This window comes from Panthera tigris, chromosome D1 (genome assembly GCF_018350195.1).
Source record: "Panthera tigris isolate Pti1 chromosome D1, P.tigris_Pti1_mat1.1, whole genome shotgun sequence".
Lineage (NCBI taxonomy): Eukaryota > Metazoa > Chordata > Mammalia > Carnivora > Felidae > Panthera > Panthera tigris.
The window spans coordinates 89,233,880-89,346,427 of record NC_056669.1 but is presented as its reverse complement, the minus strand read 5'-3'; the positions used below and the strand labels follow the sequence as shown (position 1 = coordinate 89,346,427).

At 48.1% G+C, this 112,548-nt stretch overlaps 1 protein-coding gene across 12 annotated transcripts; it reads right to left on the bottom strand.

The window, feature by feature from the left end:
- Positions 1-12,405: 12,405 nt before the first annotated feature.
- PRR5L (proline rich 5 like) lies at positions 12,406-89,404 on the bottom strand. 12 transcript variants are annotated; one of them, XR_006208665.1, is made up of 10 exons: positions 73,887-73,926; positions 68,723-69,011; positions 67,310-67,390; positions 52,185-52,233; positions 39,562-39,619; positions 34,620-34,711; positions 31,301-31,438; positions 26,310-26,436; positions 17,058-17,866; positions 12,406-14,481 (listed from the first exon to the last, which is right to left on the bottom strand). XR_006208665.1 is itself a non-coding variant. In XM_042959439.1 (9 exons), exons 2-9 carry the CDS (start codon positions 68,884-68,886, stop codon positions 17,472-17,474), a joined length of 1,104 nt encoding a protein of 367 aa, XP_042815373.1. In that variant the 5' UTR covers positions 68,887-69,011; positions 89,206-89,404; the 3' UTR covers positions 14,605-17,471. The 12 variants fall into 12 exon arrangements, 10 of the variants coding, with proteins under 10 accessions (XP_042815373.1, XP_042815376.1, XP_042815375.1 ...); XR_006208664.1 differs by lacking the exon at positions 12,406-14,481 and adding an exon at positions 14,605-15,103; XM_042959439.1 differs by lacking the exons at positions 12,406-14,481; positions 73,887-73,926 and adding an exon at positions 89,206-89,404 and having other exon boundaries at positions 14,605-17,866.
- Positions 89,405-112,548: the final 23,144 nt, after the last annotated feature.

Genomic DNA, 112,548 nt, shown 5'->3' with positions numbered 1-112,548 from the left:
CGGCTCAGCCTCTGGTGATCTCCGTCAGGATGGCGGGGGTGGCCGAGCGATAAGCAGGGTCTCTACTCCATTGGTAGATAAGCGTGACCTGTTCTTTCCAGCCCAAGGTTATGCATATAGATTCACATGTATCTCACAGAGGCACTTGGAGATTTTACAGTAGATCATGTATTATTAGTAGTGGTTACAAGAGTATCACCAAAACAGAGTTTCTGGAATGGCACCTTCACTGAATATTAACTTAGAAGAAAACATGCCAGGAGGCGCCTGGGTGGCTCAGTCGGTTAAGCATCTAACTTTGGCTCAGGTCATGATCTTGCAGTTCCTGAGTTCGAGACCCGTGTTGGGCTCCGTGCTGACATCTCAGAGCTTGGAGCCTGCTTCAGATTCTGTGTTTCCCTCTCTCTCTGCCCCTCCCCTGCTTGCACTCAAAAATAAATAAACATTAAAAAAAATTTTTTGTAAAGAAGAAAACATGCCAGACTGACCTGCCTACCTGCTCCCACCTGTTGTGGATATTGTCAGCCTATATATAGCACCAACATCTTTACCAAAGGAGTACTCTTAATTAAAGTGAAATACATATATTAAAATATAACTGGTATTCTGGGTGTTTGTTTTAATAAAATAACTATACTGCTTGGATTTTTGCTTTATCTTTGTTTTATTTTGGAGACGGTAACTCGCTATATTGGGAGGGAAGAATGATCCCAGGCGCTAGTTTACACATGAAATACAATTAAGGCTCCTCCAGGAAATGGTAAATGAGGATTCATTCTAGCGCTCCATTTAGGCTGCGGTTTTCTTCCTAGGGCTTTTAAAACTGCATTTTGCAAAATAAGGCTAGGCCCAAAGAGAAAACTTTCCTACAACCATCTTAGGCCCAGTGAGAAAACCAGGTAAATAGAAAATATGAAACCAATTCCAGGCTGTGGCTGTCCCCAGCCACCCCCTTGCTGGCAGACTGTCCAGACAGGGTTTTAAGCGATAGCTGCCTCTATCATATGCCAAAACAGCATTTTCAGGAAGCTTCCTGTGGGTCAGTCCTTGTCTTTTCTAAAGGAGGCTCAATTTCCCCAAGTGGGATATGAAAGCTGGTAAAGCATGCACGTGCTTCACAAAATGCCGCCTTCATTTTTAAAGTTCCAAAAGTGAAATCCTTGTATTAATCCCAGAATAAGCCATCAAAAAATTTTTTTAAACATTCCACCTCTAATTTGGGTTAGCTTCTTGACACTTACTTCTAGTCCATTCTTGTAGATGTGCTGTTACACTTGTCATATTTTTAAAATTAATTTTTGCATGGCGACCAACAGGAACCAGGATTACTTTATAAAGTGACAATTGTAATCTTTTCAGGAAATGATGCATAATCGCAATAATTTTTGCTTGGTCTGGGTGGGGATTTGCACATTTTAATATAAAAGCGAGTCAGCAAGTCTGAGCTTCACAGAATTTATACTTCTGGCAGCTAAATAATAAAACCTTGCTGAGATGGTTTTGAAATCCTAAAAAATAATCCTCATCATTATCCCAGACTTTCTCCTGGCCGCTCCACCCTGACTGGCAGAGGTTGATTTAGAAAAAAAACAAAAAACAAAAAAACCCAACTCTTTGTGGGAAGGTCTGGCGCGGTAATCCCAGCTCTGTTTCCCTCTGTCCAGTCCTCGAAGTGTCTAGATGCAGACAAAGCCCCATCAGCAGTGCTTAAGGAAGCTGAAGCTAACTAGTCATTCCCTTTAGAATAGTTTGGGGCTTGAAAGTAAAGTTTATTTCAAACCTAATCTGATACTCTTTTGGAGCCTTTGTGAAAAAAGAAAGCAGATTTTCTGGGTACAACTAGGGTCAGTGTTTTGCAACGGTTTTTGTTGTGTGTTTTTGTTTGCTTTTTGTTGTTTTGGCTCATGAACCACAGTAAATGATATAGATATATAGATAGATAAAAGATAAATAATAGAGGTAAGATGAATAAATAATATGTACCCTGACTAAACTGTGACAAAAGGTATTTGAAACACTTGCTTTTACGCCATCTGATGCGTTCTGATATTTTCTGTTCTTTTTTAAATGTAGCCCCAGAACCCAGATGAGTTCATCAGAATGCAACTTGTCTTTTGAGTCAAGATCTGAGGATTTAAAATAGCCCAGATTGGAGGCCAAATTCATATGCATTCCATCTCTCTCCACCTAGTAGGGTGCTACCTGTTTGAATACAGGGGGCTGGAGGGAGGGTGAAAAGAGGAGAGGCAGATTGCTTCCTGCTATGTCAGAGTTACTGGCAACCATTAAGTGTCTCCTTCATCAGACTATGAGCGAGCCTTCAAGGGAAGGGCCAGCCCTTCTAATCTCTGATATGATCCTGGCCCTCTCAAAAGAGAGTCTGTCTCCTACGGATCTCAAATGAACACAAGTTAAATTTTTAATTTAATTTTAAATGAGGGAACCAGGTGGACGTTATAACTAGCAGAATCCAAAGAACAGACACAGTCCAGGAATATTTAAATGAATGTCCAAATGGACGCAAAGCTAGCTTCTTCCTCCACTGGGGAGGGATGTCAAGTGAACCTCTCCCCACAAGATATAATTTGTGCTTCTAAAAACAAGAATTATTTTGCATTTTCTCAGTTATCTACAGGACAGAGCTGAAAAATAGCTTCCTTAGAGTCAGAATGAAGGGTGTACTCTAGACAGGATAATGCAGCGTCTCATCAAAACACAAAATTTCCCCCACCCCTGTCCTAGTAATAATTCATTGCAACATGTGAATTGTAAGTAAATACGTCTGGAATATCTGTTCCTGTACCTAGAAGTGAACTACTCTGACAGCTGGAGTGAGGTGACAGCTGGTTGTAGCTCCTACAAAGCTCCACACTGGGAGAGTCACAAGCCAAGCAAACCCAGCTTAAGAACCACATAGCAGTAGGGGGCAGCAAAGCTCCATCCCTAAAGATTGCAGACTTCAGAAAGAAAGTTGTAAAATAGGAGTGACCATGGACTTTTGAGTCCATAAATCTCTCAGAGATTGTATGCAAAAAGTTGTACTTTGTGCATTTTTCTGGTAGGAGAGTCTTTTTTCCCCCCTACTTTAAGTCTGATGAAACTACAAAGCAATTTCCCCCAATATTGGAAATTCCATGTCCCGATTATTATAGTCACAACTTAGTTGCCAAATCAGCTTCATATTGGAAACACCTTAGGAGTTATTAGGTTGGCCCCTACAAACCTGTTGTTTTTGTAAGGTCACTAGAAGAGATGAATATTGGCAATTTGTCGAGGTTCAACTTTCATATAGGGATTCCTGGTCATCCTCACTGTGATACAGCCAATGGGTAGAACGTCCAAGATCAACTACCATCTTCAGGTTGAAGTTTAGGAAAATGGACTATTGGACCCCAGTCCATCCCAAGGCCTAGACGTTTAACCCCAGCCTTTTCTGGCCACTCTGAACTGTGAAAACCAAGATGGCCTTAGGGCCATCACCCCCTACCCAGGTTACTGGGGGGCTTTCTCAAAGGGTCGGATCTCTGATCAAGGGCCTCAGAGTCTCCTGGGGTGCTTGTGAAAATGCATATCATTAGACCCCATGCCAAACCCTAGAATTAGAATGAGTAGTGGGCAAGGTAATCTGCATTCTAAATAGGCTCCCAGGTGACTCTTTAGCAAAACAAGAGAGTAAGTAATCACAGGAGGCCGGAGAGAGAATGAGCTGAGGTTGGTCAGCTATATCAAAGTATAATTGTTAAAATGGTAAAATCATGGCTCTCATTCAAATATAGGATGGACACGTGTCAAAGGTTTTGTTCAGTTCATAAATTTACAACAGAACCAATAGATGGCAAAGCTGATTCCAAGAGCATTTGAGGAAAAAGAGTTGATATAATCTCCCAGGGAAAGCATTTCAAAACAAAAGAATGTTAGAATAAGATTGCTAGGTTAAAAAAAAAACAAAACTAGTTAATATCCTGCAGGCTAACACAACCGTAACCTTTGGGGCTATCTTTCCTACCAGATAGAAAAATACAAATTAACCCATAACTTTGCAGTATCTGGCTATCACCAAACAAAAAATAGCAAAGTCAAACACAGACATATTGTGCTAGAAAATTAAATAATCCTGGGGTGACTTAGTTAAACAATTCCCCAGTAGGACTTTGAAAGGACTTGCAGCCCAACTTTTTGCCTTATTTCCAAGTTTTAAACACTTCTTTTTTACAGTGAACAAAGACAACACAATATGAAATGTGTGGACTCTGCTCCCAGAGGAGCAGCGAGAAAATTCAGGCTAGAGCAGATCTATTCAAACACAAGAAACACTTGATTCAGAGGGAGGAGAAAACTGACTGATATTCAGAATTCACGTACAGCCTTCTTGGATTTATTTCAGACACCAGCCACAATCACTTCCTCTTGTTTTGTAAATAAAGTGTTTGGTCCTCTTTCTAGTTATCTGGCTTACAACTTCGTCATTCCCTAATAATTTCTTAGAAGTCTCTCTGAACAGCCTGCTAAGGTTTTCAGCTTTGTTCTTTTGTTTTTAATCTAAAAATTCAGGCGCTTTATTTGCTTAAACATGAAAAATATCCTCTGATTTTTACAAAACAATTGTTCACCTCGGGTGAACAATTAAACTTTCAGCTTCAAGAAACATGAACCGGAATGGAAATATCGCGTGTCCCAACTCAACCTCCATATTTTTTCATACCTTCTTTTGCCTTTAGAGGGCTAGTTTAGGAATGAATGTATCTCTGTTGTGAGTAAACATCTGAGGTTCAGCAGTATTTCATTTCATTTCAGTTCCTTCTACTAATTTCCGGTAAAATTAAAATTTAGTAATTTTTGTGAAGTAACCTTCCAGCAGTTTTTCTCTACATGAGATTACCGAGATTTTTTTCTTTGTACTTTTTCGTGTTTTTCCTTTTTGAAAAAACCAAGAGCGTATCTTTTTCATTATTTTCTTAAAACTCGCTTTATTGGTGAAATTTACCATTCCTTAAGTTATTGATAATAACAGCACCTACCATCTATTGGCTCTTTAAGTTTTGACAACAATAAATTCTTAAAATTTTTTTATAGTTTGTTGATCTTTTTTTTTTTTTCTTCTTTTTTTCAACTTTTTTTTTTTAATTTATTTTTGGGACAGAGAGAGACAGAGCATGAATGGGGGAGGGGCAGAGAGAGAGGGAGACACAGAATCGGAAACAGGCTCCAGGCTCCGAGCCATCAGCCCAGAGCCTGACGCGGGGCTCGAACTCACGGACCGCGAGATCGTGACCTGGCTGAAGTCGGACGCTTAACCGACTGCGCCACCCAGGCGCTCCTATAGTTTGTTGATCTTTGAGAGAGACAGAAAACATAAAGTTTTATTTTAAAATAACTTTATTGAGATATGTGCTATGTATCATAAAGTCCACGCATGTCAAGATATTTATACACCAATGTTCCCAGCAGTATTATTCACACTAGTCAAAAGGTGGAAACAACACAGGTGTTCATCACTGGATGACTTGATAAACGAGATGTGGTCTATACATACAGTGGAATAGTACTCAGCCTTAATAAGGAAGGATAATTTGACAGGTGCGACAACATAGATGAACCCTGAAGACATTATTCTAAGCAAAGGGAGGCAGTCACAAAGGACAAATACCGTGTGATTCCACTGACCTAAGGTGTCTAGAGTAGTCAGATTCAAAGAGAGTAAGGGACCGTGGGGAGCTGAGAGAGGCGGGTTTCTGCTTGACCGGGACAGAGTTTCAGTTGGGGAGGATGAAAACGTTCTGAGGGTGGATGTCAGTGATGGTTGTACAACGATGCGCACGTACTTAATGCCAGCGAAGTGTACATCCCAAAGTTAGGGTGGCAAATTTCATGCTCTGTACATTTGCCACAAAAAAAAAAAAAAGAAAGAAAGAAAGAAATCCCCGCAACCTCAGATGTACAGTTCAGGTCGCTTTTTGTAACTTTACCCAGTGATGCAGCAGCAGCATCAAGCAGTTTTAGGGAGTTTTCATCTCTGTGGCAGGATCCCTGGTGCCCATTCCCACTCCACCCCCAGGGCAACCACCGATCTACCTTCTCTCTCGAAACATTTGCCTTTTCTGCACATTACGTATATATGGAGTCACACAAATGTGGCGTTCTGGGTCTGCCTTCTTTTACCTAGCGTCACATTTTTGAAGGCTGTCCGTGACGTAGCACGCGTCCATAGTTTGTTCCTTTTTTAGTGCCAAATAGAACTTGAGTGTGTGGATACACCTCGTTTATCTACCCGTTCGTTCATCAGTCGACAGATGTGTAGGTTGCTCCTAGTTTCTGGTTATTACACATGATGGCTGCCAAGAATAGTCATGATTTCACCTAACCCAGAGACAGCCTAAACCTTTTCTATGCCCTATGCACACACATATGTATGTGTGTATATATGCCCACATATGTGTGTATATATGGGTGTGTATGCATATGCATATGTCTAGATATTATTATTTTTCTCGAATCCTGCAAGACAGGCATAATTAGCTGCACACACATATGTATGTGTGTATGCATATGCATATGTCTAAATATTATTTTTCTCGAATCCTGCAAGACAGGCATAATTAGCTGCATTTCACAGAAGAGAAGAAAGGTTAAGTAACTTGTGAAGGGTCACCCAGCTCGTTTTGCTGGGCATCGACAAAGGTCTGACAGCAGTGACATGAGGGTGACAGAGGAGACAGAGGTCTGTCTGGATTGTCTGTGGACTTGGCCCCCTCCCATGTGCTCACTGGCTCTCAGGCGGCAGGTTTTGGAGGCCCAGCCTCGATGTGCCTCACACACATGGGTGGGGAGCCTCACAGAGGGAACTTCCCTCAAGTAGAACTTCCCTGTGGGAAACCAGGAGTTCCAAGGGGCTGCCCGGCAAGTTCTTGCTTTTCTCAGTGACTGTAATTCTCCTTGGTAATTTAAACCTTTTTTTTTTTTTTTTTTTTGTTGTTGTTGTTGTTGAGAGATCGTGTAAGCAGAGGAGAGGAGGGGCAGGGGAGAAGGAGGGACAGAGGGAGACAGAATCTCAAGGAGGCTCCTCCCTGTCAGCGCAGAACCCGACACGGGGCTCCAACTCACCAACCATGGGATCATGACCTGAGCCGAAGTCGGACACTCTGAGCCGACTGAGCCACCCAGCTGCCCTCTACTTGGTAATTTAGGTTACATTTTCCAAAGAGTAGAGGAAGAGCGTATCACGGTTAAAAGCAAGCCCTCTGGAGCTGGACAACCTGAGTTCACATTCTGCTGTTGCCAGTTTCTAGCTCCCTGGCCTCGGGGGCAAGTTATTTACCTTCTCTGTGCTTCAGCTTCTTTATATGTAGAATGTGAATAATAATGGTGTCTACCCTTCTGGGTTGTTCTAAGGTTTAAATGAGATAATAGGGGGGCATCTGGGTGGCTCAGTCAGTTGAGCTTCCAACTTTGACTCAGGTCATGATCTCACAGTTTGTGGTTCGAGCCCCGCGTCGGGCTCTGTGCTGACTGCTTGCTCAGAGCCTGGAGCCTGCTTCAGATTCTGTTGTCTCCCTCCCTCTCTGCCCCTCCCCTGCTCTCTCTCTCTCAAAAACAAACATTAAAAAAATAAAAAATAAATAAATAAGGTAATAGAGAGGGGCGCCTGGGTGGCTCAGTAGGTTGAGTTTCCAACTTTGGCTCAGGTCATGATCTCACAGTTCATGAGTTCAAGCCTTGCTTCAGGCTCTAAGCTGACAACTAGGAGCCTGGTGCCTGCTTCAGATTCTGTGTCTGCCTCTTTCTGTCCCTCCCTTGCTTGTGCTCTCTCTCTCTCAAAAATAAATAAATAAACATTAAAAAATAAATGAGGGGCACCTGGGTGGCTCAGTCGGTTGAGCAACCGACTTAGGCTCAGGTCATGATCTCATGGTTTGAGTTTGAGCCCCGCGTCAGGCTCTGTGCTGATAGCTCGGAGCCTGGAGCCTGCTTCAGATTCTGTGTCTCCCTCTCTCTCTGCCCCTCCCCCCCACATGCTCTGTCTCTGTCTCAGAAATAAACATTAAAAAAAACATTAAAAAAAATAAATAAAAATAAATGAGATAATAGAGACAGCAAAGACTACACTAGCACCTGGCCATAGCAGGTCCTGAATAAGTACTAAATGTTATAATTACTTGCTACAGAATTATCCTTGGAGTCCCAGGAGCTTAGAAGACACTTGGGGCCCCTACGTCATCCTGACTAGCCATCACCACAGCACATTATGCCCCAAACTTCAGCCTGTTTTCTCTGTAGGCTTTTCCAGATGCGCCTGCCCACGTAGTAAGGGAAGTGGCAACTGGTGAAAATACCCTCTGAGGGAAATACCCCTGGAGCTCGAGGGCAGAGAGGGCTGCAGCCCAGACTGCCCACTTCAGAGAATGCTTCATTTCATGGCTGCCTCCAGCTTCCCCTCCCACCCTAACGATGGGCCCATCTGTCCCCCACTCTCTCTTGGGGCTCCCCCAGCCTCTTCTGCCTGATCCTGCTATCTGCCCCCCCACTCCAGGCATCTTTGTGTTTTAGGTGAAGACCAGAGCTAGCAGTGGCTTGGGAAGGATTCTCTGGGGGTTTTCGACTCTGATTCCCACCCACCCACAAACGCATGACTTCATCATGGAGTAGGCAAGTCTCTCCTCTTGAGAACTGCCGAACGCTCCCCTTCAACTCCAAAGGATTGAAAAGCTCGAAACCTAAAACCAGATAAGATGGCGCTCCCGAGCAGCAGGCAGCTGATCAAATCGGGAGTGGATACATGATTCTTAAACTACACGAGGTTCTCGAGAATTTGGACTGAGAAATTCAAAGAATCAGGCTGCAGTAGCCCATGAATTGGAAAGTCTCTGTACCGCTTGGAGACCATGTGTATAGAAGAGTAGCGCATTCGTAAAGTGTGAGAGTGTGTGACAGAAAATCTAAGGGTCTTAGTTCTTGAAGGCTTTCCAGTCCAGCGTCCCAGCAGTACCCACAGTCCGCTTGTGTTGAAATGGTCTCCTGCGCCCTCGGGGCTCCTCTCCAACTGGTTCGAGAAAGCACACCACAGGCAGCAGAGCTGTGATTCAAGCCCATTGGCAAGAGGTCAGACAGAACTAGGTTTGAATCTTCGCTACCAGAACTAGGTTTAGTTTAGGTTTAGTTTAGGTTTAGGTTTAGTTTAGTTTAGGTTTAGGGTTAGTTCTAGGTTTAGAACTAGAATCTACCCTACAGAACTAGGTTTGAATCTTCGCTCTCTCTGAGCTTCAATTTCCTGGTCTAATGGGGATGATAAAATTTACTTCATAAAATCACTCAGATGATTACACACAACAATGAATGAAATACTTATGGTGGTACTTGGCATATAGTTGATGACCAATAAATGATAATTTACATATTATCACTTATTGAATCATCCTTTTATGAAATATGCATGACTCTAGAGGCGCATGAGTGGCTCAGTCAATTCAGTGTCTGACTCTTGGTTTCAGCGCAGGTCAGTTTCATGCGATCGAGCCCGGAGTCAGGCTTGCACTGGCAGCAGTGAGGAGTCTGTTTGGGATTCTTTCTCTCCCTCTTGTTCTCTACCTCTCCCCCACTCACATGAACATGCACTCTTTCTCTCTCAAAATAAATAAACTTAAAAAAAAAAGAAATATGCATGACTCTAAATTAACAACACCAAATTTCTTTAGTTAGTGTTTACATGGGATATGTTTTTCCATCTTTTAAATTTTCAATATTTCTGTGTCCCAATATTTGAAGTTATGTCTCTTATAAGCAGCCTGTTGTTATTTTTTAATCTGATGTGACCATCTTCATCTTTTCATTGGAGTATTTAGCCCATTTACGTTTAACGTAATTACTGCTGTACTTGCGTTTACGTCTACCATTTGCTACCGTGTTTCCTTTCTGGGTTCTCAACCAAAAGTCCAGGAGGTTTGCCAAAGCTCCTCCCCCTCGGTGGGACTCAGGCCTCTGGCTCCTCGGCATTATGCAGCAGGTGAAATCCGTTCAGCTCTTTAGTTCCCAGCTTCTGTTCTCAGCTGGTTCCCTGGAATTCTCCCTGCATGCCCAGCTTAGGAGTCAGACAATAACTTGAGGGAAACACATTTGCAGATTTTTCATTTGCTCCTCTCCATCTTTCTCCCTTCGAGTCCCAGCTCCTCTGGCAGCCTTCACCTCTGATCTCAGCCCAGTAAGACTGCAGTTCTCTGCTATCACCCACTCCTCCCCTCCCCACCCCGCCCGTGATCTGGGAAAATGTCTTTGGGAAAAACCGGGATGACTGTGCATTTTGCTTCTCTCAGGGATCATAGCCACGTGGCCTTGCACCCAGTGCTCTTCAGTTCCTTCAAACGGTTACCCTACATATTGTGTCCAGCTTTTATAATTATTTTGACAGAAAGATTAATCTGATACAAGCCATTGCCCTCTGGCCAGAAGCAGAAGTGTTACCGTACTTTCATCTATTAAGCCCTTCTCACCACTGCCTTAGAGTGGACACCAGAAGTTTCCGTTGGCAGGCAACTGACTTGATCCTAGTTCAGTCAACGGGGAGTGAGATGACCTCGTAAGTTGGCTCCCAGACAAAGCTGAGATGTTTCATTCATCTCAGACTGAAGTTTAGGCATCTGTTAAGTTATGCGGCCCTGAGATGCAAGAATTCAGGAGCCTAGTAGGTACAAGGTATTTATATTGCTTAGGATTCTTCTCAGAGGACCAGACCTAGGCCAAAAGATCATGGAAAATGAGAACGAATTTAATGAGTGGCTTGGTGAGAGGGTCATATTTCCGAAGGGAGACCAAAGAACGAGGCAACTGGATAAGGCAATTGCCTACAACATCACTTCTCTTAGGGTTATGAAGTCACAGAGTAAGCCATCAGAAATAGCATCCTGTCTCTCTTGGGGATTCTGACAAGAGTCAAATATGCTTCACCAGTAAACTCAAGGATGCAGAGGAACAGTCACCAAAGTTACCTGAAAAGATGTCGTGGTGTCCTTAGGTCAGGGTGACAAGAATCGCTGTGTGTGTCTGTGGCTCTGGATCGCATACCCAAAGGAGATTTCTGGTCATGAGTAACCTGGGTTAACTGAGAGGATCAGTGTCTTCTTTAGTGAGTGGTTTATCAGTCAGGGTCTATCATGGGGCAAAAGCCACGCCAACATCCAAACGGAGAATTTAACGCACAAAAAATTGTTCATCAGGTATTGGACAAGTCAGATGGCAAAGCGGAGACACGGGGGAATCGCAGACGTGGTGAGTGCAGGGAGCAGCAACCACCCTTAGGAGCCAGGACCCAAAAGGCAGAGGTGGGGATGGTCGACGTTGAAAGGGCTAGAGGAGGGGCCCAGGCCGGCTGGTGCTGCTGCCTCTGAAGGGAGACGTCTGAGGCTGCTTCTGAGAGTGAGGAAAACTTGAAGCTGATCCTAGCCACTGCCATTGGGCCAGCCATGTTGACAAAGGCAGGAGGCTGGGGTAAGTCTGTCTCTTCTCCTTCCCCTGGCTGCCCAGCCGCCCTCCAGCGCCCCCTGCAGGCACAGCCTAGCAGGAACCCAGCCGACAAAGCAGAAATGTGGTTTTAGATTTCCAGCCCCAGCAACCCAAAATACAGAAAAGAATGGAAGCTGAGAGACGACAGCTTAACAACCAACATACCAAGAAGATTTGGACTCAAGTGTAGGAAGATTTAAAAGAAAACAAACTAGAGCACTAAGACTTTTGTGTTAGGAAGGAATCTGTGCATATTTGGTATTTTAGACACATGATATTTAAGAGAATAAGGCCCTGTTCAGGGACAGTTTTATAATTCCACTTTAAAATGTATAATTGAGTAATTAATTAAGACTTGTGTTTGTTTTTTTTATGATGTCTTCTAAGCTTAAATAGAGTATAAAAACATTTAAAGTTTCCCTTAGTCATAAGTTTAACTTTTGAGTTTCTGTAAGAATTTAGGATTGGGGAAGATTTTGTATGCTGTCAGAAAAAGTGAAGTACTTAAAAAAGAAATATTAAATTTATAAATGTATTTAGAAGTGTTTGAAGCGCTGAGCTAGGCTTGTAAATGGGAGCAAAGCATTATTCAAAGGCTCCTCCAAAATTAATGCTAAAATCTGCTAGACTTATAAATAGAATAATAAAATTTGTGAGTTAAACTTAAAAGCCTAAGACTTTTAAATTTGTATCTTAAATTGAATATTGACTCTGAAGACATTATTACCTGAATTATTTATTAAATGAATACTAATTATTAAACTTATTAAAATATTACTTTTAAATCCAAATTTAAACTTACTAAATTTTACACAAACAAAATCAACCCACTGCTATCTTTCCTGCACAGGAAATCAGCTGTTCAGGATGGCAGAATCCCCCCACTCCCCCCCACCCCTCCCCCACAAGGTTTTCTAGAAGTGGTTGGAGAAGAGCAAGAGAGGCAGCTTTGTTTCTCGGCTCTCTGGAAACGCTGAAACCATCCCACTGTGTAGCGGGCTGAGGGAATGTGCCCCTGGCTTAGATGTTCTGCCTCTTCATCCTCTACCAAGCCAGGACGCCTCATGGAACACAGGAAGGATGGCCACTGGACGTGGGGCAGGAGAACCCAAGCCTCAGTTTTCCCATCTGCAAAATGGGGGAGATACCTGCCACGCACAGTTGTTGTGGGGATCAGCATAGTGCTTGGCACACCGGGGCAGAGTCTGAAGCTCCCTCGTGTTGGGCCTCCCTTGGGTTAGGGCCAGGAGGTCCTTGCCTGAGCACATGGGCCAGGAATACTCCCGCTCACTTCTTGGCAGGAGAACTTCAAAGAGATGGCCTCCCGCCAACAATAAGCACACGTTTCAGGCCCTGAAGGAATCTCTCACCACAGACAGAGAGGGGACAGGCGAGGAAGGAAGCAGCTGGCTCGGGAGCAAAGCAGCAGCCTGATGGACAGGGTCTGAGAGCTCCACAGGGACCGGCAGCCACCGGCTGGAGCAGGAAGGGGAGGGGCCGCAGGGAAGGGCCTGGTCCTGGCCCCCAGCGGCGTCCACTGGTCACCGGGCCACGTAGCCTCAGCTGGAACATGGTTCTAGAAAGTGGCATGGGGAAGGTCTCTGCCTACAGAGAAAGGAAAGGGGATGAAGGTCTTCTGTACGAATACATGGGAGGGAAGGAGTGGCGGTCAGAATTACCACCATCTCATTGTCCAGTGCACCTGACTTAGAACTTTCTCTGTATTGCTAAGCCCTAGGCATGCAAACACAAGTCCCACGTATCCTCGCCTTCCTGGGGAGGCACCTGCACATGTAGAGGCAGAAGTGTCTACCCAGAGAAGCAGTGGGCAGGGCGTCCGGGGTGTGGGGGCAGCAGGAACAAGGTGGGGTGCATGCACGTGGAGGACGCCTTCCAAGACAACGAACCATCCAGTGAGACTGACGCCTCACAGGGAGGGAGTCAGGGGGCAGCAAAGGAGGCCGGGAAGGCAGAGGAGGGCCAGCTTGGGAAGGACTTTGAAGTCACGTTCCAGTGTGTGGATTTTATTGGAAGCCAGGGAGAAGTTTTAACTACGTTTTAGAAAAATCTGCTGGGGACGTGCATGGGGAGAGATGGAATCTGGAGACAGATACAGGGAGTTCCCAGTTGGAGGAGTCCAGATGGGGGAGGATGAAGGCTTGACAAGCAAATGAGATTAGAAATCAGAGAAAGGTTGGAGCAAGAGACTCCAGAATCATGGTTGGCGTGGGAGTCTGGGCCAAGGCACCTGCCCGCCCACTACAGTCTCATCTTTGTAGGGTCCCCAGCACACTCTGTGGTGGCCCTTCTCCTGCTGGGACAGGCAGGCAGTGGAGACAGTGCCCATGACATCTCGAGATGGAGGTCATGCTGTGTCATCTCGGGGTGGGTGGGTAATGGAATCCCAGGGCCACCGTCGCTGGCCTGGAAACCTCAGGAGGTGGCCCATGAGCCCAGGCATGCAGGCGGCCTCCAGAAGCTGGCAAAGGCGAGGGGACGGATTCTCCCCCAGAGCCTCCAGCCAGGGCCGCAGCCCTACCGACGCGTGGATCTTAGCCCAGTGAGACCCATGTCAGACTTCCAGTCCCGTGAGGCGATAACTGTGTGTTGTTTTCAGCCACTCAACGCCATTGCCATTGGCGGCCATTTGTGATGGCAGTGACAGGAAACACAAGCAGATCATAACGCTGGGCGTTTCAGAGAGAACTTCTCTAGCCACCTCACCCAGGATTGCCCTCTCATCGCACCCCCCAGCCACTGAGGTTTGCATTTGATTTCCTCCGGTATCTTTTGTTATTTGAAACACCTGTGTTGATCCAATTGCCCACCTTCCCCCATTAGACTGTCTCCAGGAGGGCGGGCACCTTGCCTGGCTGTCCATCACCGCATCCCCAGCTCCAAAGCAAGTGCCTATGACACAGTGGCCGCTCCACAAACTCCTGGTGGATAGATGAGCGAGTGTGACGGTGCACCAGTGACACGACCAGAGATCTGCCAAGGCACAACATACAGCAGCTCTTTCCCACCACATAGCCTCTGAAGGCTCAACACAAATGTACATGCTCTCCCCCAACCCCCAACCCCCAACCCCCCACCCTCCCCCGGGATGCTCAGCTCAGGTCCCACCTCTTTGAATGCTCTTACTAATCAGCCTTCAATCTCAGGCCAACTCGGCTCCAGCCCTCCTAGGAAAACACACGCAGAGAGTAAAATATTATGGATTCCCTCTGCCAAACAGATCGGAGGGAAGCATATGACGAGAGAGTCCGTGAACAGACACGGTTAAGTGTCCCCCTCCAGGTTAAAGGCTCGGGAAGAGCCCAAACTGGTTTTAGAAGAGGCCTTGCCTTCTCAGACTTTGTTCGGTGTTTTCCAAGCTCCGCAGACAGGCCGCCCCTCCAGGAAATGACTTGCCGATCCAGCTGAGGACGGCAAACAAAACCCAGGGGACACTGGCTGAGGTCAGGCTGCTGCCTAATCCTGGAGTGGAAGCCGGCACAGAGAGCGTGAGGACAGGATGCATGAAGAGCTGGGGGCGGTGGCGCTTGCAGATTCTGTCTGGCCACACAGCACGGGGACAGGGAGGACGTGTACAAAATGACGTTTATTGAATCTATTTTGGAAACAGGCAACATGAAAGGTTTTTGGTTTGTGAGCTCACTCAGAGCTCCGAGTCGTGTTAGCTTCCTGTCATTAGAACTCAGCCACTGGAAGATTCTAGCTTCATCTTCTAAAGGGGCAAAAAAGTGGTTGCAAACACTGCAGCCATCACTCTTGCCGTAGCTCAGATGGCTAAAATGCCCATAAGCATCAACAAAATGGCGTGTGTAGTCTGAAATATTTACAGTACGAGATCAGGCAGGTACATCAAAGGTGAAGTTGTAAACTGGCTAACAGTCATCAGCAAGAAAGTGGGTCTGGACTGACACTCCCATTCTCATCCTAAGAGCTAACATGTTTAACCGATGACTGCTGTCCTCATCAGGGGCATTTAGTATACGGACAAGGCATTTAAAAGCATATAGACCTTGAACGTTGTAAACTAAAAAGCAAACCCAAGCCTGATTAATTACCTTGCCTGGATCAATAAATACTAGTCCCAAGTGCCAAGTGTACCAGTAAGGACACACACCATCAGTTAAATAAATCATCATGTTGTTGCTTACTGACGTTCTATTTGCTAACGCACGTTAGTCAATTTGTGGACTTTATCCAACACATACACAGAGATAATTTTTTTGTTTGAAATTCTCAGAAGACCTCCTTTGGACACTTCTCTTCCACCCTCTCTTAGAAGAATAAACATGAGACAACTTCTTAAAGTTTCCAAATCAGAAGCCATCAAGAAAGCATGACTCTGGTCACGTTCCAGATCTTCACCCAGAAGGGATGTGCCATCAAGGCTTCGATGTGCTTAGAAGGCCTCTTCCCCTGCTGGCAGCTTACACTGTCCTTGTCCTCTCCCAGCCTCCTCCTGCCATATTGGAGGCCAAGCTGGCTCCTGTCTCTGAGATTTTATAAACAGTTTCCAAAGACCAACAGCACACCTAAAAGGTGCCAGAAGGGTTCGGGGGATCCTTCTCGCTTTTCTGGATGTGTTATCAGTGAGGCCAACAGGCAGATACAAAGAGAAGAACAGGGGTTCTAGGTGGATCAAAAGCCCAGACCTGGGGGAGCAGTGTTAAGGATTCAGCACAGTACCAAAGCCTGCTGCCCCAAATAGCATTTTCAGAGCTCAGATGTTAGAAATTCCAGGCACTTCTGGCATTTCTTTAATCACAGGGAATGAACATCTCTCCAAAAGGTCCTGCCCACATTTCCCCCATCTCCCTCTATGGCGAAGCATTGAGACATTCCATTTGCTGCCACCCTCTGCTCACGAGGCAAAGTGAGGCTTCCAGCCTCAGTGCTGTCGACCGTGACACTCACAAACACAGGCCGTTCTGGATTCAAGTCCAGTGGCTTCCGGCGCTCAGCAGCTGATGAGCCCTGCCCACCACGGATCCCCTGCACCCTGAACAACTTCCAGGCTCCTTTCCTAGGGGGGCTATTTTCTAGTTTGAGGACACACCCCACTGGAAATGAGCAGTGCAAGATCCTACGTGCAAATATTTGCAAACACTTCCTTTTGAAACGATGCACATTTACAAAATTCAAGTCAAATCCAGGAACAGACTAATTGGTTGGTTATCAGCTGGCCCCTCACCCACAACAGGAAAATGGTCAGTGTCTGAAATGAAAGAGGAATGAAGGCACCAGCTACTCCACCAAGGAGGTTAGTTCCTTGAGCTTGGTGGGGAGGCCTGAGAGGGAAATGCTGAGGCTTTGTCAAAGGGGGGACTTCCCCAGCCCCGTAGCCCTCCTGGGCCAAAAGGCAAAGGTGGCAGGTAGGATCTGGATACGGGTGAGAATGGCCCTCACCCGCGTGAGGGGGGCAACTCTTTCCAGTAATTGTGAAACTAAAATAAGGAAAGTACACTCCCAGAGTCGTGCTTGGTCGGGCTGCTGCCTCCTTCCACTCCCCACAGAATAGGCGGGAAGGACACCCCTCCACTACCTGTTCTCACCTGTGAGCCCCGCATCACAAGAACCTAACGGGGAACTCCAGAGGCCGACGCATCCTCGCTGGCTTTGTGTGTGGCTCAGCCGACGTCCTGCTATCATAACGCCAGGGGGGCCCTGGGCCGCATCATTGGGAGTGTCGGACAGTCCGCTATCTGGGAGAAAAGCCCAGAGAGGGGGGTCTGGAGTCAGGCAAGCAGAAAGGGAACATTAGGCAGTTGGGTCTGTGTGGCTGTAAAGAGATGGTCACAGTCACAAAAACAAAGAGGTTCACACCCGGGATTTCCACTAGGGCACTTGGGCTAGGCCTGACACGGGCAGCGTCACCCGCAGGAAGAGCCCCTTGGTGAGCCCCTGGGGATGGGGCGGTCCTCGTGTTGGTGACCAGGCCGGAGCTGGGAAGTCCCAGAGGCGGGCATTCAGCCGAGGGAAGCACAGTTCAGCTCAGAGTCCCCCTGGCTGCCCCCTGTCACCTCCTCCAGCTCATCAGGGCTGTCGGTGATGTTGGGCTCACTGGAGCACTGTCGGTGGGGTGGGGAGAAGCTGGGCGGCAGGAGCAGGCACTTGTCCTCACCGCCAGGCTCCTCGCCTAAGCCTGAGTGCATCATGGTGGCCATGGCCAGCAGCTGGATGTCTGAGTGGGCGTTGGCCACCGTGTGCCTTCGGACGCTGCCACACTTCTCCAGGTAGGCCTCCCCCTCTTGCTCCGTCAGAGGGGTCAGAGCCGTCTCATTCGGCGGCCGGCTGATGGTGGTCGCTGGGGAGGCGTAGTTCAGGACAGCCACCTTGGGCCGGACCCTGGAGTGGCGTCTCGCTGCAAGACAAAAACCAGCACAGGCGGTAACTGCTAGGGACACAGGGTCAACTGCGCCTACTCATCAATTTGGGGGAAGAGGGAGGTGGTGGCTCCACCTTCAGGAGTAGCTTGAGGCACAGTTCGGCTGGATGCAAGGGAGGAACCAGAAAGGTCTGCCTGCTTCCCTCGCAGCCTTACTTGCGTGCGCCCGACACTGCCCCGCCGACATTCCCACCGTAGTAGGGGTCACCAAAGGGCTTTCCGGGACAGACTAGCTTCAAGGGGATCTCCCCTCCTTCTCAGCTGCTGCCTGAACTTCACTGCATTTGCCCTAAATCTCCTTTCAGCCGGTCTCCTCCAAAGGCCTGGGCACAAGCTGGACCAGCTTCTACAAGAAAACCCCCAGCTCTGTGGAGCAGGAGGTGGCCTCCCCAGTGTCAGCAGATGAAGTGGAAAAGGCCCCAGGAGCTTAAGGTCCAGCTTACCCGAGGGGGCCTCGGCTATTAAAGCTAGGGAATGGGACGTCCTCCAAATCATCTTGACCAGGACTACAGCACTCCCCTCCCACCAGGCCACTGGCCCGAGACCTATGTGCTGTTCACGTCCTACTCGCTTCCAACAGCCTCTGGCACCATCAAAGAACGGGCTGGGCTCCACGGATGGCCCCCGTGGAGCCAGACACACAGAGGAGGGCTGGACATGAATCATCACCAAACCACTGCTGCTTGAGCTCTCCCCACATTCTAGAAATTACACTAGGCCTTGATATGCACTCATCTTTTGACTCCTAAAAACTGAGCTTAAGTCATGATAGGTTTATTGGCTCCCACTTTACAGATGAGAAAACGGGAGTATCAGAGAGGTGATGACTTACCGACGTGTGCATCGCTAGAACGCGGTACAGCGGGGAGTTAAGGGTGGCCTCCCTGCAGACGCTGCTCTTCCCGGACACCCACACAACACGCACGTAACTACAATAGGCTGAGTACTGCCAGGGAAGGAAGGACAAGCCAAGTGCATGGGCTTCAGAGGCAGGGACAAGTGTATCCATGTGTCAGGGCGGATGTAGCCCGGAGCCGGTCTTCAGAGTAGCAGAGCTCCCAGAAGGGAGGAGTGACAGCATTCTGAGCAGCGGGAACAGCCCGAGCAAGGTGCCCGGGACAGGTGCACCACCGGGCCCCAGCCTGGCCGAACACTGTATGCATGAAACAGTGGGGACGTGCACAAGCAGGCGGATGGCCCTTGGTCCTGCAGGAGGGCCCCTGAAAGCCAGATGGAACCATCGGTGATCAGACAAGCCCGGGGATACGGCGCAGGATGGGGGCTGTGCTCCAGGAAGATGCACCCCGCAGGAGTTATGCAGGGTTGGAGCCCGAGGGCCCAGAAGTGAGGAAAGCCAGGATCATGACAAACCTACATCCCCTCCGTGTCAGGGAGGTCTCTTCCCCACGCTCCTGGAGAGGCAGCCCACCTCTTCTCTCACGTGGGCCCTTCATCTGTATCACGAGTGGGATGAAGGACCCCAGCGAGAGACAGGACTGAGAATGGAGGGCTGAGGACCAAGTGGGTTCTGTTCAACCTCTCTCTTTCTACCGGGGCATACTTCTCCCGTCTTTCCAGCCACCCACCCCATTTTCCCATCACGACTTTCCACAGCTCCCATGTCCTTGAGACCCTGAAGGCCCCCCCAAAAGCACCCTCTCTCAGCAGGGGGATGCAGCAGGCCGCAATGGAGAAGTGTGACAGGGCTGCTATTCCTGAACACTGGCAGGATCAGAGGGGAAGATTTAGTCCCTAAAGAGAAAGCAAACAGTGCTGCTCAGAGACTGTCCTTGGGGACACACGGCCCACTCTGCTTTAGTTTACTCTTGGCTCTTCCTGTGGGTCAGGAGGGCCCAGATGCACACTGTCGTCACTTCCAGAGCTCAAGCTCCTAGACGGGCATCACAGTGAGATGGGCCATGTCCCCTGCAAAGCTCTCCGCGACCCCTGTCACTGGATGGTTCTGCATGTCCTTATATACACATATATGCACAGGCAGTGACAAGAGAATGAAATCTTAAGCCTTAGGATGGAGTCACCAAGTCTGCTGGCTCTGAGCCCAACAGGAAATCTTTGGCAGGTAACTATTTCTCAAGACCCAAATAATATGTAGAATTTTACTGTGTTCCCATCCACTTTCTCACTGCTGAGTCCCAATCTCCCTTTGAAACACCAAGGCTACTCTCATTATTTCCATTCTTCAGATGAGGAAGACTGAGGCTCAGCCCAGCTTTCATAGGCTCTCAACAGCCATGCCCAGACTTTCCTCACTGCATGCTATTGTGTCTCAGGGTTCCACTGCTGCCTGACCCCCCCACACCCCCACCCTCTGATGCCAGGTAATAGCAAACACTGTCCCCTGAGGTGCCAAATAAGAGGCTGCTACTGGCTGGGAGAGGCTAGTTCAGCGGCCTTTCTCTTTGGGGAAGAGTGAAAAGGAGAGATGAGGTGGCAAAGAGCGACCAAGAAGCAAGGATCCCATTAAAGAACGATCCTTAAAAAAATGCCCTCGAAAACCATCCATTCGTCCCCTGCTATTAGAAACAAGCACCTACGACCGGCAGTTGCAAAGATCTGTGTTGTGGCCCAAACCTTCAACCAGCTGGGCAGGAGACTGGGCTAGACTGTTCGGTGAGCATTTACTACACGAAGATCCAGGAAGGGGAAAGAGCTAGAGCAAAGGCTGGGCTGGGCCCAGGACACAGGGTAAGTTGAGGGCATGGGGGATAGATGAGGGACACACACAGCATCTCTGGAGGAAATGAGGATTGTTTGATCGTTTCCAGGGGCCCTACTCCAGTAGAATGAGCCAGGAAGGGTGTTTCAGATGGGTTCCTGGATGTTCTCCGTCTCTCTCCCACACTGTTAGCCAAGAAGCCCAAAGTCCTGGGGGCGGGGGGTGGGGGGTGGTGGTTAACAGGCAGAAGAGACAAGAGAGACCACTTTAGCTGCTGCTGCAAGCTGGAGCCACAGTGAGGGTGGCCAACAAGGAGGAGGGGGTCTCCATGACATCTGCCCTCTCCTGCCCCAAACGCTCTGAACTGCAACATGTAAAACACTGTGGTCGCTGCTGGGAGGGAGAAATGTGAATCTGACATGGGGCCCGCCTCAGGGGCCCGAGCCCAGTGCACGTGTGTGTGTGTGTGTGTGTGTGCACATGTGCATGTATGTGGTGGGGGGTTGGGTCAATGAGCATCTAGTACGTGCCACATACTGTATCAAAAAAGGAGGTGCCTCACCGACATGATCATCTTCTGACCATTTTGTAGAAAAGGAACCTGAAGTGAAGATGTGAAATAACTTTCCAGCCAGTCAGCGGTATAATCCGGATTCAAGCCCAGGCCTCAAGGCAGAGCTCCTGCATGCCCACTGGGAAGCCTACACACAAGTACCTGTTAAAACCAGATCAACAAGTGGGGGCACCTGGGTGGCTCAGTCGGTTAAGCGTCCGACTTCAGCTCAGGTCATGATCTCACAGTCCGTGAGTTCGAGCCCCGTGTCGGGCTCTGTGCCGTCAGTCCAGAGCCTGGAGCCTGCTTCGGATTCTGTGTCTCCCTCTCTCTCTGCCCCTCCCCCACTCACGCTCTGTCTCTATCAAAAAATGAATAAACGTTAAAAAAAAATAAAACAAACAAACAAAAAAACCCAGGTCAACAAGTGTGGAATTGTTGAATCACTGTATCATACACTTGAAACTAATATAACACTGCATGCTAACTCTACTGGAAAAAAAAAAAAATGAACAAGGTCAACGAATGACAGGGCAGAGGTACAGGCAGGAGCTCTCTGAGGAGTCAGAGGAGGAGAAGTCTTGAAGAGGAGTCATTTCGGATGGGCCTGCTCCAGGGTGACTGACGGATGGAACCCAGACATTCACTCACACACTCACTCAGAGCAGACACCTACGCTAGGGCCTGGGGTACAAGAGGAACCACACATTCCCTGCCCTCGACGAGCTAACAGTCTAAGGGGGAGACTGACAAATCATCAGGCATGACTACGCAGCATGGCAAGGGTCGGGATGCAGTCCGGGGAGAGGCACATACAATTTCTCATCTGGAGGCATTCCAAGGGGGCCAGGCTGCCTCTAGCTGAGGACCGTATCATAGCAGGTAGCAGCTCTGCCTGGGCCCTGCCCTGAGACAGGGTGGCATCTTCCTTCTCTGTGCTCAGCTCTCTGCAGCTCAGAGACATCAAGTAACTGACTCTAGGCCACACAGCCAAAGCGCAGCCCTTGTGGTTTCTGAGGCCCCGCTCCTTCTGGCCTTGCCTCTCTCCTTATGGCTGTTCCCTGCTGATGACTCACAGGAGAGGCCTAGGACTCTTCCTTCTGCCTGCTGGGTGGAGTGTTTTGGTTCCCAAGACTGGGTGTGGGCAGAGTGGAGACCACAGGGGCCGCTGGGCTGTGCCGAGTCCCCCGGGGGCAGACAGCGTTTCCTCGATAAGCTCCCATCAGACTCCAGAGTCAACCTCAGACAAGCACGTCAGCTGCGGCCCCAGTGGGGTCAGACCACAGGCCAGGCTGAAGCTGAGACAGCTACCCACACTGTTGTTGCCTATCATCTTCCCGGCCTTCTCATTTGTACCAGGGAAAGTCAGGCCTTGCCACTCAGAGAAGAAAATCTCCCTTTAAGAGGCTGATTAAGCTGTGGTCACCCCTCGGGGGCTGAAATGGGTCCTTCCCTTGCAACGGTACCCTTTGAGCTGGGAGAGGAGCCGTGTCCTGCCACCTGGGCAGGCACCCACCTCCAGACCTCCTCCTCCTCCTGCCTTTCACACGGGGTGGGGCAAGGGGAGCCTTTCTGCCTTCATCACTCCCCAGGCGCCCCACTGAGCTCTGGCATTCATCCCCCTACACCGGAGCCAGCAATGGCAGTTCCTTTCAAACCCCAGAGAAGCAAAGCCTGGATGAGGCGGTCCTCGGGCCCTTTGTGGGGGACTCCGTTCCCAGGCCTTTGATCTCCCAAGCTCGAAGGAGTGGCCGCCATAATGCGGGTATTGTGCTCTCTGCACGCCAAGCCCATTGTGGACGTCCCTCTCCAGGCCCAGGCACCTGAAAGCCCATGAATGCCTACTTGTCACGAGGAGAAGTTACAGGGTCTTGAGGAAAAGGGCCCTCCCCTGGAGACACAATGGAGGAAGATCTGTGGGAGGCCAGGGCTTTTGTGTGAGAGAAACACAGCACTGCTGAGTGTTCTGAGTGTTTGCTGGGGGGCCCGGGAGGCAGCCAGGGCAGCAGCTTGGAGACTTCGGGAACTAGAAAGGTAGGATGTGGGCCTGGCCTCTGACAAAACAGTTTTGTTTTTGTTTTTGTTTAAAGATTTTACTCCTCACCTCCACCTCCCCACAGCTCTGGAAAAGGGACTGCTTTGGAGGAGAGCCACATTGCACACACAGTTGCTCCCATGAGCCTCAGAGTCCTCTCTCTCTCTCTCTGCCAAGCCTCGTATATCAGGGGGTGAGGCTCGCTCCTCACACCCATCGGCCTGGCTGACAGGAAGACAGCCTTCCCCAGAATCCCCGTGGGGTCAAGCGTGCCTGGACAGGCGCGTGCAATGAGGGGCGCCCCCTGGAGAAACCGCTTCTCTGTCTCTGGTCATCTACTCCACGCAGCCCTGGGGAGGTCTCTTCCGGAGTCTGAGACTGAGGCAACCACAGCACTCCCCCACCCCTCAGCAGGCTGTGCAAAGAGGACAAGTGCCCGGTCAGCACCTGAAACATGACAGGCATTTTGATAAGTGGTGGCTTTTGAGATGAGCGCTCCAGCTGCCCTCGACTGCTCCTCACCCCTGGATGCCCCCCCTCCCCTTCCCCTTCCCCGCCCCACCTTTGCTCCCCTCACCACCACCCCCGCCCCCGCCCCAGCGGACCACGGCAAAGCCCTCCTGTGGCTTCACACTTCAGTTGGTGGTCTGCACGCTCCTCTCCTTCAGGCAGGATAAACGTCATGGCCTCCATGTTTTACTGAGGGGAAGACTGAGGCACAGAGAATCCTCACTTTATCTGGCAAAGGGGTGTCCTCAACGGGGAAGAGATCCATTGTAGCCATGTCAACTTTTTAGCATCCAGAGGTTTGGGGTGAAATGTCTGGCCCCGGAGCCCTGAGGAGCTAAGGAATGAGGGGGAAGGATCACCTCCTCAGCTGTCCCTCAGTAAAATCACAATGACCTTCTAGAAACTGACAGGGGCGGGGGGAGGCTGGGGCATGTAGGATAACTGGTAAAGTGCAAACAACCTGGGGCTTTCAAATCCCAGCTCCAACAGCCAAGTGACCTGAACCCTCAGCTGTAAAATGGGAACAATGGTGCCCACTCTGCGGTATGGTCTCCAGCCCACCCAGCATAATGCCCAGGATGTAGTCTGTGGCCTGTGCCTTCCCGGGCCACCAGCCACTTTGCAACTCTGACGGTATTTTGGTTTTTCAAATGCTCCAGCCCCTCCCCCCGCCCCCGCCCCGTTCACCACTCTCCCTACCCCAAAGGCCTCCCAAAGATCTTTCCCTCTCCCTGGGATAGCTCAGCAAACAGCGAAGGGAGACTACCTCAAATCCATCCTACAGGACTCAGCACAGGTATCACTTCCTTTGGGGAGCCTCCCCTGGTTCCCCCAGTCCAGGTGAAGTGCCCCTGCCCTGGGCCCTGTGGCCGATGTACTTCCCCCATTCAGAGAACTTGTTCACTAAGGAGTCATGATGTACTGTCTGAGACCTCCTCACTGGACTGTGTGCACCACAGGGCAGAGATGGGTCGGTTTTACTCGTGGATATACCTGCAGCACCTCCTAAGGTACCAGGGGTAAGGTTTCAGTATACATTTGCTAAAATAATCATAATCAAACACTCCATAAGAGTCATTTTCTTCCCCTTCTGTCCCTCCTGAGACAACGCCCCACACAAGGATTCTCCTTGGTATAAAAAAAAAAAACAAAACCAAAAACCTCAGGCCTTTGCTTTATACTTTGACAAAAGGATGTATTATCCTAACTGGGAAGCCAAAGGTGTCCCCTCTTGGAGTAAGTACTCCCAGAGCAAACTTCCAAATCTGTCCCTGTTCCTGGCTCTAGGCCCAGCCAATGGCAAAGTCGCCGATGTGGCCCAGCTCACCTGATGGTGTCCTGACATCTACCCGGATCCTCCTGTCCCAAAGTGGGTGAGCCGGCAAGCCAGTGGGCTGAGCTGAAGTAAGAAGGTGGGCTCCAGGGAGGGCGTAGCAACGTGGCACCCCGCTCACGGCCAGAGAGGCAGGGGATGGTTTGCCCTCAGCCGCCATTGCTACTCTGGCTCGTGCCAGCCCCTGGTTGGAATGAGTGAGTGAGCAAGGGTGGAAGAGAGGGCGGGGGAAGGACTGGGCAGGCGGGCTGGGCCAGCACCCCAGTTGTGCGGTGGCTGTGGCTAAGCTGGTGTCTCCAGAGAAAACACACGAAGGGGCCAGGAAAACTGGCAGCCAGCCCTGCTTTGCTTGCAGTAGTGAGGCCCAGGAAGGAGTAGGAGCCAGGCTGGAGGCTGTTCCTCTGCCCTTTTCTTTGACGCTCGGCTGCAATTCCATTAAAGCAAGGAGAGGAGGCAAAAGATTCCCAGTTCAGGGAATCGCTTTTCACCTCTGCAGCTCTGTATGGGCGCCAGTCAGCCCCGCCTTGGGGTGCAACTGCCTGTCGTCCATCCACTAAGTATTTTTTGAGTGCCTACTATCACCAACCACCATTAAAGTCACTGGGGATAGAAAAATTCCTGCCTCTGGGGGACTTTCATTTCAAAGAGTGACAGGAATGTGTCTTTATGATAAGCCTGTTATACGGCTATTTCCCCATCTGGACCGTGGTTTCACAGAGAGAAGGAACAGATCCCATTCACCTCGAGATTCTCTAGGGGGCCAAATGCAGAGCCTGACGCTAATGCTAGCCTTACAGCCACCAACAGGATTTGTCCCCCAGTCCAGGAGCCCCTTTCCTTGGCATGTGGGCCCTGGCAGTACCTACAGACAAGGAGGGGGTGACAGCAGCTCAATTTCATCTGTCCCTGGCAGCACATAAAATGAGTTGGCTTCACATTTCAAGCTGCTTTCAAGGGAAAATCCATCACGGGTGGTTTCTGCACTCGAGTGTGTGGGGCGTGTAATAAGGCATAGTTTCTGGTGATCAGATACAGGAAAAGTATTGCAGGCCCACAGAGAAGATCAAAGCCACTGATCAAAGATGCGGATCAGACAAGCAACACCACAGAGGCACAGTCCCTGGGGAGGCATCGTCAGGCGGGGAGGGTTACGGCCACACAGGCCAGCAGGACACAGGAGTGATTACCAGGCACAGATTTGCACGGACCCACATCAGAAGCCAAGGGCTTGGACATAATCCAGGTTCAGGAAAACAGAGCTGGCAGCATTATCACCAAAGCACCCGGCAGCCCGAGAGCCTTGCCCCTTACCCAACATAAATGCGGGACCCGAGACACCGCGGTCCTCACTGATGCCGAGGAACGGAGACACCACTTGCTTCACCAGTTCCTCCAGCTGCAAATAACCCTCACTTGGGCCTGTGGGCTCGTGAACACTCTGGAAATAAACATCCAAGAGAGACAAGGGTCAGTCAAAAGTTGCCAGGGCCAGCTGGCACTCAGCCACCAAGTCCTGATTGCCTTCCTACTACATTCAAAGTGGTGACACCAGCAGGCGGCATCGCTGTGGCTGGAATGAAGGAAACTGAGGCTTAAAGCCCGAGTCACTTGCCATGGGTCACAGGGATCAGAACTGTCCAGGGCAGGTGGGACTGCCCACTTTGGTCCCAACCATGTAATCCCACCCCACCGCCACAATGCAGGCACTTTACATGGACCAAAGCAGAGGCCTCTCAACAACGCAAGGAGCCAGGGACCCTCCCTCATCGTCCACCTTCTACAGATGAGGAAGTAACACCCAGAGAGCTCAAGTAACTTTCCCAGGAACACTCAGCTGGTGAGTGGCAAAAACCTGGGACTGGAATGCCGGCTGTCTGGCTCTGAACCCATCTTACTGCCACTTGTTAAGGAGGTTAGAAAAGAAAGGGGGACAGAATATGGAAAAATCCAGAACAGTAGAAGAAAGGGAGAGTCACTGTGGAGCCAGACAGATGTTAGGCACCAAGATGAAGAAGAGTTAGTTCAAAAGCCCAACAGGACAGGAGTCCTCAGGGCTAAGCCTGAACAGACACCAACTAAAACACATGACAATGGTCAAAACCAAAAAGGAGACAAAACATGACGAAGGTTCTCTAGAAGACCAGTAGACTCCTAGGGAATCCAATATCTTGCTGGAAAGGGCTCGAAGCCTTGCTCTGTGTTGAGGGACTGCGGAAAGGCAGAGAGAAAAGGCTCCGTGGGGGCTCCCCTCGGCCCAAGAGGACGTCCCACCAAATTCTCAAATTGGAATTGATGTTACAATCACCTTTACCTAAAAAGTAAAAACTCCTCACTGTGCTGGAATTTTCAGGGATTAGAGGAAAAGATGGTGGAGGGGTGAAGTGGGAAGGGCCCATCCCACAGGTGGAGGAGGCCTGGGTGGGGTGGAGGCTCCCCTGCACACAGGCTGACTTGGCCCCTTGTCAGCTCCCCCCACCACGGAGACAGGGATGGCTGGGGGCAGTGACAAGGAAGGAGTGGCTTAAGGAAACACAAAGGAGGTTGCGGAAGTGGGCTGTGGGGACAGAAGACTTGGAGGCTAGGGCTGGGAAGGGGTGGGAAGGGAGGAGACGCAGAATAAACACGAGTGGGCCTCAGACTCCCTAGCACTGGCAGGGCACAGGGGACAGGGGACGGTGGGAAGAAGGCAGGATGTTTCTCATGCCCCCCGGGCTCTAATACCCCTCAGCGTGGGCCGAAGCCACGGAAGCAAAGGGGGAAAGCACAGGGCCTGCTTCACTGGGGAAGGAAATCCTCAAGGCCACAGAGGGGAGAGAGGAGCCTTGTTAATGCTCCCCGGGAACCACCCAGGCCTCAAGAGTGTAGCAGTTTCAGCCCCAAAACCACCTCGACTGGTGTTCAGAGCTGAGGAGACTTTTTTCTTTTTCATTTTTTTCCTCCTTGTTATTTCTCAGGGATATTTCTCTGAGATATTTCTCCGTTATTTCTCTGCCTTCTCCTCCCCCGCCCCCCACCCAAGTGTTTCCCCCACTACGATTAATAAACGCTAAACAGAGAGGGGCAACAGAGAAAGGAGAGGAGGCAAGAGGTGGGAAGAAAATGGGTAACAAGTGCATGGTTTGGAGCTGAATGGTTTTCTCCCAGGGTAGCTGCTGGACAGCCTGGCTTGCACACAGCCCTCAGCCTGGCCGCCGGACTGCTATGTATTTGCAAGGCCCAGTGCAAAATGAAAATGTGGGGGTCCGTTACTGAAAAATTATGAAGAATTTCAAGATGGCAGTGGGAGAGAATTAAACTAAGCACAGGGCTCCGCTTGGCATGGGACCCTGGGTGACTGCACGGGTACCCCTCAGAAGGCACTGTTCTAGGATGATCTCAGAACCTGTCTGTACCTGCCAGGAGGAACCAGATCTCTATAGTGGTCAAGACCGCTGGTTCAGCCTCTCCCTGGGGTAGCTTGGGAGCATACAGCCCATAGCAGGGAAGTTGGAGCCCCTTGCGTATTTTGGGGAGGGAGAGGTTTGTTCAGTGACATTTTGGAAGAGCACTGGAAAAGGGAGAGAAGGCCTGAGAAATGGCTCTTTTCTCTGTACGAGTCAGGCAGGGAAAAGCCAGCCCCAGATCTCATGGCACTGGGGAAAGTGGGGGTCTGGGGAGAGAAGGGAGCAATTCTAACTACTGGGACCCAAATTTCCTGCAGTTGGAATGATCCCAGGGCACGGCAACCTGCAAGCTGCATTCAGACCCAGCAGCTGCCATCCTGCTATTCAAGACGACAGACCTGGACTGGCCAAAGATCCTGATTCGTCACTGTCACATTCCCAGCCCTGGGCTTTATAGCTCCCAGGGTGAGGAAGAACGTGGGCCAGAACTAGTCCCACAAGACCCTTGGGGGAAATAATGCCAAATGCCCAGCATTAAAGGGGACCATCTTAGAAGCTTATGTAGCATCTCCCAGGACCCTGGGGGGACTGCTGGGGGGCAGGCAGTTGTAGCTGGGCACGGCTCGGTGGGCAGGTAGCAAGAGCTGAGGACTGGATGACAAATCCAGATCTTACAGATTAGGACGTGACCTTAAGCTGGTTGGCCAACTCTCTGAGTCTCCACCTCATCTGTGAAAACAGGAAAACAGGGACGGTTTCCTCGCCCAACTTCCCAGACCTCTGTCACGACCATGGAGTTTCTCCGACTGTACTTCTGTCCACCAAGAGACAAATCCCAACTACGTGATGGTCACTGTCAGGGGATTTGAGGCCAGAGACCTGGGGTCAGTCCTACTCAGGCTCTTTCTGGCTGTGCCATCACTTGCGGAATGGGTGTTTCGTTCACCCTTCCCCGGGCCTGCTATGTGCTGAAGGAACAAGAGGGAGGAGCAAACATACAGACCTGCCTTGGCCTGAAGGGGACCGTGGACCCTGGAAGACTCTGCTGTGTAGGGAGACACAAAGGGGGTGCCAGTGTGGCCGCAGTTTCCAGGTGAGGCTGGGGAGGTGGGAGGACCGGAGGCCAGGGTACAGACTGGGCTGCTCTCCTAAGATCCCACCGGGAACCCCACAGACAGCGGTGTGGACTGGGGGCCAGGATGGATGAAGGAAGCATCTCCCAGGCAAGCAGGCTAACCTCTACGGGGCTTTGGGGGGATGACAGCGGCTTTCTCATGTGATTCTTGGGTTGTCCAATGTGGGAACGTGGTGGGCATTTCTCATTAGTACAGAGACAGTCCTTTTTGGTCTACTGTCAGCAGGTGGGGACCCCCACCCCAGTTCTCCCTCCAAAAGAACAAACAGCAACAACAATAAAGGACATCTGTCATCCCTAAAATATTATAAATGGAAGTAAGAGGGGGAAAGCCCAACTCCTCTTTCCCAATTATCCTATCCGAACCCTAAAGGGCTCATTTTCTAGACTTTTTCCATGGGACGCAAGCTCTGCTTTATGCATCCCAGACATGAGCCCACACACACACTTTCTGACCCCCACACCTTCTCCTTCCCTGCCATAAACATGCCTGAGCTGGCTTTCCAGACATTTAAGCGCCCCCTCGTCCTATTAGGCAGCTCTTGCTCCTCTGACTTCAGGAAAGGGGGAGAATGCCCAGAAGGACGGCCTAGCTTAGACAGCCAGAAGGCAACAGCAGCTGGGGGAGGGGGAGACCAGGGCCCCAAGCCTGCTGTTCTACCCCTGCCAAGAGGGCAGCGGGGTCACCACCAGCCTGACCAAGGATGGAACCGGCCGCCCTGGGGAACGGCTCAGACCTGATGCTGTGGCAGCTGAACTTGGTACAGAGGTGGAGGCATAGTTGCCATCTTCTGGGGCTGTCCCTGGGCTGCAGCTCTGTTTCTTGGGAATTATGCACCCCCGTCCATCGGATCGGGCTCCCTGACGCCATGTTTATGGTACTCGACCCAAGGTCATGGCTGACTGGCAAAGGGGAGTCGTGTAGCCAGAGCTAGACAAATCCAATTCTTTCCCCTGAGTGTACATAGCTCTGAATCTTACTACCTCTTACTGAGGGAGCTTGGACAAACACACACTTCCCGGGTTTCCATTTCTTCATCTGTAAAATGGGAATAACAACACTGTCCGCCTCATAAGGTGGTCGTTTGGATTATCTGATTCAGAAATCAGCCAGTAGCATTAGCTCATCTTCCCACTGTTGATTCAGAACTGGGATTAAGAGACAACCATCTGGGTCAGCTCTTGGTGGAAACACGGGAGTTGTGTGGGGGATGCCACGTTTGGTCAGGTGCAAACCAAAGCACTGAATACAATTCTGCAGAAGGAGGGAGAAAGGGAGAGACACCAAGTCCACGAGGCACCGGGCAGGGCCAGGAGAGGTAGCAGCAGAGAGAAACAAGGCAAGACTGATAAGTGGTGAAAGGCTGGCAGCTTTGGGGCTTGATGTGGTCTTACTTCTGGCTGTAGTCTCTCAGGGTGCCCACCTGCCCGGGAACCCTCTAGGGAGTTCCTGGTCTGGCTTCAGCTAGGCTACAGCAGGCTCTTGTGGTCGCGTGTGATTTATGGATCACTGACATGCAGGAGAGGGGGGAAGGTGCTTCCTGAATGACAAGACCTGCTTCTCTGGCCCCCACTGGGATCCCAGCATGGAGCACGGTGCCAGGGGCCTCACAGGCGCTCAGTGGAGGTACAGCAAGGGAACAAATGCGCTAAGGCACAGGAATAGCTACACTGAAGAATACGAGCTAAGCTAAGACGTTCAAGTCGTTTGGTCCCTCCGCCGTCCCACAGGGTCTCTTCCTCCCTTGGCCAGGTGGCCACATCTCCACCGGGGCCTCACCCACCTGCAGGACGAGCAACATCTGGACAATGGATGAGGGCGGCTGGGACCGGGCCAGCAGCAAGTCGCCCGGCTTCACCTTCAGCAGGACCAGGTCGCGGAAGCCCAGCAGAGAGATCTGGCGGATGGTCAGCTCCTGGCCCTGGAGAGGAGAGAGGGGGCAGGGCTGGGAGGTGAGAGCCCGCAGAATATGCCACTAACCACGGGGGTTCCAGGACAACCAGTGTGTACAGAGCACCACGATGGGCCGGGATGAGGTGTTTGCAGACCTGGGTGGGGGGAAGACTGCTAAAAAGTCGAAGATTTGGCCCCTTCCTCTCCCCCCGTCCTTCCGAATGAAAACTTCATTTAAGATTAAGGTGTGACTCAGAGGTGCCTCGTGGCTCAGTCGGTTAAGCGTCCGACTTCAGCTCAGGTCATGATCTCACAGTTTGTGCGTTCGAGCCCCGTGCTGGGCTCTGTGCTGACGGCTCGGAGCCTGGAGCCTGCTTCCGATTCTGTGTCTCCCTCTCTCTCTGCCCTTCCCCAACTTGTGCTCTCTCTCTCTCTCTCTCAAAAATAAATAAAACATTAAAGGAAAAAAAGATAAGGTGTGACTCACTCAATCCGCCTAAGTGACCCAAGATGGTACAAGATACATGGGGGCTATGCTGTCATGGGGGGCAAGGGGCATTCAGGAAGGAGGAAGAAAGGAAGATGGGGGGAAGCGAGAGAAAAGATCAACACTAGCCCTGGCCCCCACTTTCAAGGCTGCTTCCTCAACTTTGCTTAATACAGGGACTCATTCTGACCATGCAGGGTGCAGGCGGAGGATGAACATAACTAATAATCCTAAGAGCTGATACTACCCAAGCTCCATGTGCAAGCCATGACTCTAAATATTTTAGATGGAAGTAACACGTTTAGTCGCCACCCTTTCGGATAGGTACTATTACAAAACCTACCCCGCAGATGAAAACCCTGAAGGACAGGGTTATGGTACTATATCCAGGGAAGAGCTGGATCTCAAACATTAACCGGTTGATTTTAGAGCTGCCAAAGTTTCCCAAAAGAGAAAGGAGGGCCTCTTTCCTAGACTCTCCTTTGCACATGTATATACAGCACACACCAAAGATGGGTTGCTCATGGGAGAGCCAAAGATATCATCAAGGCACCTGCCAAACAGGATGTAGCTTTTCATCCCACAAGTCTGCCAAGGCTTAAGGAAGTTTTACATTTCCCGTTAACTCCTTAGGGTTGCCATCCCCGCATCCCCCCACTCCCTCCACCAAGAGATGCACATAACCACCACCAGTGCCTTCCAGGCTCGGGTCAACCACCCCCCTCCCTGATTGCCTTCCCCACCGCCTTAAGGTGCTACGGTTGCTACTTTTTGCCCCACACGCCAGCACTCGACACTGACCGCCTGTCTCTTAGGTCTCTGCCCTCGCTTCCCCTCCAGGGTTCCTTTCCCCTTATGAGGTAGGAAGATGAAGGCAAGCTTCCACACCCTTGAACCCAGTAGGTACTCAAAACCACACTGTCCAATGAGGAAGTAGGTGTCAGACACCCATCCAGGCAGGGGGCTCTAAGAAGGATCTAGCCGGACAAACAGACACCTCGGTGTGTTACCACCAGTAGCGAGAACCGCTAACTCAGGGCTTCCCGCGGTGGGGTGTCCGCAACAGCAGCGGCAGCAACAGCACTTGGGAAACCGTGTGTGGCGAAGCGGATGGACGGGCAGCATCACCTGTCACCGGAGCTTCTGATTCTTCGAGAGAAGCAGGACAGTAACGTCCTCAGACCCTCACAGCTGGGCTCCCGCTTGGATGTACGTGAGGGCCCTTCTTGGCCATCTGACGATTGTCCCAGGGCCATGCTCACTCGGATGCCACACTTCCATTCTAAACCCATCTGGATACACCCACCCCTTGAAATTCCATGCCCACCAGGTCCCAAGAGAGAGACCCGGGTCTATACACCCCCGCCAACAGGATGCCAAATAAAACAGAGGATGTCCAGTAGAATGTGAATCATTTTTTAGTAGAAGTACGTCCCAAATGTTGCATTATTCATTGTTGATCTGAAATTCAAATTTAACTCAGCATCCTGTCATTTTATTTGCTAAATCTGGGAATCCTACCCCTAGGTCTGTCTTCTTAGGATCCAGTGCTGGCCTAGTGACTATCACAGGGTACGGGGGCTGAACTGTCTACATAAATGCTGCAAACCCCCTCACGGGGGTAAAGGATGGACCCGAGGATAAAGGAAGGGATCAAAAGAGCAGTGAGCTGTGCAGGCCAGAGGCTTCTACTAAAAATTGTTAGGGGCAGGCCAGAAATGGAAAGGAGCTCTGTAGGCATAACTTCCCAATTTTAAATACGGATACATATTTAAAAGAATTCCAAGCTCCCATAAAATACCATTCAGAGCAAACAAAGCATGTGGGCCCTTAGGTCTGGTACCAGGGTCATTCCTACCACTGTTAATGGCTCAGCTGCTATGCCCCACACCCACACTTCCCCAAAGCCAGGTGAGATAGGAGCCTTAAGCCCAGGGGCGGGGTGGGGGGGGGGCAGTGTTAATGCAGGATGGAGAGGTGAGTCTGGGAGAGGAACATCGATTGGTACACCTGCCTTCGGGGGCATCTACTCTGCACTGGCAATGCCTCGTCCTACTATTAGACTCTGCGGAAAGATGGAAGGAAATCACCTCAAGTGTTAGGAGAAGCCCAGGTCACACAATAATACCAAAGAGATGCTACTCACTGCTCACACAAAATTCCACATTTTGCAGATGAAACCGAGCTATGCTCAGAGAAGTGAAATGAGTTTGCCCAGGACCAACTACTGATTCTCAGTCTACTGTTCTTTCTGCTACATCATGTGGCTACTTGTCTTCGGGAATCCCTTACAGAGGGCAAGAAACATTATTCCTTTCCCACAGTTTGGTACAACAGGAACCCTGCCTTAAAATTGTGCTTCAAAGAAAGGGAGGGGGAACAAAGAAAGAAAGGGACAGAAAAGAAAACAGTCTCCCTACCCCATCTCTGCTTCTGAGAAGCTGGAAGAAACAAACCACTCCGAGAACATACAAGGCATATTCAAAACCAAGAGGGTGAGGAGAGCCTACAAATTGCTAGTTACGCAGGCGCTCTCTCTTTGCCGGAGGTCAGATGCTAAACACAGACCAGAGAGCCCTTCAAAGAGCTCCGAGGTCCTTAGCCGACTCAGGCACCCAACGTCCTGCCTCTCCCCAGTTCACCAGGAGGCCCGAGCTGGCAAAGGCCAAGGAATGAGACAAGAGTGCTGAGGCCGGCAGGAGGTCGTTCCTCCGAGACTGACCTGAACTGGATAAAATATTGCCTGCAGGGTGGGGAGAGTCTCAGTGAAGAAGTGGTCCCACACTTCAGCCAGAACCTCAATGCGATTTTCACCTACACGAGGGCGAGAAGATGGGAGGGGAGAAAGAAAGAAAAAGAATTTGTCATTACTTGCAGGAGAGGCTAGAGACTGCTCCGTATCAAAGGGAGCATGGGAGCAGGTAACTCATGACCTACATTTCATCTAGGAGGCATTGCTACAAGTAAATGTGGGAATGAGTGGAAAGACTTAACCGAAAAGAGGCAAATATGTCTTCTATCCCCCAATCCAGGAAAGGGAGCTGAAGTCTGGAAATCACAGAACAGTTGCTGCTGTGGTGAGAATGGTAACAACATTCTCAGGCACTGTACTAAACTTCTCGTCTACATTTCATGAATAAACTATTCCCTCACTTTACAGGCTCAGAGACAGGCCAGGTGTCTAGCCTAACATCACACGGCTAGAAGGCAGAGCTGGGATTCCAGAATCCATGCCCTTGACCAACATTATCTGGGACGATCACGTGCACAATTATATATTGTTTTGATTTTCTAATCACTACAACACTGGGTTTTTATTCTGGATTTGAGCTGTTGGGACAAGGAGGTGAAAAGAAGGGCCTGGAAACTGTCACTTCCACCCACTGGTTTGCAATAACCAGCGGGGGGAGGGAGGCAGCATAGCACCTGCAGAACTCAGGCCCCGCCTCCTGATGCTATACTTACGCTCACCCCTGGGATCCTGAGCCATTGGTCAGGCACCGCTCCCAGGCTGGGTGTACATGGGTCACCCAATGCCACCAGAAGGCCATGCCAGGAACCGCGCACCTGCAGGAAAGGCCGGCACTGGCAGAGAGGAGCCTGCACGGTGGCTGCTTTTTAATGACCTAGATAACAGAGCTGATTGGGCACCGTCTTTGCTCATCTGAGGCCGAGAAACTGGGTCAGCCAAGATTAGACACTGAAAGATGCGTTTGGCAAAACACTGCCAGTTCCACTGAACAGATCTTGAAAGATTCATTTAGCCTCTTCCGCCTATTAATTTAATGGACAATAAAAGCAGTGGCTGGGAGAGAGAACAGAACAAGGGCAGAACCAGCAGCTAGTGGGGCCGAAGATGCGTGGATTTTTGAAAGCTTGGAGAGACACACGCTAGGGGAAAATGCAAATCCATAGTCCCCTGTAATTTGCCTCACAAAGTGCTAATTACACGTTGTTGGAATCACTGATTGACTTCTCTGTCTCCTCTCCTAGAATGGGATGGGCATCTGGGTCCTGTCTGTCCCGCTCCACCATTATTATTTCTAGTGCCTGGCATGTTGCCAGATCAATAAATTGCTTTTTAGAAATCTTTGAGTGAATGAATCACAAGTATCAAGGGTACAGGCTTTCGCAGATGCTGCGGCTGGTGAGCGAAGGGGGTTAACATTTAGCCCCAACATAGGACAGGACACAACAGGACTTAATAATTAGCTCCAACATTTTCCTTTGCTCTTAGATCAAGGAAACATCTGCAATACGGGCAATCTGGAGGGGACAGTCTGTTTCCTTCTTCTGCATCCTCACCCTCCTTCTCTATTCCCCTAAGTATGTGGATTTTATTTCAGTCCCTCAGGCTCACCATGCTCTGCACACCACAGGGCATTTGCATGTGCTAGTCCCTTTGCCTAGACTATTCTTTACCCCTCTTTCTGCCTCACCTACATCTGCCTATTCTTTTAGTTTCAGCCCCAGCATCATTTCTATAGCAAAGTCTCACCCATGGGTCAAACCTCCCTCCTACAGACTGTATTCTTTTTTTTTTTTTTAATCTTTTAAATTTTTATTTATTTTTGAGAGAGAGACAGAGCAGGAACAGGGGAAGGGCAGAGAGAAAGGGAGACAGAGAATCCCAGCAGGCTCCAGGCTCTGAGCCCGATGCGGGGCTCGAACCCACGAACCGCGAGATCGTGACCTGAGCCAAAGCCGGACGTCCAACCGAGTCACCCAGGTGCCCCAGACTGTATTCTTAGTACCTGGTGCAGTTACAGTGTTATATTTCATAATGATTTGATTAATCTCTCTCTTCACCACTGGGTTATGAGCTAATCCACGAGGGCCTGGAATCCTAGGATGGTTTTGTTCACCACCGTGTCCCCAGCACCTAGCAAAGTGCCTGGTAGATGGCTGAACGAACCAATCTTTTCAAATGTAGGCTATGCTAGTTCGTGGCAGGGAGGAGTCGGGGAGCTCAAAAGGAACATCTGACATGTTAAGCCATCCTGGTACCCAAAACCAAGGTGAACCCAACACCCGGGGAACGTACTGCACAGGAGAAAAGGCTATATTCCAGCTGCTTTATTGACGGCCTGTATCCTAAGCCTTCCATTACAAAGCCCAGCAGAGGCCTTCCCGACACGAAGGAAGGGCAGGAGAATCCTGCAGATCCGTGCCGGTGCCCGCTTATTCCCCTCCACCGCCAGGACGGAGAGTTCGTCAGCACATGAGGTAATCTTTCAACCCAGCAGCAGAAAGGCACCTCTCCTGGGAACCCGGGTCTAATTGCTGGCTTCGAACTTCACAGAGTAATGGAGGTTTTGGAAAGTGTTCAGAGAAGAATGTCCGACTGACACAGGCTAACAAAACAGGGTGACCCCGGGGAAGAAAGAGTTTCAGGGAGGTGACTTCACCTCCAGAAACAGCCCCTAAGGACTTAGCTCCCTGCAAAGATGAAGGGGGCTGCACAGAGGCTTCTAGACAACCACCCTATAAAAACTGTCCTCTAAATGTGCCACAGGAGTTTAGATCACCGGAAGCCCATAGAAGGGGAATCAGGGACTCCTTACGGTCAACGCCACGAAAGCTCTGGGAAAGATTCCTGGAAGAAACACGGCAGATCCTGCCCACAAAAGATCAACACAAGGATAAGAGCTGCCTCTGTCCTTTCTGCGGCCATAAGGGACACACGTACAATGTGTCCATAAAACAATCAGGTCAACAGAGTACGGTCTGTTCAGTGATAGGATGGATCCTATAGCAAGGGAATCCTTTCTGTCAAATAAAATCTTTCGTGGGGTTGTAATACATGAAATAAAAAAGTGGAGAAGTTCTGGCTGAAGACAGGAAAGGCCCTTCAAGGTTCTCCACCTCTTTCACTGTGCAGAGGTGACATGCAGACCTCACGGCCAGCACGGACCCGGGGAGAACCCGCCCTGGTGCCCCATGGCGTGCTTTAGGGCAGAGGCAGAGAACCTCAGATGACCTTCATTTACCCCATTCAGCACCATTTCTGAGCCTTCACTCCAAATGTATCCGTGTCAAGCGTCACTGGAATAAGAGACATCGACTCTTCCCTGAAAACACTTACAGACCTGGTTTTGCTCGGTATCTTTTCCATGAAGCTGGTTTCCCACACTTGCAGGAGCATATAGTAACCCCTCAGGTGACTTACAGACAAATAATGTGGCCAGAGACCACGCTTCCCTTCCCCCCCTTTACTAGGCAGCCACCTTCCATACTTGTGTACTGGCCCGGCTGTTAAATGCAAAAGGGGCACAAAATCCCTGTCAAAGCCACTCACTTAAAACTAAGGCCCTGGGCTAGTGGGTGTTTACAAGGTTGAAAAAGCCTGAATACAGCTATATGGAAGGAAAACAAGGCTACAAGTTCAGTCAGCTGTCACATATATGGAAGTTAATTTCTAATCTCTATTCTTCCAAAGGTCTGCTGAGCACCTACTGTGGGCCAAGCACCGGAACTTTCCGGTGTCAGCTTCTCATTTGTCTCCTACTTTGTCTTCCCAGGGGACACTTCATGGAACAAGAATCTCTTTCCCAGGGAATGGAGGTGAAAAAAAAAGGGATGCTCTATGGCCTGATATGTCTGGGACTAGTAGTAAATTTGACCTACAGATAGAGGTACCAAAAAAAAAAAAAAAAAAAAAAAGAAGAAGAAACCAGTTTGTGGACCTACAGCATGCCAAGTATGGTGCTACGCCAGGTACACTCCTTCTACTCCTTATAACCCTTAGCCCATTTGGTCATTTTAAAAATGATAAAAAACCGGGGCGCCTGGGTGGCTCAGTCAGTTAAGCATCTGACTCTTGATTTTGACTCAGGTCATGATCTCACAGTTCATGAGTTCAAGCCCTGCACTGGGCTCTGCGCTGAGCATAGTGCCTGCTTGGGATTCTCTTTCTCTCTCTTTCTATTTCTCTCTCTCTCTCAAAATAAACTTAAAAAAATTTTAATAAAAAATTTTCAAAAATAAATAATCAGTAAAAACCAAGGCTCAAAGGAACTAGAAACTTGGCAAAAGTCACCGAAGAAGTAGGTGGTAAGCTAAGGTCAGAATCTACCTTGGAGGCAGCTGAGAGGTAGCCCTTGATAGAGTCCCGGGGTTGGCCACTTCTTGCCTTGGTCCCATCTCCCATCTCCATTCGGTGCCTTTCTATTCTGTCCGCTGGGCTCTAAAATCTTTTAAGGCCAGGAATCTTCCATTGCCTATGAAATCATACGCCATTCAGCAGGGGCCTGTTTAGCCTAATGCCCCCCAAACAGGTAGGCCTCCTGTCATATAGGACCTCAACTAAGATGAAAAAGGCCAGTTAGAAATAGCCTGGGTCAGACCAGGGAGAACAGCATGTCAGGATCCGTGGTAGAATTTATCCCTCCACAGGGGACCACCAGCACGCATCCCGTGAAACACCCTCGGCGAGGGTTCTCGGAGAAGACCACCCCAATCCCACCTCATTTTTCAAAATACAGATCTGACTGGCACAGCCACAGTGGCTGGCTCCAAGCAAGTGAGGCCGCTCGCGGGGGGAGCGCGAGACGGGGTGAATCACTCACTTGGAGCCTGCCACTCTTGGACAGAAGCATTTCAGCTGTCCAAACAGCAGAGGCTGAGTCACAGGGCCCACTGTACGAGGGCTGCCTTGTACTTGCCTTCACACAGCTTAATCTTCTCCTCCACAAACAACAGGCCTTTGGCAAGAAGCTGATTCTGTCAAGAGAGAACAAAGAACACAAGGGTTGGGCTACTTCACGCACCGACAAAACCTCTTCCACGTCCAATGGGCGAGGGCGCGGGGCTCTGGGCCCTTGGATGCCAGTCACGCTTCCAAGTACTAGAAGCCATCCGTCCTCTTGGAAGATCAGGCTTCGGGAGAAGTCAACAAGACATCCCACGGCAAACGAGGGAGACGAGAGCCAAACTCAACCACCATTCCATCCCTCCAAGCAGGGAGGAGGCATGCCACAGGCTTGGCTGAGTCCTACGGCAGGCCTGTGGTGGACACCCGATGTCCTTCAAGCCCTTCATCTAAACTCAGAAAAGGGAGCGTTGAGGTAACGGGAAATTGTGCAGAGATAATATATTTTTTTAAGAGATGAATTTAGGGTTTCCCACGCAAGCATGAAAGAGACTGTATGCAAAACCTTAAGCAGCCGTGAGTATGTGTCCACCAGTGAGGGTGTGCATGGAAAGCTGTGGAAAGAGAGAGTACGGTTAAGTCCTTGTGCAATTGTACCTAGCAACTGCTGAGTGTTCTGCGCACGTCAGAGGGTTTATATCCTTCATTTCACCTAATTGCTACCCTCCCAACAGTCCTATCCGGTTGGTGCCATGACCCTCACTTTACTGATGGTCAGTGAAGAGACCGCCTACAGGAGACAGACCAGGTCTTCTTAGCTCCAGAAGCCATGTTCTCCCCACTCTGCTTTGTTGCCTTCTAGCAAGTCTCCCCACCCAGAGCCCCCTTGAGGGGCTAGCGCTGGTCCCATAAGTGGAGCAGCCTCTTCACAGGTCACGGAAGCTCCAAGAGCAAGGATGCGCTGGTGCCTCTCCACTCACCTCACATTATCAGATTATCAAAGTCCTATGCTTATGGGGCAGGGGGCCCATGGTGATCTGTATCCTACAGAAAACCTAATGCATTTCTTAGTATTCTCCTTTATAAAACCTTAAAACCCTGTTGCAACGATGACAATGATGCAAACCCTCGTGCATAGCAGAGTGGAAAGAATTTGGATATCAGACGGGGGCTCAAGTCCCAGCTCGGCCACACTCGAGCTGCGTGATCTTGAACTTTCTCTAATACTTGAATTCCTCAGCTGTAAAATGGCACCATACCAGCAACATCATAAAGTTCTTATAAGACTTAGTCATTACACACACACACACACACACACACACACACACACACACAGTATCTCATGTCCTTAGTACTCAGTGGTAATGGGCACTGATGATAATAGCTGTTCTCTTAGCCCATCTATCTTCACAAAGGAGTGGGAGTTAAAGAGAGTCGGTAATGAATGGGCCTACATCAAATATATTAAAATATTTTGTCAAAGGAACTGTCACATTTCTGTGACTCACACATATAAACCAAATTTCAGAAGCCCTATTAAAATTCACAAGAGATGAATTCATCTCTTTCAACTAACTTCAAAAAGTAGTTGGCCAGCGTTTAGTGTCAAGATGGAACCCCAACTCAAAGTCAGAATGACATCTTCTAGGAGAACACCAACTGTGTTAAAGGAGACAAAAATCAATTCCTTTACACAGAACGATAGAACAGAGAGGTAGTTTCAGTGAGACCCCACCTGCATTCTCCACCTTCCAGCCAAGCAAATGAATCCCAACAGCTTCTGGGTCAGAAAGCAAGAAAACACCACTGCACCAAATTTAGACTATCAGAAGCAAGGCTCTGTGACAGCCGGGCTGGACAGGAAAGGACTGTGCAGGTGCCTTCCAGAAGGCAGTCGCTCCACCTGCATGTTTCTGAGCAGCTGGGGCCTCAAGTCTCTGTGTGGGTCCCTATCACCCATCCAGGTGAAGTTCTCAGAACTTCCCCTGGGTGCTCTGTGCAAGGGCTCCTGATGCCATTAGTCTCTGTCACACCTCTGATGCCAACACAGATGTCCCAGGCTTCTTCCAAAACAACTTTACAACCTTCCAAGATGTCATGTTTCTGCAATGCACCTGTGAATGTGATTGCACCTCCCTCTTAATGCAGTTTTTGTGACTTTGTCCTATGACGTCTACATTTTAAATGGCAGGGGTGGGGGTAGAGTGGTGGGAGAACAGGAAGTACTGACAACAGAGAGATAAAAGCCTAGTCCAGGCGATGTCATGAGTTAAAGAAACAAATTCAAACCCTGTATCATACTCACTAGGTCCTTAGGGGTGAAGGTCATTTCTTACTGCTCTGAGAACAGTGCCCCAAACATAGCAGATGTTAATAAACATTGGCTGAATATATATATTGCCTGTTTTGGTGCTGAAGCCCATTTTGAACTTTTAAGAAATCAAGATAAGAGACAGAATATGTAGAAGAGGGGAGAAAGTGATACAGGGTCCCTAAATCTGTGGACGTTTTCTTTACTTGATAAAAATCACTCTGTATCTGTACCTTAAGGGATAAGCTTTAAAAGATGGCTCAGGTTCTTCTTCCCTCTCTCTCCTACTTCTCCCCCTTCAAGGAGACATTTGGGGAAAGAAAAAAAGGCATTTTTTTTTTCAATGAAAAGGAATGATTTGTGTATTATGGAGAAATGGAAAAGAAAATACTCTTTTAAAATCCTCATGATACACAGCATGGCAGTTCTATAACTTAGGCCAAAATAAGAGCAATAGAAACTTGGGCTCAGGAGGGGATTTAAGGAGCCTCTAGCCATATTCTGCCATCTCCCCAGCCCTGTGGTCAAAATCCACTGGTCACACGCAGTTCTGAGGCTGTTTCGGTGGACTCGTCCTTTTCCAGGAAACTAAAGCACCTTTCAAAAGCATCTTGCAGATTCTTCTATCCGTAGGCATTTGTAGATTTTGCTCTTATTTTACAGCTGAATAACTGGTCTCCAGCTTTTGTTTGTCACGTGCACGCAGAGGAAGGATCACTGGGCCCAGCCTAGCCCACAGCCCCTGCTCTCCAGAGAATCTCCCGCCATGCACTCAATGGATCTGTGCCCCACTGTGCAAGCTCAAACCCCTTGATCACAGCCTGCATCTCCGGCTTAGCTGATTGGCCTGTTTCCTATCCCATTGCTGACCCAGGTCTCAAACTGAGCCAACAGTCTTCTCTCCTGGGAATCTGCAGTCACACAGGCTCCTACCCTCCAAATGGTCCTATGTTCCTCTGGGCCTCATGGCCTGAAGGGCTTCCTGCTTGGGGTTTAATGCTCTGCAGTTGCCATTTTAATTTTTAGTATTTTTTATCTTCAAACTTGTGTTTTGTAAGTGAAATCTGATAGGGTTCACTTGTGGTCCTGCCTCCTACCACCTCCCCAGGAGGATTTTTCCACACCTGCTCGCCCCCCACTCCCCCACCCCTGCGCGTACTGGTCCCACAGGGTCTCCCTCACCCTGCCTCCACCCCCACACTGTCCTCTTATTCCCCGAAATGCTGGGGGGCCCAGGCCCAAATGCAGGGAGGGTAGGGTTGGGGCAGGCCCTGCAGCACCTGGGGAGGGGCCCTGGGGGCAGCCTTCCCCACCCCAGGGCTGGCAGAGCTGTGGCTCAGGTGCTGGTAACTCAGGGAGGGCCTCTTGACCATCCTGGATGTGTGTACTGAGGGTGCAAAGGTTCCGATCTCTCGCGGGGGGTCTCCTGTCCACCACAGGCTGCAGCAGCAGGCCCACGGGAAAGGGAGACCGACCTCCCCAACCCTGGCTGCGGCCACTCTGTATGCTGCTCGCTTCACCTCAGGATACGCCAACTGGACATCTGTGGGGCTTAAGGCTGCTGAGACATCCCCCTCCTTCCCCCCAAAAGGACAAAGGAAAACGAAAAGAACCAGCCTTGACTCAGGCATCCATCTTGCACGGTCTGTCCTTTTAAGCATCTCTTCTCCCTGGAACTCGCCTCACCGCATTCCCGGCCCTTAACAAAGGCATGATTCTGGAAGGCGCCGAGGACATGCTTGCTGCAGGCCGTGGTGATGGAGCTGTGTGGTGCCAGGGCTGGGAAGAACCTGACCTTTCTCTGGTCCCGTTCCCTGCCCAATGGCGGCAACCGCACCACCTCCCCGGCCCGATGTCTTGGAGCCAACAACCGTTTACATTAAATAGCAGCCACCTAGGAAATGACTTGGGACTGGGAATGAGGCCCATTGTTACTTGGTGCCTTGCCCCCACCCCATAAATGAACTTAGATGTGGAATACACATCACTTGAATCAAGCAGCAGAGGAGCCTGGATGTGAAAGACAGCTGACACGTCTAAGACATCAAAAAATACGCCACCAACAGAAAAATGAGGTTCAGCTAGGAAAAATGCAAAAAAAAAAAAAACCCAAAAAACAAGGATGTCTGGGGAAAAGCATCCAAAACCACCCAATCTTGAGTGGGTGGGACAGATTCAGCTCATCCTAGGTGATCATGGAGGGCAGGCAGGAGGAGGCAGGGGAGGACAGAGGAGAAGGTGGGTTTGTCAACAGTGTGCACCTCTTGTCAAGCAGGTACTTCCCTAAACCCACCGGAGGGACTCAGGGAAACAGGGAACCCACAGGCTGGGGAGTGGGGGTGGGGAGAAGGACACTAACCCATCTTCCCAGAGGAAAGAACTTTCCAACAGCAGGAATCCTGTAAATGCTAAGGCTGCCTGCCACTGCTTTAGCGATGATGACGATGATGATGATGATGATGATGAAGAAGAAGAAGAAGAAGAAGAAGAAGAAGAAGAAGAAGAAGAAGGAGGAAGAATGATGGTAGAGTTATTCACTGGTTTTTACTCTCGTCAGGCACTGTATTAAACCCTTTGCATGCACTAACTAGCTCATTGTACCTTTGCCACAAACTATGCCTTTTGTACAGATGAAGAAACGGAGGCTCAGAGTAGCAACTAGCAGATGTGAGACCAGAGCTAGCACCCAGATTGGTCTGAATCCAAACCCCCATTATATTCCCCTGGTTTATTTTAGCAATAATAAAAAAATATATATAAAGATACAAATAGCTACTGTATGTTGACCGCTCCCTAAATACCAAGGACTTTGCATCTACAACATCTCATCTAGTAACCACATCAACTTCTTGAAGTCGGTACCATGATCTCAGCTAGCGTATCACTAAGAGAACTGAGGCTCAGACAGGTTAAGTGACATGCCTGCAGTTACCCAGCCAGTGAGCGTTCCAGCAAGGATGGGAATCCAGACCCACCCGGAAGAAGGTCTGGTGCTTTTAGCCATCCTGTTCTTCTGCCCTGTCCACTGGGGAGGTTTCTTGTGTCCTTGCCCAAAGGGGAAGGGAGAGGAGATCCACTTCAGGATCACACATACGGGGAGCAGTCCGTTTAGCAATCTCGGGTGATGGGACGGAGTTCCGCCATGAAACCTCTATCCAGCTGGGCCATTTCCGCTGCCCAACCCTGCTACCAGCTTCTCAAATTCTGCCTCCCCCAAAGTACTTCCTCAGGGCCTCCCTCTCCGCTATCCACACACACTCACTGTCCAGCAAGGCTCACACGTGGCTCCTGGGTGGGCTCCATTCCCAAATGAGACATTCTTTCCTACCCCGGAGGCATCTAGAAGCATGCCACTCTGCCTACGGAGAACTCTTGTTAGCCAACAATTCTTTTCTACTCCAGGCATGTTTCCAGTGATATCAAGATCCACAAAGGTTCCTGGCACTGGCACTAAGCCAGGGATGGAAACTATGGGCCACCTCCTTTTTTCCCTGCTGCAGCTTTGAAAGTACAGCCATCATCTCTAAGGTAATGTCTGCATTTCCTGTGAACCTGGATGCCTTCCTAGATAAGCAACCTTATAAACACGACTCGCCCCCAAGCCCAGAGAGTTCCTAATAAACCAGTCCTGGTGTGTGGATGGGGGCGGGGAGGGGATGTGGCAGTGTGATAAGACCAGACAGAAATCCCCAGATGGGAGTGTGAAAAAGATGAAAAACTTGCTACTTATGCGAATCCTTCATTTAGCACCATTTCAGTGGTAGAGGGTGAATTCGGGCTCTTAAAAAATTCATTTTAAAGGAAGCTGGAAAACAGTCCCTGTCTGTTTCTCTGGACACCAAAAATAAATAAATAAAATTTAAAAACACAGACATTTCTCTTCCGTGGAGTTTTTCAGGGAATGCCTTACGGGCATTTTAACATTTAGAGTATAATCCAGAAGATTTTTCTTCCATGGCCAGAGGGCCTGGGTCTGACACTTGCTCTGCATTTTACCAGCTGTGCGATCTTGGATAACCTCCCTTCTGAGAGCTGCAGTCATAGTATCTGCAGAACAGTAATAACAAAATCTTCCTCATCAGCTGTCAGGAGGAATAAGTGACTTGGCACAGGGAAAATGCTTCCAGCGTTTTCTCAGACTTGATTAGGTATCAGAATCACAGAGTTCTGGGCCCCATCCCCACAGTGTCTGATTCTGTGAGTCTGAGGAGGGGCCTGAAAATCTGCCTTGGCAACGCGCTCTCAGGTGGTGCGGAAGATGCTGGTCCGGGGACCACACTTCGAGAACCATCAGCTTCAAAGAGTGGCTGGTGCATAAATGCATGAAAATGTTCACCGTCGTGACTATGGATGTTTTTGTCCTCCATATAACCCTTTTTAAAAAAAAAAAAAATTTATTCATTTTTGAGAGAGAGACAGAGACAGAGTGTGAGTGGAAGAGGGACAGAGAGAAAGAGAAGGAGACACAGAGTCTGAAGCAGCCTCCAGGCTCTGGGCTGTCAGTACAGAGCCTGACACAGGGCTCGAACTCACTGACCATGAGATCATGACCTGAACCAAAGTCAGACGCTTAACTGACTGAGCCACCCAGGCGTCCCCTCCATATAGCTCTTAAGCAGCCTCAGAGACAGTTGCCCTGGTGCCTTCCATGCCTAACAAGTATTTCTCAGCCCTTCCAACTCAGTCTTTACCCCTCATGGCCACTGAACTGCTGAATGTTTGCACTTATCGGAACACACGTGCATTCCCAGCATCTACCCCTGCCTTCCAACCTCCCTTCACTGGTGCCTTAAACCTGGCTGCTGCCATTCCCTGCCTGCTCTATAGGAAATCACCCAATTTCACCCATAGTGGGTTCCTGAAAACACGTATTCGTGTGGAACAAGACACTTACATGATGTTCGGAGTTCTGTTCCCACAGAGCTAAAAAGGATTATAAAATCCCTAATTACACCTCACCTTCGGAGCTCATCTTCGGGTGATAGATTTTCAGCATTTTGTACCTACGTGTTCCTTCTTTAACAATAGAATGTGCAATCACCCAAGTCCAATGAGGCTAAAGATCCGCCATTGCAGCATGCCCACGGATTTTCATCTTTATCTCAATTATATTAAGACCTATGGTTATCAATTTCAAGGCCCATTTTCCCACTTATCCTCATAAAATGTGAGAAAAAGTACAATAAAAATATTCAAATAATTGCACAGATTCCAGGCAATCGCCGAGGAGATTAAGCATGGCGGAGCTGCTGACAGGGAACGCGGCTGGCTGGCGGGCAGCCCCACACAGTGCAGCCTGGGACATCCAGGGGTCCTTCTTGCAGCCCCCAGACTGGCACCACCCCATTCCCTCCCCTCACAGTGCCCAAGCAAAGTTTGTGAGCCACTCCCAAGTTTACAGACTCCACAAGGGCTCTCTTCCAAGTACTGGCCAAATCCAAAACGTAACCTCGCAACGATCTTCTCTCCTAAGGGTATCATCTTCCCCCCTTGTCTTTTTGCTGGAGCTCAGCCCACTTGTTCAAAGCCCCATCTCTTGCTCCCCTCCATCCACCTAATCACCCCTTTCCTTTTGGGGAACCCCATGTGTTTGGGAAGACCTCCCAGGCTGACCAAAGAGGAGCTGAAACTTTTCGCCTCTAGTCAATTTGGGTTTGGAAAAAAAAAAATCACATGAAAGTGATTTTCCCCAATCTTTATCATCTCTCCACCCAGGAAGAATCTGTGGATTCTTACAAGTCCCACCCAGCTTTGTCCCTACAAAGTATACTTATCCTGGGCCTGTTTGTAAGCCTTTACCATCCACTCAGGTTTTCAGCTAACACTACCCTGTGTGGTACCTGCATAGAGGTATCCACATCCCTGTTCTGTCTTCAATGTCAAACTTCACGGTGACCATGACACTTCCATGGGTCTCCTCCTTTGGTTCTGCCATGTGCCACAAGCCCTTAATGAACCTTCCCTGATAATGATGAGCTAAGAGGGACTGGCCTCCTGGGGCTCTCACAAGACATGAGCAGTAATGGAAGTATTTAGATCAAACACTACCAGGCCATCTGTGGCCTTTGGGCACTGGGGTGACTAAATTTCCCCTTTTCCTAGGTACTATCTTGTTCAGAGCGACTGACTAGAAACTGAGTTTCTGTATCAAGCAAAACTCTAGTTTCACCAAAGGGAATTTAACTTTCCGGGCTTGGGGTAAAAACTTGCAACAAACACAACACAGCCAGCAGATACAGGAGCACAGAATACTCTATCTGCAGCCACTCCCCCCACCCCCCCACCCCCCGCCCATCCCCATGCCCTGCACCACCAACGTGGTTAACCATTAATTAGGTGATAGAAAAATGTAGAGCACTTCCGATCATCATTTCCAAAGTTCTAAGGAAACAGTTATCCCACAGAGCTGTCTCTATGATAGAGTTCCCCTGGGAAACCCCAGCTTTCCTTCCAGGCCCAAAACAGAGGGAAAGAGAAAATTCAACACTGGAAATGTCAGATTTTTTTCCCGCCAGTTTCTTATGGAAATCTCTCTATGCTTCTGTGGATCAAATGGCCTGTCTTCTCTGTGTGCAGACACAAGATAAGCACTCTTTTCCCACCTGCTTCTCCTCTGCCTTCACCTCAGGTCATTTTCATTATTCCTGACTGAAGATACCCTTCAGTGAATCTTTCCTTGAAGCTACAAATTGAGAATGCTCACCTTCAAAAGCAGAGCCACAGAGAAGGTTCTGCAAGTAGAGATCTCTGGGTTGGAGAGATGCGACCCAACCCAACCCAGAAGAGATCTCTCTGGGTCCCAGGAGATGCGAGTTCATCGCTAAATGCAGATGGCAGGGAGGGGGCACCCGATCCTTCATGTCACACAGAAAAGCCCAGAGCCCAAAAAGCCCATTCATCGTCCTCTCCAACAGCCACATCCATGGCTTTGGGGTCTCACCTCCATCCTCATGATCTGTTCCTTATTTGTCCATGGACTTCCTCCTTCCTCCTTGCTGGAGGCGTGTTCTTTCTGGAGCCCATTCAGACTTTTCCTTCTTCACAGCACGTCTGCTAGTTGAATGTGAAGGCTGGCCTCTATGGCCCTCCCTCCTGGACCTCCCTCCTCCCTCCCATCCTCCTTCATGGACAGTTCTTCCTTGCATGGCTTTGGAACCAGCCCACCTTCAAGCGGTGCCCAGCATTGGGCTTTCCAAACCTGACTCTCTCTTGAACCACCTTCACCATCTGGCCATCGCCAGGGTCCCCTAAACTGTTATTCTTTGCATACTATTTTTCTTAAATCAGTCCACTTTTTAAAACATAAATATGTTTAAAAAATGAAACTATAGCAACATCATTTGCCATAAACAGAATGTAACTCAACCATCAACTCGAGGCAAAGAAAAAAAATTTTATGAAATCCTAATCAGTGTTCCTAGCTGAAGACACTAAGTTCGAGGCATGCTCTCTCTTTCTGAAACAAGGGAGATCTCCAAGTCCTGCAGGAGCGTCAAAGATACAGTGGTGCAAAGCGAGACTCTCCCTGGGCACAATCTGAAGCATGAAAGGAAAAGAAAGGAAAATACACTCTAGCCATGAAGACCAGTATTACTTAACGTCATTGTGCATACCACCTAATATCATCTCCTGTATCTGTGGTAGACAACCCCTCCCTCTCTCCCAAGAAACTTCACTGGGCATCTCTTATGTTCCAGGTACTTTCCAGGCACTGGGGAGCCAAACACCTTTTTTTTTTTTTTTTTTTTTTTTTTTTTTTTTTAAAGGGCTCTGCACCTACAGGAGACTTAAAACCTACATTTAAATAAACAGCGTCCAGGATAGCTTTCTCTCCAGTCTAATACTAAGGAAAATCCCAGATTCAAAACTGTGAAAACCAGTTCCCACCCCACACCCCCAGAAAGAGACTCAATATTCACCAAGCCGTTTCTCTGATTAAGCTCTCGATGGAAAATGACATGTGGTTATTAGTTAAGTGGCTGGCATACTTTGTAAGCAGCATTAACCGACCCCCCCAAACCTCAGGGCTTCCCAGATAAACAAGTCCCCACCCAAGTGCCCTTCCCCACCCATCCTAGGGGTAGCCCCCCGTGCCAAAAGACAACTGACATTTAAAACCCGATTGAAACCACACCAAACTCTGTCTACTTTAAATGTCAGCGAGGAAGGCTGCCGGCCTGGCAGGTTTCTTCAGGACCAATTGAAAAACCACTTCTCTGTAGTTGGATTTAAAAATCAATCACTACAGACAGCAAGAGAAGAGACTGAGGACAAGGCTGACCTTTGAGTCAAGGGCAACTGAGATGATTCACATTTGTAACTAATTACCTCTTTCTTAATCTTTATGTTTGTCTCTCCCTGGACAGGGGCTTTTTCTTTCAAGCAGCTGAGACATCTGACCCGATAGAATTCCAGGCTGCTGTTGGGTCTTGCTTTGTCCATATTTATAGTGGCCATTCTCTGCTGTGTGTGTGTGTGTGTGTGTGTGTGTGTGTGTGTGTGTGTGTTTTAAAGGACTAATATCTGTCATTCTTTAAAAGTGCACGTAAAAATGTAAGCTTCCCGAATGTTGGTAAGGAAGAAAAAAAAAAGAATGTCAGTATTGTTTTTAAGATCTAAAAATTCTTTAACCTGTCTTAAATAAAAGTATGTTCTCCGTGGGTATAGAATAGCACCACCAATCTGAAACCAAGATGTCAGGTATTTTTATGTTAGTTTCCCATTAAAAGGGTTGCACTTTAGAATAACAAATACGCATACAGTTAAGTTTAATAACCGCATTACTGTCTTCCTCTGTGCTAGTCACTGTTCTGAGCACTTGACAAATAACAATTTATTTAGTCCTCACGACAATCTTATAAGGTTAGGTCTTAACACCCCTGGTTTTATAGAACAGAAAACTAAAACACACAGAGGTAAAGCAACTTGCTCGAGGTCACACAGCTGGTAAGAGGCTATGCTGGGCACTAAACTCAGGTAGTCTGGCTTTAGAGGCCACGATCTTGACCACTCCCCTACTCTGTCCCCCACCCAACACCCACACTATGCGCTGAATGCTTTGCATGTGTTATTTCACGTAAACCAACGACCTCTAAGGTAGGTCATATTTTTGTTCCCATTTTACAGATGGGGAAAATGAGGCATCTTGCCCGAGACCTACTCAGCTAATTAGCGGGGAAAAGTAGTAACTCTGACTTCACTAAAGTATCAGTCAGTTACTCACTGTCAAACAACACATCACCATGCCCTCTCCCACATGCCTGTGGGTGGAGTCAGGAAAACAACTTGTGTCAGTCAATTAGAAACTATCCTCTGAGGGGCATCTGGGTGGCTCAGTTAGTTAAGCTTCTGACTCTTGATTTCACCTCAAGTTAGCATCTCACAGTTCATGAGTTCAAGCCGCAGGTCAGGCTCTGCGCTGACAGCACGGAGCCTCCTCCGGATTCTCTCTCTCCCCCTCTCTCTGCCCTTCCCCTGCTCATGCACACACAACACTCTCACTCTCAAAATAAATTAAGAAAAAACGAAGAAGAAAAATAAACCATCCTCTAAGAGAGTCTGGAACCTTGAGTTCATTAGCCTCATAACAACAGTGTTTGGGCAGGAGGGGTGTCAGGTCGCCGAATCCAATCATCTTTAACAGAACAGACTACGAGGCTTAGCGACAAGAAGTCACTTGGCTGAAGGGTACATACAGTTACACCGAATTAGATGCCATACCCGGGGGGTGAGAGGGAATGTTGCTAGAGGAGCAGTTCCCACAGTGTGGTCTGAGGTCCCATATCCCCAGACCTTTTCCACAGGGTCAAAACTAGTTCCTTAATGACACTAAGCCACAATTTGCCCTTTTCCTCGCATCTTCCATCAGTGTACCGTGCAGGTTTCCAGAGACCACATGATGCGCAATGTCACAACAGACCGAATGGGAAACAGACAGGAGGATCCATCCGGCTATCTTCTATGAAGCCAGATGGTGCAGAGATTTGCAAACGTAAAATAATGCCTCTCTTCTATTTTTTTTTATTCTGAAAAGTTATTTTTCACAAAAATGCTATTTAGACTAACATGTAATAGGTTTATTATTTAAATGACTTAAATATTTTTAAGTTTCTCAGGTTCAGTTTCCAATATGGTGAAGACAGAGATAACCCAAATAACCGATCATTTTTAAGAGTGTAAGGATGACCAAGAAGTCTGAGAACCACTGCCCAAGACTGTAATCTCCATAAAAGCAGGGACCACACTGGCCCTGTGCATTATCAGGGACTCGGCATATGTAATTTTGGATGTTGAAGGAATGCCCAGGTGTATGGTATTGGCCATCCCTTTAGGTACATGTATCCATGTGCACTATAATGACAGATACTCAGACTCACACAGCTTACCTGGAAATAGTCTGTAATGAATGATCCAAGTTCACTCTTCAGCAGCCTCCTGGGGAGAGAGAAACACCATCAAGCAGCCCATGATAGTAGAGCTCCCGGTGCCTAACTCACGGACACATACGATGATAGAGTGCTCCCCAGTGGCATAGGGGCCAAGGCCAGGTCTAAGAAAGGAGTGTGCTAGGCTCTAATAATACCTCTGTACCAAAGTTATTATGGGATTCAGGCAATGGAAGTCCTAAAAGGGTATCTGTTCCTTAGTTCGCTCTACAAAGACAACCATCGCCAGAGGGCAGTCGCGGGAGATTCTAATTCTAATAGAGTTGGTAGAAGCAAGCTAGGGGACTCTGGCTTCATGGGAAGCAAAAAAAAAAAAAAAAAAAAAAAAAAAAAAAAAGAAAAAAAAAGAAAAAAGAAAAAAGAAAAAAAAAAGAAAAAAGAAAAAAGAAAAAAGAAAAAAGAAAAAAAAAGAAAAAAGAAAAAAGAAAAAAGAAAAAAGAAAAAAAAAGAAAAAAGAAAAAGAAGAAAAAAGAAAAAAGAAAAAAAAAGAAAAAAGAAAAAGAAGAAAAAAGAAAAAAAAAAAAAAAAGAAAAAAGAAAAAAGAAAAAAAAAAAAAGAAAAAAGAAAAAAAAAGAAAAAAAAAAAAAAAGAAAAAAGAAAAAAAAAAAAAAAAAAAAGAAAAAAGAAAAAAAAAAAAAAAAAAAGAAAAAAGAAAAAAGAAAAAAAAAGAAAAAAGAAAAAAGAAGAAAAAAGAAAAAAGAAAAAGAAGAAAAAAGAAAAAAGAAAAAAAAAGAAAAAAGAAAAAGAAGAAAAAAGAAAAAAGAAAAAGAAAAAAAAAGAAAAAAGAAAAAGAAAAAAAAAGAAAAAAGAAAAAAAAAGAAAAAAGAAAAAAAAAGAAAAAAGAAAAAAGAAAAAAAAAAAGAAAGAAAAGAAAAGGAAAGAGAGAAAGACCATAATTTTGTAATCTTCCATATTTGTAGACTTTATGGTTTAAAACATATTTTTCATGCATTCTTCAGCCAAGGATTGAAGAACTGTAAAGTATGTGTGAGAGGAGGGCAATTATTATCCTCCAATATAAGTAAAGAAACAGAGGCTCAGAGAGGCCCCCAGTGGCAGAGTGAAGATTCAAACCCAGGCCTTCTGCAAATTCAACATCTTTCCCCATAATCCCACTCTGTCTCTCCTCCAAATCCATCAGAGACATTCAACATGGTGCCATAGTTTGGATGGTCTTACCACCCCCCCCCCCAAGTGACTGAGGCAGTCGTTCAAAGGGGGCTACAACAGGGAAAACAGATTTTATTTATCCAGTTTATTGAGCTTCCCTTGACGTGCCAGACACTGGGCCAGCACCAGGTGGATGGAAGTGAACAACCAAGACAGATGAGGTCTCGGTGGTGTGGATCGATAGTGTGTTAATAAATATACTCGCAGGATAATTTCAGAGAGTCTTTAGAGCTAAAAAAGAATTTTAAAAATAGAGGTGTTGGCACCAGGTCCCCATCTCCCTGTGACAAATCGTGGGACCACCCTACTGATCCTTCTTTAACTTGATCCAAACAAGGCAATGAATCTAAAAACATGAATAACTGGCTCTCCGGATCCAACATGCTCCCTAGAGGGTACACTCCTCATTGACTTCAAATTGTTTCACCCCACCAGCCACGGTCATTAAGGAGCAAAGGCTCAGCCTTCTGACAACCCCCGCTGGATATCAACTCCCCCGCCCCCAAAATGTGTTCCCACATGTTCTCCGTGTCCTGGAGAAACAGGAAGTGACAGTGAGGTATCATTATGTGCAGATCATCGATGCAACGGGATCAAAAAAGAGAAAGAGACACCCATGATCTCAATTCTCACACCAGAAAGAGCCCTGGAAAGCTGCAAACACGGGTTGCACACGGAAAATACCTTCTTTTTCCCAAGACAATGTGCCTGTGTGGATACCGCATCTTGAGATCCAATTTAATGGCAGTCTCCTGGAAGGCTGCCCCATCAACACAACCCAGAAGCTCTCCCAGATGGTGGGCAGGTCTGACAGAAACAGGGGAACCTTCATCAGTCAGGAGGCTGAGGGCAGGTTGCTCATCGCTGCTCTTGGAGGTTAGAAGTGTCTCTCAGACAGAAAACAGAAACCTGGCGGGCAGCCACAGATGGGGGCTCTCAAACAGGAAGAGTCAGAGAGGCTGCTTCTGACTGCTGGCCACTGGGAAGTCTTCATGGCCACTGGGAAGCCTCAAAACCATAGGTGAAGAAGCCAGGCTTCCTCAAAAGGACTTAGAAAACCAAGTCCTAATAATGGGCTACTTCAAATGAAGTTTCCCACACACATCTCAGGTACCCATAATGCTGAGGGGCTGACACGGCTCTGAGACCAAATAATACGCTATGGAATTGGCATTCTGAGGAATCTGTGCTGGGAAACTCTGTGCTCATGAAGATGCTTTGGGTAAAATGGAAGGAGAAAGAGGTCAGGGGTAAGGGTAGTCCTTCAAGGTCAACAACCATGGAAAACCCTACTGGAGCACGTTGGAGGAGGGACCTATGCAAATGTAACAGTTGTTAATGGAGGCTAGACATGGTTAAACAGGCGATGACTGCCCAGGGACATTTCACAATGGCACTCTGAGTGCATCCTGATGTTACCCAAGTGAGGAATCCAAGAAGTATCTTCCCCTACCTATCAGGGCATGCAGAAAGGCTGGGGCCTCCAGTGAGGGGGAGATACAGCACCTTATGGTAAGGCGAGGGCTGCAGCAAGCCATGGCCGCAGACAGAATTCTGCAGAGCGTTAAGGGAACACAAAGCACGGGGTAGAAATCAGCTGATAAAGGAGCAGAGGCTAAGGAGTGAACCTGACATAACCACCAAGACAAAGGCACAGAAGAAAGGACTCTGAAGCTACAAGCAGCCGCACCAGGAGCGATGGGAGGGTGATGGATGGGAACAAGCCACAGACCACAGAGAGCTGCTTCCTGCACACTGATGAGGGCGATCCTCAGTCCTTTACCGAGGGGGAACCCGCACAGGAATGTGCACAACAACCCGCTTTATAAACTTAAAGCACCATGGACCATTTATAACCAGGTATGGTAAGAGAATGAGACACTTGTCCTTTCATCTATCCTGAGTTTAAAACCCAGTCCACTAGGTATTATTGTTAGACCTAGCTGAACAGAACTGACCCCATTGGATCACTGAAGCCAACATTCTGTTATCCCGGGTAGGCGTGTCAGTAAGTTGCTCTGTCCCTTACAAAACCCGTCGGACTTCTGGGCATGCTATGCATTACACAAGGTCACTGCATATGTGTACAGAGTTTTTGCTGCAGGAAAATACAGGAATCAATAAAAATGGGCACCAATAGTGCTCATAAAAAATTGTGGTTCATTCATACAATGGAATTTTATGCAATTGTTAGAGACAGAGGGAAGAACTCTAATGATACAAAAATTAATTTTTTAAAAATGCAGGATACAGGGGCGCCTGGGTGGCTCAGTCGGTTAAGCTTCCGACTTTGGCTCAGGTTATGATCTCGCGGTTTGGGAGTTCGAGCCCCACGTTGGGCTCTGTGCTGACAGCTTGGAGCCTGGAGCCTGCCTCGGATTCTGTGTCTCCTTCTCTCTCTGCCTCTCCCCCACTTGTGCTCTGTTTCTCTCTACCAAAAATAAATAAATGTAAAAAAAAAATTTTTAAATGCAGGATACAGAATAGTGTGTATAATATGCTACCTTGTGAAAAGATAAAAGAAAAGGAAGAATATATAGATTTTTATTTACAGAATACCAATGAACTCAGTTGTCAAATCTGCTCTCTTCACTTGCTGTTCTGCAAGAGCGATGTGATTTGGTTTCCAACAGGCCCTTTGAACTAAAATAGCACCTTGATTTTTTTTTTTTTTAATTTTTTTTTTTCAACTTTTTTTATTTATTTTTGGGACAGAGAGAGACAGAGGATGAACGGGGGAGGGGCAGAGAGAGAGGGAGACACAGAATCGGAAACAGGCTCCAGGCTCCGAGCCATCAGCCCAGAGCCTGACGCGGGGCTCGAACTCACAGACCGTGAGATCGTGACCTGGCTGAAGTCGGACGCTTAACCGACTGCGCCACCCAGGCGCCCCAGCACCTTGATTTTTAAACCATGAAGCGTGTATGCATTTAAAAAATTATATAGAGGATTATATATAAATACTGGGTTTGGTCTCCTCTTCTCCATCTCCCCAAGTAAGGACACGGAGGAAGCAGAAGTTGTTGCTGGAAATTTGGTGGGGCAACAAAACACTTTAGCAAACTTTATTCCCTGAAGTTAGGGGATATTCTCCTACAGATCAACCCAGTCTGTGGACCTCCTATGAACTGTTGAATATCCCCAGCTGCTTTTCCATATCGATGTTCCTTACATATGCCTAAGGAAGGTCTGGGAGAAAGTCCACTAAATTGCTGTTATAATAATTATCTTTGCGGGGGCTTGAATGAGAGCTGGGTTTCTGGGGTACAGGAGAGGGAGATTCTTCAAGGTACAACTCACTATATAAATGTTTAATACCCTGTAAACAAAGTCCTATTGAATTTTTAAAATTTAATTTTTAAATTTTAAAATTTTAAATTTTAAAAATTTGTAATTAACAAGAACCACCCCCAAGGTTACCACGAGATGCAGCTGCGAAGGAATTCTGGGAGTGAGTTCCCATCAAGGGCGTGATGTCAGGAAGCAGGCAGTCCTAGGGAACGGAGAACCCCACAAGCAGAGAACCTGCCAACGCAAACCCTCCTCAGCCTGGCAGCCTGAGAATTCAACTCAGAGAGAAAAGCGGGGAGGAAAGGCCAGAGCTGGCCCAGCCATCGGAGAGCAGACTGCCGCTGAGTCATACCACAAAATCTCCAACCTGTTTCTCTACTCGGTGTTTATTCTGCTTGCACTGGGTTTACAAGGAACGAGTACTTCTGAAAAACATGATCTTAGCTGAACTGAGAGAAAGAGGGATTTTCCACCCCTCTGTCATGATACACCATCCCCAGGGGGAACTCGGCAGTCGCTTCCCTCCAGAGTGACTGATAAGAGAAGAGAGATCCATGAATTCATTCACTGAATCACAACCATTTCCTGACCACCTGCGGTGTGCCAGCCACGGTGCTAGACTAGACGCTAAGAGAAGGGATAGGCAGGGCTCGGACAGTGATTTCTTCTCACCGGGGCCAAGGTCTCAGGAGCCACCAGGTGCACCAATGTCTCCAAAAATGGAGAGCGTAAGTATCAAGGCATTAGAGGTATGCGGACCTACATTCACAGAAAAACAACTCGCCCTGTAACTTCCTCACCAACTTTGCCAGTTTAGTCTGTAAAGCACGAGAAAGAAGAGCAAAGCAGGAGGAAGACAACAGAATTAACGAGCCTATGGTTTGTGGTTCCCTAGATGCAAAAGACAGGAAATCTCTGATCTCCAATCCTTACGATGCATGCTCTGTCTCAGGCACAGGGGCCAAGAATCCAGCATCCCTCTTCCACTTTTTCCACCCTTTCCTAGGGTGTTTTCCCTGAAGACAGGAAAGTAGGGACTTATTGCAGCAAATAAATAAGGAAGAAGAAATAAACTGCTCTTAGGATGGAGCTGGACGATCTTTTCCCCCAGTTAAAGCTTCACTAAGCACTTACTAGGTGCCAGGCACTGTTTTCCACAACATACACAACATGTGTTTCCTCCTGTAAGCTAGAAACAAAGCCATACGGTTGTAGTGACAGCTCCACTTTTTAAGGAAACCAATGCTCAGAGGTCACTCAGGAGGGTGTGCAGCAAGCACAGGACAAGATGGGAGGAGCCTCACAGAGTGGGAGGACCAAGAGGCAGCTCCTGGGCCTCAAAACTGTTGTCAGCAATAACCTTTGTAAGTCAATGTCCCAGGTTAGTCCCTTGTATCTGCTCCCCAGCTGGAGTTCAGGGGTAATGAGGATCCCTACTCCGCAGATAGCGTAAGGGTTAAGGGAGTTCATCCTAGACCAGTTAGTTCCCAGAAGAAGCCTGGCACACACAAGACTCAGCAGGTGCATATTCTACCCAGGGCTGCAGACCCTGAAGCCCACACTCCCAAGAACTCAATTTCACTGCTTCTTGGCATCTTTTTTTTTTTAAGAGAGAGAAAGTGCATGCATGAGCAAGGGAGGGGGCAGAAGAAGGAAGAGAGAGGGAGACAGAGAGAGAGAGAGAGAGAGAGAGAGAGAGAGAGAATGTCAAGCAGGCTCTACGCTCACCACAGAGCCTGACATGGGGCTTGATCACATGACCCTGGGATCATGACCTGAGCTGAAATCAAAGAGTTGGATGCTCAACCGACTGAGCCACCCAGGAGCTCCAGCATCTTCTTAAAAGGACAGCCGGGCCAGCATTTCCCAGACCTGACATTAAGGACCCAGGTGAGACTCATGAAGGGGCCTGGACACTAGGGCCAGACCTCACTGATTTAAGGGTAAAGGCATAGGATGGGGCCATACTTGGGGGGAAATGTGGCTGTGACGAAGATGGAAGTAACATCTCAGCTTAATGAGATGCTTCATCTGTTTCACGTACGGGGCCTCCATGCCAGGTTTCGTGTGGAAACCGAATCCTAAGCTAACCACCACCACCCCTAGTGGCAGCTGCAGCCACGGAGCCAGAAGAAGGAAGTGGGGCCTCAGGAGTAATGCGCCCCAGGAGTAATGGCAAAGGAACACTTATGTGGACCCGGCCCCAAAGCGAAACAGAGCATGAAGTTCAGTCAGAAGCCAAAAAGGCCACAATAGGGAAAGAAATGGGGAACCACTCACTGGTCTGTATTATCTCACCCCTTCTCCCTCCCAGGCTGACTGGGCGAGACACCACCCCAGATGACAAGATTTCCTGTTATTACACAGACTCGCCATCTCGCCCCTCACCGTCTTGTCAACTTCCCACTTCTGTGGACTCGAAAGTAAACAAGGCCCTGCCGGAGCTGGATGCTGGTTGGGGGGCGTGGGGACCACAGGGTGACAGGCAGCGCAGGAGCGGCACGAAGGATGTAGAGAAACCACCTCGGGTATGAGCCATGATCTCCCTTGCACGTGCGGAAAGACCCAAAGCAGCAAAATCCCAAGGGATGACGAAGCAGTTTGGAGACAGATGCCACGGGGCTCGTGTTTAACCAGCACGCGTCAGGACAGCCAGATGAGTTGTTCGACGTTTCTGTGCCATTTGGCAATTAGGGGCTGCCCCACGTACTCAGGCCCTCCAACCTGGTCCCTTGGCGGGGTCCAACCCCACTTCCTCAGGATCCAGGAACAGCAGGGGACCTGCAGACTCGGTTACTGATGCTATGCTGATCAGTGTCCCGCCAACCCGACTGCGAAATCCTCCGAAGATGAGAGATGGGGCAGAGACAGAGAGGGAGAGAGAGAGAGAAGTGCGGCTCGAGCTCACCCAAAGCCGGGCTCAAACTCACAAACCGTGAGATCGTGACCTGAGCTGAAGTCAGATGCTTTAACTGACCGAGCCATCCAGGCGCCCCAAGGAAGTGGCACCTTTAAGCACTAACATGGAAATGCCCCATTTCCTCCTTGGGTCCGTTCTATCGGGGCCACTGGAAGTGGTGTCCATGACTCAGGCAAAATGCCAGGACTCCCATACATCTCAGTTTCCTGCACCCCAGTGGGTGGCACTGGGGACAGTGAAAAAGATGGAGGAAAGGTTGACCTAATTATGTCACACGCACGTTGCTAGGCAGTTGACGCACAGGGCTGCTGATTCTCCAGTGCCTCTGTGGTAGGAATTTATCCTCATCTGCAAGATGAGACAGACGCTCAGAACCTTGCCCAGGGCCATGTATACAGATCCTCACTCAACGCGAGGCCAACCTGAAAGTCGGTCCATGGCACCCCACAGGCTCACAGGGGCAGGTAGGCAAGGTGGGTGAGGGAAGCAGGTGGGCATGAATAGCGGGGGGGCTGTAGTGGGCTTCTCTAAAGCCAGCAGCCGGGCCTTGGCTCCTGGAGGGGAGCTGATCAGTTCCAGGCCAGGCTGCACATCCAGCGCTGCCCGACGTGAACTTTCCAGAGAGGCCTGGATTTTTAGGGGAGATATCCACATTTCTAAACACTGTGCAGACCAACCACCACACGGGGCCAGCCCCAGAGGCTTCCCATTTGTCACTTCCCTTTAGCTACCCTTCCCTCCCCCAAAATCAAATGTGTTTACCAACCGGAGCAGAGAGAAAAACAACACACACTCAGGCAGGGCCACCTGGGCTGAAAAGAGACTCCACCTCAAGCCCTCCCAAAGTAGGGCCCTCAGAAGACAGCACCCTGCTTCCCTCTGATGTGGTAACGATTCTGTGCCCTGGGACGTCAGGCCTAAATCTGGACAAGGCCATCTCTGTGTGCCTCCTGCAGCCTACTTACTAGAAGTTTAAGATCACAGGAGGCTCGGGTTCAAATCCCAGCGGTACGACTCTGGGCAAGTCGTCCCATTTCTCCGTGCCTCTATTTCCTCATCCACAAGACAGGGATACAGTACCCGTCTCATAGAGGTGTGGTGAGTTTTAGAAGAACTGACACAGTGAAAGCACTGAGAAGCAAGCCTGGCATGTACTAAACACTACGTAAATGTCTGCTATTATCATCACCTCAGGGAGTCTCGCCTCAAACTCTGCCAGCCTGTGGGCCGCGGCCAAAGTCTCCTCCTTTTCCAGCTCTTCCCAGCTCTTCCCCGGGGTTGAGGGTCCTGCCACAGTCACCAGGCTCCCTCACAGAGATGGGAAAACCTGAGGTGCGTTCCCTTTCGGGGGGACTCGGGCAGCCAAATGACTCAGAAGGAGGGCGTGTCGACTCAGAGCCATCAAAGATCAAGCATGGTTCTTGGAACCTCCTCTTTCCTTGAAAATCTCTGGGGTTTCCTCCATGCTGCCTCCCTCCCAACAAGAACAGAAGCAGTGTGGTTGGAGACAGAAGGAAAATGTGAGTTTCCTGCCTCAGGCCAGCTGCAGATAACTCATCTCTGGTTTCCGGAACCCTTGTCTCTGAGCATTCATTTCTGCAGAGAGAGAAAAAAAAAATCCTCCTGGGGGGAGAAGCAGAGGGTGGGAGGCCATGGAGACAGAAGTACAGCAAGGAGGTCATGGCCTCAGTTGCCCTTTCCACCTCACCCTTGCCTGCTCATCCTTCAGATTTCAACTGAGGTGTCACCTTCCCCCAAATAATTACGTGCCTATCCTCTGCCCCCCCGCCGGCACTCTGGATTCTGCTAACACCCCACTGAAGACACAGTAGGGTCACCACCACCTATGCAGGGCCCCCCACTCACTCTGCAGGAAGCTCCCCAAGAGCTAGAACCACCTACTTCAATAGCTTCCTCCAAACCTGGCCCAGTATCCGGTACAGCATCCACCAATATCCACTGACTACATGAATAAAAGCACCAGTGGCCTCTCCCTCCACACACGCCCCCCCACCAATCAAAAACTGAAAGCACTTTCAAGAATCTACTTGTACAGGTTCTCGTAAGAACCAGCAAATGTAAATCATAGGTTTCTCATACTTCTCTAACTCTTCGTAGTCACACACAATCCGTAGAACAGTTGGCTGAAAAGGAAGGAGGGTGCTCCTGTGTCAGAGAGGTTTGGACAGTCTGGTTCCTGGGAAAACCCAGGGAACCCAGGCCTCAGACCCAGACGCGTCCCCACTGCCAAAATGCAGCCACATCAGGATTGAAGCTGGGAGGGTATTAAAAACCACACGGGGGCACCTGGGTGGCTCAGTCGGTCTTGATTTTGGCTCAGGGCATGATCTCACGGTGCGTGAGCTCGAGCCCCGAGTCAGGCTCTATACGGACAGTGTGGAGCCTGCTTGGGATTCTTTCTCTCCCTCTCTCTCTGCCCCTCCCCACTCACGCTTGCTCTCTCTCAAAATAAATAAGTAAACTTTAAAAGCAAACAAACAGAAAACCACATCAATGCCCCACGGAAAACCGAAACCAACAGGATACTCAGGGCCAGCCCCAGTCAGGGCAGATGGAATTTGAGGGCAGGCAGAATTGTGGACGGTGATGACCAGCGATCTCACTAGAATAGGTCTATTCTAAACAGTCATTTTCTTGCCTCTAGGGATATAAGAATATGCAAGGCCTGCTTTAAGGCAACTCTGATTTACAGTCTTCATACTGAATGACCATATGCCTGGACGTATTTGGGAAAAATTGCTGCTTTATTGAGGTGTGGACATTCCTGATCAATTTGCTCTTAAAAGGTCTCCACATCTTACTCTTGATCTAATAATGTGTTTTAGAACTTGCCCATCCTTACCAAAGTTCTTCCCCGTAACTACCCCAAACTCTACCTGCCAAAATTTAAACTGGAATTCATTCTTGATAACTGAAGGACCAATTGTTTGTACTGACTGCATTATAAAACCTAGTTACATAAGGCCTCTACCTTCCTGGTCATCCTTTGCATCGGCTAATGTGTAAATGAATTCACATTTCCTGGGCACATACTAAGTCCGCCATTAGAAAGAAGGCCAGGGCTGGCCAGGGTGACCTGAGGAAGCTGATTTCGGCTTTGACTCTGGACTTGGACAGTCCATCAAAGTTGATTACCATTTGGCTTGAGTAGAATGGAGAATGGAGTCATTTCCTCTCACTCTTGTCTCTGAGGAAAGGAGAAACAGCTGGCTCCTGGTTGGAACTCCGGCTCACCCAAATTTCAAGTCCAGCACATTCTTGGAGGGGCCTGTCCCGGACCGCTCTCATTCAAAGTGAGCTCCCCGCATCCAAATTGCTAGAGAAATCTCTACACAATTCCATTCATGCAATGAGTCATCATACTGCCCCTCTGCTCTCACCCATCATTCATCACTTCATTATTACTAAAATCTCACAATAGTAGGAATAATAATGGTTAACATTAAAAAACATTTTTTTTTCAATGTTTATTTTTGAGAGACAGAGCGTGAACAGGGGAGGGGCAGAAAGGGAGGGAGATACAAAATCCGAAGCAGCCTCCAGGTTCTGAGCTGTCAGCACAGACCCAGATATGGGGCTTGAACTCACAGACCATGAGGATCATGAATGACCTGAGCCGAAATCGATGCTTTACCGACTGAACCACCCAGGCACCCCAATAATGGTTAACATTTCTTATGCACTGGATCCTGGACTAATGGTGTGTGTGGCATTATCTCAGTCTCCCCAAACCACCATCAGGTTGACGCTATTATTATCCTCATGTTATAAAAGGAAAAACAGAGACCAAGAAAAATGAAGTAACTTGCCCAACGTCACACAGCTAGTCTAAGTCTTGATCCCCAGTCTCTCTGAATCGGGACGCTACTCTCTTAACATGTTCACAAATTCTATTGGACCCACACAGATCTTCTGGGACAAAGACCTCTCACAACTGATTGCAAAGTGGGCTTGAGAATCACTAGTCTCCCCTCCTTCCATATTCTCTTCTCTATGTGCCTATTGTCCGGTTCCCCCACCCTCACATACACCCTCCCCACCGGTCATGCCTCAACCCTGTTGAGTGTATGGACCTATTCTGCGAACAGGTCTTCGAAAAGAGCAAAGAAAAGGAAAATCAAATCCCAAATGTCTACCTGAATGTAACCAGCGAGTGGCATGCCCATTTTGGCATTTTAATTGCTGAACTAAGGGACAGTGGCATGTATTTCTGTGCAGGCACTTGCAGACGTGGGCACACATGCCAGGCCAGCTCACTTTACTCAACTTGGGACCAGGTCACACATCTGCCCAGGGTGTGTTTCACATTCTCAGTCATGTAACTCTGAGTGTGATGTGAAAACCCATCTCTATTTTAATCACTATCCTAGAGAAGGCCAGAGAATAGAAGGTCCACAATCGTGGCAACTCAAACTCTGGTTTTTGACAGTTTTGACTTATTCTGGACTCAGGTCATATCTGGACAATCAGTGTCAAACCCCAACTACATGTACTTCTCACCAGCCTGAAAACTGCCCCAAACATAGGGAACTAGACCCAACACTGGAAGGGAGTTTGGGGGAGGGTGTTACGCCTCTCAGAGGGGTGTTAAGAATCACAGCGCATGATGAAAGATGGGGTCCCAGGGGCCTCGTGGAAGGAATGCAGAAGGAAACACCAAGACCGCCAGGTTAACCTTTCTTCCAGCCTAAAACCTCTCAGACTCTACAATACGGTACAAAGAACCTAAAGCCCTACCCTCCCAGTGATGATATTTGGAGATGGGGCCTCTGGGAGGTCATCAGGTTCCGATGCGGTCATGAGCATGGGGTCCTCAAGATGGGATTAGTGGCCTTATAAGAAGAAACACAGAGAGGCTGCTAAATACGAAGGAGAGGCCTGTAAGGACGCGGTGAGCCAGCGGCCAGGAACTGGACTCTCACCAGGGACCGAACCTGCTGGCATCTTGACCTGAGACTTCCCAGCTTCCAGAACAGTGAGAAATAAATGTCTATTATTAAACCCCCAGTCTGCGGTATTTGTTATGGCAGCCTGAGCAAACTAATACAGGTGCCTGAATCAGCCAGGAGTTCAGATCCTGACTGCACCCTTTACACAGCTGGGTGACCTTGGACGAGTCATTTGATTTTTCTTATCCACAATTTTATGGATAAACTATGAGAACCATGGTCGCCTCACAGGGCTGTGAGGACAGTTGAATGGGCCGATGTATGTGAAAGGTGCCCAGAGCTTTTCCTGGAACGTCCATCCCTCACACGGCCTTTGTGCTACAACAGCCCCCATCAGCAATGACCTGATGCACGCCGTGGTTCATCTTGCCAATAGGTAGCCTATTGGTCACATTCAGCCCACAGATGTGTTTTGTTTGTCCTGAACTAATGTTTGGGGGAACTTTGGGTTATTTAATCAACATTTAAAAGCCAGGAAGTTTCATGCAAAAAAAAAATCTCAAATTCTGTTTGAGAGATAGGTTGACATGTCACCGGCCCTGCGTTCTGCCAGGGCAATCCCCTCTCATCAGAAGGTGACCTCTCACCTCCATGCACCCAGGCGACCTTACCCATTCAGAACACCCACTTGGCACCTGAAGGCTTCTGAGTTAGCAGCCCCTGGGCTGAAAGGGCTGGTGGAATCTGGTGTGGCCAGTACTTTTCCTAGCTGCCCACGAACAAAGATTTTAAGTACAATTTCAGGACCAGTCTTCCAAAGTGAGGAACAATTAGCACATTCCTGAGTCACTGTTTTATTTATTTTTACTTCCACTGTGAGCTCAAGAACCCTCACAGAGAGGCCAGGATCTTAGTTCTTGGAGTAAAATAGATTTCTTACAACCCAGAGGTTGGCTGACCTAGCTTTGCCCCTGTCACTCAAGTTTGTGGGGCCTCAGTTTCCTCCTCTGTAAAAGGAGGCCTTGGGCTAGACAAGCTCTATTGTCTCTTCCCATATTTGTGTAATTATTAGGTGGAATTCAAGCTCCTGGGTAGAAATTCAACACAGCCTGGTTTATTTCGGAGCCCTAAAGGTTTTAATGAGCTCTTAAAACACCTCACTGACCCTTAAAATAAGACTTAACTAAATGTAAACAGGACTCAGATAATGGCCTTGTTTATTGTTCTGCTCCCTCCAGGGTTGGGGCTTTAGCCTTGATGTTCTGCACTTAACACACCAGAACGGCTGATGTACAACCTCCTGTCCCCAGGAGGTCCTAGTGCTCTGGGCCCTGCCTGCCTCTCTGCCCTCATTTCACCAAGACACAAACCCAACCACCCACCCCCCAGCCTCTGGTATTCTACACACGTGGGCCTTCTTTTGGCTTCTTGCTCACTGCCACCGCAGGACCTTTGCACCTGCAGTTCCCACCAGCCGGAACCCTCTTCACCTAGTTAATTCCCACTGATCCTCCAGAAGACAGCATCGGCAGGACATCGCCACTCCTTGGCAAGAGGAAGTCACGCTAACATGCTTTCATCACATCAGCTGCATCACAGGAGCTGTCAAAGCGGCTCTTTAACATCTTACTTGTATGATTAGTTGGCTAACGATCATCTCCCTGACTGGATATAAATGCCAGAAGAGCGGGGTCCACATCTATCTCTGCTCCAAGTTGTCTCTCCAGTGCCTGGCCAATAAGGAGGCACTCAAATATTTGTTGAACGAGTGAATACATTTACGAAAAGCTGACACTATTCTACTGGGAAGATTCTGGAAGGCAATAAACCCCTCAAGGACCACGTCCTGTTGAGAGCTGTATCTCCAAGACGTAATGGTAATGACAGAGACAACATGGACAGTAATAAGAGCTATCAGTTCTCAGTGTGCTCCAACCCTGTTCTAACAGGTCATTTATAGAATAACTTGATTTAAACCTTCATAAGAATCCTATGGGGGCACCTGGGTGGCTCAGTCGGTTAAGCATCCGACTTCGGCTCAGGTCATGATCTCACAGTCTGTGAGTTCAAGCCCTGCATCGGGCTCTGTGCTGACAGCTCGGAGCCTGGAGCCTGCTTCGGATTCTGTGTCTCCCTCTCTTTCTGCCCCTCCCCTGCTTATGCTCTGTCTCTCTCTGTCTCAAAAATAAATAAAAACACTAAAAAAAAAAAAAAGAATCCTATGGAAGGAGGCACGTTTCTCATCCCTGTTTCATGTAAGAGGAAACTGAGGCACAAAGAAGTTGGTAAGTCACTTGGCCAGAAGTGTTAAGTCACAGACCTGTATCTGTGAAAAGCTAAGTGAGGGGTATAAACCACTTTATACCAAGTGGGTAAGTCACTTGGCCAGGTCTTAACAGAAGTGTTAAGAGTGACAAAATCCCAAGCAGTCTGGTTCCAACCACGAGGCCATCTTGCCTACGATGGCACCAAATGGTTAAGGAGGGCACAATACATCTTTACACAGTATGTGATATCTGCCTGTGTATCAACCCTCTGCCCCCCTGACAGATGTTATATACATGAATAAATGGATGAACCATCTACGGATCAGAAGTCTAGACAGGTAAGGGTCTCAGAACTTAATAGCCACATGAGCCACATCAAAGTCAACAGAAGCAACAAGAACCAAGCAGACAAAAACCTTAAGATAGGGCTCCCGATGGGGGATAGTCCCCCTGCCCCAGCTCAATCCCACCAGGGGAGAACAGTCCGTGACCTGGCCATCCACATACCTGATGTTTTCGTTCAGTGCATAGAGTTCGTTGCTTTGCAAGCCACCCCCTTTGAAGACATTGATCACGGCCGTCTGCACACTACAGGGTAAACAGAAATGACCCCTGGTTAGAGGATCTGCCTGCCTGGGGCAAACTCAACAAGCAGCTCTGAGCTAAAGGCAAGTGTAAGGGCCAGGAAGCACATGGCACAAAAATGGCCCACTTTCCGTCCCTGGAAACCATCATTTCCTTCCCAGGGTCCTTGGAGAGAAACAAAGACCGAGGCCAAAAGGATCCAAAAGCAGCTCCTCTCCCTCCACTCTCTCAAAGGCCTGCAGGTCTTCCTCGCTTGCCTCGCTGGTGGCCCTGATGGCAAACAGCACTGATCAAGGGCAGGTGGTGGGATCTGCTCTCAGGATCTGTGCCTGGAGGAATCCAAAATGGCGCTTGCTACAAGCAGGAGCCAACTGGGTTCCTTCACCTAGAAGGTCCCTGTCCTCACAAGGCAGCCTCCATGCCTGGGGCTAATATAAAATGCTAATTCCTTGCCTTTAAACAGTTTTTCTTTGGAAGAGTTTCACCGAGGCCAGCCTCTCTTGCCCCTTCCATTCCCCCTCCTGTGAGGTGTAGGGGGTTAGTCCCTCGAGGAGCCACAGTTAAGTCTTAACTCTAGGTGCCCTGAGACTCCAGCCAGGTATTTCAGCAAGGAGCAGATTACAATCTTGTCTTTATCAAGGATCCAAAGCCTTTTTTAAAGAACATGGATCCATCCATAGCAGAACGTTTCACAGCCCCCTCTTCTTCCCCATCAGAAGAGGTGCGCATTCACTGAGAAAATCCAAAATGAACCAAAGGACAAAGAATTCAGGAATGCTTTAAAATAGTGATGCATTTAATTCATCCAAAGAGTAACTGCTAGATTTGAAAAGTAGTAGCCCACAGGAACACAAGACGCAGTGTTGATTCAGTCGCTACTCGATGCTTGGTGTACAAAAAGTCAGCCAGACACCCATAAAAGCGCAGTGTCTCCTTTCCCATCCACCTGTGGCTCACAGGTACGGCTAGTCCTTGGTTCATACCCCTCACTTAGCTTTTCACAGATACAGGTCTTATCTTCCCAAATAGGTTATAGGTGACTTACATGGCCCCAGCCCTGGGTACTCGAACAGTCTTGGGCGTGACTAAGGAGCATGAACTGTCACTGTAAATTCCAACCCAACTGTCCCGGACTGGCTAACAGACTCTGGTAGCCCGGAGGCCCCCGGTGGCCCACCTTGTCTCCACCCAAACAAGGCAGGCCAGCGGATACGGTCTCCGCAAGAAAATGTGCCTGTATACATAATGCCGACCTTCTGAAGCAGGGCTCTCAGGAGGAGCAGACGCTAAGCCAGTCCCCTGGCCCTCCACCCCAGGACTACCAGCCCCCGTTACCTGTTCCAGGCCGAGCTGGAGCTCAGCTGCAGGGCCTGCCGTGTGGCTTGGAAGCGGGGCAGATCGCTGAGCACCGGGGAGCTCATGAAGCGTGGCCGGGGCCTGCGGAAGGAGCCCATCTCGTGGAACGCGGTGGGCACACTGGGCGCGAAGCCACGGGTCATAAGTCCGGGGGAGGGGACGGCTTCTCCTCTGTACCACAAGGTTCCAGCGGCCCACGGGCAGGGGCTTCTTCCGGGGCTGCCTTCCGGCCCTCAGGCTTTCTTAAAACCACAAACTTAGCCCACACCTGAAAAGAGAGGAAAGCTTTTATTGAAAACTCCCGCGTCGGGCAGAACATTTCTTAGACGAGGTTGGCTGGGATTTTCCGGCCGCGCTATGTTAAAAACAACTCCAGTCCTGAAATAACATCTATACCCTACACGCTCCCACTCATGCATTTATACGGGGCTCCGTCTGGTTACCCCAAAGTGGGAAGGCAGCAACAATGGGAACAGGTTGAGTCAATCCTACAGAAAAGTGATTTCTAAGTTGTGCTTGAATGTGGTTCTAAATGCCTACAAATGCCAAAGCATGGGCACTGGCTGGGTTTCTGTAGACCCTGCAACATTGCGCATTAAAGAGATGGCTTTTTCAAAAATGCCTGGGGGCGCCTGGATGGCTCAGTCGGTTGAGCGTCTGACTTTGGCTCAGGTCATGATCTTGTGGTTTGTGAGTCTGAGCCCCGCGTCAGGCTCTGTGCTGACAGCTTGCCCAGAGCCTGGAGCCTGCTCCGGATTCTGTCTCCCTTACTCTCTGCCCCTGCCCCACTCACACTCTGTCTCTGTCTCTCTCAAAAATAAATAAACATTGGGGTGCCTGGGTGGCTTGGTCGGTTAAGCGTCCGACTTCGGCTCAGGTCATGATCTCACGGTCCATGAGTTCGAGCCCCGAGTCAGGCTCTGTGCTGACAGCTCAGAGCCTGGGGCCTGTTTCGGATTCTGTGTCTCCCTCTCTCTCTGCCCCTCCCCTGTTCATGCTCTGTCTCTCTCTGTCTCAAAAATAAATAAATGTTAAAAAAAAAAATTAAAAAAAAAAAAATAAACATTAAAAAAAAAAAGTGCCTCAAGGAGAACACAAAAACTCCTTCTCTTGGCACTAAAGACCTTCCATGATATGCCCTTAGCATGCCAGCCCATGTGTATTGCTCAGTATTTTCCAAAGTATCAATACCTCCTCACTCAGACACATCCCACCATCCCTTACCTGCCATTCATTCATTCATTCATTCATTCTGTAAGAGCATATTTACTGAGTGTTCATTATTTATTAACCACTGGGAGCTGTAAAGCATCCAAAGATTTCTAAGATGTGATCCCTGCCCTCAAGAGGCTCAAGGTCTATTGAGAAAACAGCTATCTGTGTATTCACACACACAATCAATATTTATTTTCTTTCCTGATTTTATTTTTTTAATAACTTTTAATTCTAGTTAATTAACTTATAGCATTGTATTGGATTCAGGTGTACAACACAGTGATTTAATATTTCCATACAACACCCGGTACTCATCATGAGAAGTGTATACTTTTTTTTTTAATTTGTTTATCTTGGAGGGGGGAGGGGCAGAGAGAGAATTCCAAGCAGGCTCTGTACTATCAGCGTGGAGCCCGATGTGGGGCTCGAACTCACATCATGACCTGAGTGGAAATCAAGAGTAGGACGATCCACTGACTGAGCCACCCAGGCTCCCCAGTAAGTGTACTCTTAATCCCCAACACCTACTTCACCCACCTCCCGTCTGGTAACCATCAGTTTGTTCTCTGTAGTGAAGGGTCTGTTTCTTGATTTGCTTCCCTCTTTTTTTTCCTTTGCTCGTTTGTTTTCTTAAATTCCATATAGGTGAAATCATACGGTATTTGTCTTTCTCTGACTTACTTCACTTAGCATGATACTCTCTAGCTCCATCCATGTCATTGCAAATGGCAAGATTTTGTCCTTTTTATGGCTGAATAATAGTCCATTGTATATATGTATACACCATATCTGCTTTATCCATTCATCAGTCGACGGACACTTGGGTTGTTTCCATAGTTTGGCTATTGTGAACAATGCTGCTATCAACATACGGGTGCATGTATCCCTTTGACTTAGTGTTTTTGTATTTCTTGTGTAATTACCTGGTAGTGCAACTGCTGGATTGTAGGGCAGTTCGATTTTTAAGCAATCAATATTTATTGACCACACCCTATGCAACAGCCACTCACTTACGTATCCGGGATATAATGGTGGCTCTGGACAACGTGGTGGCTGCCCTGTGGAGCTTACAAACCGGTAGGCATGGTTCCAGCCTATGCTTCCTCCCTCTCCCCACCTGAACTATATTTACTGCTTCCCTTCCCCGGAATTCCCTTCCTTTTCCTTCCCCTATGCTTATCTAAATCTACCCTACCTTGCAGAACTAGGTTCAAGGATACTGTCCCCTGAGCAGTTCCTAGGACTTAATGACTTTGTGGCTAATGGCAATGGCTTTGGAGTGAACCCGGGTTCGAGTCTTAACTGGGCCCCTCCCCAGCTGTGTGACCTGGGCACACTGAGTCCAAGAGTCCACAGCTGTTAGCAGTGCCAACTGCACAGGACCGATGAGAGACGACATGAGATGGTGTGATGTGTGTCCAGCAGAATGGCAGACCCAAGACCCTCGAGCGTGGTCCTGTTTCTGCTGGAGCCCAAAGCTTGCTTTCCTCACAGCCTCTATTCCTTTCATTTCAGTCTCTGACTCTCCAGTGAACCTAAAGTCTAAATCACTGAGTTAAAACGAGTTTGGGAGCTGGTCGGAGTAAAGGACAGAGGAAACGGCACCAAGGTTAGAGTCACTTTTTTCTCGAGGGGTTAGGGTTGAGCCCGGACGTATTCTCAAGGCCACCTCTCCCACCAGCTAATGCTGCTGTTTCCCACGAACCAGTGCTGGAAGAAAAAGATGGATCCCAGCCATACACGTCAGTCTCCAGGTGGAGAGGGGAGTACATTCTGCAGTCCCAGCTACAGCGTCTGAAGAAGGAGGAACCAAGGGGCCGCCCCCAGTTAAACATGCTGCTCCCGTCAGCAGAGGACTGAGGCTTGGGGATGGGCACCCAGGCGATCCATCAAGAAGGCATGGGAGGTGCCAGATGCTGTCTGCAGACAGCGGGCACGCTGGCAATGAACTGGCAAGACCAAGAGCCAAAAAAGGAATGGCGTGGACTACCTCTTGGAAAAAAATTTTTTAAACGAAAGCAGGCTCATGTACCATTTCCTTTTCGAGTGATCTGCCCCTCCACCTGCTTCTCAGGGTGAACCAACAGTAACAAATTTATCGGTAAGTACCACAGAAGTCAAAACAGGCCTGCTCCATTTCAGAGAGTCTCAATGGCTACGCAAGAGCCACTAGAATTTGGAAAGATCTATGCAAATCAGTGAATGAGGCAAAGAAGAAATAAAACCATGGGGCCCCTTCAGAATCCTTACCCCGGATGGCTTTGGGACTTAACTTGCCTGGTAAAGGTCATACTATTAAAAGAGGACCCATTTTGCCCTTCTTTAAATGGGCCTGCTAAGTGCAATACATCTGCGTAATTACAGGATATTAACTCCATTTACGAGGACCTTAGACTCGAGGTGAAGGAGCCGCCTCCCACTCAGAGGCACTCGTGCAGGGAAGTGGAAAGGTGAGCTGAATGGATCATCCAGGTGTTTACTTCCCGGCTTCCCGCTGCAACAGCCACTTCTCCAGGAGGCTGTGCAACACTGAGGACCACGGGGCCGGCTCCCGTCCCCCTCTGCCGCTCAGCCAGCAGCCCCCAGGCTCCCCACTGCAAGCCGGGCTGCGTATCCAGCAAGGCACACAGACGGGCAGCCCCACTGGCCTGCGTCCCCTTTTAAATAAGGATAATTTTCAGCAAAAGAACAACGAGCTCGGCTCCCATGACCTTGTCCCTGGGTGTAGAGTCACACACGACAAGCAGGTGCCTCTGACTCATTTCTCACCCATACCATCTGCCACCCTCAGACCCTGACTGGCTGAAGACCATCGGAAACCGCCTTTGTTTCCACCATTCCTGCTTCCAGACAGAGCCACGAGGCCCCCCCAGAGCCCTGCCGAGAGGGGCTGCCAACAATGCTGGTGGGATGACACGAGCGGCCTCAAGGTCAAAGCCGGTGCGCCCTGGATCCACCGGCTACCACACTGGCCCCTCAGGCACAGGCATGTCCTGACCCAAATAGGACAAGTCAGAAAATGACAAGACGGGCGGGGCCCCCGTTTATAGACGACAAAAGTGAAGCCCAGAGGAGCCTGGCCAGTGTCTCTGAGGTCAGAGAGCCAGCACTGGCCAGAACTCAGGTTCCCTGACTCCCGATCTAGAAAGTTCCCCAGGCCCCACCTGGGCCATTCTGTAAACTCCTCAAAGAGAGTCCCCAGCGCTTACTCGTCTCTGTATCCCCAGGCCTAAGCTCACTGCTTAAGATACAGACCAAAGAAGGACGGGAACGAATAAGGAATCAACTGCCTGCCTGTCGTGGTGCCAGGTACGGTCACAGCCAGTGACTGCCTCAGGGATGTGTGAGGATAAAACGAGTACCTATTTGTAAAGCACTTAGATAGGACGGTGCACGGCAAATAGCAAGTGCTAGGTAAGTGCTTGTGAAATAAATTAAATACTTTGTTATTTCTAAATCTCCAAGCAATGACAGCAGCTGAAATACAAGAACACGTCCCCCCTGCTTCTGGCGACCTCAGCAACATCTGGAAAATACTCCGCTCGGGAGGATGCGAGGCCTCCAAGCTGCCGTTGTGGTCACAGAGTACTGAGGCCTTGCCTCCTCAGGCCTTGGGTAACTCACTTATTCACTGACCCTTCACCTCCGTGTGGACATCCCTCAGTCTCAGAGTGTTTCCACACAGCCCCACACTTGTAAATCTTAACCTAACCCTACAAGGCAGGTTGAGTAGGGATTCCATAGGATCGGAACTCTAAGGATACGTGATATGGCCATGGCTGGGAGGCTACGTGGTCAGGGAACCAGATCCCACCCAAAGTCTCCCAACCTCAAACCTGCCCTGCCAGGAAATTCTTCTTTTTTCCCTATATATTTTAAAATATTTTCATTAAGCAACATACGTAAAAAAGAGTTCATAGACACATACAAACACATGTATCTTAGGGGCACCTGGGTGGCTCAGTTAGTTGAGGATCTCAGGTGATCTCAGCTCAGGTCTTGATCTCAGGGTCATGAGTTCAAGCCCCGTGTGGGGCTGCCCGCTGGGCAAGAAGCCTAATTAAAAAAGAAAAAATCAATTGCATGTATCGTAAACAATAATACACTACCACCTGCTTAAGAAAGAATGTTTCCTTGGAAACCCCATGTGTTCCTATTTTTCTCATAATAGCACACCTCCTTATTTATCACGACAAAGGTACACACATGTATACCTGTAACATACAAAGTGAGAAAGGCTTCTCGCTCTGGCCACTGAATGTGGAGAAGCTCTCTGCCCAGAACTTTCTAAGATGACAGAAATGTTCTATATCTGTGCTGTCCAACGTGGTGGCTACTTGTGGCAGCCACGTGGCTATCGAGCACTTAAAATGTGGCTAGTGTGGCTGAGGAAGCAAACTTTAATTTTATTTTGTCTTAATGTGATTTTTAAGGCCATATAGATGTGTACACACGGTATTTCAATTAAAATGGGTAATTTGTTCTTTCCTTTTAACACATCATGGCTACCTGTGGCTACACCACAGCACCATGGATTGATCTATTTCATTCTTTATAATGGTTTCTTTATTCCACTTAGGGGACACCATATTTGATTTAACCAGTCCCCTATGGATGGGTATTTTGGTAGCCTCCAGTTTTTTTATTACTGCAAAGAATGAGCATATCTGCCAGTCTCAGGGATCCTGCCTCTTACACCCAATGCCACGGCAGCCAGAAATAGCACTGCAGAAAGGGACTTGAGAGGTCTCTTGCCTGTAGCTCCGAAGGATGGGTGGCTTGGGAATCAGGCAAGCCCTGGCACCAATGTTCATTCTGTTGCTCACTGACTGTGAGAGGCAGAAACACTGGTGTCCCAAAGGTATACTCACTTCCTAGTCCCCAGAACCTGTAGATATTATGTTAGGTGGCAAATGATGTAATTAAGTGAAAGATCTTGAGATATGGAGCTCATCCTGGATTATCCAGGGGGGCCATAAATATAATCACATGTCTCCTTATAAGATGGATGCAGAAGGAGACTGGGGACAGAAGAGGAGACACAGATCCACAGGAGGAGGTGATGTGAAGACAGAGGCAGACCCTGGAGGGATGCTGTTGCAAGCCAAGGAATGCCAGCAGCCATGAGAAGCAGCTAGAAGAAAGAAGTAGATTCTCCCATCGTGCCTCTGGAGGCAGTATGGCCCCGTGACACCTTGATTCTGGCCTTCTGACATCCAAAATTACAACAGAATAAATTTTTGTTGTTTTAAGCCACCAAGGTTGTGGTCATGTCTTATTGCAGCCACAAGAAATAAATACACTCACTGTGTGGCCCTGGGCCACTCTGAACTGCAGTCTCTACATCGGAAAAAAGGGGAACAGGAAGTGTGACCTTGGAGCGTTGCGGTGTTGAGAAAGATGATTTAGGAAGTGCCTGGCAGGGATCCGGGAACTACTGGGCACGACACAGGTACGGTGGAGGTTCTGAGCACAGCTGCCAGAGCTGGGCTGAGTGCCACCACTTATGGTGTGACCTGGGCAGGTGACTTAGGCTTGGTCTGAGGGTTGAATGAGATGACTCAAGCAAGGCTTAAAACGGTCCCGGTATACAGTAAGTGCTGGATAAATACTACCTGTTGTTTATTCCTATCACCACCACCACCACCACTGTATCAGTCTGCTCAGGCCACCGTAACCAAAGACCACAGACCGCATGCTGTCAACACCAGAAATGGATTTTGTCACAGTTCCAGAAGCGAGAAGCTCAAGATCAAGATGTCAGCAGGTTTGGTTTCTCCTGAGGCCTCTCCTTGACTTGCAGGTGGCCACTTTCTCGCTGTGTCCTCACATGGCCTTTCTTCTGTGGACACGCATCTCTTGCTGTGTGTCCATGCGTCCTTTTACAAGGACACCAGTCAGACTGGATTAGGGCCCACCTGACAGGCTCACTTTAACTTCATCACCTCTTTGAAGGCCCCATCTCCAAATACAGTCACATTCTAAGGTAGTGGGAGGAACACGACTCAGCCACCACCATCATCATCACAAAAAGTTCTTGGCCCAATGTCTCTGAGTTAAAGAAACCGGTGTTTTGGTGGATATTCTCCTGTGAAGGGCCAATGCAGTTAACATGTAGAGAAATGTGCATCTAAAATGATTTAAATGGTGCAGCTTTGGGTGCTTACATTCAGCGATCTGGAAAGCCAGGGTCCTGGACACAGGAAGGGCTGTGGTGGTTACAGGGTTATTGGGTATTATCACTGGCCTTACTCTCCCAGGCTCACCGCACAGGGATTTCTTTGAAAACTGCCACACACAGGATCCAGAATATGTTTCTTGGAGAAAAAAAAAAATGTGCCTCTCTTTCTTCTCCCAGCGGCCAGGGCACGGGGAGTGGGGCACAGCCCCGCAAACCAGCCCCGTGGGCAGAAGAAGGCAGTACACTTGGTGGAAAATGCAAATAAATTCCACTCAGGCTCCAACCCTTAACTCTGAAAAGGGAAGGAGAACCATGGCACAACTTAAAATAAAGAAGTGAGTGGCTTATAATGACTCTGAGGCTTCCAGGAAAAAGCCATTCTGAGTGTAAATAACAAAGAAGTCAAAGAAAACGGAGTCGGATGTGACCGCCCAGAAAACAAGGAGAAGCTAGTTCCCAGGGAAACTGTACAGATGGTAAGATTTCCACGTTCCCCTCAGCAGTTCCTGCAGCCAGGAGGCCCTGGGTGCGACTCCTTTCCCTGTGACCTGAACACAGAGATGAAGAGCCAATGTCCTTCAGCATCGGTCAGGATTTGGATACTGTCCCTTAACGTGACCGATGTGTTCTCTAACCGCAACCAGCATCATGATGAGTGATGAGTGAGAGCACAGTTTACTGAGTGCCAGCTGTGAAGCATGCACTTGACATATATTATCTCAGTGTTTCTAAAAGGATTGTAGGGGTCTTAGCCAAAACCTTTAACAGACTAGGATAGAAAATATCAGCGTGACTCACATTTTGGGGACACGTGTATATGACACACATGCCCATGTGTACAGAGTCTAAGTGAATTGCACATTTCATATGTATGAATGTAACACTCAAAATGTTTGAAAACCCCTGTGTGCTGTGACCATCCTCACCTTACAGAGAAGAAAATGGATGTGCCCAATGTTAACCTTGTCTAAGGTCATACTGTCCATGACAAGAACCCCACAGCCCAAGGCCCTTGGTGCTCATGTTACTTCAATGCCTTCAAAGGCTCCCCACAGCTCTTAGAATAAATACCCCATCCTCCTACCTTCACCAACCACCTGATACTCTGCATGCCAGCTCACTGATCTTCCTTCATTTCCTCCAACACCACCAGTTCTTCCCTGCCCCAGGACCTTTGCACATACCATGCCCTCTGTGTGAAATACTTTCCATCCACTTCTCCAGGCTCAAACCCACAGACCCTTTATCACTTATCTTGATAAGCACTTGCTCACAGAGCTCTCTTTCCCCTGATTTTTTCTCCTGATTAGGAGACCCCAGTGAACACCCTCCTCACCCCCTTTGTTGTCTTGTCATCCTATAAATGACTACAGAATTATTTCTTATTTTTGTGAGGTCCATAAAGGCAGGGACTATGTCTATCTTGTTCTCGGGTGCTTATTACAGTGCAGGAATGCTTCAGACACTTGATGAATGAGCAAATGAACCAGCCACATGAGAGGTACTACCGGGAGACACAGGAACTTCATGCATGTGTCAGCTGAAAATTCCAGCACCTAAAATTACATAAAGCTTTCCCATATGAAAATATCCTGGTACTGAAATCTGACAAGCCTGGCCTGGAATCCAGCATCTACAGTTTATTAGCTGGGTGACCCGAGTAAAGGACTCTCAAGTTGCCTTATCTTCAAATGAGTGGGGTATGCATCTCCACGAGGTAATCTAGAGCATAGCTGGGCCCGTGAAGGGGCCCCCCAAATTATAGCTAGTGTCAATATTTTTGTAACACTCTGTTCTTCACAAAACGCTCGCCGTTTCGAAGAGGTGACAGAGGACTAGGGTGTTGGGCGACAGGCACTCTCACACATTACTGGAAGCAGAGCAGTTTGGGGCAGCTGCTGTGGATGGAAATGTGACAAGATCTGCCACAGTGACAAAGGCTGTGCCCTCTGACCTCCAGCGACTTACATAAGCAGGGTTTTTACTACGGCCTCCTTTACAACAGCAACAGGTTGCAAATAACCGAAATGCTCAGCCACAGAGGACCGACTAGGTGAACTTGAGTATCTCACACTCTGGAAGCCCGTGCAGCTCTAGGAAAGAAGGGGAGGGCTCTGTGTACTGACTGGCGTGCTCTCCAATCCGAAGGAAAGTGTGCTAAACATAGAACTGCACGTGCAGTATGCTACGATCTAGGTAAAACAGACAAAAAAGAACATTTACAAATCTCATTGCACGGCATAAAGAATCTCTGGAAGGGGCAAACCAGAAACTGAGAACACCTGTTTCCCCCAAGGAGAAGAGCTGGGTGACAGGAACACAGTAGGGAGATTTTTCTCCATAAACCTGTTTGTGCCTTTGAATTTTGAAACGTGAACACGTACGACTTATTCAAAGAAATAACTAAAAACAACAGTGATGCCTTCCCCCAGCCCCTCAAAAGAAAGGCAAAAAACGGTTATTGATTTGTTCAAAGTCCCTCAGCTGCTCAGAAGAAGTGAGGATTTGAACTTGGCTCTGATCCCAAATGCGATGCTCTATCAATTATAGTTCATTCGTTCATTCATTCATTTGACATAAATTTATTTCTTTTTTTAAAATTTACCATCATAACCATTCTTTAATGTTTATTTATTCTTGAGAGAGACAGAGGGAGAGAGAGCACGCGTGTGCAAGCAGGGGAGAGACAGAGAGAGAGGGAGACAGAAGATCTGAAGGATGAGTAACCGACTGAGCCACCCAGGCACCCCCACAAATTTATTTCTTTAGCACTTATTCTACAACAGGAGTTTCCTTGTATATATACAGGGACACATGGGCCAGAAAAACAAACCCTGGGGAAAAAAGCAAACAAAAGGAAGACTGATTTCTTTCCTTTCTGCATGATATGCCACATACTTGCCATACTTTGTGGAACATCACAGAGAGTGGGCAGGATCTGCCCAGGCTAAAGGAGGCAGTCACTACTCAATCCAATCTGGTTTTTGCCACCTCGGGGCACAAGTTCAGTTTTGCCGGATCTGAATTTTCCCAGAGATGCCAAAAACCCAGATTTTTTAAAATGCTAAACCATGTGATTTATAAGTGTTAGCAACGAACTCACCAAGCCCACTAGCACTTTAGGGGCCTAACATATAGGTTTGGGACCTTTATTTTCCCCCTCACAACTATGACCACCAGCCTTCTCACACCCCTTCCCCAGGGCCTAAGTCAGGTGTAACATAAGCCCTCACAAACCAGTCACTATGGGCTTGGGCACACAAGTGGTCTTCCTGAGGTCTGCTGGCTTATCAGTTGATTAAGAGTCTGGCCTGGGGCACCTGGGTGGCTCAGTTGGTTGAGCATCGGACTTCAGCTCGGGTCATGATCTCACCGTTCGTGAGTTTGAGCTCCACGTCAGGCTCTCTGATGTCAGCCTGTCAGCACAGAGCACGCTTCAGATCCTCTGTCCCCCTCTCTCTCTGCCCCTCCTCTGCTTATGCTCGCTCTCTCAAAAAATAAACATTAAAGAAAAATAAAGAGTCTGGCTTAGCTAGTGGCCATGATTACCTCAGCATCGCCAGCTCTATGTTCAGTCCCTCCCCTCATTGCCCTACATAACTGAGAGCCTCTGAGAGACGTGGCAGCGGATGACCCCCTGATACAGCACAAACCCAGAACTGGCCTCCTCTGGTGTTTCAGCTCCCACCTACCACGTCATCTAGTTGACCAGCCTCTTACCTCATCAACTGTCTTCTCTCAGTCCTACCCCATCACTGATTCCGTTCTGGAACCACAAGCATTCCTGTAGTATAGACATATCCATATGCACTCTTCAAACAGGGCAAGCCAACAGCTCGCTGGCTTGGGATATTTCTAGAAGAAACACACAGCAAACAGAAGCCTCCAAGCCAGCCCAGGAAACTAGATCTGAACCCCACATACCCCACCCCAGCTCACCAGATGGAAACTGAGTCAGAAGTAGGTATTCAAGAATACTGAGACCATTTTGCAAATTGCCTACCGTGACTATTTTGTTAAAATTTTCCTGAAAAGCATATACTCCTGGGGAGCCCAGATGGCTCAGTTGGTTGAGCGTCCCAACTCTTGATTTCGGCTCACATCACGATCTCACGGTTTGTGGGTTCAAGCCCCGCATTGGGCTCTGTGTCGAAAAGTGTGGAGTCTGCTTGGGATTCTCTCTCCCTCTCTCTCTGCCCCTCCTCTGCTCGTGCACTCTCTCTCTCTCTCTTTCTTCCTTTCTCTCTCAAAATAAATAAATAAAATTAAAAAAAAAAAAAAGGAATACACTACTTTTCATCATGGCCAGGATGACCGGGATGGTATCAACCCCCTATCTGCATCTAGCATCTCGGTTCATCTCCACTTGAAAGTAACAAGGTAGGTTTAATTCATCCCATTTCGCAGATGAAGAAACTGAAGCACAGGGGTTAACTTGTCCAAATTCAGAAGAGGAGGAAGAGGGACCAAGAGTCAGATCCTACCTGATTCCAGGGCCTGACCTCCTACACCGCCTGTTTTAAGCAACACTCATGTCTGCCACACGCAGAGGTAAGAGGTGACCGTCACCCACGGCTTCCCTTCATCAACAGCTTCTTGCCAGGCCCGGGCATGAGGAACACTCAGTCTCTCACAGGATGAGGCTTTTGTTTCTCAGGCCCTTACCAGCTTGTGAGGTCATCGTGTTTGTTTACTTGTTCACTGACTAGCCCCGATGGCATGTAAGTTCCTCAAAGCCCAAGACCTGCCTCTCTTCCTCCCTGCTGTATCCCACTGCAAGCACAGTGCCGGGCACATACAAGGTAAACATCTCCAGGGCCCCTGGGGGGCTCGGTCAGGTGAGCCTTCAACTCTGGATTTCGGCTCAGGTCATAGTCTCACGGTTTGTGGGATCAAGCCCCACATTGGGCTCTTTGCTGACTGCTTGGAGCCTGCCTGGGATTCTCTCTCCAAATAAATAAATTAAAACAACAACCACAACCACATCTCTGAATGATGGAGCGACATGTGGCTTCTAGGCCACCGGGCAGAACAGGCTTCCTATTTTTCAGAAACCAGAAAAATTCCCTTCCCAGATGACTGAACTGGAGTCCACCTAAGTATTACTGTCCACAGGAATGTGGACCTCGGCCGCGTGGGCCAGGAATCCTGGGTCTGTGTGCCGGTCAGTGGAGCCTACAGACACGGCAGGGGACAGGTGTCTGCTGCATAGCACAGAGCATTTGTTTTAAGGACCAAACTTCACAACGCTTAGGAGACAAAAGCCAGCTGAGGGACAGACACTCCCACAAGCAAGAAGATGTCAAGGGTCAAGTGTGGACTATGCAAAAGGCTCCACAGGAAGAATGAGACCACTTTCTCAGTGCTCACACTGGACACCAATGCAGACACAGAGTCTTGAGAATCTGAACTTAGGCAACAGTAAATATTAGCGCAAACAGGATGCAAGCTCAAGCCCTTATCTTTGCTTAGCAAAGTTTTCTTAGTGCCCACACGACTCAAAGCACTGACGATTCAGATGCAGCTAGCAGTAATTATTCATCAGATCATCACCATCAGCCTGGCCTGCAAACCACTATGTAATCACCAGAAAAATCCCCTCCTCTGGTACAACTCAAGCAAAACTGTGGGGAAGAGCAACACATCTCAGTTACTCATCTCTAAGCCCCACTTTAAGCATTAAGTTTCTTGGAGTGCAAATTGTTAGGGTGTGGCCCATAAATGCCATCCAGAGCGATTCCACAGGGCCTACCAGATGATAAACTGAAAAGTCTAGACACAAGCAGTGGCTGAGACTGACCATTACGTGAGCAATCGCATTTCTGACACGTACCCTCTAAAACCCCGGTGGGGGACACAGCGGACAAAAGCTACTGCCCGGCAGACAAGAGCTCTCCGTGTGGGGAAGCGTGCTCCAGATTAACTTGTGCCGTTTGTTCAAAAGGAGCTTCACCCTCCCATGGATGAAATGCTTTTTCATAAGAAAACGGGATCAAGGGAAAGGAAACTTCTCTTCATGACACGTAGCCAGGTGTAAAGAGCACTGCACAGAGACTCAGAAAACCGAAGAGGCTCTCGGGATCTGATCACTTCACGGGAGCTCATGAGGTCAACTCCATTTCATTCAACAACCAAACATTAGGAGGTCTGGGTGTGTGCCAGGATCTGAGAAGAGGAAGCATAGAGGGTAAAGAAGAATAAAATACGTGCTTCTGTGGGGCTCAGGGGCTCATTGTAAACACTCAGAAGTTAACATTATACACGCAAGCTGACGACTATGAGGGAAGAACGGCAGTTGAGACAAGATTGAGGCGGAAAGGTTAGCTCGCCTTTTCCAGTTTACAAGGCAAGGCTAATATGCGGTCAACTGAAAAATAAGGCTCTCCATTTTCTTCCTCTAAAGAACATGGACACTGGAGCCTAGAAAGGAAATCTGGGGAAGGAAACACAAGCTTTCATAGGTAAGCACTTCCCAAGCTTGAGTATTCTTTTTCATTTGTGACAGACAAGGACAGGAATGAAAAAAACCCACACATTTCAACAAATATTTCATGAGCACCTACTATCCCGAACACAAAGACAAGCCAGATATAGTCTTACCAATAATAAAGAAACAAGAAGAGAGAGAATAATAAGTTGGTCACGATTAAAGACAAAGACAGGAAGGCCTGAAGCCAGCACAGTAAACTCGATTCTCAGTGGGATCAAGGCAGGGAACGCCACCGCGTTAGAGAATCCAGTCCCCCCACCCCCCGCTTTTTTTTTTTAAAGCTGGAAACCTGAGTTTAGATGTCAAGTCTCCCAATTTTTAAATTTTAACAGACCAGCAGTAGGCCAATCCCATTATTTTGTAGCTAGGAAAACTGACACCCAGAGCAATCGAGCGACTCGTACAGCTTGCCCCTGGCAGAATGGAGATCAGGATTCAGATCTCAGTTCCTTGACCTGCGTTGTCTCCAAGATGCCAGCTAGCCCCAATGCGGGGACTCTTTCACCAGCTCCCCGCTCTTCAAAGTTGACACCGACACCTTTCGAGGTATCTTGAAAGGAATCAATTGTTCCGCTGGCAAGAATTTTCTTTTTTTTCATTTTCTCAGAACGCCACAAGGGATCACCTTGCTCACCCACTAATTTTGCCTCCAGATACTTTACAGCGAAAGGGGCCGTACACCCCCACAGTGGTGGACTCCAGCAGCTGGCACACTGGGCAGAATTCCCCAAAATGATGGCGCGGTTGACGTGATCTCCCCCAAAGACGTCTGGGGGATTAAGGTAAACCAGTTCCAAAGGAGTATTTGGAATTAAACAGCAAGCGTGAATAGGTTTCCAGGGAGGATTTACGCGGCTGAGGTCACGAGCAGGTTGCGACAGGGTCTGAGGCAGCTTAGTTCAGAACAACATACACACACATCCCAGCGCTTGCTGGACTCTGGCCCCCAGTCCCTGGGAAGAAGACAAAAACAAATGCTTCCTTCAGGTGCCCTCCCGGGCTCAGCTCAAGCTGACATATATATACTCTAGTTCCTGAACGAGGGAGCCCAAAGCGGTTCCTTCATCCTAGCGTTTACTAAAAACGTAACCGCAGTCACAGACGCCTTCAACAAGACACTGAACTCAGCGTGCATCAAAAGGAACGAGCCAAGCTAGACAAAGTTCTGTAACAGGTAAAGAGAAGCGGGAAACTGGAGATGTTGCTGCCATTTGGCAACGAGCTAAAGCGAAACCAGAACACTGATGAATGCATTCGAAAAATCATCTATTTGTACCCCAAAATTGAGGAGAGGGAACAAGAATGAAAGCCTAGAGAGGTAAATCCATGCTTTTAGGTAATGTACAATTATACACAAAATCAATCGTACAAATACTTACGATAGGTTGTTTAGGGGTTGACCCTATCTTCCCATAGGCCATGGTCAAAAGAAGGAGAGATCTTTTGGTGAATTCTACCACTCACTGAAACCCTCTGGGTGCAGTTCATCATAAGCACACCAGGGCCCACGAGAGGAGGAGGCAAGTAAGGCCCTGTCTCTCGGGGTCATGCCCTTCAAGGTTGCAGCCTTGATGCCTACCTAGTCTCAGCCCCAGAGCATACCCACCACCCACTCCGACAAAGAATAACTCATATTTTCTATTCAAAGCTCAAGCAGAGTAAAGGTGGCTGATTTGCATCATAGGCCTATTCTTTCACTACAGAGATAAAGGAGGAAGCCATACCCCATCCTTCACATAGGTGTCCCTAAATTTCTTTTTTTTTATTTTAAAAGAAACTTCTTATGTTTTATTTTTTATATTTGAGGGGGACGGTGCGGAGAGATTGAGACAGAATCTGAAGCAGGCTCCAGGCTCCAAGCTGTCAGCACAGAGCCTGATGTGCGCCTCGAACTCACGAACTGTGAGATCATGACCTGAGCCGAAGTCGGACCTGAGCCACCCAGGCGCCCCTAAATTTCTGACAAAGAATTCATCCCACTGGCTTGCTTTCCAGAGTCTGACAAAGCTGGATGAACCTGGCTGTGAGTGTGCTTCTCAATGAAGCAGGTATATAATAACATCATTCATTATCCTGCTACAGAAATGTAATATTTTCAAAAGGTGGGGAACAAGAGAACGCCCTCTCCACACTTAAAGAATATAAAAAAAAGCTTCCAAAATCCCGGAATATGTTAGAACTAGAACTATCCTGGATTAAAAAAAAAAAAAAGTCAGCTTAAATTTAATAGATCGTTTAAATTCCTAGTTGACGGTAATTAGAGAGCAAGCAGCATTTCTTTAAACGCTGCGAGACAGAACTTAATCCAATTTAGGTAATCACTAACCTTTGCTGGTTTTTTTCCTCCCTCTCTCTCCTCTAAATGGAATCCAAGGATTGATCTACAAAGGCCATAAACTGGCAAAGCATAAGAAAAGAATATTTAAAGCCAGAGATTGGGTGACTATTACCACAAAGGGCCAAGTCCAATTAAAATGGAAACAGGTCTCACAAGCTCCCTAAATTATATTGCCTACGAACTGGGGCTCCTAACCAGGCATCATCACAACAGAAGGTATGCTGAGGGAGATGGGGGTCCCCCCTCTGGGTACGTCGTGCGGCATGCCAATTTCCAGGTCTTGTACAGTGTGACAGCCATCCCCTGCCAGACCAATGCTACCAATTCTCTATATTCAAAGTATCTGCAGGGCTTCTCTCCTTCTTCCATGGAATAACAACTGTCAGAATGATCCACACTGTCCCTTCAGTTCCTCCACTGTTCACCCACCTCCTAACCCCTCATTTTAGAGCTCCCGCACTGCCCTTGCACCCACTTCTGATCCAGGAACTTCCATGTGAACCGCCAGGCCTTTCTTGAGTACTTGGCACCCTAGATTTTTCATGAAAGGCCTTCAAGGATAGATATCAAAATGTGCTGCAGAGGACAAGGGGCTTGAGTTAATGGCTGTGTTACATCAGGAAAGTAATTAACCTCTCTGAGCCTCCATTTTCCCATCTCAACATAGAGAAAAGAATATGCACCTGCTTGCGTTGCTGAGAGGCTCAAATAACATTACCATGATTGTACCTGGCTCATAATAGTTGCCCAATACATAAGTTGGCTTGTTTGTTTTAACTGAGTAAGTTTCAAAGTAAACCTTGGATCCCCAGTCCCTGACAAAAATGTTAATTAGCTCAAGTTCACCTCTGTTGTCTCATCACTGCTTTGCATCATTTGCACTCCCAACCTCCTTTCTGGTTCCAAAGTGCAATCTTCCTTTGTAAAAACTTGCTTTCTGCTTATCAGGATATCACTCTCTCTGTTCCCAAATTCCTAACCCAGTATAAAATCCATAAAATATTATGTTCTCAACCTTCCTTCAGCAATAGAGATATTCACACCGACTTGTTAACAGATGATACTTTTCAGCAAGCATTACTTTTAACATTTGCATATAGAGAGGCAGTTCTAGAGAACAAACTTTTTTTTTTTAATTTTTTTTTTAACGTTTTATTTATTTTTGAGACAGAGAGAGACAGAGCATGAACGGGGGAGGGGCAGAGAGAGAGGGAGACACAGAATCGTAAGCAGGCTCCAGGCTCCGAGCCATCAGCCCAGAGCCCGATGCGGGGCTCGAACTCACGGACCGCGAGATCGTGACCCGAGCTGAAGTCAGAGGCTTAACTGACCGAGCCACCCAGGCGCCCCTAGAGAACAAACTTTTAATGGCAAACATTAAACACAGTAGGGATCTTTGAGGGGCCCACACTCTATTTCTCAAATCAATTCTGTATTGGTCTAGCTCTGCAAAAATAATTAAAGGGAAAAAGTCAGTTCAATTCAATTCAATCTGAAATTCAAGAAAGATTTCAGTATAGGAAAAAGTCAGTTCAATTCAATTCAATCTGAAATTCAAGAAAGATTTCAGTATACTTGATCTTGTACAAGGGCACTACAAAAGGAATGACCACAGGAAGTAATTAGAAAAGAGAAATAATGAAGAAATCCATAAAGTCCCAACAATCCAATTTTCCACAGATAAATGGTTTAAATGTTGCACACACACTGTTAGTGAACACACTGAAGATTATGACATTGGGGTCTGGGCTCCCAGAATGAAATTGTCAATAGCAGTGGAACAGTTTTCTAAATGTAAGATTAGGATTTTTTTTTTCTTCAACAATTGAGCCATTCTGTGATATTATGCGACACAGAGAAAAAGAAAGAAAAAGCCACCAAGTTATTCGACCATAAGATGATCTAATTAACAGCTGAGGAACTGGAGGGAAAGTCATCTCCAATACTGGCTGCCACTATAAGCCTGGAGTAGCAGACCCAGAACTCACCCTAAGCTCCACCCCTGCATGTGTGTGACTTTGAACAAACTACCCAAGTTCTCTAAGCCTCAGTGGGCTCATTGTTATAGTCATGGAGATATAATAGCACCTACCTAAACATTGTTTTGGTGCAGATTATACAACATCGTCAATGTCTCTTAGGGCCAAGTTTAAGACATAATAAGAACTCAAGAGGTGTTTGTCCCCTTCCTCCTTTTTTAAATAAAGGGAACATCTGTATAATGTTCAAATAATAACCATTATTGAAATCTCACCCACTGAAATAAATACATATGCGTGAACTTCTGGTTGTGAACGAAATGAGGTCTTCTCGTTGAGAAACATGGTAGTCTCAACTAGGCTCTAGAGAAATAAACCAGTTAGACTAGCTCATTGCTAAGGCCTTTCTTTTTTACACTATTCGTGGTTCTGGATGTTAGAAGAAGCATTAATAAAATCCCAAAAGGACAATCAATGGTTGTGGTTGGAAACACTGAAGACGATTTTGTGGATTGATCAAGCACTGTTTCCTGTATCTGCTAGATTCCTGTAGAAAAAGCTCTCAACAGCACCCTTCGTGGCTTAGAAGGGCTCCACGCTGCCACCAGAGAAAACCTACCAGTCAGGTTCCACGGAGAGGAGGGTCCCACCACACCTTTCTCAGTCACCTTTCTCAGCGGTAGAGAACTCACCAGGGGCTAAATTTAATGTGTGGCTAAATTAGCTTCTGCAAGCTCCATTTCCCCTCCTGATCCACTCGCTGCTTTATGGTGTCAAGAGCAGCCTTTCCCCAGAGAGCAGCACTGGGACATTCTGCAGCGTGTAGGCCAACGAAATGTCATGACAGCAACCCACGGTGGTCAGGATTACCAAAGGGAGGTCGAAAAAGGCAGTGTTCGAGGCTTGATCCGCGAGCACCGTTTGAGGGGAAGCAGGGCAGACTATGGAGGCAGTGTGGACCATCGGCGTCCTTGACTGCTTTGGTCCTCCCCGTGGGCCATTTGAATTTGCACGCGGGCAACAGGTCCAGAACCCCGCCCCAGGAGGGATGCCCGGAGACTCCAGCACAGAGTTTTTTTTCCATGCGGGTCTCCGTTGTAAACGTGCCTCTGAGCTGCCGCGCGTGAGCCTTCCGTCTTGTGGGGCGCATCGCAGTAATTGAAACCTTACATACCGCAGGACTGCAGCGGCGTCTATAAATACTCACCGCTTTACTGCTGACAAACAAAACGCGGGCTCCCGGCACCGCGGAGGAAGAGGCGGCGGCATGTGACCGAGGGCAGGGGCTGGCTACAACAGGGGAAAAACCCTGTTGCCAAACAGGGAGGTACCCCAGAACCGATTCCTGAAGCACAGTTTGCAAGCACACAGCCTGATCTGACCCGGGGCGCCCGCCCTCGGGAACAGGGGCAGAGGGCGGCGAGGGAGGGTCGCGGCCCCGGGAGCCGGGGCTGCAGAGCGCCCCCCAGCGCGCAGGGGGCAGCCCGCGTGCGCACAGTAGGCGCGCAGGAGAAAGCCTCGCCAAATGGAGGGCGGGCTGGAAAGCCGACGCGGAACCGGGGTGCGGCTGACGCCGACAGCCGCCCGCCCCAGCCGGGTGTCCCGCGGGCTGCGCCCCGGCCCGCCCCAGTCGGCGGAGCCCAGTGGCCCGCGGGACAAAACGGCTGTCCTCCCTCCCACGCCTGCTTCTGCAAAAGGGGGACCGCAGGAAAAGATGGGCTGTTCCTGGGCTCCCAATCGCCCGCGCCCCAGCCGGAGCAGCTCTTTAGATTTGCACCCTGGGGCCGAGGGACAACTAGAGAGGCAAGCAAGCAAACTTTCTTTTTCGATCTCCTGGCCCAGCCTGGGTCCCGCGGTCGGCGGCATCCCCCCGCCCCCAACCCGCGCTAAGCCGCAGACGCTGGGCACCGCTTCCCCCCGCCTCAACTCGGGGGTCGCCCGTTCGGTACTCTACGCCCGCCTGCTGCGTGGGATCCGAGGATCCTTAACCGCACGGGGGTCCCCATCCGGCTGCCCCCAAATGTGACGCTCTCCCCAGGCACCCCCTGCCCGCGCCCCGCAAGCCTGTGACCGGAGTCCACGGCGATTTCGTTCTCAATCCAGAGCGGTTGCTGAGCCGACAACGCCAGCCCCTCCCGGGGACTTCCCAACTCCCCCCCGGGGGTCCCGGGGCTGAGTCACCTCGAGTCGCACACACCCGCAGCTCCCCTCTGCGCGCCCAGGACAAAGTTTCCGGTGTTCCCGAGAAAGTTTTCTCACCAAAGAGCAACGAGGGACCTGGATGGCTCTCCCGCTGCGCTCTGCCCAGCTCTCCCTCCTCCCTCCCTGCGCGGCGCTGGCCTCCGCGGGGTCCCGTCTGGCCTCGGGTCCCCCAGCGCGGGTCCACAAACGCCGCGGCCGCGGAGCTCCCCGAGCCGGGCTGGTGACACGTTTCCCTCCTCTCTCCTCTCAAGGCCGCCTCCTCCCCCTGCTTCGTCTTCTCCTCCTCCTCCTCCTCCTCCTCCTCCTCCTCCTCCTCCCACTTTTCCTGTCCTGTGCTCATCGCTTTAGTTTTTCTCCTGCAGCCCCTACCCCACCTCACCCCACCTCAACCCCTCCCACTCCTCCTCCCCTGCAGCGACTCGCACTCTGCTGGGGAGGAGAGCAAGGGGGAGGGGGCGCCTGCACTTTCATCCAGATCAACAATTTCAGGAAATCCAACTCTTAACTTGAAAAGCGGGGGAGGATGCAACAGGTCAAGGGAGCTCCCACAAGACGACACACTCCCCACCCCCCCAAGAGATCCACCAAGGGATCTCCGCAGCGTCCCCCCACCCTGGGAAACTCTACCAAGAAGCCATGGGGTTGATTCTAAGGTTCACTAGAGTCCCAGAGATTAGGGACTTTTGTTGTTTCAAGGAACAGTCCCCAGGCCGATTCCAGGAACAGTTGTTTTAAGTGCATTAATGAAAATGTAATTCCGGTGAAGTCTCCCTTAGATTTGCAAAACCCTTTTAAAGCTCTCAAATTCTCTTTCCAGCTGAAGGTTTAGTGAGTTGGAGGGTCCCTCAGAGTTTGAAACAAGAGAAAGCCAACCAATCGCAAAATTAAAAACAATGTAAAATTATTTTCAATTTTTTTTTTTTTTTTTTTTTGCAGGTGGTAAGAATTTGAGGCAGCTGTTTTCAGGACTCACTGGCTTGTATAATTTCAGCCTATGGTTGAGCAGGAAATACTTTTAAAATGCTGCCCGCTCAAATATCACACTTAGGCTTTGAAACCACAGTGACATTTGCTGAAGAAAAGATGTATGTGTCTTTTTATGTCAAAACTGAGAGAAAAAAAAAAATAAGTGTTTATTTTGATCACTGTGTCCTAAAAAAAACTTACGTTTGAGGATGGGTTGCTGGTCAGGGTGTGCCCAAGGGAAGGGGTTTGGTGAAGCTCCCTGAGCCCCACTTGTCCAATGATATTAAAGTATTCTCAAACCCCAGGGTGATGAAATCTCATCCCAGAAAGCACACACAAGGAGAGGACCAGGCTCCAGCACGTGCTTCGGAAAGAAACGCTTGAGGGGCAGTGACTTGGGAGACATCTTCAAGGCAGCTGTGCTGAGGTCTTCAGAGCCCAAGCCTAGAGCCAGAAGGTCAAAGTTTGTATCCCACCTCCTCTTGTAATTAGCTGCAGGATATTAGCCAAGTTACCTAGCAGTGCTATGCCTCAGTTTACTCCTATGAAAATGAGGAGGAAAGTAGTGGTGATCACAGGGTTGTTATGAGAACATAATGAATTCAGATGGAGGAAGAGCTTAGAATCTCTGCCTGGATTCAACAGAACTTAAGCCATTATTATTACTGTATTATCCTGCAGGTCAGGGAAGTGAAAAAGGAGCTATTTCTACAGGGCTACAGGAAGCCCTTCGCTGGGCTCATTCTACATTCGAACTCATTCTACACTCATTCTACATGGCTAACTCCCTTATCTCCTTCAAGTCTTTGTTCAGTGAGGCCCATCCTCTTCTGTCCGCGTGAAATTGTAACTCACTCAGCCCTCCCTCCCAATCCCCCTCATTAGACTCTACTTTATCTTTTTTTCCACTGCATCTATAACCTTGTAACATATTACAGATTTTACTTTTTTAAGAAAATTTATCTCTCTCCCACCGCCTCCTACTTCTAGGCCATACCATCAGCTCTCCAAGAACATGGAATTATTCCATTCACTGATATTGCTCAAGATCCTAGAACAGTGCCTGGCACACAGTGTGCACCCAGTAAATATCAGATGAGTGAATCCGTGAATGGATTGGGCACTGTGCAATAAGAAAAAAAATGTAATCACTAGGCCTATCCAGGGATAGGGATAAAAGAGGCTCCCTCTGGAAGAAGTATACTCCCTAGTAAAGAGAAGTACCCACAAGGTAGGCAACACCAGCTTGGTGGGGATGCCATAAAAGCGTATTCAAGGACTGGAACGGAGGTTTAAAGAGGTTACAGTCTCTTCTAAACCTAAGAGTTGCTAATTTTGTAATCTGAATTTTCTCAAAGTGAGAAGTAGCCGACACTGGTGTAAATCAGTCAGAGCTTCTCTCTAATAATGCTTCCTACCACCAATATCTCACACTTGTTACCACCCACATTTTTACCAAAACTTCAACTAAACGCCAATGGAACATTGCCTTTTCTTTCAAAAAAAAAATTTTTTTTTAAGTTTATTTATCTATTTTGAGAGCGAGAGCAAGAGCTAGAGAATCCCATGTGTCAGAATCCGCACTGACAGTGTGGAGCCCGAGGTGGTGCTTGAACTCATGAACTGGGAAACATGACCTGAGTTGAAATCAAGAGTCAGATGCTCAATGGACTGAGCCACCCAGATGCTCCCGCAACATTGCCTTTTCTTAAGAAACAGGATTTTGTTAGGAGAAACCAACACAGAGATCATTCTATGTAAATATTCATTCATGGAGGTGAAAAGTCTAGGTCTTTATAAGACATATCAGGTACACAGCTTGCCATGGCCACAGCCCCTAGAATGGAAGTTGGCCCAATCAAGGTCCCTCCTGAAAAGGCAGGCCTTAGACAACGCCTTTAAGATCAAGGGCAGGTGCCTAACCCAAATGCAGCCAAACTCTGTGACAAACCTCTGTGACAAACTCTGGCCCTGCAATGGTATACTGGACCAATCAGATTCCATTTCAGGAATGAGAACACACACACACACACACACACACACACACACACACACAGCTAGTATCCAGAACAGAAGCTGAGAGGTCATGACTTTATCTAAACTCTGGATTCTGGAAGCTGCAGATTGGCCACCTGTGGACCAGCTAGATATATATTAGATGTAGCATATTTTTTGAACCCAGTAGCGTCAACGTTTTTTAAATTACTTGCCGATATGTAAAAATCAGAACACCTCGTGCAAAAATATGGATTTTCAGCTTGCCTTGGAAAATCAGAAATATGTGGCACTGTTTGTGCCGTAGGCTGGTACAGCCACAACGGGCTACTGCTATAATGCTTCTCCCTGTAGACGGGATATGGGGTGTTCAGTTTGCCACAGTCCCAACCACTCATACTCCCTATTTCTCCTGACCCCAGCCTGCTTCACCCACTTCCCGGCCACCCGTGGCGGCGCAGTGAGGGAAGGGATGTTGGCACCTAGGAGGCGCCAGAGCTGGGGATAAGCAGACACGATGCAATAGAACAGCATAGGTTCAAATCATTTTTCTCCCTAGCAAGAGAACCTTTTCTTTAAAATCTTGCTTGACGTTGCATAGCTTGAACACTACTGAGGTGAAGGAAGCTATGGGATAAATACGGAGGCAAGTGGGCATCAAGCCAGGGAGAAGCAGAGGCCTCCTTGGGCTGCCTTGGGATCAAAACCACCCTCCGGTTCCCACTCTTCCAGAGATGTGTCGTTCTCCTTTTTCTTTGTTTCCGCAACAATGCCTGCTCAACCCATCTTCATAACTCATTTCTACCCCCAGAAGTCTAATCGGGCCAAGTTCAGAAAGGGCAAGGTGACCTGTCTGAAGTTATACACAAGGTAAAGATAGGCTAGGGCAGGGATTCCCTGACTCCACTATACTCCCTCTCGGTGAGGGTAACGGCGTCTGTCTCTGAATAATAATTAAAGTCACTTCAGTTTACAAAATCAGAGTATTTAATGCCTTGAGGATCTATAGTATACAGTGGGTGTAAAATACATATCTGCCAACTTCAGGCGTTCAAGGTTAGACCTCCTTCCATACTGCTTCAATGTCTCACACAATGTCTTAAAGGCATTCCAATGAAGAAAAACATCATACCTTTTCATACGTTTTCTCCTCTTCATAGGTGGAAAAACAGAGGCCCCGAAAATCCAAGATCCTTTGCTAATGCCTGGCCACAGAGTTTGTGAGAAGCACAGGTAGGTCCCCCAGGTACGTGCAGTGTTAGAACACACGGGTTTTCAGGTTCTCAGAGCTCCGGTCATAAAATAAGTTAATGTCGTTACTCAGGATACATACCAATCTAGACATAGAACTTGCGTAAGCACGCAGTATACATCCACAGCACTGCACCATCCATGAAGGCAGAGCCATTGAGGGATAAGCTCAGCATCTGATCCAACACCAGGATGTAAAATCAGTGACTTTGGTACAGCAGGAAGACTTAACACACAGATGAAAAAAAGCTTGGCTTCCTTCTGTCTTCTTTTTTTTAATGTTTATTTTTGAGAGAGAGGGAGAGAGCACGAGCAGGGGAGGGGCAGAGAGAGGGACACAGAGGATGGAAAGTGGGCTCTGCGCTGACAGCAGAGAGCCCGACGTGGGGCTCGAACTCACAAACCATGAGATCGTGCCCTGAGCCAAAATCATGAGTTGGATGCTTAACCACCTGAGCCACTGAGGCGCCCCTGTCCTCTTTTTAACTTCTACAGCACAAACATGGAAGAAACCGAAGTTTGTTTTTTGAAGAACATCGGATGATACAAACAAAAAATTGTTTTTGTCTGCCTCATCCTTTCCTTGGCAAACATGGGGTGTTTCTGGAATGTTGGTTTTGGTCTCTTTTTTGTCTTTTGGTGTGGGGAAGTATCTGGCCTCCACTAAAGGGGCTGGTATTTATTTTGAGACTGTGTTTTAAGAATGACTTAAATGAGCAAATCTTAAAAGTGAAAAGAGCTTAACAACCCTACATGAATTCTCCCTGGATAATCTGGATTTCAGTGATTTCTTCTCACAGTTCCAAGTCAGTCAGTTAGTTGACAAATACTAAGGGTCACTTACTGGTATCAAGTCCTGGGGATGTCACAGTGAGCAGGACAAAGGCTCTACCATCAAGGGGCAGAAAACAGTCAACATGCAAATGAACACCTAAGGGAGATTATTTCAAGTACTGGTCTGTGCACGAGGAGAATAGGCTATGGGGCACTGGCGTGACTGTGGGGAAGAGAACTGCTTCATCCGGGGTTGGCAGGGATGGCCTTTCAGCCCAGAGCTCCGACACTGAGACTTAAATGATGAAAAGAAGAATCCATAGGAACGAAGAGATGGTCCAAACAGAAGACGTGGCCAATACGGAGACCTTGAGTCAAGAAGAGGCTTGACAAGTAAGAAGGATGAAAAGAAAACCATTGTGGTTAAAGCTTGGCAACAAGGTGGAGAGGGGAACAAAATAAGGTCCAAGAAACAGCTCCGGGTCAGATCGTAAAGGACCTGGTAAGTCAGGGTAAGAGCTTGGCCACAGTTGGAAGTCATCAGAGGGTTTTAGGAATGAAGTAACATGATCCGATTTCTGCTTTAGAAAGATCCCTCTGGCTAGCAGGTTGCAGATGAACTAGAAAAAGAGCAAAAGTGAGGGTTGGCAGTCACTTTGAGGAGGTGGCCTCAGTAGACCAAAGAAGAGATGATGATGCTTGGATTCGGTCTGGAACAATTCTATTTGTAAAACATGGAATCGGAGATGATGGAACTTTCTGATGGATTTGCCACATGAGGAAAGCTACATGTCACAGGTGAGGCTTTGACTTTTTTGTTTGAGCAGTGGGATGGACAGCGGTGTCACTACTGAGATGGGAAAGACAGAATGGAGAGTGCATTTAGAAGGAGAATCCCTAGTTCTGTGGCAGCTCTGTTATGTTTGAAATGCCTGAGGGAGAGCCAGGCGGAGATGTCAAATAGACATTTGAATATATGAGATGACATTGAGGGATGGGTAAATTTGAGACCCATCAGTGTATATAAACAGCATTAAAAACCAAGGGACTATGTGCAATGCCTTGGGGAGTGAGTGTGGACGGAAAGCAGAAGCCAGAAATTATAGAGAGGTCTTATAGAAGAAGAGCAACCAGCAGAGGAAAAAAAAAAAAAGAAATGAGTTGTTAATGAGATGGGAAAGTCCAAGGGAGTCTGAGACAGAGTCCTAGAGAAGAAAGTGTTCTGGAAGGAAGGCTTGGTCAAGTATGTCCAATGCTGTCAAAAGGTGAAATGAGAACAGAGAATTAACTTTTCTTTGACAAAGACACATTGGTGATCTTGATAAGGGTCCTTTTGAGTGGAGTGGTGTGGGAAGAAATCCCATCAGAGTGGGCTGAAAGGAGATAGAGTTGAAGAGAAGGAGACAGGGAACACTAACAACTCCTTTGAAGAGTTCTGCCGTGAAGGGAAGCAGAGAAGTGGGGCTGAACCTGGACAGGATGCAGGGTCAAGAGAAACTCTGTTGACTTGATGGTCTGATTACTTTAAAATGGGTGATCCCTGGGGCACCTGGGTGGCTCAGTCGGTTCAGCATTTGGCTCTTGGTTTTGGCTCAGGTCATGATCTCACAATTGTGAGATTGAGCCCCACGTGGTCATGGTTGGGCCTTGTGTCGCCCCCACCCCCACCTCCACCCTGGGCATGGCGTCTGCTTGAGATTCCCTCTCTCCCTCTTCCTCTGCCCCTCTTTCCCACTCGGCTCTCTCTCTCCCTCAAAATACATAAATAAACTTAAAAAATATATAAATGGGTGATAACTAGTAACCTTACTATATTTTGAAGGCTGATTGGAATTATCCAGTGGAGAGGGAAATTGATTTATGTTCCTACTCACAGCTTGTTGGGACAGGGTAGGAGACATAAATGCTCTTTTGAGCACATTCTCCAAATATGGCACATTTAAACACGTTATTTAAAATCTTATTTTTTCTTCACTGAATGTTCATGTTTGCAAACTGTTTTATGTTTCCTGTGACTATGATGTTGTGCTGATCTGCTTGAAAGGTTTAAACATTGTTAAATGCAATACATTCATGTGTTGAGACTATAATGAAAAGGTGTCTGGGTGAACGCTGTCAAAGTCAGATTTTGGGACTGACAAAATCCCATGGGAGGCTTTGACCCATGGGAGGGTTCCCATGTCAGGGTTGGTGCATTACACAACTATAGGGGACATCCGTCGCTTGAATTACAGTGTGAATAGTGTCTTCTGAAGTTGTGCAAAATGGCAGACTGGACCTAAAGATTCTTTGGGCCAGCCCCTCCACCAGCCAACTACTGGTGCAAATCTGTCTATCTCCACTGCTGCGGGAATCTGGCTGTGTACATCAACCCACTCACCACTGCCACATCCAAAGATGCTGACATTGTATTGCCCGATTCCCCTCTCAGAAGGCCTTTTGCATCCAGAGGCAACGGAAGAAGTTCGTAGTGGACCGTGTACCCCAATTTTTTTGTGTCACAGTGTAAGATCAGCACATGCTCAATCCACCTCTGCACCTTCAGGCCAGACTAAATGGGAAACATTCCAAATAAATACTCAGAGTTGCTCCAAAAAAAGTTTTTGTTTTTTTCATTTCCCTTAGTCATTGTAATAGGCATTTGGGAATGCCTGCCCAGACCATACCCTCCTTTCTAGGAACCATTGCACACCTCAGATTTTGCAGGATGGGCTAGTGGATCATCCTACAACTTGTGACAGGTGACCGGTCTTGGGAGAGGGCACCTGACCCAAGAGCAGGTGAGGAGCACCAGCCAGATTCTCTTCAAGAATTCAAAGACTAGGGGCGCCTGGGTGGCTCAGTTGGTTGAGCGTCCAACTTCGGCTCAGGTCATGATCTCACAGTTCGTGGGTTCGAGCCCTGCATCGGGCTCTGTGCTGACTGCTTGCTCAGAGCCTGGAGCCTGCTTCAGATTCTGTGTCTCCTTCTCTCTCTGCCCCTCCCCTGCTCATGCTTTGCCTCACTCTGTTTCTCAAAAATAAACAAACGAAATGTCAATGCCCCCCCCTACCCCCATTAAAAAAAAAAATTCAAAGACTATGTAAGATGGCTGGTCTCCTGGAGCCACGTCTCTCCCAGCATGAGCTGGCTCGGTGTGCTCCTGGCTTCCTGGCGGCACCCACAAAATCATCACTACCCTCTGCCTGTAGGTACTCAGGACTGGCCTCCCTATGGCCTTCACACCCGGTCTCTGTCCATCAACACGAGAAGCCAGGGCTCAAGGTTGCCCTTAATCCTCCAGACTGTCATCACCACATGACTGTTTCCATTCTGACCTGTTTCCCAGCCCTTCCCCACTCCTTAGAACCTTCTATTGTGTGCTCTGGAGCCCACGGCCCATCATCAGAAAAATCTCCCATAGGGTCTTCAGCTTCTTTTCTGAACATTCCATTAGCCTTTACGCCCTCGCTCGGTGGTTCTTGAACATTTTGGTCTCAGGAGGCTCTTAGAAATCACTGAGGACCCAAAGAACTTTTGTTTGTGCAGGTTATATCTATCAGTGCATACTGGATTCGAAACTAAACGTTCACATTAACTTAATGATTTTAAAATAACTAATAAAACCATCAAATATTCTATGAAAAATAACTATTTTTTAAGTCATGGGAAGAATGTCGTTGTTTTACATGTCTGCAAATCTCTTTAACTTCTGGCTTAATAGAAGACAGCTGGACTCTCCTATCTACTTCTGCATTCAATCTGTGGTGTTATCACACATCATGTAGCCTCTGGAAAATTCCACTGTGCACTTGTGAGAGAATGAGAGTGAAAAGGCAAATAATATTGTAGTCTTACTATGAAAATAGTTTTTGACTTGTGGATCCCTGACAGGGCCTCAGAGACTCCCTAGAGTTCCTGAACTTTCCTAAACTACACTTTGAGAATCACTGTTCTTTTTTTTTTTTTAATATTTATTTATTTTTAAGAGAGGGGGCGAGGGGGAGCGGCAGAGAGAGAAGGGAGAGAGGGAAACTGAGGATATGAAGCAGGCTCCAGCTGACAGCTGAAAGCCCTACATAGGCCTTGAACTCACGAACCATGAGATCACGACTTCCACCAACGTTGGACACTTAACCGACTGAACTACCCAGATGCCCCGAGAATCACTGTTCTAATTGAACCCTCTGAGGACCTTCCCTCCCCCGAAATCCTCTCAGATGGTGGTAGGTTCTCTCCAACCCTCCTTCTAACACTGGACTGTGAAGGAGAGGGCTTGTGTTCTTTGCTCCTTGAGCCGCTTTTGAGATCACACTCCCTTCCTAAAAATCCCCATCGAACCATCGGACTAGTTTACTCACTTCCCCTCCTTGTGGTGGCCATTGCAGATTCCAGGGTTATTCCTCCCCTTTTCTTGATGCTTTAACTCCTGGTTCATGGTCATTGTCTTAGCTACTGCTCTTGTCACAATTCCTGATGATTTCAATATTCGTAGACAAAATCTTTCCAATGTCCTGGCAGCTCAGTTCCTTGACATCTGCTCCAATGACCTCATTCTACACTCTACCATGGCCACTCACTCTCATGGTCAGCCTTGACTTTGTCATTTCCTATTGCTACCCTCTCCCACTCTCTAACTTCCCAGTTCACCCCTCCAGTACCCGGACTCCCATGATTCTGCAACTCCCTGAAATTTATTACCTTTCGTGGCCTGTCACCCATCACTTCCCTCCTCACCCAGATTAAATTCCATTATTATATTAACTTTCTTGCATGCATCCTAGACTCACTTCACTGTATTTGCTTTGCTAGGTCAATGTTGCTCAGTCCAATTTTCTTCCTACTTGGTGCTTGCATCACTTTGAACGTGGCTGGAAAAACACACAAAACCACACTGCCTGACTTCACTTTAAATTCACACTCACCATCCTCCTGGGTTCTAATGTCTCTCAGCACTCACACTAGATGTCTTTAGTCACTGTCCCACTCTCTCCAACATTCCCAAATTTTCTCACATAGCCTCACTCGCATCTGAGAACCTTTTTTCCTTCTTTCAGCAAGAACATGGAAACAAAATTTCCAGAATACTGTGGACTGAATGTTTGCATCCCCCAAATTCATATGTTGAACCCCTAGTCCTCAGTGTGGTGGCATTTGGAGTTGGGTCCTTTGGGAGGTGATTAGGGTTAGATAAGGTCATGAGGATAGGGCACTCAGCACCCTTATAAAAAGAGAAAGAGGGCACCTGGGTGGCTCAATTGGTTAAATGTCTGATTCTTCACTTTGACTCAAGTCATGATCTCACAGTCATGAGATTGAACCCCGAGTCAGGCTCTGTGCTCAGTGCGGAGCCTGCCTGGGATTTTCTCTCTTTCTCTCTCTCTTTGCCCATCCCCTGCTCATTCTCTCTCAATCTCTTTCACACTCTCTCGCTCAAAATAAATAAACATTTTTAAAATAAATAAGTAATACATGAATGAAAAGAGAAAGAAACACAAGACTGTTCATCTCTCTCTGTCTCTCTGTCTCTCTCTGTCTCTCAGCCAAGGGAAGGTCACGTGAGCACACAGCAAGAAGAGGGCATCTGCAAGCCATGAAGAGGGTCCTCACCAAGAACTAAATCTGCCAGTACCTTGATCTTGGACACCTCAGCCTCCACACCTGAGAGAAAATGATGTCCATTGTCAAGGTTCCCAGCCTGGGGTACTTGCTCTAGCAGCCCCCAAGCCAAGACATGCATGCTGCCACTGCCGAACCAATCCACTTGCCAGGATTCGCAGCCCTATTCTGCCTCCCTCCTATTGCTGGAGTTGAATCTGAAGCTAAACCCTCCACTGTGCACCAGACCCCATCCCCCACATTCCTCATCTTTTCGTGGGGTGTGTGGGACGTCCCTCCTCTCCCACCATCTTTGTTTACATAGAGCAAAACACCTTGAACTTTCCATATTCACTGTCCCTACTATTCCTTCTCTTGTTCTTTCTTTGACTCTCTCCAATCAGGCTTTCATCCTTTCCATTCTGATGAAACCACTGTCAAGGTTATCGGTGATCTCCACGTCACATAAGAATTCAACAAACACTTGTTGAAGGAATGGATGAATGAGTCCTCAGATCATGAGGACCTCAAGGTAGATCCTCAGATCATGAGGACCTCACAATAGAAGAGTTGCATATGCACACACACACACACACACACACACATACACACACGTAGAGAGAGGTTGGGAAGGGCTGGTGAGAAGACTCTTCTTGGCCCCAGGTCCCATGAAACCCAGCTTGTACTTGTTTTTGTGAAAGGCTCTGACCCCTTCATTTGAGATAGTACAGGGCACGGGTAAGGCTGTCCTTTGCAACACATGTCTGGATCAGGACAGTCATCCTAGTATAGGCACAACCTTGTAGACAAGGAATAGTTCCTTCGGGAAAGAAGCCCCCACTTTGGTTTAGACTGAGTGGTACTGTTTGGGGGCAATTCCTTAATCCATTGGAATCCCAGTTGCAGACACAACTTGGTTTTCAGGGATTTTGTAAGGTTTAAGTGAGATTTATGAGAGTTATGTGAAATATGTGTATAGTGCTTGCCACACTCTTGTACGATATGTTCATTGGCTAAAGAAAAGTAATAAAGTACTGCATTCAACATAAAAGATCTTTGTGTGTTTCTTGTCCATAATGTTTGTTTCCCTAGATAAATAATCCCGATTCCTTTATGGGAAAGCCCAATATTATCTTTGACTCCCAATTTGGTTCACATATGTCTTAGCCTTTCTTTACACTCAAATGTTTATTATATTACTACAACACAACATACCGTTGTATTAAAAAATGCTCTTGAATGTAAGGGAGACTTCAACTAGTGGTCCAAGAACATGGAAGCAAAATGGTAACCTTAAAACATGACATTCATATCCTCCCCATGTCGAAAACAGATAAAAAAAAAAATAAAGAGCATAACCACATTAACATAACGACCCTAAGATGGTAGTCTGCATTGGATATATCCAAAGACAAATGGAATAAGCAAGAATGGGTTTATGCTTATTCATTCCTGTCTGTGAGCGAGGGGAGGGCAGGAGAGGGAGGGGAAGCTATGGGAAGAGGAGAAAGAAGGAGGCAGGGAGAGAAAGAGAAAGAGTCCTGGCCAGGATAGTTCATCTAGGCTATGGTCAAGAGGCCTCATGAAAAACCCCTTGAGGCAATCTAGGCCACTTTCCTTAGAGTCAGAACCCAGCACACAACCCTATCCATGAGTTTGGTGTTCTGGGTACCATGGTATATTCACAAGGCACATCCCATGCAAAGTAAGCTTTTTGGGATTGACTCCTACTAATAAGATTCTCTAGAGACTAATGTATAAACTAAGATACGAGTTAATCTATAACCAGCAATATTGGTTTCTAGGAGTCAACCTAGGATCACATTGATAAATGATCTCTTTAGGTGAAAGACTCAGCATTAGTAGGAAATTTATTCATTTTCCATTTTAATGTAAATATTCCTTTGCAAGATGGAATCCCCGTTATACCCTAAGCGTTGCACCTGCTTTTCTCTTCCCTCTCTTCTTCCTTCTTCCTCTTCCTCTTTCCCCTCCTCCTCCTTCTTCCCTTCTTCTCCTCCCCCTCCCCCTCTCCTTCTACCTCCTCCTCCTCCTCCTCCCCCTCCTTCTTCTTTTTCTTCTTATTTTTCTTCTTCTTCTTCTTCTTCTTCTTCTCTCTCTCTCTCTCTCTCTCACACACACACACACACACACACAGGAAAACACAAATGCGCAATCAACACTAACGACAATTACAATCGACATTAATATTAACTGCAGACGTATGTTCCGCTGATACAGTGCCAGGTGCTTTGAAGGCAGTTTCTCACTCCTCAGACAACACATGACATGAGTACTATTATTATTATTGCCATTTTACAGATGAGGAAATCAAGGCTCACACGAATGGTTTAGTCCTTTCTCAAGGTCACACACTTGTCAGGAGTAAAAATAACTACAAGGTTTTATTTCCCATTGTAAGCGCTTCCCTCCTCTCTTGGTCAACTTGACCTCCCAACTGGTGGAGAGGAAGTTGCATAGCTGTTTGGGGAAGATAAATATTCTCATCCAAACCACCAACTGCAGAGAGGTTTTCTGCTGGACATAGGAAATAAGGAGAACTCCGCAGTAGCAAAAGCGGATGGAGCAAAGATGCCCCGTCCCCCAGGACAACGGTTCCTCGCAGTGCTTGAGGGTCTCCTTCCGTCAAAGAGAGCCAAGCCGGCAAGTGGATGGCCGCCCTTCACAAAGAACTCTCTGTTCATTCTCTAGCATTAAATGGGCCAGTTCTGGTCTGACAGGAGCACAGACCGGCCCATGAGATCTCACGGATGGGCATTTCTTAGACTGTTCTCTGAGGAAAGGCAATACTACAAGAGGTAGCTATTGCTGCAGGAGAAAGGCTCCTTAGCCAAATCATCTCGGGAAGTACTACATACGAGAGCATAATACGCATCAGTGTATTGAGAAAGTGCAGGCGGTCTGCAGGAAAGAAATTCAATAATTTCATTCCTTTTTCATTTCCTATCAACAGTTTGAGGATATGGCGTTCCACGGAACCTAACTGGGGAAATTTTGTCCTAGACGGAAGGATTGCACGCCAGTCAAATTTGCTTTGAAAGGGGCCCAGGACTAAATAAGATCAAGGGGAGATCTTAATTGAGTCTACTCAGTAGACTCTGCTTTCTGATTTTTAATTTCTTGGATGACTAATCTACTGATAGTATTCCTAAATTTACAGGGGGAAAATATCCCTGCTTCACTTTCCACCGCAGAAACAAAACGAGTAACCTTGAACAATCGTTCTCCTGACCTGCCTAAGCACCTCGTCTGGGCCGGAGAAAAGAGTCAGAACCAGTCACCTTCTTCATAAGAAAGGCTGATGAGACCAGAGAAAGAGGTGAAGTAAGGGTATTTGATAGCAAATTCGCACGAGCCGCGCGTTGACTGCGCACACACTCAGCAGCAGGCCCCCAGGCCAGCACATTCTCTGTCCGTGGTCCGCCAGCGGCCTGTGCACTGGGGGAATACCCAGCACTTAGCACTGTGCCTCTGCTGAGTAGACACTCAATAAATATTTATTAACGGAAGGAAGGGAGGGAGGAAGGAAACAAATTGAGGTTTGTAGATGGTAACCGGCCCCACGACGCCACACCTCTCGCAAGGAGGAGAGCCAGGGCTCAGATGCAGAGCGGCTGGGTTCTTCCACGCCTTGCCAAGCCGCCACGCTCCTTGTCTGCTCGCACACGGCCAGCCCCCAGGAGCTGCCTTGAGACTCTGGCCACACTTTCTCGGGGCGTTTGCTTTGGCATTATTGTTGTTTGTGCGCTCAAAATTGGTGCATTTATAAGCCACTTGTTTTGGAGTGCCTGACAATAACAGCTAAAATTTATTGGGTACTTACTTGTGCCAGATACTACACTAAGAACTTGACAGAATTCGTTCCCCATGCCCCTCCTGAGAAATAGGTACAATTAGAGCCCCCATTTTACAGACGAGGAAACTGAGGAGCAGAGAGATTAGGTGACAACCCACCATTAAGAGGTGAAGGAGGATCTGAACGGAGGCGGTTTAATTCTTAAATCCCTGCTCGTAGCCTCTTCCCTAAATCCGTGCCCTCTGTCGAACGACAGACATCCTGAAGGAAGGAGACAGGGGCAAGTACCACCCGTAGCTGGATAATGAAACATATTTATTTCATTACTTTAACCCTTAAAAGTGTTTGCTCTGCGTAGTTCTAAGCACATCACTAGTATCAACTCGCTTAATTCTCATAATACCATGAAACAACAGCATGGGGCTGGTACTGTTATGATTCCCATTTCATAGATGAGGAAACTGAGACATAGTTTCCAGAGATGGGAAACCTGTCCACACAGCAAGTGAAAGACATGGGATTCAAACCCAGACTGTCTGGCTCCCTAGTCCTTGGGCTGACCCACCACAGAGTGCCACCTGCACAGACAGAGCAAGCAGGCACCTCATTTAAAAGTGAGATACCCTCCCGAGAGCAGCTGCGAAAATGGTCGCAAACAGGAACACGGCATCATCTACAGTCCTGGAAGTTAAGTGGGGCCAGGGAGCTTGAGTGACTTAATCCTGTTCAATTTAGATTTCCTGGCTGAATGGGTTCCTGTTCGTCCCACTGGAAATTCATAGCTGATTGTTTGCATTCTTGCGGGAGGGGTGGGCCATTCTCCTGAGCCTCTGTTTGTGGAACAGTAGCTCTCGGCCAGCGTCAGGCAGGTAACGGGGACCAAAACCCTGTAGCAAGGAGTGCATGGCACCGATGGGTCAACTCCTACTTGTTTGGCTGGTGTAGGGGCCGGGCCATCCTCCCCACTGCAGGAAACCTGCCCGGGGGTCAATTCACATTCCTTCTGAACCTGGACGCAGGGAGCAAGAGGAAGGAAAAGAGGAAAGAAAAGACGCGTGGGATTATTTGTTAGAAGGGGCAAAAGGTCTTCGAAGGAAGTGACGAAGAGCTACATACAGCTCCGGTGGAAATGACAATGAGCCCTCAACGGTGAATCCTGCTTAGCTCAGTAAGACTGTCCCCACCTACGCCGTGGAGACTGTGAAGATGTGAGGCATGAGCTCGAGAGGGAGGGAGTGATAGCTGTCCAAAAGCAGGGCATGCATTCAATGAATATCATCTTGGGACATGAATATAAGTTAACAACGCCTCAAAGAGTTGGGCCTTACTTATCTCTGGTCCATAAATGTTTACCGTGCTTTTCTGTTTCCCTGGATGACTAAAGGGATGCTGTGTGAAACCTTGACCTTGGCCTCGTTCCTGGCCACTCTCTCCCCCCACCTCACCCTATGCCGGGCCACACTGAATGGCTGGCGGTTTGGGCAAAGGCAGTACCACATACAGGTCAAGGGTGCAGGCTGTGGAGCCAGACCAGGTTCAGTGTTGGTCCAGCAACATAACCAGTGTGAACTCGGGCACCTCACTTCACCTCCCTGGGCCTGGAGCCCCTTGCTCTCTTGATCCCCCTGATAAACACCCACATCCCCCTCCACGAGCCAGGTCAAGGGATCATCCTCCCCCCCCCCCCCTCCACGAGTCAGGTCAAGGGATCATCCTTCCCCTGCACCCCAGGCAAGCTGCACTAGCAGTTAGGACAGCCTCCCTTACAGCCTTGTCCCAGTGCATCACATGATCCCCTCCCCTGTCTCCACTCACTGGTTAAGTCATCAGTGACGCCAAGTTATTCATCTCCGAATCCCAATACCTAGGCTACTCCTCAGATATAACAGAGGTTTGTATGGAAGAGGAAAAGTGGGAGTGAAAAAGGAAAGGCGGATGCAGAGAGGAAGGGAGGACAGACATAATTGATTACCCCTTGAAAGCAGTAGGCATGGTTCTTTCCCCCAAATGTCTGGACAGCCTGCCCAGCATCTAAAATTTCCTGCTTAAGGAGATTTGTTCCTCGGGGTAGAGATATTATCTCCAGGATCTCCTTGTTTCTTTTCCAAAGGTAATGTGTTAAACTATTAACAGCCAAGCACCTTAGCATTCCTTTATAAGATGGATTTTCAAAAGGCAAGTGGGGAAAAAGCCTGTCAGGGCTTTGGTGCTAAAAGTGAAGGAAAGGGGGCCCCAAACAGGGGAAGAGAGATGTCAGTGACTTAAAAAAATGTCAACCTTGGGGTGCCTGGGTGGCTCAGTTGGTTAAGCGGCTGACTTTGGCCCAGGTCACGATCTCACGGTTTATGAGTTCGAGCCCCGTGTCAGGCTCTGTGCTGACAGCTTGGAGCCTGCCTCAGATTCTGTCTGTCTGTCTCTCTCTCTCTCTCCCTCTCTGCCCCTCCCCCACTCACACTCTGTCTTTCTCAAAATTAATTTTTTTTTAACGTTTATTTATTTCTGAGACAGAGAGAGACAGAGCATGAACGGGGGAGGGGCAGAGAGAGAGGGAGACACAGAATCGGAAGCAGGCTCCAGGCTCTGAGCCATCAGCCCAGAGCCCGACGCGGGGCTCGAACTCACGGACCACGAGATCGTGACCTGAGCTGAAGTCGGACCCTTAACCGACTGAGCCACCCAGGCGCCCCCAAATTAAATAAACATTAAAAAAAATTTTTTTTAAATGTCAACCTCAGTGAGTCAGAGTCATCAGAATGTGAACACACAATTCCTATTCCCCCTCTGTCCCATCAACCCCGTTCTCTCTCGCACACATCCCTGGGAGAAAGTTCTCTCTTCAGGCTACAGCTGGTACCTCGGTCTCCTAAGGAAGATTGGAATCTCTAGTGACTGTACCACTGCTTTGATGCTGACAAAATGTCCTCTCTCTCTCTCTCTCTCTCTCTCTCTCTCTCTCTCTGTCTTCCTCTTAAGATATGGGCCCGTTCATGATCACTTCAACCAGGGAGTTTGGACTTGGTAAGGCAAAGGACTTTCTCATCTAACATGCCAGAAGTGCAAGGGACCTCAGAGGTCAACTCTGCCTCACGCCAAACCTTCTCCAGCACCCATAGGAAGCAGAGGCAGCAACCCATCTGGAGGTGAACAGCTGCCTTCTGCCTGGACCCTTTGAGGGAAGAGGTGTTCACTGCCTCTTGAAGCAGCTCCTCCATTTTGGAACACTCCAGTGGCCAGATGTGACCCAGAACCAGCCGATCTGAAACTATTTTTTTTAATTAAAAAAAAAATTTTTTTAATGTTTTTATTTATTGAGAGACAGAGCACGAGTAGGGGAGGGGCAGAGAGAGGGAGGGGGACACAGAATCTGCAGCAGGCTCCAGGCTAGCACAGAGCCCAATGCAGGGCTTGAACTCACGAACCATGAGATCATGGACCTGAGTCAAACTCGGACACTTAATCGACTGAGTCACCCGGGAGCCCCTGAAACTTTTATGGAAGAGAAAAACAAGTAAAGCAAGTGATTTGTGTTGGATGACACTTTGGGAAATTCTGCAGAAGTGCAACGGTAAGGAACAGATTGTGTCTGCCTCATTTTTTAATAGACATTGATGTACTTACATCAACGAACGAGTGTGACAGTTAATTTTGTGCATCACCTTGACTGGGTAAGGGATGCCCAGATAGCTGGTGAAACGTTTCTGAGTGTGTCTGTGAAGGTGTTCTCGAAGAGATTAGCACTTGAATTGGTGCACCCAGTAAAGAAGATCATCTTTACCAACGTGGGTGAGCCTCATCCAATCCGTTGAGGGTATGAATCTAACAAAAGGCAAAGGAAGGGTGAATTTGCTCTCTGCCTGCTCTGGGATCTTCTCATGCCCTTGGACACTGGTTCTCCTGCTTCTCCTTCAGACTCAGACTGGGCTTTATATGATTGCCCTTCCTGCTTCTCAGGCCTTTGGGCTCGTAATGAATTACACCACCGACTTTCCTGGGTCTCCAGTTTGCAGACAGCCGATTGTGGGAATTCTCAGCTTCCATAAGTTGTATGAACCAATTCCTATAACAAATCTCCATTTTTAGATAGATATATAGATATAGATACAGATACAGATATAGATATAAACATATAGACACAGATATATAGATATATCTCTCCTGTTGGTTCTGTTTCTCTGGAGGACCCTGACTAATACAACAAGTATAAACAAAGATAAACTATACCTTCCGATCACATTTCCTCAATAGTTTCTTTCCTCCAATAGAAATAGTAAATATCTATAGAGCTGTGGCTTTCAAAACTTTTGAACTCCAAACCTCTTTATACTCTTTTTTTTTTAAGATTTTATTTTTAAGTAATCACTGCACCAAACTCACAACCCCGAGATTAAAGAGTCACTCACTCTACCAACGAGGCTAGCCGGGAGCTCACCCTTCACACTCTTAGAATTTATTGATAATCTTCCAAAACTTTGTTTTTCGTGAGTTTTATCTGTTGAGATTTAATGTGTTAAAAACTAAAACTGAGAAAAAAAACATCGTTAGTTAATTCGTTTCAAAACAATTTAAAAAACCCATTGCACACCAAGATTTTTATGAAAACTGGCTATATTTTCCAAAAGCAAATGATGTGCAGTGGAAGAGTTAGCATTGTTTTTCATTTCTGTCAATCTCCTTCATGCCTGGCTTCAGAGAAAAGAGCTGGGTCCTCAGATCTGCTTCTGTATTCAGTCTGTTGCAGTAGCTGCTGGAAACGTCATGTAGCTGCCAGAAAATTCCACCGTGTTCTTGTGTTAAGAATGAGAAAAAAGGAGGCAAATAATGTATCATTATCATTATTAAAATAGTTTTGAGCTCATGAGCCCCATGAAAGGACCTCAAACAACGAAGACCAGCTACATAATCCCAGTGCAACTGAAAACGTGGGGGTCCCTTGTCCAAAAGTTAGTGAGAATTTCAAGACAGCCACAGCAGAGTAATAATTACATTCAACACGGGGCCCCTCTGAGCCTGGGGCCCCTTGTGACTGCAAAGGTTCTGAGGGCAACTTCAAAGGTCCCCAGACCACATTGTGAGAACTGCTTCTATAGAATGCTACCTGCATCTCGAATCAAAGGGCTGGCTTAGGGCCATAGTACACACCAAGGTGCTGTAGAGGTAGGAGTGTGTGTGTGTGTGTGTGTGTGTGCGTGTGTTGTCGGAGCTGCAGGACCAGTAGGTATAAGTATTCTTGATCTATAATCTATCCATAACGAGATAAAGGCGTAATTGTGCAGGCCTCTCCTGGGTGCTTGCTGCAAACACTTCTACCCTATTATACCACCTATTTATTATTCCATACTGACCACACACACACACCTCTAGCTGACGCGCTGCACCCCTTGTGTTCCAAATGGCTGCACACCAGATAGTCAGATACTTGTCATGGTTTCCTGTTTTGTGTTTTTATTGTGGTTACAGGCTTTGATCAGCAAGACTGATATCTACGGTCCCCATTTTCCTGTTTGGTGCCTGACACACAGTAGGCACTCTATGCATCTGTCGAGTTATAGTTCTGGTGGGGGAAATTCTACTCATTAAATGCTGTTAACAACAGGTGGTTGGCAACGAAAGTACACCCTTTTGTCCTCCTTCCTGAGAACTAGGCTCTTAGGGAGATTGGCAATCCCACTACCAGTGGGTGGACTTGTGTATTCAAATGACAGTGCACTTCTCTCCAGCAACGAGAGAGCATACCTGAGGCTCAGGTATGTATATGGCTAGTGAAGGACATACGTTTTTATAGTATTTAGGATGATGCCCTTAGAATCTTGGTAACAAATTAATCCATTTGAATGAACATTACACACATTTATAAATAATGCAGACCCACTTTAAGTTCTGGTCAAATCACCCGCTCTCCTGCAGAGGGAAGCGACTGTGGTTGCTTCTCCCACCCAAACAAAAATCACACAATAAGGGAATTAATCTCTTCCCTAAAATGGCAGGATATTTTTCTGTTCATATCGGAAGTTCATCCCGTTGCAGGTGGAAGGACCCAGGACCTGTAGTTGGCCTCCGCCACTCCACGGATGGGGAAATTGAGGCTCAGAGACAAGAAGAGACTTATTTGTCCAAGAACACACAGCTATCGAGTAGCAGCTGTGGGACACACACCCACTTCTCCTAAAATTAGACAATGGACCATCCACACCAGGAGAATGTGGGCTTTCAGGACAAGGTGAGTCCAGATAACGGAAAATTTAAACCATGATTCATCAGGGGATCACTAACAAGTAAAACCCAAAACATCTCTTCCAAATTCAGCCGGACTTCAAACCCTCTGCTCTCTAGCCCCGAGGGCTCTCCCTTCCCAGATGTTTATTCGCAACATCTTGCCTTCCTCTTCAACATCTTTATCTTCTTCCCCTCCACCAGCACCCTCTCCTTCTTTCCAATGTGTCTTCAATCACCTTGGGGAGAAGAAAAAAAACAAGCCCTCACATGGTCGGCTGCTCCCTGTGGCTGTAATTCTAGTTCTTTCTCACCTATTACTGCCAAACTCCCGGAAGTGATATATACATGGAGGCCTCCCTTCTCTCACCTCCCTTGACTCCGGTAAGCCCTGACAGTCTGGCTGCCATCCCAGTGCTTTGCAGAAACCACCCACTCAAGGGTCAATGATGTGCTTCTTTCTAAATCAAATGGCTTTCTCCTCGCCTTCAACAGCCATGCTTCCCTAAGAGTGATAGGTGTCGTGATAATGTGGAAACTTTTATGCTTAAAAATAGGTCGTGTTAAAAGGACATTTGTAAATCAGTTAGGTAAAAGCATGCGCTTCGGAGGCAGACTGCCTGATTCACCTCTTGCTTGCAAAATTGACTGGCTGGATCCCTTAAGCAAGTTGCACCTCGGATTCCACATCTGTAAAATGGGAACACAACAGTGTCTCGCTCTTAGAGTTTGGGTGAACGTCCATGAAATATACTTAGAACACAGTCTGGGCGCATCATACATGCTCAACAAAGGTGAGTGGTTGATATAAAATTTATCAGTCTGAGGTGTCCAATAAGAGTTTACATTTGCAGTATCCACGTGCAAAGCCACCACGCTCCTTGCTGCTCTCATACATTCTTCTCCTTCGCAATGTGGAAATCTGTTTAGGCAAATGACCCTTCTTCCCCAGATGGTGTCCCTGAGTGTCTCAGAGACCTTATGGGATCCAGAGCCCGATCACCCAAGATTCATTTTAACGAGGAACACATTTAAATGAACCTTAAATCCATGGGACCTCCATGGTTTGCAACAAACATCGCCCAATGGCAATTTCCACTTCCCATAAGCTAAGCCCTCGTGTTCTCTAATCCCCAGCAGGGTCCTAAATTTGCATGAGGTCGCCAAGGCTGATGCTCAGCTGTAGCCACATACTTGGGATTTTCTCCAATTTGCTTTTCAGTTGTCCTTGCCTCTGGCTGTAACTGCAGAGTGCATCAGCTCAAAATCTTCCGTATACTATATGATTCCCTCCTTGTTCCGCATGATGATGATGATGATGGTGGTGCTGCTGGTGGTGGTAATGGCAGATACTTCTTGGGTGCTTACTATGTGCAAAGGTTGTTTCTAAGCACTTTATATGTATCATCACCCCCACTCTCCAATGCTTTGCCTCAAACGCACATGGAGAATTTTGCATTTTCTCACCGTCAACTTTAAAAAAATAATCTTTGCTCTCATTTCCATTATGAGCAGATACATCTCTTAAGTGGCACGTTCAACAATCTCACTGCTTTTGTGCATATAGGAAATGAAGGACTTAGTAGTACTATTGGTAAGACACCTCAAAACCAAGCATACGTACAACGAAGAAGCCATAAATAAGAGTCCATCAGGTGGCTGAAGCTAAAATAACGGCCCCGATGACTTACTCCTCTCTTTGGGGATGACGGATGTTATTTTCTGCCTAGAGCACAACGTTGTTCTTAAGTATAAACTAATAGGGGTGCCTGGCTGGCTCAGTCAGTAGCATGTGCGACTCCTGATCTCAAGGTCGTGAGTTCAAGCCCCACATTGGGTGTGGAGCCTCCTTAAGAAAATTCTGTAAAACGATATAATCATAAAATAGCATAACCGAAATGATTAGTGAAACCTCTCTAGCATTGTTGAGTGCTTACCGGGTCCCGAGCTCTGTGCTGAGAGCTTTACATGCATTATCTCACTGAATCTTCAAAACAACCATGAACCGAGTATTGTTATTATCTCCATTTGACAGATAAGGAAACTGAGGTTAAGAAAACAATTTGCCCAAGTCATACTAAGCCGAGGTTCAGACACAGGTGCATCTGACTTCAAAGCCCAGGCTCTCCGGGGCTCAGTTTATGGGTTGATGTGTACAGCAAGATGCTATCCCTGTTTTCCATCCACATCTGACGGCCCATGTCTTGCCCGGCTTCTCCCCCTTCTCCCACTCCCTGTGGGACTCTTTCTGTCCTAGAGGTGAGCATTTATTTTCACATCACTGCTCTTGCCTGTCAACTCTTCAAAGCCATCGCATTTACCCCCATCTCTCTAAAGACTTCCATAGCTCCTGGCACACAGTATATACACAATCCCTATTGTTGAATGAATGAACAAATCACCTTTCTAATGGTTATTTGGAAAATAGGAATCATTTCTTACTCAATGAATGATCTAAGAGCTTCATCTTTTAAGATTTTGGGTTTTTTGGCCCATGCAATGCTGAAACTCACTGTAAGCACACTGATATAAGGCCTTGGTTGTTACCCAGGAGCAATTTTGTACCCCCACCTCCACCCTGCCTGGGACATTCAACAACGTCTAGAAACATTTTTTTAATGTTTATTTTTATTTCTTTTTTGAGAGAGAGAGAGAGAGAGATAGAGCATGAGCAGGGCGGTGGGGAGTTGGTGTGCAGCAGAGAGAGAAGGAGACAGAAAATCCCAAGCAGGCTCTGTGCTGGCAGTGTAGAGTCTGATGTGGGGCTCGAACCCACGAACTGTGAGATCTTGACCTGAGCCGAAATCAAG

Excerpts from the sequence above, each read along its gene's own strand:
- PRR5L (XM_042959439.1), bottom strand. The coding sequence starts at position 68,886 with ATGACCCGTGGCTTCGCGCCCAGTGTGCCCACCGCGTTCCACGAGATG. Across the intron at positions 67,391-68,722 it reads TCCAGCTCGGCCTGGAACAG|TGTGCAGACGGCCGTGATCA; the intron begins GTAACGGGGGCT and ends TTTACCCTGTAG. Across the intron at positions 17,867-26,309 it reads GGGTCCCGCATTTATGTTGG|CGAGACGCCACTCCAGGGTC; the intron begins GTAAGGGGCAAG and ends TTTGTCTTGCAG.